The sequence below is a fragment of the Vulpes lagopus genome, chromosome 10 (genome assembly GCF_018345385.1).
Source record: "Vulpes lagopus strain Blue_001 chromosome 10, ASM1834538v1, whole genome shotgun sequence".
Lineage (NCBI taxonomy): Eukaryota > Metazoa > Chordata > Mammalia > Carnivora > Canidae > Vulpes > Vulpes lagopus.
Genome location: NC_054833.1, coordinates 999,755 through 1,139,856, shown reverse-complemented (window position 1 = coordinate 1,139,856; position 140,102 = coordinate 999,755). Strand labels below are relative to the sequence as shown.

At 44.6% G+C, this 140,102-nt stretch overlaps 15 protein-coding genes, 5 non-coding genes and 1 pseudogene across 21 annotated transcripts; 9 read left to right on the top strand and 12 right to left on the bottom strand.

Moving 5' to 3' along the window:
• The first annotated feature begins 2,873 nt into the window (after positions 1-2,873).
• On the top strand, positions 2,874-2,947 carry TRNAI-AAU. The gene has a single exon. It is a non-coding gene; the product is annotated as a tRNA-Ile (tRNA).
• Positions 2,948-10,033: 7,086 nt separating this feature from the next.
• TRNAM-CAU lies at positions 10,034-10,105 on the top strand. The gene has a single exon. It is a non-coding gene; the product is annotated as a tRNA-Met (tRNA).
• Positions 10,106-19,181: 9,076 nt separating this feature from the next.
• On the bottom strand, positions 19,182-19,253 carry TRNAQ-UUG. Its single transcript has one exon. It is a non-coding gene; the product is annotated as a tRNA-Gln (tRNA).
• Positions 19,254-22,555: 3,302 nt separating this feature from the next.
• Positions 22,556-108,558, bottom strand: LOC121499865 (annotated as a pseudogene).
• On the bottom strand, positions 32,456-32,836 carry LOC121500111 (histone H2B type 1-C/E/F/G/I). Its single transcript, XM_041771572.1, has one exon. The coding sequence runs from the start codon at positions 32,834-32,836 to the stop codon at positions 32,456-32,458; it is 381 nt and encodes a 126-aa protein (XP_041627506.1).
• Positions 33,163-33,556, top strand: LOC121500103 (histone H2A type 1-E). The gene has a single exon (XM_041771562.1). It carries the CDS (start codon positions 33,164-33,166, stop codon positions 33,554-33,556), a length of 393 nt encoding a protein of 130 aa, XP_041627496.1. The 5' UTR covers position 33,163.
• On the top strand, positions 35,194-35,666 carry LOC121500097 (histone H3.1). The gene has a single exon (XM_041771555.1). It carries the CDS (start codon positions 35,194-35,196, stop codon positions 35,602-35,604), a length of 411 nt encoding a protein of 136 aa, XP_041627489.1. The 3' UTR covers positions 35,605-35,666.
• Positions 38,545-38,946, bottom strand: LOC121500106 (histone H2A type 1-E-like). Its single transcript, XM_041771565.1, has one exon. The coding sequence runs from the start codon at positions 38,944-38,946 to the stop codon at positions 38,560-38,562; it is 387 nt and encodes a 128-aa protein (XP_041627499.1). The 3' UTR covers positions 38,545-38,559.
• LOC121500090 (histone H2B type 1-K-like) lies at positions 39,052-39,948 on the top strand. The gene has a single exon (XM_041771546.1). It carries the CDS (start codon positions 39,079-39,081, stop codon positions 39,625-39,627), a length of 549 nt encoding a protein of 182 aa, XP_041627480.1. The 5' UTR covers positions 39,052-39,078; the 3' UTR covers positions 39,628-39,948.
• LOC121500126 lies at positions 46,626-77,052 on the bottom strand. Its single transcript, XM_041771591.1, is given in 3 exon segments — positions 46,626-47,312; positions 75,500-75,844; positions 76,726-77,052. Coding segments are annotated over 3 exon segments (990 nt in total). The 5' UTR covers positions 77,049-77,052; the 3' UTR covers positions 46,626-46,990.
• Positions 54,750-56,501, bottom strand: LOC121500093 (histone H2A type 1-H-like). Its single transcript, XM_041771549.1, has 2 exons — positions 56,074-56,501; positions 54,750-54,886 (listed from the first exon to the last, which is right to left on the bottom strand). Exons 1-2 carry the CDS (start codon positions 56,456-56,458, stop codon positions 54,765-54,767), a joined length of 507 nt encoding a protein of 168 aa, XP_041627483.1. The 5' UTR covers positions 56,459-56,501; the 3' UTR covers positions 54,750-54,764.
• LOC121500108 (histone H2B type 1-K) lies at positions 56,695-69,078 on the top strand. 2 transcript variants are annotated; one of them, XM_041771569.1, is made up of 2 exons: positions 56,695-57,183; positions 69,036-69,078. In XM_041771569.1, the coding sequence occupies exon 1, from the start codon at positions 56,780-56,782 to the stop codon at positions 57,158-57,160; it is 381 nt and encodes a 126-aa protein (XP_041627503.1). In that variant the 5' UTR covers positions 56,695-56,779; the 3' UTR covers positions 57,161-57,183; positions 69,036-69,078. The 2 variants fall into 2 exon arrangements, with proteins under 2 accessions (XP_041627503.1, XP_041627502.1); XM_041771568.1 differs by lacking the exon at positions 69,036-69,078 and adding an exon at positions 58,193-58,922.
• Positions 70,546-71,106, top strand: LOC121500092 (histone H2A type 1-H-like). The gene has a single exon (XM_041771548.1). It carries the CDS (start codon positions 70,561-70,563, stop codon positions 71,089-71,091), a length of 531 nt encoding a protein of 176 aa, XP_041627482.1. The 5' UTR covers positions 70,546-70,560; the 3' UTR covers positions 71,092-71,106.
• H1-5 (H1.5 linker histone, cluster member) lies at positions 71,143-72,090 on the bottom strand. Its single transcript, XM_041771541.1, has one exon. The coding sequence runs from the start codon at positions 71,888-71,890 to the stop codon at positions 71,210-71,212; it is 681 nt and encodes a 226-aa protein (XP_041627475.1). The 5' UTR covers positions 71,891-72,090; the 3' UTR covers positions 71,143-71,209.
• Positions 84,817-85,233, bottom strand: LOC121500098 (histone H3.1). Its single transcript, XM_041771556.1, has one exon. The coding sequence runs from the start codon at positions 85,231-85,233 to the stop codon at positions 84,823-84,825; it is 411 nt and encodes a 136-aa protein (XP_041627490.1). The 3' UTR covers positions 84,817-84,822.
• Positions 86,452-86,874, bottom strand: LOC121500102 (histone H2A type 1-E). The gene has a single exon (XM_041771561.1). It carries the CDS (start codon positions 86,857-86,859, stop codon positions 86,467-86,469), a length of 393 nt encoding a protein of 130 aa, XP_041627495.1. The 5' UTR covers positions 86,860-86,874; the 3' UTR covers positions 86,452-86,466.
• LOC121500091 (histone H2B type 1-K) lies at positions 87,132-87,540 on the top strand. The gene has a single exon (XM_041771547.1). It carries the CDS (start codon positions 87,160-87,162, stop codon positions 87,538-87,540), a length of 381 nt encoding a protein of 126 aa, XP_041627481.1. The 5' UTR covers positions 87,132-87,159.
• Positions 92,412-92,483, bottom strand: TRNAM-CAU. The gene has a single exon. It is a non-coding gene; the product is annotated as a tRNA-Met (tRNA).
• TRNAG-GCC lies at positions 92,834-92,904 on the bottom strand. Its single transcript has one exon. It is a non-coding gene; the product is annotated as a tRNA-Gly (tRNA).
• Positions 108,559-111,494: 2,936 nt separating the features above from the next.
• LOC121500078 (olfactory receptor 2B2) lies at positions 111,495-112,436 on the bottom strand. The gene has a single exon (XM_041771527.1). The coding sequence runs from the start codon at positions 112,434-112,436 to the stop codon at positions 111,495-111,497; it is 942 nt and encodes a 313-aa protein (XP_041627461.1).
• A 6,441-nt stretch (positions 112,437-118,877) lies between these two features.
• On the top strand, positions 118,878-125,861 carry LOC121499864 (the record flags this gene model as incomplete). Its single annotated transcript, XM_041771080.1, is given in 3 exon segments — positions 118,878-118,887; positions 123,762-125,506; positions 125,508-125,861. Coding segments are annotated over 3 exon segments (2,109 nt in total), but the record flags the coding sequence as incomplete, so codon positions are not given.
• Positions 125,862-140,102: the final 14,241 nt, after the last annotated feature.

The window sequence follows — 140,102 nt, the reverse complement described above, 5'->3', positions numbered from 1 at the left end:
AGACAGAAGCCATCAAGTATAAACAGACACAGATGATTCCAAAAATATTCCATTACCGTTGTTCTTCATGTGGGCTACATGGTAGAATCAGCTAATAAGTTTCTTAAATGTGAGAGCAAAAAATAAAGCTACTAGAAGTATATGAAGGAGAAAAAAAAAAAGAAGTATATGAAGGAGAATATCCTCATGTGCCAGTGACCGGAGGAGAACTTTTAAAATCTTCAAAAGCACGACTGACAAAGAAATACAATTCTAGAATTTGCTTCCACTAAAATGAAGAATATGTTAAACAAATGACATAACAGAAATATAATAGATAAATGTGATCATGGGAGAGTATATTTAAATTGTCCCCAAATAGCAGGGGCCAAATAGATAAATGGTATAATAGGAGGCCACCAAAAGCAGCAAGATCAAAATGATATGGACAAAGGATAGGACAAGCAATTTAGGAGAGAGATGAATGGAGGCTAACAAATATTGTGCAAAAATTTCCAAAATCATTAAGCACAGAAATAAAAAGTAAAAAGAGACAGTACTCTACCGCCGTTAGTAAAAAGTAAAAAACTGAGAAAAATCAATTATTGGAGGACTGGGAATTAAAGAACCCTCCTATCCTGCTGGTGGGATGTGGCATTGAGGATGTCCTTCTGGAGCACTTTGTATCCAAGTGCAGAATGTTCCCATTCTACACAAGCTCAGAGTTCACACGAAGGGAAATTAGTCACAATAGTTGTATGAGGACTTTTGAAATTGGAAAAAACTTTGCTTTTTCACTATTAGGCAGTGTAAATGCAAACTTCAGCTTGGTGCCTGGAGGCAGTATCTAAGCCTGAGGCATACCTAGGGGGAATTCCGAGCCAGGCAGTGTCACTGAATTGGGGGACACAAAGATAGCATTTCAGGGAGGCCAATGCAGTAAGCAAAAATGAAACAATACCAGAGAGGAGAAAGCTGTAGAGAGAGCCTCTGGTGTTGGCAGAGGGGCTTTCTTGTACCTTCAGGAATACTGATTCATGATCAAGTGGGGTTACAATTCCATGATGCTGGAAAAAGAGCCCTTGGAAAAAAGGTGAGCTGCTTGTAAAGTGCTGGAAATAGCGCTCAGCAGCTGTCCCAAGAGACATCATAGTTTATGGGGTAGTGGGGGACTCTGTAAAAAGGTCTAAGCTTAGGTGTGGACACATCCCAACAAGGTTTATGGGTCAGTCGCCGATGGGACATGTGGATCCCAGGGAAAATGTTATCTGAACTTGGAAGAAAAGGGGTTCTTAATGAATCAGTAGAGAATTTACAAACACTATGCCTGCAATATTCTGGAATGCAGAAAACAAACCTATGAGCTGGCTGATTTAACTAAAGAGACTTCTGGACCGAACTGTGACAGCTTGCTTAGCCTTTCTTGCTGTTTGTGGGAAAATGTGAGATGGAAGATTTAAGGTAAGGGAATATCTGTTACATACAAATGAGCCAAAACAGGGTTTGAAAGAAAAGCTGTTTATTATTTCCAGCTGCTCCAGATGAAAATAAAGGCTAAAATTAAGAAATGACTTTCAGGCAAGGATTAAGTCCAGAGCAGTGTCAGAAAATGTGGCCTAAAGATGAAGCCAAAGGTGTGATGGTAAGACCTTTGTTGGCATTCCCCAGTGAGTTAAGGTGATCTCTAAATGGAAAAACAAACCTCTAAGGCTCTTCAGGACATGCCCTACATATCCTCTGCCACAAAACCACAAGTCCTAAGGGTGTAGTCTGCCAGCAGCCTCATAGGAAGCCAAGGTAGACATGGGCTTCTGTTCATCAGGTTTGTGAGTGCAGCTTTGGTTTCATACAGACGTTGGAAAGCTTTTTCTTGAAGGGGCCTAACAGTAAATATTTTAGGCTTTGTGCACCACACGGTCTCTGTCAGAACTAGTCAGATCTGTGGTTGTAGCAAGAAAGCAGCCACAGATAATATGAAAAAAGTGTGGCTGCAGTCCAGTAAAGCTTTATAAAGACAGGTAGGTGGCCAGATTTGGCCTGTAGGTCATAGTTTGCTGACTCCAAATCTAAAGGAATAAGCTCCAATGGCCTTTATGAAGTCACGGGGGTGTAAAGAGCACAGTTGTCAGATTCTGAAAGCTTGAACTGAAAGGGATAGAGGACAGCGTGAAATGGAAAGAGGACCTTGAACCTCCCAGACTCTATGGGAAGGAAGTAGGCCAGGAGGATGACTCAGTGAGTAAGAGAAATTTCGTATCCACAGGATGGTTGATCCTCAGGGTGAAGCCAAGGGTCCAGGAAAACATTTCCGAGAACTACTGAGCCCTAATCAAGTAGCATCATGCACCCGCTGGATTCTAGAATTGCTATGCATCAGCGTGTCCCCTGTTTTTGTTCTTTCTGAATGGGAGCATGTACAGTTTACCCTATGCCTCCTGTGCCTGTCCGTTGGAAGACATATGACTTATACCTTAATACACAGGTACTCAAGTTATGAAGAATCCTACTTGAGCATTCTCATGCAAGGAACTTCATCTGAGCCTTTACCTGGTTTAGATGATGCCATCCTAGCATTGACATTATAAATAAATCAGATTTGGAGAGAGGGAGTACATTTTGGCATGTGGGAGAGACAAAATCATTGGAGGTCAAAAGCCTGGGTCTGGTTTCTAATAGCACTCACCCACAGAGTTGGAAAGGCAGGCTTCCTGTGGGTCTGAGGGGATGCGATGGGTCTCAGAACCAAGCAAGATGGGCTTCTCCGCAGAGTTCTCATTCCACACAGAGTGTTCTTTGGTTCTGACTGTGGTCCAGGTTCAACTTCTTGTTAAATCCTCAAGAAATGACAGAAATAAAACACAGATTAAGGCATGATAAAATAGGACAGATTATAAGGCTCTATGGCTTAGTTGGTTAAAGCACCTGCCTAATAAATAGGAGATTCTGGGTTCAAACCCCAGTGGGGCCTTTCTCTTAGAGGTTTTATGGAAATGTGGATTTAAATCTGATAGAAACACAGACAACCAGTCTACCTGCCTGGGGCACTTTGTAGAAGAGTTAGAGACATATTCAGCACAAATTAGCAGTCTATGCTATGAGCTAGACTTGAGCTACACTTTTCTAATTTTAAACTTTTGTAGCTACTCTCCAGATTTCCTAAGAAACTTGCATTTCTCACTTAACATTTGACTTTTAATATAATTCAGAAGAATTGGGCAAGAAAGAAAGATAAAATGTGCATATTGTAAAAACTGAGTGCTGTGCTATTCCTCCTCCCATGATTCTGCATTCTAGGCCATCACTGAATATCTTGAAAAGTAGAGCCACACGATGGAATCTTGAAAGAGTAAAAAGCATGATTAGTGATGAAACGTACCAAAACAAAACACAACAGAAAACAAGAAGCCTGACAAGAAACTGGAGGCCAACAAGGCCTGAAGTACTCAGATTAAAATAAAAGGCTGGAAAACATTCGTCAAACCCTAGAATAAAGTTTTCATGGTTTAGTGGGTCTTTTTCTTTTGATATCCTAGGGCGTGTCTTAAAGTATTTCATTCTAGCGGTGCATCCCCTCACCCTCAGTAACGCGCACACTTGTTGTCAAGTAGAGGGTGGCCTTGTGCTCACCTTCTTGCGCCTCCCTGTAAAGAGCAGTGGAATCGGATGATTGCTCCTTTTGTGAGCTTTTGTGAGAAGAATTTGCTACATAATCTGTGGGCCTAGTGCAAAATGAAAACACAGGGCTTTTTGTTTAAAGATTACTAAGATTTTCCAACCAGCAACAGCAGAGCATTAAGTCAAGTGTCTGGCCTGGTGCAAATGCACAGCTTGCCCGCCACGAAGCCAACCCTCTCTGGGAGTGCAATTTTTCTTGCCCAAAGACTGGATTTTAAAGGACACCTAAAAGTGGAATGGAATCCAAAGTGATGGTCGATGATACCAGGTACTCTTAGAAGAGAACTTGAAGACATCAATGAGGGAATGTTACACTATATAAACAAGATCTGTGGGAACCAATTTGGTTCAAAAGTCCTTTCCAACTGAAAAAATTTTCTGGCTCACGTTCTTTTCTTAAACAACTCCTTCCAGGTGCCATTAAATATGTCACCTGGCCGTGGTGGCAGGGCACACAGGCAACTTGTCCTGGCGCCTCACCAGAACTTTGTCACTTGGGTGAGGGAGGGACAGGACTGTGTGCTGGATACCACTGATGTGAACAGGATGCTGGGTCAGAAAGGGTGAGAGGTGTTGCTGTGAAACTGTACCACCTCCACATGGGAGAGAAAGAAAAGCTAACTGACTGCAAGGCACGTGTGTTTCCACCCACCCAGTCGCTGGGCAGCTCCCCCTTAGGCTCCTGTACTCATGGGTGTTGGTTCCTGAAGCCCTGGGGTCTTCTCTGTACTTGCAGTTGTTATGGGGTCATTGTCTGCCACTACATTTTAAAAATGGATCTGAAACAACCGCCACACCAAGGTTAGGTGGTATCCACCTCCTAGATAATTTTAAGCATTTTAGTTCTATGAGCCTTATGCTAATAGCATGACCAGCATCACAATAATCTCAGACATACTGGCACTGACCAAACCTGCACCTTACTTCGTGAAGGCCCTATGGAGGTGCTGGAACTTGTCCTTGGGCCTCCCTCAGAATTCCTTTCCCCCCTCTCCCCCAGCATGGAAATGATTGCCAGACTCTGCTGAATTTATCTCCAAAGTCTATGAATGGCTGCCCTCTCTATGCTTTATGAGTTCCCAGTTGGGGCTCCTGCTAGCTCTTCCCTGCTTTCCACACCACTCCAAGACATGGCTCTCAGTCTATCCTCTGCAAAGTTTGAAATTCAAGACTTCACTTTCTTTCATAAAATTCCACAAACAGAAATCATTTTCTTTTCTAATATATGTATTATTTTTTATTAGAGTTGTGGGTTTTTTGTTTGTTTATTTATTTATTTTTTTTTAATTTTTTTATTTATTTATGATAGTCATACAGAGAGAAAGAGAGAGAGGCAGAGACACAGGCAGAGGGAGAAGCAGGCTCCATGCGCCAGGAGCCTGATGTGGGATTCGATCCCGGGTCTCCAGGATCGCGCCCTGGGCCAAAGGCAGGCGCCAAACCGCTGCGCCACCCAGGGATCCCTGTTTGTTTTTTTAAAGAGATGTTTGAGGTTCACAGCAAAATGGAGTAGAAGGCACAGACATTTACTGAGAGTTCTTATCATGAATGGGAGCTGGATTTTGTTCAATGCTTTTTCTACATCTTTTGATCTGATCATGTTCTTTTTCTCAATCAGCCTGTTGGTGTGATGCATTACATTAAGTGATTGTGAATGTTGAACCAGCCTTGCACACCTGGAATATTTCTATATGCCGTTGGATTAAATTTGCTATTATTTTTGCTGAGGAGTTTTTGCATCTGTCAATGATGGTGGTCTGTAGCCCTCTTTTCCTGTAAAGTCTTTGTTTGATGTTGGTATTAGGGTAATGCTGACCTTATAGAATACATTTTTTTAAAAAGATTATTTATTTATTTATTAGAGACACACAGAAAGGAGAGAGAGACAGGCAGAGGGAGAAGTAGGCTCCATGCTGGGAGCCTGACTTGGGACTTGATCCTGGGCCTCCAGGATCACACCCTGGGCTGAAAGGGGGCGCTAAACCGCTAAGCCACCAGGGCTATCTAGGATACATTTTTCAGTCCTCTTTTAAGGAGAGAATCATAGAGATTCTCTATGATTGGTATAATACAGATCATAGAGAATTGGTATAATTTCTTCCTTAAATGTTTGGAAGAATTCACCATGAACTTATCTGGGCCTAAAATTCCTGTTTGGAATGTTAATAATTATCAAATTTTTAAAATATATATATATGCCTATTCAGGTTACTTCTTTCTTCTTGTGTAAGGTTTGGCAAATTTGTCTTCACAATTTCAATTGGTCCATTTCATCCAGGTTATCCAAACTGTGGGCATAAAGATTGTTCATAACAATCCTTTATTACCTTCTTAATATGCATGGCATCTGTAGTGATGTCCCATCTTTCAATTCTGATAGCACTAATTTGTGTCCTCTCCCTTCTCCCTTGTGAGAGAGGCTGATTGATTTTTTTTTTTTTTTTTTCTGTTCCAACTGAATCATTTAGTTTCCCTTGAAGAAATGACTGAGAAAACAACTCCGGAGAAACATGGCCGGACACAGCATTCTGAGTGTTGTGTAGTACACAGGCCCCTCACGGGACCCGGTAATAATGCCCATCGATGGGGACACATACGGCAGAGGGTTAACATTCCATGCATACAAATTCTGGAACTGCAAAAGAAAAACAAAAGCAAAAAAAAAAAAAAAATCCCAACAAACGCTGCATATATATGATATCCCTTTTGCATTGCACTTTAGAAGGGGGGGGTCCAGCAGCACCTGCGCCCTGCCCCCCGTAAACCACGGGCTGGAGCCCCGCAGATGATGTCATCACCAGACCTCTGGTGGGCGCTGCAGCAGGCGGCGCCTGTACCTGTGCCAGCCATCTCCCCCTCCGTCCGCGCTCACAGCTGCCTCGGTGTTAGAACGGGGTCAAGCGAAGAATTCTGGTAAGATCTTCCTCACATACATACACATACATCGATTTCCTGTTTCTAATTTCTGCCCTAATTTTTTCTTTCTTTTTTTTTTCTGCTTACTTTGGATAATTAGGTCTTCTTTTTCTACTTTCCTAGGATGGAAGCTTAGATGATTCATTTCAGATCTTTCACTTTTCAAATATATGCATTCAATGCTGTAAATTTCCCTATAAGCATTTCTTTCACTGTATCAAAAATTTTTTGATGTTATATTTTCATTGTTATTTAATTCAAAATATTTAAAAATTTCTCCTGAGAATTTTTCTTTGACCCATGTGTTATTTAGAAGTGTGTTGTTTAGTCTCCATATATTTGGGGATTTTCCAGCCATCTCTCCGTTATTATGTCTACTTTAATTCCACTGTGGTCTGAGAGCAGACATTGTATGATTTCAATCCTGTTAAATGTGTTAAGGTATGTTTTACTGCCCAGAATGTGGTCTACCTTGGTGAATGTTCCATGTGAGTTTAAGAATGCGTATTTTGTTGTTGTTGAATAAGCTGTCTGGAGATGCTGATTTTGTAAGAGAGAATAGAACCCTTTATTATTCTATAATGCTCCATTCTAGCCCTCATAATTTTCCTTGGTCTGAAGTTGGCTCTGCTGAAATTAATATAGTTACTCCTGCTTTCATTTTACTTCGTTATGTTAACATGGTATACCTTTCTCCATTCATTTGCCTTCAGTCTATATATGTCCTTGTATTTAAAGTGGGTTTCTTGTAGACAACATATATTTTAGTCTTGTTTCTCGTCCACTCTGACAATTTCTGTCTTTTTTTTTTTTTTTTTAATTTCTGTCTTTTAATTGGTGTATTTCGGCCATTGACATTTAAAGTGATTCCTGATAGAGCTGGATTACTATTAACCATAGTTGTTACAATTTTCTATTTGTTGCCTTTGTTTTTCATTCTTTTTTGTCTTCTACTCTTTTTCTGTCTTTTGTGGCTTTAACTGAGCATTTTTTATTATTTCACTTTCTCTCCTTTCTTAGCATATCAGTCATACTTCTTTTTTTACTTTTTTTAGTGGTAGTACTAGAATTTGCAATATACATTTAGAACTAACCCAAGCCTACTTTCAAATAACCTTGTGCCATTTCTAAGGTAGTATGAGTATCTTATAATAGCAAAATGATTCTAATTCCTCCATTTTCCCTGTATCATTGTTGCCATTCATTTCATTGATACATAAACAAATATATGCATACATACACACATAGACAAAAGGAAATATGTTGTAGGGATTACTATTTTTTACCACCTGTTACCAGTCAGATCAATTTAGAATAAAAAATATAAAGTTTTTATTTTACCTTCATTTATGCCTTCTCTGATGCTCTTTCACACATAGATCCACAATTTTGATCTATATCATTTCCTTCTAAAGAATTTCTTTTAATATTTCTTGCAAGACAGGTCCACTGGCAACAAATTGTCTCAATATTTTGTCTAGGTAAGTCTTTCTTTCTTCTTCACTTTTTAGGGATAATTTCATAGGGTGCAGAAGTCTAGATTGGTGAGTTTTTCAACACTAACAATTTCACTCCACTTTCCTTGCTTGCATAATTTCTGAGTTTTCTCTTTGCTCCTCTGTAGGTAATTTTTTCCCCCTCTAGCAGCTCTCAGGAATGTTTTTCTTTATTTTTGTTTTCTGTAGTTTGAAAATTACAAACATCTAGGTATCTAGGTATAATTTTTTTGGCATTTATCCTGTTTGGTGCTCTCTGGGCTTCCTGAATCTGTAATTTGGTATCTGACATTAATCTGGGAAATTATTCAGTCATTATTTCAAGTATTTTTTCTGTTCTTTTCTGCTCAAATATCTTTTCTGTTCCATTATGCCTATTATGGTTCTGGGATATTATGTTCTCTTTTCTTTGGTCTTTTTCCCCCCCTTTGCTTTTCAGTTTTCTATTGAGATATTCTCATGCTCAGAGATTCTTTGCTCAGCAGTGTCCAGTTTGCTGATAAGCCCATCAGAGATGTTCTTCATTTCCACTACAGTGCCTTTAACATCTAGCATCCTTTTTGGTCCTTTCATACACTTTCCCTCTCTCTCTCTCCTAACATTGCCATATCTGTTCTTGCATATTATCCATGAACGCTCTTAGCAGATTTATCATAGTTGTTCTAAATTCTGGGTCTGATAATTCCAACATCTCTGTCTTATCTGAGTATGGTTCTGATGCTTACCCTGCCTCTTCAAACTGTGTTCACTTTCTCCGGCTCATGTTTGACTTCTATCTTGCATGAAGCAAAGGACTCTCTTAGCTGGTTCTGTGGGACCCCAATCTGGGTCCGTGGGAGCAGTCTGCCTGCATTGGTACCAGGAGGCCCAAAGTCTGTTCCCGATGAAGCGGTCTTACAAACTCTCACAGGCACAGTCTAGTTACTTGACCAGTCTTGACCATTAACACTCCTTCCATGCCCTTTGCCCTGAAAATCCAGATGGAAATCATAAATTTTTACTACTAAACAGTATAGATGGGCAGATACATACTGCTCAGAAACCACTCAGGGTCTCATGGTAATTCATCCATTTAGTTAATTCATTTCACAGTGTTGCCAGGGGTCATTAATTTAGAGGTAAGAATGGCCAAGAAGCACTCAAGCCACACACATGTCTTTGATAAGACAGAAGTATTTTAAAGCCAATTGGGGGACTTCTTGTTTCCCATCCAGCATATGAGTTGTTTAGAAATTGTCACTCCAGTCCTCATAATGAGAAAAAGGCTAAACAAACTAAAAATTAATAACTTTTCTTAGATCCATCAAAGAACTGAGATCAACAGGGCTTTCGACCCTTCCGAGGGAGAAGGCACCAGCTTGCATCTGTGTGACCTGCGTCCTCCTGCTTCCGGCCTGGCCTCCCCTGCGCGGCTGTGGTCTGGAGGCGGAGCTGTCCCCGCGGACCTCAGGCCCTTGGTGGGTGCAGGAGGTGCAGGACGTGTACACCTTCATAAACTTTTCTCGTCACAGAGTTCCCAGCCAAGGACTTCCGAGGGTACAGAGAAGATGGTTTTCCCTCCCCTTCCAGAGTACCCGCCACCCACACCCCCTGTGTGCGGATCCGGTCTAGTGCTCGGGGAGGGCGGGGAGCACCAGGAGCTGATGACAGAGCAGAGGAAGGCCGTGCGGGGCGGGGGGGTAGCTGGAGGGCGAGGGCGGCACGCACCCGCGGGAGGGGGCGGGGGACTGCAGGAGTGGGGTCTGGGGGCGCAGGGGCAGAAGGGGCGGGGCGCCGCGCCGGAGGGCTCCTGTTGAGACTGGCCCAGAGCGGCTCCGGGAAGCACGGCTGATTTCCTGGAGGGGGCGGCCCTGCGGAGGCCGAGGCCCGGGGCCAGCGCAGAAGGGAAAATTGGGAGGGTGTGAAACTCGGGTGGAGGGGCCGATCCTTCATATGGTAAATAGTAAGAGCCTACTTGTTTCCCAAGGAGCAGAGTGGCGCAGCGGGAGCGTGCTGGGCCCATAACCCAGAGGTCGATGGATCGAAACCATCCTCTGCTAAGTATTTTTGATCCCCGAGTCTGGAGGGGGAGGGCCTCAGAAAGTAAGGGCTTGCCGCTTACTAGAATTCAGCTCTGACGTTGTACCGGATTTCTAGAAATGTGCGGTATCTACCTCCTTTCTCCCCAATTCTCGCTCATTTCAAAGTAGAAGCAAATCTTACCTCAAGAAAAGATAAAGGGAAGGTGACAAACTATGTTTGCTTCCAACAGGTTAATTAACCTTCCAATAAACAGAATATATTTTGAGGTGACATGACTATATTTCCTTGCACAGTTTCTTACACTTAAAGGGAAAACCTTACTTTTGCCTGAGACCATTGGTTACTGTACCTTTATACTGCCTTTTTGCTTGGGTGGGGGTTTCTTTCACTCTTTTGTCTATGTCTTTGCATGATTTTATTATATTCATTTCAAGTTGATGGTGACGGGCTGCAAATTCTTCTCCAAAGCTATTTATGTACACTAACTGGGAAGTATCTTTTGGAGTCCATACCCTCAGAAACTGGATTCTTGGAATGTTATGAGAAAAACAAGAAGCAAAGAAGCTAAAATGTGAAATGGTAGAAAACATTGGAATACATTAAAGTGAAACTTTTTGTGCATTAAATTCCATGGACAAGTAAAGAAGAAAAATAGTAGTCTTCCTGATACATTTGCAGAAGAAATTGAGAGAAAATTAGCAGTCAAAATACTTTAAATGAGTGCCTAGAGTGTGACAAGAAAATAGAAATTCTTCTATACAATGGGAATTCACAGAGCAAGATGTCAAAAGCAAAAATATTAATCCAAATTTGCATGTGGTAGACCTCGTTTGTTCACTCAGTTTAGTGGTGAAGATGTTCCTGTTTGGCAAGACCAACAATCTCCAGTTTATTTTGCTTGCTTACCCCCCTAAAAGCATGGTAACTAGCTTTCAATGTCCAGTCTCAAAAGATGGGTTGAATGACCAGTGACATATGGACCCAAAGGAGAATTGCTAGGCGGCTACATAAAAGACATAGAGTGACTTCCAGGAGATGTTGTTAAGTGTGTGTGTGTGTGTGTGGGGGGAGGTTGTGTGCAGATGAACATTACACTATGCTACAATTTTTTAAGAAAGAAGGGGAGTTAGGAAAACCAGAGGGTAGTAATAGTTGTGGGGGATTGAGTTTAAAGGAATATGGGGAGAACATTTCTCTGAGTATACTTTTTGGCAAACTTTTACTTTTTGAAAGCATTTCAATGTTCCATATTTTCAAAAATTAATATAAAATCAACAAGGATGGGAAGTGGAAGAAAGAAAAGCAAAACTGAAAGCAAGTGAACTGAACTCTATTCCATCATCATAATGACACAGAAAGGAAAAGAATGTAATTTATGAGCATGGCTTCTGAGGGTTCACTTTTACTCTTAGCCAGGGAGATGGGGTGGGAGGTGTGGGGAACTTCAAACAACTCTTCAACTCTCTTTAGTAGAGGGGTTTTGGGAAAAAAAAGTAGAGGGGTTTTTGTAGTGGATGGCCAAAGGCATTCTGAAACTACCCTAGGACTCCAGAAAACAGGTGGGTCAGCATGCCGATGTTGCTGGAGTTAGGGGTCGCAGGGTGGGAGAGGGGACATATACAAATATGGAATAAGGGAAGAAGAAAGAATACTGCAAGAAAGAATACTGCAGAGACAGATTGGAGTTGGAGGTATCGGCGTGAGCTCATGATTCCTAACACAGGTACATATATGGATATGTGCATACATATGCATGTGCATAAGAACATAGAAAGATATGAATGTACATGCACATGAATGCACATGCATTTCCTAGATCTTTCCATCAAAAGGACTAAGAGACAGACATCATAGACGCAATTAGTATACTAAGCTCCCAAATGTTGGTCTCTAATCCCTTTCCCTGCTGAAAGACACCTGCGCATCTCTGAGAAACAGCTGACTTCAGGGCTAGGACGGGGTAGACAGGAGTCAAGTCTGCAATGATTGGTTAAGCCAGAAAGTATGACGATGGTATGTCCCAAGGACACAGAAGCCAGCTTGAAGCCTGGCTAAATATGGGTAAATTTCAATACCAATGTAGTTAAGGGCAATAATGAAGCATAAACCATTGGTGGAGGGGGAAGATTCTGTGAATTCACATTAATGATTGATAGTAGAGAAAAAGGAGGACTCTTGCTTAAACTAGAATATGGACTGCAGACTGGTAAGCAAGGAGAGATTTCTCTGAGGAGCCTTTTACACCTGGATGCTGCTGCCCCAACCTCTGCTTCTCCTTCCACAATGGCACTGGTCTTCCAGGCACCAGCTATGGTGAAATTCTTTCCTCCTCAAGCTGCACACTTTCATTTTTACCCGCCACACTCTTGAGCTCTCCTCACCCTGCCCTCACTTCACCTGCCTTAGTACTCTGCCTGCAAGCTCCCCTGTGCGGGGACCAGTCCTGAGGCCTTGTTATCTGCAGAGTGCCCACGGACTAGCACAGTGCCTGGGGCAGCAGGTGAGTTCATAACCACGTGCCAGCCACAGGACCTGGAGTCTACCCTGACTTGATCCTCACTGGAACCCAACATGGCTCACTTTCTCTGCTGGTCCCTAATCTGCTCTGCCTGTTCTGAAATATCCTTTGAGTCTTTCTCCTTCATTGACCCCAAAGAAGAAGTGGCCACTGAAAGGGGGAAACTGGACCATTGTTTGCATGGTAGTGGCTGAATTCACCTGGAGGACAAGTTTCCAGTCCATGCTCTTCTGGGCCATCAGCCTAAAGAGGAAGAACCACACTTGTCCTTCTGCGCTTGGTGATATACACTCAGCTCATAGCTGCAGGGGTCTATATCCTGCTGCAGTGCCTGTACTTTGAAGGAGTTCCTGTCTGTAGAAATGAGTGGAACATTTTGAGAGCTCACCCAGAGAAAGCAAGGATCATGCTGGACTTGCTCATCATTCTCCAGCTGTGTCATTCCTAAAGCTCCGTGTCAGATGTATCTGGCTTAGAATGAAGCCTCTTGAGTTTCCTACATGGAGCGTATATATGCTTTGATTCGCACATATTATAAAAACCTCAGTGTGATTTCAGGATTTGACACCGCCACCCAATTGTACATCTCTAGCTGCACCCAGGTGCAGAGAAGCTTGAGGCTGTTAATGTGCTTAGGACAGTTTCAGATCTTAAATGCAGTCCCTCAGTGTAGCTCAGAAAGAGCAAGGGTCAGTACCTCAGTTTACTTCAAGGTAGGCAGGGAAGAGAATCAGGAAAAAAATGGAGGCTTGTCATAGAAATAGACAAGGAACAGGGAATCATGGAAGAGAGAAAATAAGAGGGTCACAGACTGTCCTGGAGGCATGGATCATGAAAATCAAAAATGTCCTTCAGACCCTTGGCTTGATTTGTGCAGACAATGAGCTTTATCATATTCCAAACATCCTCAAACAAACACCGAAGCCCTTCTATGACTTGTGGATCTCTTCAAAGCCTGCCAGGTTCACCAAGGAAACTACCGTGTTCAGTGGCACCAGTGTCTTTATGAAACTAAGAGATCCAAAGCACTGGAATCCAGCCCCTCCAATTCTCTGCCCCAGAACTAGTCCATTCATATGCTCACCAGCACCCTACTTGTCCTCAGTTCTTTACCAGAAGCTGAATCTCCAGCCTCCCCCTCTTTGTCTTATTCCCCTGTACCTGAAAATTTCAAATACTCTAAAGGGAAAAATGCTCCAAGGGAATTTAAGTGGATTAAAAGAACATCAGAACATTTTAGCATTGTCAGAAGTATATATGGGGGGAACTAGATATATTAAAAAATGGATACAAGGATACATGGCAATTAACATACGAAAAAATATATCAATTCAGCAGGCAAAGATGATTTTAAAATAAATTCTGATGGTGCAATTAACTTTGCCTATAGAAGAAAACAAACGTGGACATTTACCTCTCAACCATGGAAAAAATTAAGTTCCACATAGATTTGTGACTTAAATACAAAATATGAATTAACCAAACACACTGTTTAAGTCAGAAAAACTTACTTGGAAACTATTGCATCTTTGAGCAACAGAGGCTTAATAAAAATACTCTTCAATGAAAGCTTACAAAATCACAATAAACAATCTTACATCCCCTTAAATCAAAGTACACAAACAAGGAAAACATCCACCTGAAAATTAGAAATGAACCAGTCTGGCAGAGATGATGGAGGGAGCTGGCCCATTATTTCATTGTTTTAACCAAGAACTGTGTCTTCAAGCAATTTTAATTCCTTGGAGTCTTTATGAATTGCCACAGTATTTTTGTGCTTTCACACATTGCTTTCCAGTGATGTCCTAAAATGTTTCCTCATAAATTTAAATCACTCCAAAGAATGTAACTGCTAGCATATAGTAAAATTTGTATATTAAGAAAGACTCATCAATGACTGGATTTTGTTGTCCATTGGAAACTAGAAGCTCTAACAATTTGATATGCAGTAGCATTCTCTAAAAATATACTTAGTGAAACAAGCAGGACAGAGAAAGACAAATACCCTATGATCTCATTTGTATGTGGAATCAAAAACAAAAACAGACAAAAGAGCCCCTGGGTACAGAGAACAAATTGGTGGCTGTGGAGGCAGAAGGTGGCAAAATGGATGAACAGGGTCAAAAGGTACAAACTTCCCATTACAATAGAAATAAGTCTGGGGATGTAATGTACATCAGGTGACTATCATAAATAACACTGTATTGCGTATTTGGAAGTTGCTAAGAGAGGAGATCTGAAAAGTTCTCATCACAAGTAAATAAAATGATTGTAACTATGTATGGTAATGGACATTAACTAGATTTACTGTGGTGATCATTTCACAATATATATGAATATCAAATCATTATGTTGTACACCTGAAAGGAATGTTATATATTAATTATACCTCAATTTAAAAAATATGGCGTGCTTTAACAGTTGAAAAACATTCATGAATTCTTCTTCCTCTTTTTTTTTTTTTTTTCTTCTTCCTCTTTTAAAAGTATTTCTATTCTATAACTGTCACAGAATTATATCCCCCAAATATTGCATTTTTATGCCTAAAGGATGTGACTAATTACCCTATCATACTGGTCTAAAACAGAAAAACGTAAAAATTGAGATACGATTTTTAGTTATTTCAAGCGTTTGTCTTTCTATTTTAAGTGTCTTCTTCTGGTTTGAGTTGTTTTTAAATTTGATAGCATGCAATCAATAAAAAGCAAATATATAATTTTTCATAAGAATACCGTATATGAAAGAGAAAATTGTATTGGAAGTTAGTGAAAGAGACAGGACTCCCCCCCACCCCCTTCTATTTAGGTCTTGCTTCTGTAGATGGAAATTTATAGGGGCTGGAACGGAAACGGTTTGGTAAAGGTGGAAAATGATCAGTTTCCCCAAAGGAGCTAGGAATGGAATTTAAAAAGACCACAGTAAGGTCCCACAGAAATCTGAACTTAGATCACTGGATTCAGAGTCCAAAGTGCTGACCATTACACCATAGGGCTAACCTGCCCACAACACTTACTAATTCTTACATGACATAGTTTTTCTACCTCGAGTCCCCTGGCCTTTTTGCCCAAAAGGTACACACAAGCACCCTTCGCGTTTCCTCCTCTAGGATTAAGTCATGGGCGGTTACCTGTCGCACACCCTCTACCCCAGAGTCTTACTGCAGCGCCCTGACCTCCAAACGTCAGGAATCCTCCCTCCACCCACCCCCGAATCCCAAGCGGTTCCCGAACCGGGTGCCCGGTAAAACAGGTGAGGCCGCGACAGAGGAGCCCTGAGCGAGGTGCAGGCCTTGGGGCAGGTGCTTCTATTGTTCCCTGACCTCAGGCCCAGGGCCGCCCTGCGAGATGGGGACCCCCGGAGCCACCGGGGGCAGATCCTTCACTGTTTTATCAGATTCTGTCCCTTCCACGAACAACCGGCTTAACTAAGGAAGCAGAGGCTCTTGCGGACGCCGCACCGAAGGGTTTCACCGAGGCCGCTGACAGGCGCTGGTGTTCCGCAAGTACACGTGTTCCGACCGCGGGGCGGGGGAAGGATCCCCCAGGCCCTGGGCCACCTGTTGGGGGGGCGCCAGGGGGAGGAGGGTCACTGGGGCACCTGGAGGGGGAACCGGGGTACCAGGTGGAGTAGGGCCCCCGTGGCCCTGGGCCACCTCGGGTCGGGGTGGGGCGCTCTGAGCGCTCCCGCGCCAGCCCCGCGACCGGCGTCCTCCTCCCTGACGGAAAGGGGGGGCAGGGGAGGCCCCGGAACTCCCCTGTGTGCGGGGGAGAAGGGCGGGGGGCACGTCTGGCAGAATGCGGACCGGCGTCCTGACCCGGCCCCCGGGGTCGCCACCTGGGGGCCTCCCGGCCGTTCGCGGCGCGTCTGCACCCGGCGTAGGAGCTAGGGCCGCGGCCACTTGGTCAGCGTGGGCGCTGTGGGTGCCCTCGCAAGATTAGCAGCCCGCGGAGGCGGGACCGCGAGGAGGAATGGGCAGGTTCCGGCCTGCGCGGGGTCCGGGGGCACGGCGGCGGGGAGGTCTGCCTCTGGGGATTCCCGGTCCCCGCGGCCTTGCGGGACGAGGACGGCGCGCCCTCTGGCGGACACGGACGGTAAAACGCGGCGAAACAGAACAGCCCCGACACCCCGAACCCGCGCGACCAAAGTCCGCAACACGCAGCTCTCCCTGTACACACCTGGCTTCTGACGGGATTCTCTTGCCAAGGGAGTTTTGCAGAGTGGCCCTTACTGGACAGTCGGGTCTTTTCTGGAACGCTGGGCTGGGCATTGCCCTCAAGCTAGAACAGGTGTAGGATGTTTGCACACAGGCAGTAGGGGATCCTCGGGAGAGACGGTAAAAATCCTCTACGGCTTATTCCAAACTGTCAAAACCTGGCAGAGATAAGGAAAAGGAAATACTTTTAAACCTGCGGTGGGAAAGCTCCGTAGATTTTTCGTTCCTTGACAAAAGTCAGAGATGAGTACACTAGGTGGATCACCAAAGGGAAAAACTGTTCCAATGACCTTGACCCTGTGAGGTTCTGAAGGTGCCCTGACTTGCGCAGCAGCCGACCTGTGCTCCTCTGGGGCAACCTCCTGAGGGCCTCCTTCCTACCCTCTGATGAGCTGGGACCAGAGTCAAGGCTGAGCATGAGGACGGGCCCAGGAAGCCACAGTTCACAAGCCAGTGTCTCCTTCCTGAGCTCTCAGAAAGGAAATAGGGGCATCTTCAGCCCCAAATCTTGTGTCGTGTGCAGCACTCAAATATCTTCAACTAAATCACAAATGTGCAGTTAGTGCTTTCCAGAAGCTAGACCCTGGACAGGCAATGGGCTCCTTACACCAACAGGTTATCAAAACCAGCATGTGCAGACCTCAGGATGACTGGGCAGGTATGCGGTGAGAGGAGCCTTTCTTCCTGAGGTGAATTATCAGCCCAAATGTGCAAAGTTCAGTGATGCATCCTCCCACCCAGCATCTCTTTAGCTACCAAGTGGCATTAAGACGAGTCATGGTTGGGATGCTTGGGTGCCTCCCACAGATGGGCATCGGACTTTTAGTTTCAGATCAGATCATGACGTCTGGGTCAGGGGAATGAGCCCCTGGTCTGGGCTCGCTGCTCAGCAGGGAGTCTGCTTCCCCTCTGCTCCTCCACCCTCCTCACCCCCACCCCCGGCTTGCAGACTCTCTTTCTCAAATAAATAAATCCTTTTTTAAAAAGGTCATGTTTGACATTCACCTCCAAGGAGACTTGTGCTGCAGTCTTGGGCAAAGCTCGTTTTTCACATGGGTGTTGATTTAGGGTCATTGAAGGAAAATGAGTCAGAAGAAATCTGGGAAGCAGAGCAGAACGGTTTGGAACCAAGCATGCACAAGAGCTACCCTGGGCTCTGGGATGATCAGAGCAGATTAGGTGAAAAGGCTGTGCACTCAGCAAGTCTTTATGAACTTCTAACCTGAGCCAGGGACCGTGGGGCTAAGAAGCAACAGATGAACAGGCCTCAGGAGTGATCCCTCCCTAGGAGAGAGGGAGGTCTTGAACAGGAGGGAGGGCTTATTAAACAAGCTATTAGGACAGGTATGAGAAGGGGATTTTCGAGTCTTGAGGAAACATGGAGGAGGCACTTAAGCCCAGATAAAGGGAGCCTACAATGATCTCAGTGAGAAGGGCTGGAAGGTCTAAGTCAATATTCGAGCAATGGATAGAGAATTAGACCTCATAACGTGAGGGCAGAGAGGAGGGCAAAAACAGATAAAAAATGAGAAGAGAAGGGGAAATGGAGAAATAAGTTTACCCTGGGTGGTGACTAGAAGCTAATGAGAAGGGAGGGTATGTTAGGGTAGGAACAGAGACGAGTGAGGCTGGAGATGTGGCCAGGGCAAGGCAGCAGTCACCGAAATGTAGCAGGGCACCCCAGGCAAAGTGGAAAGGCTTGTCCCGTCGGAGAATCTCTAAGGTGACACTGTGGGCAGCTAGGCCACGGGTGGCACCTGCTGTTGGTGCCAACTCAAGGGCAGAGGCATTTCAAGACGGAGAAAGAAGCTCGGGAATTTGCAGCTAGGTGGTATTGGGGTGGTCATTTGCTCTGCCCGCGGGGCTTGAATCCATCCTCTGAGAGTGTTCCCCGCAGAAGGCAGCGCCCTGAGGGCGAGCAGAACCCCTCCGTGCTCATTGTGCTGGAATCAGGTACTTACAACTTCTTAGTTTAGACTTCCTATTCCAGCCTTATAGCAAGGTGGCCATTCTTTTTAAAACAGAAGTTCTTTTTTGTGCACACACACAAATTCCTTTCTAGGAACCAAGCCAAGGGCAGATGTGGGACACACAAGTCTCCACTCCTCCCCTTCCCCCCTACCCCTTCCTCCTCCCCCCACCCCCAACCCAGATCTGGGCACAGCTTACAGGAGTGGCAGCTGCTTCTCCATGTGCTGGTTTCTGCACCTGGTCTTGCTCCAGCAGGTGGGCTCAGATTTTGGTAATATTATTGCTTGTTAGGGCTGCCAGATTGGCTGGATTACAAGGAAAAAATGCTAGTTTGAAGAGATGAGATTGCAGGAAATAAAATGAAAAAAAAAAATGCTAAGAAAACTTATGAAGGTCCCACCGAGATTTGAACTCGGATCGCTGGATTCAAAGTCCAGAGTGCTAACCATTACACCATGGGGCCAGTGGCTTTGGTGGCTTGGCAGGTAACCCTTCTGATAAAAATTCATCACTGAGGCACTACACCAGTGCCCTTTAACACTACCCTTAAAAATTTTTTTTTTCTCTTTTTTCCGTTAAAATTGTACCACCCCTTGCAGGGTATTTTGAAAATGTGTGAGTGTTTCAGTCATCTTAGTGGATGATGGCTTTTACCCAGAGGCTGGAAGTCCTAAGACACCCAGGACAGTCTGAGACAAAGTTATCCTTCCAATTGCACAGCTTTTGTAAAATGACCTTGTATGTTTCATCTGGTTTTCAGGGGCCTTTGTACCCTTCTATCAGTACGGAATCATCACATATACAGCGGACAGGGCACTGTAGGCCCTTGTTAGGATTTTAACTTTTATTCAGCTGTGGGAGGTCCCAGCTTCTGGGTGGGTGTCCTGGGAGACTCACCTCTGGGAATCCTAAGCTACCACCTGAGCAGTCTGAGCCCTCTTTTGCCACCACACTGGTAAGAAGCCCATACCACATGGTAATGCTCCTGCTGGCAGTCCAAGCAGACAGTATAAATTGACAGACATGTGAGTGAAAATGCCTACAGATGGTTCTAGCCCTCAGTAGCCATCCCCAAGAGTCACCTCACATCAGGAAACTCCCACTTCAGGCTCCGGACATCCTGGAGGGCATTCTGACCACAGTGCCCATGAATATAGCACAATGTTTGTTTTATGGCACCAAATTTTGGGCTGGCTTATTATGCAGTAACAGTAACCAAAAAACAACAAAACAAAACAAAATAACCCTCTAGAAACAAGAATTATCCCTCTCTACTCCCTCAGCATTTCTCAATAATATGACTCCTCAATGTTTTTGTCACCATAAGTAATACATTAATGAACATCGGTGTTCATGCCTTTGTAGGGGCCTATTTAAGATCTTGTTATATAGGGACACCTGGGTGGCTCAGCGGTTGAGGGTCTGCCTTTGGCTCAGGGCATGATTCCTGGTCCCGGGATCAAGTTACACATTTGACTCCCAATATGGATCCTGCTTACTTACTCCCTGTGTCTCTCGTGAATAAATAAATTAATAAAATCTTTAAAAAAAAATCTTGTTACAAATTTCCAAAAATGATGATTTGTTTACAAAATTGTTAGCCTTGGAGTCTGCAAGAGTGAGATGAAATGTAAAAAGTTAAACATATGAAGTAGATGACTAAGGACATCCTCTAAGCACAATGTATTGTTACTGCATTAAGAATATATCTGTTGGGGGGTCAATCCCTCAGTGTCGTTCCAGACTCTGTCTTGGGATCAGGGGTATGGCTGGGAACAAGAGTACTCTTCTAGGGCTCACCTCTTTAGGGAGAGTTTTACAAGAATGTCATTCGTTTTCCTAGATCTAGGTCCTGGGGGTGGGCATCTTCTCTGACTTTGCGGGCTTATCTTCAGCGCTTTAGAGAACCTACAGGATTCTGAGGCTCAAATCAAGAATTAAATTGGACTCAGAAAGAGGCAGATGCAAGAAGCTCAAAACCTCTCCCCTCATTGCTCCCTTTGCACAACCACACCAGGCTCTCTTGCAGTTCGCAGAACGTGCTAAGCAGGGAGCTGAGCAGGGTCCTTCCATCAGAGCAGCTTCCCCCAGCTGGTGATTCTCTCAGCACCTGATGCCCCTGATGCCATGGCAGGGCCCTGTCTGCGGTCCTTCCTTCAAGTTGCGATTCCCAACTCCTTATCCACCCCCTTGCTTTGTTTTACACAAAATGCTTCATCAAGGAGCTGATATTTTATAGGTTTTATTAATTTATTTTTTATTGTCTGGCTTATTTCTCCCTTCAACGTGCCACAGGAACTTTCACAGGCTTTTATCACTGTGATAAAAGGAGGAGGCGGAGACATACCCTGTCTCCTCCATGCTAGGCTAGTACCTGCCATATAATAGATGGTCCTATTTTATGATTAAGTAAATTAATTTCCCTTACATAGAGGTAAAATTACTGACTCTCCAGTGAGTTGCCTGACTTATAGCTGGAATTTGCAAGAATGTCTGTATTCTTCTTCCCTGAATGCATCAGGCTTAATCATTTTCCTGTTATACACATGGTCTCAAGCTCTATGGATTATTCAGACTTTTGTTACAGTTCTTAGCCTATCAACATGTTCTGAGACAGACTGAAGTTCATAGAGGAAAATGTGAGATTAAAGGAAAGCAATTTAGGGGGAAAAAAACTTGCACGAAAGAAGATGCAGATTTTTCTATACTAAACATATAGAAAGAAAAACCAAATAATATCTTTATTACTGACAATAAGCCAATAAGTACATTCTAAAGAAGGACCTCCAGGATGGTAGAAGACAAAGTCCTGTCAAAGGGTACTACATGCCCCAATTCTCATGTATGAAATAAAATCCTCTTCAACCTCTTTTCTATTTCTTTGTGTAAAATATAAACTCAAGCCTGTACTGTGGGGCCCTGTCTGCGTACCACGTTGTCTGTCCAACATGGAGTTCTGTGCCAGTGTTCAAAGCTGCCACCCAGTTGTTTTTTCCCAGTTTAAAAAGCATAGGAGTGTCATTTGATTGGTAAGAGGTCTCTTAGGACTTCCAAAGGCTAGATTTTGTTGCACAGATCTTAGACAGGTAGCCCTGCAGTGTGTATCTCTGATCCACTGGCTTGTTTGATCATATGCTACAAAGGTTAACAATGTTGTATATCAAGTCTTTCAACTGATTAAAAAAAAAAAAACTTGTAAGATTCTTCTACTAGTTCCAAAATAGACCAGTGGTCTTTTGTTTGTTTCCTTCATGCTCATGAAGCAAAGAAATCCTTTGAATGCTGGATTAATTTAATAAATAATTTGAGAGTCTGCTTCACTTAAGTAACCCCACACTGTTATAGTGGTCTCTAGAATTTTGCATATTCTATAATCTGACTTGATAAGCTCTTCACAATTCATATCTAGTTATTTAATCGTGAGATCCTGTCATCATTTTATGAAGGCTGCCTCAAGTACAGAATGCAGCCCCAGGTAAAACATTCTATGAGACTCACTGCTCAGCTCCTTGGGCTGCTCCATTCTGCCTATCCTTGTAGACTTTAACCCCACCAACTATTACTGATTCCTTGAATGTCATACCCACTTTCTTACTTCACCTGCCTAGAATACTGTTTTGTACTACCTCCACCCCTACTGGGAAATTATCTATCCTGTGCTCCTGGGACTTTCCATACACATCTTTATTGAATCATTTATTATGTGTATTTTATCAATATTTGAGCAAGGAGATTCTTAGATTTGTTTATTTGTTCATTCATTTATTGTCAATGCATACATGATTTAAAATTCAAAGAGCATAAAAGTTACTTGAAAAGATCCTCCCTTCATCCATGGCAGTTTATCTAGTATCCTTCAAGAGATATTTTACAATTGCATAAACATACATGCACAAAGGTTTCTTGCACAATATCCTGAACCTTAGTTTTTGCATTTGCCAATAGATCTTGGAAATCATCACATAGCTATACCTGGAGAGGCCTGATAATACACAGTGATTACAAAAATAGATCCTGAAGCTAGATTTTTTTTAAAAAATTATATTTTCATTACTTATTAGCTGTGCAACCTCAGGCAATGTACTCAACCTCTCTGAATCTCCATTTTATAATCTATAAAACAGGCCTTACAGTAATTTAACTCATTGTTATAAAGATTAAATAACTGGATGTATCTAAGGAATCTGTTAGGACATTACCTGGCAATAACTTTTGGATGTTACCCAGTAAGCAAGAAATACTAGCTACTGTTATTACGAAAAAGAGCATTCTCATTTGGTTTTACCATCAGATAGAATAATGCACTGTAATTCATTCCTGGTGTTGATCACTCAGATTGCTCCTATAGTCTTTTGAACTACAAACTGGCTGCTGCAAATCCCTGTCATATGCCATTTTGCACATATTCAAGAATGGTACAATCCCAGAGGTATGGTTTTTGGGTGAAAAAATATATGCATCATTTTGAGAGACATTGCCAGATTTTCCTCCATGGAGGTTTTACCTATTTTCAGGGCCAGCAGCGGTGACTGGAAATTAAGATCACAGAGTCTTATCAAGAATTTCCATTCCTAACCCAACATACAGGGGCTGCCCTATGGTGAATAGTAAATGCTAAATAAAATGCTAGTTAACTGGATGGAAGAACAGTTTAGTAAATACAGTTGGGTTTGAGGGGTGTTGTGCCCAAGATTGCGAATCCAAGAAACCACCAAGGAGCCGACACTGATGCAAGCACACGAGGGTTTATTAGCAAGCTCGAGCTTTGGTCCAAGTATACCCATCACAGCGGAGCAGGGACTTGGACCCTGAGGTGGGTTACAGCTGGATTTTTAGGGGCTGGTCTAGGGGATTTCCATTAAGGGTGGGAGAGTTTCTCAAGCTCTTAGTTCCTCATTCAGATATGGGGCATGCTCTGCAGTTTTTCTTGGAACTGACTTGGGCTACAGGCTGCAGGGTGTGCTTATCTAGGGCCCAGGGGTGGGGGACATTTTTGAATTTCTTGGGTCCCACACTCCCCCCTTTTTCAGAGGAACCCAATGCAGGATGCAATCATGGGTCCTGAAAGTTCAGTGGCTGGTATTGTTGCCTTAGCACCAGGGGTTGAACGGTGTTAACTCGGTCCCTGACAAAAGCCACTAGTCTATTAATGAGGCAGGGTCCAAAGGTCAGGAGGAGGAGGAGGATGATGAGGGGGCCCTAGGGAGGACAACAAGGTAGTTAGCCAGGGGAAATGATAGAACCAGGATTCGAACCACCCCTGTTGCTGCTCTCGCTCTCGTTTTCACCTGGCCAGTCCTTCCCTGACCGTTGCCATCGATTCTCGGACTATCCCTGAGTGGTCAGTGTAGAAACAGCATTCTTGGTTCAGGGCAGCACAGATTCCCCCTTGCTGTAGAAAAATTAGGTCTAACCCCCTCCTGTTTTGGAGCACCACTTCAGATAAAGATGTTGGGGATTCTTGGAGGTGGGAAATGGAGGTCTCTATGTGCTCTATGTCTACATCAATGGCAGCCCTAAGGCTACTGTAGTGGGAAGCCTGAGTGGCCAGTGAGGCCATACCTGTTACTGCACCAGCCAAACCAATTCCTAGTAGGGTGGTGATGGTGACAGCAGAGATGGGCTCTCATTTATTTTACCCGTGGGTACCCAGGTCCATCCATTGAAGTACCTGCTCATCTGAATGGTAGATGATTCTAGGGAGTAGTTGAACCAGCACGCAGAAGCCCCCAGTTCTGCTTATAACCTGTCCGTGAGCGCAGGGAGTTAATCCCTTAGAACAGGCCCACCAACCGTCTTGGGGCGGTAGATGATACCCGGTACTGTTTATAGGCTGTGTAACATTGCACAGAATCTGGTAGTGGCGTGGAGGAGTGCCTATGCAGAGCTCCTGGCTTGACATGGATTGTAAGGTGAGGCCTTTACTACCAGGCTTTTGGTTCCACCTGCAAGCATTAGGGTCCGTGGTTGTGTTATATTGACCCATTACTGCAATTCCTTCATAGAAGGGGAGCCGGATGTCATAGCACAGCCAGCAGGATTGGGTTAGATTGGGTTTAGTTGTGTTGAGGAATTTGTAAGTCTGGGACATCAGGGCCCAAAGAGGGTGTTGAGAGGGGTTGAGGGGCAGGGGAGCGGGGTGCACAGGAAGGTGAGCTGGGACTGGGGTGCCTCAACTGGAGGGGTTGTGGGATGAATTCAAAGGGGTGCTGTAGATATTGCCTGAGGAGGCACTAGCAAATTGTTTGGACCTAAGGCAATTGGGTTAGTCAGGGGTCGCTGCTCGAGTCTGATTCCAAATATCACCCCGGGATCTCTGGGGAAGATTCTGGTTTTTTCATAAAGTCTTATTCCCCAAAAGCATCCAGTATTCCAACTTGTCTCTGCCTGTCCTTTAGGAGTGAAGGTAGTATTTACCAGATTGCAGGTATCTTTGCTGTGTTTAGAGCCTATTTTAGAGCATTGGCCTATAGGGCCAATTCGTTTGACTGATATCAGGTCATCCCTTATTGGGGGATCCCACCAGGTGTGGCCAGTGGAGACCCAGTTCCATGAGGAGCAATAGTAACTGCTGGCGCCCCCACATTGTTGGGCCTTTTTCCTGGTGTGTCCCAGGCAGCCATAAAAATGGTGCTGACTAATGAAAGCCCTGTCCCAGGTCAGTTGAAGGAGTTTAACTAAGTCAAAAATTAAAGAGGGAAACCAAGTCCCGGGTGGATGCAACCCGGTGGTGACATTTAAAATTTCTCCCGTGGCTGTGTTATGAACTATCCATGTCAGATTTTATGGTGAGTGGGGGTTAGTTTCAGCCGCGAGGGGATACAGTGCAAGTAATATTAGCGGGGGAAGTGGGAACGACTCAGTCTTAGCTTTAGGGGATTGTCCTTGTCAGGCTGACTCTTCCATTCTAGAACAAAGTCCTTAAGGACGGCATGTGGATCAGCTGGCCGGACGTGCGTGTAGTGGACCCAGGGAGTTGTTCCGTCGACCTTGAGACGGTGGGAGTGGTCATGATCACAATGTAGGGTCCTTTCCAGCGAGGTTGGAGTGTCTGCTGTTGATCCCGCAAGTACACCCAATTGCCTGGTTGATACTGATGGGGGTCAGGGGGTGGCCCAGTCTTGTAGAGGGCCCTCAACTTAGGCCATACCTGCTCATGGGCTCTTTGTAACATTTGGAGGGAGAAAAGAAGTTTTTGGTCATTGAACTCAGCAAGCACTTCGGGTTTCAGGGTAGGAATGATATGTGGGGGTATACCAAACATGATTTCATGGGGAGTCAGTCCCATCTTATATGGTGAGTTCCTCACCCTATATAGGGCAAAGGGGAGGAGAGTCACCCAGACCCCGCCAGTCTCCAAGGCTAATTTAGTTTAAGGTCTCTTTTAATGTCCTATTCATCCTTTCTACTTGACCTGAGCTCTGGGGTCTGTAACCACAATGTAATTTCCAATCTGCCCCCAGTATTTGTGCTACTCTCTGTGTTACCTTAGAAAAGAACCCTGGTCCATTGTTGGATCCGATCCTGGAAGGAAATCCATACCGTGGCAGAATGTCCTCCAGTAGCTTTTTGGTCACGATATGTGTGTTTTGTGTTTGGTGAGGAACGCCTCTGTCCACCCTGAAGAGGTATCTATAAAAACTAGCAAGTACTTGTATCCATACCTTCCAGGCCTTACCTCAGTGAAATCTACTTCCCAGTATGCTCCTGTGTGGTCTCCTCTGAGTCAGGTTCCGGGGTTAGACCCATGGGCGGTAGCGTTGGTTAGCTGGCATGCATGGCAGCTTGCCACAATCTGCTCTATCTTTGCTCGAGAGTCCTTAATAGTGATCTTTGCATGTCGTATGAGGTCTTCCACCTTCCTTGTTCCCATGTGAGTACTCCGATGCATTTTGGATAGGACTCGCTGTCCTAGTTCCTCTGGCAGGATGATGCTGGAGTCTGCGGCCCTCCACCAGCCACGCAAGCGTTTGATCCAGTGTAAGTCAGCATCAGTATCGTTGGGGGTGTCCAGCAGGTCAGTGCCCCCGGATCAGGTAGCGTGGTTGTTAAGATCTGAGTCACCGAAAAAGGGCCACCTCCTTTGCTTTTGAATCAGCTAGCCGGTTTCCCCCAGCTACTGGTGTGTCTGCTCTCTGGTGTCCCGGACAATGGATGATAGCTAGTGCCTTGGCAGCCAGAGGGCCCTCAGGAGTTCAAGAATCTCTGTTTTATTTTTAATAGTCTCTCCCTCTGCTGTCAGAACCCCTTTCTCTCTGTAAAGGGCTCCGTGGATGTGAGCGGTGGCGAAGGCGGACCTGCTGTCGGTGTAGATGTTTATTCATTTACCTTCTCCCATGGTCAGCGCCTTGACCAGAGCGATCACTTCTGCCCGTTGAGCCGATGTTCCAGCTGCCAATCGCTCTGCCCATTGGTCTCTGTTTCCCTGGTTACGGCTGCCCCCGCGTATCTGATTCTTTCTCTGAGGAAACTGCAGCTGTCCTTGTACCAGGTGGCGTCTGGGTTCGGCAGTGGCTGGTCCTGGAGATCAGCTCTGATTCCTGCACCTGGGCCAAAATTTCTTGACAGTCATGCAGAGGGGGGTACCAGTCTGGATTAGGGAGTACCGTTGCCGGATTCAGGGTTGTCGGTGGCTTGAATAAAATTCTGGTGGGGTTTAGCAGTAGGCTCTGATAATGGGTCAGACGGGCAATGCTGATCCAGCAGTCTGGGGGCTGTTTGAGTACTCCTTCAACAGCATGTGGGGTGGTAACATGCAGTTCTTGCCCCATGGCCAGCTTGTCTGCGTCCTTGACCATAGTGGCCACTGCGGCAATAATTTTTAAGCATGGGGGCCATCTAGTGGCCACTGTGTCCAGCTTTTTGGAGAGAGTCTATGGGTCTCTTCCAGGGACCTATGTACCGGACAAGGACCCCTTTTGCCACCCGTATTTCTCATCCACATACAGGTAGAAGGGCTTGGTTAGGTTGGGCAACCCAGAGCTGGGGCAGACAGCAAGGCCTGTTTAAAGTCATTAAAGACTTTTTCCATGGCCTCTGTCCATTCAAAATTTTGCTGGTGCTTGGTGGCCTCATAGAGGGGTCTGGCCATCTCGGCAAAACCCAGAATCCATAATCGACAGAACCCTGCTGACCCCAGGAATTCACATACCTGGCGGATGGGTTGCAGCTGTGGGATCCTTAGGACGCTTTCCTTCCGTGCATCTGTCAACCATCTTTGCCCGTCTTTTAATTTGTACCCTAGGTAGCTCACCTCTGCTCTGCAGACCTGGGCTTTTTTAGCTGAGGCCTGGTATCCCAGAGCTGCTATTGTCTGGAGCAAGTCCTTGGTGCCTCGCAGGCATGTGTCCTGGTCCTCTGTCACCAACAGGATATCATCTACATAATGCAATAAGGTCAAATGAGGGTGCTCGGAACAGAACTCACCCAAGTCTTCGTGTAAAGCCTCATCGAAGATGGTCGGTGAATTTTTGAATCCTTGTGGTAGTCAAGTCCAGGTGAGCTGGCCATTGATGCCTTTCTCGGGGTCCGTCCATTCAAAGGTGAAAAGGTCTTGGCTCTTGGGTGCTAAAGGCAGGCTGTAAAAAAGGCGTCTTTTAAATCTAATACCGTATACCAATTTTTCCTGGAGGCAAGGTGGAAAGGAGGGTGTATGGGTTTGGGACCGTAAGGAGCATATCCTCTACTCACTGGTTGACCTCCCTTAAGTCCTGGACTGGCCTGTAATTGTTAGAGCGGCCTGGTTAACAAATGTCCGGAGTGGCCTGGTTAACAAAAGCCATGATAATTGTGGCCTTTGTTTCTGGTGCTTATGGGTTCATAGGGGTGCACTGCCTAAAAGCCTCTATGATTCTCTCTAAAAGGGCTGCTGGACTCTCATCCTTACCCTGTCTTACATCATAGACCTTGGCCAGATTGGTAGGTTTGCGCGCGGCAGGCTGGAGACCTGCCATTAGAGTCTGGCGGTGGACCCGGAGTCTCTCCTTACCTTCAGCTGAGCTGTAGTCCCAGGTAGGGCAGGATAAGGGGAAGGCAGCGTTTATAAGGTCTGGGTTTTGAGTTGGCTGTCTGTCCTCTCCCAGGACAGACTTCTGGGCTTCCGCCTGAGTTCATTCTCTCTCTTCGGTGGTGAAGAGAACCTGCAAGAGCTGTTGGCAGTCATCCCAAGTAGGCTGGTGGGTAAAGAGAACAGTATCTAAAAGCCCGATTAGATCTTTCGGGTTATCAGAGAACTTTGCATTTTGGGTTCTCCAATTAGATAAATCACTGATGGAGAATGGCCAATATAGCATTGGTTGTTCTCCAGTCTCGGGAGGCCCCATGGCGCGGAGGGGAAGGGCGGTGGAGTGGGCTGGCCCCACATTTGGAGGTGAGGCCTACCGGTGGGTCCATCAGCGTGTCCCTGCGGCTAGCGTGCACAGGGACTCCTTCGTCAGGGAGGGGTGGCGCCCCTTCTGCAGCCCCCTGTGCCTCCAATGGAGGGGCGGAAGGGGGAGAGGTGCCCAGTAGGACAGGGGGAGGATCAGGTCCTCCGGAGAGGAATCCTGCAAGACCCAATAAAGGGGCATTTTGATCTTAGAGTCGGTCTCCTTCTCCGCTTTCCGCAGGGCTAGAATCTTGGTAGGTCCTGCTTTGGGAGGTAAAAATGGTTTTAGCCAAGGAGGGGGATTCTCGATCATGTCCTGCCAGACCAGGATGTAGGGCACCTGGTCAAGGTGGCCGTCCGGTTTATCCCTGAAGATCACGGCCTTAACCTGTAAGATAATAGGTAGGTAAAGTTCCTTCTCGGGGCCATCCCACGTCAAAGGTTGGCCATTCTGACTTGCAGTAAGTTCGAAATTTCCCTTTCTGTATGTCTGTGCTCAGATTATGAGCTTTTCCCCTAACCTCCAAAAAGTGGGAGAGCATAAGAGACAGGGGTCGGGGGTGGGGGGTGGTTTGGTCTGCCACATTATGTCCCCAGTCCACACCAAGGCACAGAGAGTTATGACGATTAACAAGGACACAGTAACACAGACAAACGTTCCAATGCGGCCGCGGAGACAAAACAGAAAGTAACCTGAAGGGCTGGCTGTCCCTAATGGCAGTCGGCCCTCCTCACAAATGAGGATTTCGTCCTTCTGGCAGGGGCAAGGGACGTCTCCTAAGACCCCCTCGACCAGCGCGTCCGCCTAAGCCAATGTCGACCTAATTGTCTGGAATTCCTACAGGTAGAAATACAGCATGGAGCTCTCAGAAAATATGCGTGCAAAAGGTAGAAAAGTTGAGTGCACTTACCAAGTGTGGGACCCTCTGGGTGAGGTCCTGGGGGTCTCTCGGATCCCGGACAAGCCCCCAAATGTTGTGCTCAAGATTGCGAATCCAAGAAACCACCAAGGAGCCGACACTGATGCAAGCACACGAGGGTTTATTAGCAAGCTCGAGCTTTGGTCCAAGTATACCCATCACAGCGGAGCAGGGACTTGGACCCTGAGGTGGGTTACAGCTGGATTTTTAGGGGCTGGTCTAGTAAGGGTGGGGGAGTTTCTCAAGCTCTTAGTTCCTCATTCAGATATGGGGCATGCTCTGCAGTTTTTCTTGGAACTGACTTGGGCTACAGGCTGCAGGGTGTGCTTATCTAGGGGCCAGGGGTGGAGGACATTTTCTGAATTTCTTGGGTCCCACAGAAGGCAGCAAGATAAACATTTTAAAACCCACTTTGGCATCTTATTTTCTAGTAAAGTCACTGAAGATTATTGGAAGGCAAAGTAGACATAGTTAACTTTTATTGATCACTTTGACTTGATCTACTATTACAGAGATTTCTTCTGGAAATCGGAGAGTAACAAATATTATTGCAGTTTTGTTAATACCTTTAATGCAACAGGGTGGCAGAGGATCATAAATAGGGTTTTGTCCAGAGTACAACTGATTTACTGGCTTTCCTGTAGCAAAATGCTTTCTTATTCTAATAATATGTCTTCACATTTATTATTGCATGTGATTCTTTTTTTTTTTTTTAAATTTTTATTTATTTATGATAGTCACACAGAGAGAGAGAGAGAGAGAGAGGCAGAGACACAGGCAGAGGGAGAAGCAGGCTCCATGCACCAGGAGCCCGATGTGGGACTCGATCCCAGGTCTCCAGGATGGCGCCCTGGGCCAAAGGCAGGCGCCAAACCACCGCGCCACCCAGGGATCCCGTGATTCTAATACATATGAAAAGATGTGAGGGGAAAAAGACAAATGAACATTGAGACACTAAGCTGTAAACTCGCTTTAAATTTACCATTGTAATCTTTAAGTTATTCCCATTTTATGGAGGAAAGATATGGAGACCCGTGCCTTATGTAGTTTGCTGCAAGACCCAGAGCCAAGAAGTGGCCTAGTTGGGCTGAGAACTTAGCAGGGCCCTAGGAACTTATTAATGATCAATCAACTTGAATAAATAGTTACCATGTAAGAGTGACTTTGATAAAAGCAAAGGTCTGTTTTCGGGCTTCATTTGCACTTTCTATTCTCACATAGGTGGGCAATATGACCTAAAACAGGCAGTAGATCCTATACTAGGAGGATGGACTCAGATTTGGCAGCCGAAATCCCATTCATTCTAGTTTCTTGCTGTGTGACCTTGGGTAAGTTCCTTCTGTTTTGCCTTACTTGAGAGACGGAGATGACTGTACCTACTTCATAGAGCTGTTCTAAGAAGTTAACATGCCCTAAGCACCTTAACATGCCACATGGTACACCGTGAGTTTGCTACATTCTACAGATCAATCAACATACCTCTGGTCACAGAGCAAGTGGTGGAGCTGAAACCAGAGGCCGATCTTCCCATTCCAGTACCTTGTTTCGCATCTGCAGTTTGGCAAGCAGCAAGCGGAGACGCACATGCACCAACATATTTGTCTTGCCTAAAACATTCATACCTGAATCCACGTCACCCTTTTCCCTTTCCCTTTGTGTGTGCAAGGGCAGCACAAAGACTGCGTCACCTTCACACTGCCTCAGCGACTCCCGAGAAGCTTCCGCTCGAACTTCCCTCCCTCCCGCCGCCTTTGTTTGCAAGCAGGAAGGAGGTAGGACAAGAGGGCGGAGGCAAAAAAAGGGGGGGTGGGGGAAGGCGGGTGGCTCAGCGGTTTAGCGCCACCTTCGGTCCAGGGCGTGATCCTGGAGTCCCAGAATCTAGTCCCACGTCGGGCTCCTTGCATGGAGCCTGCTTCTTCCTGTGTGTCTCTGCCTCTGGGTCTCTCATGAATAAATTTTTTTTTTTTCAACAAAAAGAGGGCTGAGGCTTTCCCGCCTGCGCTGCTCTAGTTTACAATTTGGTCCGAAAGGGTCAAGAAAAAGACTGGTCTCCCCGCTCTCTTGAGCGCCCCGGCTTTTTTGTCCTTAGGACTTGTCTACACCGTCAACAGCAGGTTCAGCTGTGGCACTTAGTAACGGGACCGGGAAGGGTGGTACCAAGTGCCAAGACTAGCCCGAGCCCTCCATTCAGCCGGGCGGCGTCAAGCGCACGTCCAGGCTTCACACCCGTGGGGTGCTCAGGATGTTCCTGCAAGACGGGGCGCGGGACGCCGTAACCTACTCTTACACTTTTTAAAAAGCAAAGCGAAACACCTCTTTCTTAACAAGTTAAGTGGCTCTGAAAAGAGCCTTTGGATTTGATAGCGGCTTGGAGAGCGCTCACTTGGAGCTGGTGTACTTGGTGACGGCCTTGGTGCCCTCGGACACGGCGTGCTTGGCCAGCTCCCCGGGCAGCAGCAGGCGCACGGCCGTCTGGATCTCCCTGGACGTGATGGTCGAGCGCTTGTTGTAATGCGCCAGGCGCGACGCCTCGCCCGCGATGCGCTCGAAGATGTCGTTGACGAACGAGTTCATGATGCCCATGGCCTTGGACGAGATGCCCGTGTCGGGGTGCACCTGCTTCAGCACCTTGTACACGTACACCGAGTAGCTCTCCTTGCGGCTGCGCTTGCGCTTCTTGCCGTCCTTCTTCTGCGCCTTGGTCACCGCCTTCTTGGAGCCCTTCTTCGGGGCCGGCGCGGACTTGGCGGGCTCGGGCATGATGGAGACAAGACAGACGTTCCTTAAAGTAGAGAAAAAAAGTGTAGTGTGAGCAAAGTGCCGCTGGTCCCATTCATATAGAACCTCTCATGCAAATTAGGCGTAAGTTAAAGTCCTGTGTCTGATTGGTGACTATTCAAACCAACGTCAGAAATTAGTTCTGCCCAATCAAAACGGGAGAATCCGGAAGTTGCATTTCCATTGGTTAAGATAAAGCCGCAACCGTAACCAATGCAAAACCTTCTTTTTCGCGCCCAACAGGGGCTATAAAAGGTGCTGGACTCGGCTTTTGCTTTTGCAACCACTTGCCTTGTGTTTAAGTTCCTGATGTCGGGACGCGGGAAGCAGGGCGGCAAGGCTCGCGCCAAGGCCAAGACGCGCTCGTCGCGGGCCGGGCTCCAGTTCCCGGTGGGCCGCGTCCACCGCCTGCTCCGCAAGGGCAACTACGCGGAGCGGGTCGGGGCGGGCGCGCCGGTGTACCTGGCGGCCGTGCTGGAGTACCTGACGGCCGAGATCCTGGAGCTGGCGGGCAACGCGGCCCGCGACAACAAGAAGACGCGCATCATCCCGCGCCACCTGCAGCTGGCCATCCGCAACGACGAGGAGCTCAACAAGCTGCTGGGCCGCGTGACCATCGCGCAGGGCGGCGTCCTGCCCAACATCCAGGCCGTGCTGCTGCCCAAGAAGACCGAGAGCCACCACAAGGCCAAGGGAAAGTAGATCTCTGGATTAATTTGCCCCGCAGAACTTCTAGTCAAACCAAAGGCTCTTTTAAGAGCCACCTAAGGCTTTCTGTAAAGAGCTGAACACTTAGGAGATTCCTAAGGATCAAGCATCGCTTTTTGTCAATCTCCCAGCTTGGGTTAGGGGAGGGCAATTTGATGAAATTTACCTTGTAAGGCCTACAGTTTTCAAAATCCTTGATGGTCATTTAAACTTAGTGTAGAGTATTCCAAAAGCTTGTCTTGGTTAGTCAGAACTAGGTAAACGGATTATATGCAGGATCTTGTGTGAACTCTTTGATACTGGTGTCCTTTTTCAGCTTCATAAAGAGAAGTTCTGGTGATGGATTTCTTTTGAGGGCAAACAGTTTCAAAACTTTGTTTTCTAGTTCTAGTTCTAATTGAAGACCCGAACATACAGAGATTAGCCCAAAACCTCCATTCCAAGCCAAAGCTATTTTTAGAGACTTTAGTGATTTCTGAGAAAGACCTAATCTGGCCTGTTTTCACATTGCTAAATTGAAGTTTTTAATCATCCTTATTTGAGATGTCAACAGGTACCTAAAGAAACCATGATCATTCTTCCTTTAAAACTGTCTTTCTTGGTCTTTCTATTGTGACTTAAAGGTTTCGATGATGCATGAATGGATTTAGATTCTCTTTAATCGCCTGCCGTGGTGACTTCTAGTTCAGGGGCATCAGATACGTCATGCCATGCAAGGAACCTACAGTTTTGGCAGTTGCTAATGAGAAGTATTGGAGTGCCTTAGTTTAGCCCTATATAGGTTCCTGGTGGTACGCAATTAGATTCTTCAAGACAAAGGAATTACAAGTAATTCTGTTAAATTACAGATATATAATGCTTCGTACCTATGGCAGAGCCAGTCCCTACGTTCCCAAATTAATAAAAAAAAGACAGTAGGTTTCTATTAGCATTCTGAATTTCCAGGAGAGCAGAAAATTAAAGTATACTACCATAGGATTGGTTTACATCACCTGAAAAATAAGTTCATGTAAGTACGTTTCTCTGAGGTTACTAGCCTTTGGATTGTTCACATACAAAATAGATTTTCTTACGGAAAAATAAATACAAATCTTTAAGTGTTCAAAGGTTAACAAATTGAGGGAAGAGGGTATAGAGTTGAGCTGTCCTGTGTGGTAGCCACTAGCCAATTGTGGCTAGTAATCACTGTCCGTGGGACTAGTTTGATTCAAGAAGCGCCAAACATGTAAAATACGCGCTGGATTCCGCAGAGTTCGTATAAAATAAAAAGGAATGTAAAATATCTAACAATTGTTGACCACATGTCAAAATGAGTATTTTGGCTGTATTGGGTTAAAGCATTACTTAAAATAATTTCTCCTCGTTTTACTTTGTTCTAATGTGGATCCTAAAAAATTTATTCTTAGGTAGCTCGAATTTATTTCTACTGGAAATCTCCTAATATAAAGCAGACAGGAAAAATATATTGAGGTCACCGGCGAGTGTTATCAGGGCATTTGAGGCACCCTAAAAATTTCGAGCCCTTAACCAATCCGGTTACTGGTTTTATAGCCTTTTGTCCAATCAGCGTCTGACTCTCACTATAAATACCATGACTGGCTCTCTTCTAACCTGCACGGAGTACCCAGGCTATGGCTCGCACGAAGCAGACGGCGCGCAAGTCGACGGGCGGCAAGGCCCCGCGCAAGCAGCTGGCCACCAAGGCGGCCCGCAAGAGCGCGCCGGCCACCGGCGGCGTCAAGAAGCCGCACCGCTACCGGCCCGGCACGGTGGCCCTGCGCGAGATCCGGCGCTACCAGAAGTCCACGGAGCTGCTGATCCGCAAGCTGCCGTTCCAGCGCCTGGTGCGCGAGATCGCGCAGGACTTCAAGACCGACCTGCGCTTCCAGAGCTCGGCCGTCATGGCGCTGCAGGAGGCGTGCGAGGCCTACCTGGTGGGGCTCTTCGAGGACACCAACCTGTGCGCCATCCACGCCAAGCGCGTCACCATCATGCCCAAGGACATCCAGCTGGCGCGCCGCATACGCGGGGAGAGGGCCTGAGCCGTGAGATCGCCCACTCCTTTCCAAAGGCTCTTTTCAGAGCCGCCACATGCACGATGAAAAGGCCTGTTTCTCTGTGATCCGTGGTGCAGCAATTTCCTCTGACAGGCCCCAGGTTGGCATTTTAATCTTGTTTGATAAGTGTTGTGAAATTACTTCTAAGTGTTTTCCTTGGTCTTAGCAGGTTCTTGCTCCAGTTTTATAATCTTAGTCCACTTTACCTGTCCCCTGTCTTGTCCTGTTTGCTCTACTCTATCCCACAGAACGGTAGAGAAGACTGCCTGTAAATCCTGTCTCCCTCTTAGGAGGCAGGTGGGAATTTAGAAATTACATTGTGCTTTAGAAATAGGAAAGAAAGATCACGGCTGCTAACTGTTAAACCATTGACCATGACACTAGTTGCCTTTATGTAAGTGACTTAATGGTAAATAGGACCTGTGATTGCCACATCCAGAAGTTAGGATGATGCTAATATTTTGCAGATTAAAAGTGTCCTATAGCCTACTAGCAAAAAGTATTGTGTCCTCTGTAATCTGCCTTAATCTCGAGCAGGTGGAATAAATTTGGATGGAAGCCGTGCCCTCCACTCCCTAGCACATACTTGGTGGCTGTGGTAATCCAATCCAAGGCCAATTTCTAAGCAGCTTGGTATTGAGAATAAGCAATCTTCCTTCTGAGCTGATAAAGCTAGAGTCCCACAAAAGTAGTCCCAGTTCCCACTGATCAATAAAGTCTTGCTGGCTGGGCAGAGGCCCATCTAGAGGTTTGCAGTAAACATAATTCTCCAAATTAGTCTTTCAATCTTGAATATATGAAGATTTATTTAGGAGCAGTGAGTAGTTCTAGTTAATGTGATTTTGGATACTCCAAGTCTCAAAACAATATGCTAAACTGACATCTTGTGGCCTTCAACCTAAACTCTGGCCTTTCAAGTTGCTTTCATCACACAGTACCAGGACTTGTTTTGCTATAGGGATGGCACAGATAATTTTGGCTTGTGCTAATGTATAGATGGTGGGGCCATCTGCTAATGTAAGGCTCACTGAAGTAGTGATGGCATTGATCAGTCTGAGATAGGCATTTAGAGTTTCCTGATGATATACAAGAATATCATGAATATGCACACTGAGTGCAGGAGATAAGTCTGGGATGAACATAAAGATTTGGGAGTCATTAGTATATGAATAATAATTAAAACCAAGGGACAGGCCTACAGATCCCTTCTGGCTCCCCATCCTGTCTTGCACTCTCTGCATCTCCACTTTATTGCCAGTATTAAACTGTCATTTGCTTGAACATATAAGCCATGAGACTGATGATGCTCATTCTCTGCTAACATTACCATCCTTCTAATTCCCAATTCCCTTGAACCCTCAGATCAGATGTTTCTGCTCACAGATCTCACTCCTCTATGCCCTCCTAATATCCTCTGCTTACTTCTCTTGCTACATTATGTTTCAATTATTTGCTTTTTTTGTGTGATTCTTCCCATTAGAGTTTCTTTTGGATAAGCAATGTCTTACTGCATGTCCTTAATGCATTGTACTTGAATATGAAATAAAAAATTGTAGAAATAGAAGTATATTACAATTTAATGAAAGAGGAAACAAGAAATAGTCTTTGTCCCTCCATTTCTTGAGATGGCAGTACTAGTAAGTGGAAGGAATATTCTTTCTGAGGAGCCCTAGAATATAAGGATCTTGCTTTGCCCATAAAGAAATGTGGACAACTACCAGGATCTTTTACCTCACTATTCTCAAAGCAGCTTTTGACTTTTCAAAGGTGTTCTTATTTTTGTTGTTGTTTCAAACTGTGAGTCTCCATAATCAAAACTTGGAATCAAGTTAATGGCATTCAGTATCATCCTTGTTACAGCCAAGCTTGTACTGCGATATTGGACATCTCATTTGGCAACGTGATGTCAGGCAGTAATGTGGATAATTAGATACTATAAATTATATTTGAACACTTTTAGTAAGCATGTCATTTCAAACAAATTATTCTCTAAAGGCAATTTTTTAAGATACATTTACTGTCTTCCAACTTGACAACCCTAATGGGTTTCTGGGTACCATTTATGGAAACCACTCCTGCATCCTCCCAAAGTTGCTTTGAGAGAACTGGTCACCCATAAGCAATCTACAACTAATTTCCAGATACGGACTTAGGTCAATTTATTGTTGTTGCATATTCAATATAAATGACTTTGAAATTATAGTCTATTTAGTTCACAAATGTCAATTTGCTGGCAAAGTATTCTAAATACTGTAGGGAAGGAAAACATGTTTTTCTTCTGCCCTTCTGGTACTCTTCTACCCTACCTGGTTTAAGGAATAAATTGACATGAGTCAGATTTAACAGGAAATGCACATTTTATCACATGGATAGGCCCACTGAAAATTTCAACCCCAAAGAAACGACCGAGGGAGTTTTTATACCTTAGACAAATTTGTGAGGACTTGACAGAATAAAGAAAACAGGTACTTACAAGCCCTGACTGATAAGGAAATTTAAGCAGAATTTGAGTGGAGACAGATTAGTTAAAAGTTAACAAGGTTTATTTCTATAACTCCCTAGCCTTTAGAGACCATTTCCCTCTGGTGACAAGGAGGTCTTTTTACCTTTTAGTATAGGGAGGGTATTTTTCATGTGGGCTTATTACTTCCCGCTTTCAGGGAAAAGGGTAAGGTCGGAGGGTCTTTACCCTGTTTCACAAGTAGGCTCACCTGCCAATAATCACTATGCCATTGAAGGAAACTAAAGGCAAAGGGAGACAGACCTTGGCTACAATAACTGAAGCGTGGCCAAGGGTTAAAGATGACCTAGAACTGGAAACTCTGCCCCAAATCATCCTTATCGGTACAATAGTCCAGTTAAAGCAAGTGTCATCTTTTTATGACTATAGAGATGGCTCTGAAAAGAGCCTTTGTTTTGCGACATTCCCTACTTTGCCCCTCATTTGGCCTTGTGGTGGCTCTCGGTCTTCTTGGGCAGCAGCACGGCCTGGATGTTGGGCAGGACGCCGCCCTGCGCGATGGTCACGCGGCCCAGCAGCTTGTTGAGCTCCTCGTCGTTGCGGATGGCCAGCTGCAGGTGGCGCGGGATGATGCGCGTCTTCTTGTTGTCGCGGGCCGCGTTGCCCGCCAGCTCCAGGATCTCGGCCGTCAGGTACTCCAGCACGGCCGCCAGGTACACCGGCGCGCCCGCCCCGACCCGCTCCGCGTAGTTGCCCTTGCGGAGCAGGCGGTGGACGCGGCCCACCGGGAACTGGAGCCCGGCCCGCGACGAGCGCGTCTTGGCCTTGGCGCGAGCCTTGCCGCCCTGCTTCCCGCGACCTGACATCTCCAACCGCCAATAGCGTTTGCCAAGTGTGGCTACAGTGCAAGTGAGTTCAGAAAAGTGCGTTTTATAGCTCCTCCTGGGCGCGAAAATGACGCTATGCAATTGGCTAATATTTCATTTCAATTTTGACCAATGGAAACGCAACTCCGTAGAGTGACCATCTTGATTGGGTCAAACTGTGACGTGATGTCACCCAAGGTAATCTCCAATCACCAGCGACCCTCCCCGTCTCCTTTGCATAAGGCATTATTATTGAAGAGGTGCGTTGCCCTGGTTTACTTTGCTTTCCTGCGGGTCACCATGCCCGAGCCCGCCAAGTCCGCGCCGGCCCCGAAGAAGGGCTCCAAGAAGGCGGTGACCAAGGCGCAGAAGAAGGACGGCAAGAAGCGCAAGCGCAGCCGCAAGGAGAGCTACTCGGTGTACGTGTACAAGGTGCTGAAGCAGGTGCACCCCGACACGGGCATCTCGTCCAAGGCCATGGGCATCATGAACTCGTTCGTCAACGACATCTTCGAGCGCATCGCGGGCGAGGCGTCGCGCCTGGCGCATTACAACAAGCGCTCGACCATCACGTCCAGGGAGATCCAGACGGCCGTGCGCCTGCTGCTGCCCGGGGAGCTGGCCAAGCACGCCGTGTCCGAGGGCACCAAGGCCGTCACCAAGTACACCAGCGCCAAGTGAGCACGCCAGTGGCTGAAAGAACGGTCCTGACAGACCTAGACCTACGGCCAACCGGCTCTTTTTAGAGCCGTCCACGCTAACTAAGAAAGCTGTTCGCTGTTCGGATTCGGCCACAGTAGGAATGCACATTAATCTTTTGGATGTCCATAGCTATAGGTAAAGTGTAGCGTTCTAGTTAGCTTTGTGTATTACAGTCTAATTTCCAGTTGCGGGGATCCCTGGGTGGCTCAGCAGTTTAGCGCCTGTCTTCGGTCCAGGACGTGATCTGGGGTTCTGGGATCGGGTTCTGCATCAGGCTCACTGCATGGAGCCTGCTTCTCCTTCTCCCCGTGTCTCTGCTTCTCTCATGAATAAAAATCTTTTAAGTGATGTCCAGTTGGTTTTTAATACTATTTCATGTATTCATATCCATGCTAACAACACCTCGGATCTTTGGGCTGCAGAAATATTTGCAAGTCCTGAAACCACCGTTCTAACGGAGGAAGTCCTAGGCATCCTAGCTCTCCGCTTATCTCTGGGTGGGGTATCCACACGGGGCCCACCATCTCCCATTACGATTCTAAGCATTGTGAAAGGGGTATTAGCGATGTGACCAGTAAGATTTGAAAATTAAACCGGAGTTCTTTCTCATGGGCTGAGTGAAGAGTTGAAAATATTTCTTTTACTTCTCCGTCTCTTCAGTTCTCTTTAAAATCCTATTCCCAATAATGCACCATATCTTCATTGGCCAGCAAGTCTGCTGCCTCTGACAGGGAAAGCCAAAATTAAAGGCAGGTCTGGTATGGGTGCTGTGTTGCACTAGCTGCTGTAAATCCAGGAAGATCTACCATTATTACCTTTGCTTAAGAGTAAGGACTTGGCAGAGAGGATTGCAAGAACAAAATACATGTAGCCAGTGTACTTAAGGCTAACTTTGACATTTATGCAGTGCATCCACTATTCTTCAATCTTACATTTATTCTGCCAACTGGCCTTGAGTGCCTCTGCTAAGGAATGTATCTGCATTGGGAAAGTCCCAGCATTTTCAGAAGAAAGTTAAGAAAATACGGACTCTAAAAAGAAACTGGGAAGTGAATGAAATGGAGCCTACTGACTGATTAAGGTCTTGTAGCTGGGAGGGGAAGTCTGCTCCAGGCAGAGTGCCCTGGACTTAGAAATTCTTCAGCATGGCTAGAGCCTGGAATGGCTGGGGATGAATGTGGAAAGCTCAGTAGAAGGGGGGTAGCAAACCTTGCTATACTGAGGAGCTTTGTACACTTTGAAAAGATATAGAAAGTTTATCTACGAGACCACAGAATTTTAAAATCTTGTAAAATGTCTGATTCAGAATCCTTATTCTGGTGGCCCAGTTGAGAGCAGCCTGAAAGGAGGTGAGATCCAGGTGAAAAGGTTGGAAAGAGCAGCCAGGGGTGAGGGTCTGAACTAGGTGAGGCAGAGATCAGGAAGAGGAAGAGGGGAGGAGGGGATGTGAGGGGGGTTAAGGGGAAAGGGAGCAGAAAGGTTAGGCCTTGCTGCAGACTGACTCACAGGGGTGAAGGAGGCCAGGCTAGAGTGTCTGGCTTTCAGCTGTGCCAAGTCACTATTCAACAAAGTGGTTTCAGAAGGTGGGAGTGGGAGGAAAAGTGATTTGCCAGGTTCATTCTGACTTGTTGCCCCCATAATACAGCAGCTAGGCATATACTGAATATCTAAAGCTTAAAAGAGTTTGAGAAAACTGCAGAAGTGGGAAGTTCACAGGAACCTCCCCCACCCTGCTCAGCCCTTCCCTGAAAGCTGGAGATAAACCTATCCTGGGGAAGGGGCCAGCCCTGTACCATGAGGAGGGGAGGCCTTCTTATCACCAGAGACCAGGTATTTAAATGTAGGGTCACAGGAAAAAAAAAAAAAAAGAAAGAAAACCTTGCTGTTTCTTCGGTTTACTACCCAAGCTCAAACCACTTTGTCTTGTCACATCTTCACAAATGCATCTTTGTCTAAAAGACATGAAATCCCCCTGATTAGTTGCTCTGGGACTTCCTTCTCTCCTGAAGGCGTCCATATAACATGCAAAACTGATAAAATGTGTATGCTTTTTTTCCTATTACGGATATTAATTAATTAATATCTTCTGTCAGTTTAACTTGTAGGCAGAGATCCAAAGAAGGCAGAGAATGTTCCATTCCCTACAGTTCATCCAACAAATACTAATTGCCCCTCTGCTGCGAGCCAGGCCCAAGTTCAAACCAAGCGGATAGGACAGTGAAGAGTTTCAGAACAGAGCTCCCCAATCCTTGGGTGGCTCCGCAGGAGATCCGGGATATAGTCCCACATCAGGCTACCTACATGGGGTCTGCTTCTCCCTCTGCCTGTGTCTTTGCCTGTGTCTCTCTCTCTGTCTCAAATAAATAAATAAATAAATAAACAAACAAGGCTCCCCCAAATGCCACTGACATGTGGACAATTTTGAATTAATGTCACCTGAAAATACCATAGGTCAGAAGGAAATTCTGCCCTTCCCCTAACTGCTTGAAAGAATTTAGGTGATGGGTTGATAACAGAGAGGGAATTCTTATAAGATGGAACTTTTTCCTGTGAGATCTCAGCTCCTCAGGGCACATGTGCAATTGCTAAACATCTCTTCTCTCGCTATGAATTTCGCTTCTCTTTGTAGTCCCCTATCCCATTCCTTAGCTGGAGATAGCATAGAAACCTTCATTCTTTGACTGCCTTTAAGTATTATTTTTTAAAGGGCTTCTGAACTGACAAAATTAAATGTTTTTCTTCTATGAATCTGTCTCCTGTCACTTTAAGTAGCAGATCAGCCAGAGAATCTAGAAGGAAATGAAGGAAAATTTTCTAGCTCCTACAACATACAAAGATGTAGAACTCATTCTTTTAAATATGTCCATTTTCCTGCACTTAAAAAGTGCAATGCAGTTGTGAAAAAAATTCCAAAGGGGGTGCATTCTTTCTTTAAACCTGAAAGAAGAAGAAGAAAAAAAATAAACCTGAAAGAAGTTACAATATTTTGAAAGGGAGCAGAATAGAGCATTTCAACATATGCCTCTTTTTGTTGTTGCATCAGTGACAGTGAATGTATATGCACAACAGTTATTGCTGGCACAGGCGAATGTGGTAAGAATTCGGTGGAAAATGTAGTAATATTAATTAAATACCACAAAATCTACATCCTCTCTGACAAGGCATTTCAATTCTAGGTTATCCTCAGGAAATAACTTATGTACAGAACGCTCTTTTAAAATAGAAAACAATAGAAAGCACGTTTTGTTAAATACTAGAGATTTTGTTTAAAACGTATCATAGAAAATATTTACGATGGAGTATTACACAGGCATAAACAATCACTTTTTTTTTTCATGTTCTCTAATATAAATTTTCCAAAGATTCAACGGAGAATAGATTTCCTTTGGTAAAGGAAGCTGATTAAACTATAGAACAGAATAGAATTTTTAGAAATAGTTCTGTCAGGGAGCACAGATATCCTGTCCCTTTCTAAGTCTTTGTAACCAGACCAAGAATCACATTGGCATGAGACAGATTAACAGGAGAAAATCAAATTCAGTTGTACAGGCAATCCATACAGACATGAAATTTCAAAGACTGTCAAGCAAAATGTGAAGTATGTATGTCTTTCTGAGCTAAGGAGAAAGAGTCTGGGGCCTGGGACTTCAAAGGGAAGCAATGTAATTCACAGGAAGAGTAATTGTCTGGTACACAAATATTTGCGGGCACTCAGACAAACAGGCCTTGGTCCTCCCCATGGTCTGCACCTAGCTCAGAGCATAATAAATACAATTATCTGCTGTGATGACTCTCTTCCTTTTAGGCAGTTGTGGAGGGGGTAAAAACTTTTCCAGAATTTGCTGGATTTTAATACCTTCATGTCAAAGCGACCACTCTTAGGATGGCCTGCCCTCACCCCCTACACTTCCAACATCGTGTTAAAAGTGGTACATCTGGGCAGCCCAGATGGCTCAGCGGTTTCATGCTGCCTTCATCCCAGGGCGTTGTTCTGGAGAACCGGGACAGGCTCCCTGCATAGAATCTGCCTGCTTCTCCCTCTGCCTGAGTCTCTGCCTCTCTCTCTCTCTCTCTCTCTCTCTCTCTGTGTGTGTGTCTCTAATGAATAAATAAATAAAAATCTTTAAAAAAAAGTGATACATCTGTACGTCCGTACTTCAGTATGGAAAATAATTATTTTAAATATGTGGCTTGTTAAGGAATTGCTAGGTAATTGGTTAAGGTATACCGTAGTGAATTCTTAAGAAGGAATAACAGGTATTAAGAGCAACTTTTTTGTGTCCTTAGAGAAGGGGAATTGATTAAAATATAGCGTAAAGAAGTTCCGAGACACCATACATAGCATTGTGTGAATTTTCTTTGAAAAAATATGTGCATTTATCTGTTCACCAAAATATCAAATGTGAAAGGGCTTTTAGAGCTTGTTGGCGTTCAGCATAGGTTCCTTTGTAAAACTGGACACTGGAGAAACGTTTCTACCTCTGCTAATCTTGCAAGAGCTGTCCTAATGGAGAGTCTGCCTGATGCAGTTGGAAAAATGTTCAGACAATAATTCAGAAAGAATTGTCATAGAAAAAATGACAATTTTTAACTTTAATTATAATCTTCTCCATGAGCAAAATGAGACCTGGCTTGTCAAGTCAAGGAGGTCACTGGTCTATTAGCTCGAAGGGACAATTAATGGCCTATTACTTGTCTCCATCACTTACCCCAAAGAATAGAGAACTTTTAAAATTTAAAGTGAATAAAGATGTTTTGGTCTTTTGATCATAGTTGGCATTCATTAGGTGTTTATAACGGACAAATCATGAATGTGTCATTGGTGATTGCCAATAAAAACTCAGTTACAGGGACGCCTGGGTGGCTCAGCAGTTGAGCACCTGCCTTCAACCCAGGGCATGATCCTGGAGTCTCAGGATGGAGTCCTACATTGGGCTCCCTGCATGGAGCCTGCCTATGTCTAAGCCTCTCTCTGTGTCTCTCATGAATAAAAATAAAATCTTAAAAAAAAAAAAAAACAACAACTCAGTTACAGTTACAGTAACATTGTTCTGTTTAAGCAAATATAAGTATGTTCTATCCAACTTAAATAGTATGATTGTTACACATTTATATTAAAAGCATTTTATCTGATTGCAACAGGGATGAATATTTTTTATTTACTCTCTTTTTCCTATTGTGAGATATATAACACAACAGTTCTACAATTGTATATGGCTAATCACAAAGTATGTCTTTTCTCATGAAATGAGAAAGTATGAGTGGCCCAGTGGTCACTTGGAAAACTACAAAAGGAGTTTAGATGTAATACATTAAAGGTTTCGTTATTCAAAATTTAGGACCTGGATTTAGGAAAGATATTATCAAGAAGTTTTCAAAGTTTCATTAAATCAGGCTATGAATAGAAGTCATAGAAGTCTAAAGACAAGTACTAGAATATTAGCTATAAAAATTGCTATTTTTATAGCAATTTATAAATAATGTACAGAATACGTAGAGCTTTTTTAATTTTTTTTCTAAGAATTGACTTTTATCAAAATTATTCAAGAAATTAATGGAAAGCTACAAATGCCTAATTGACCCTCAGAACGTGTTGGGGAAATATAATTTTTAAAAAAGATCTCCCAACTCAGAAAATTGCTCCACAAAGGTACTAGAAACAGAAAAGTTTTATTATTGAATAAGCATTAAATCAGAATGTGATACATATCACGCAGTCTGCTACAGGAATAGCAGACAAAAAAGAAATCTCACTCTGTCGGAGAGCTAAGTGAACACAAAGCATTCAAAATACTGCAGGTTTTGCAATTTGGAGTTCTATGTTAGCTGAAGTTAGGCCCAGGTCTTCCCAGGAAAACAGGAGATTACCATCATTAAGAAAGGCACCACTGTATTTCAGAGATGCTTCTAGGGTCCTCGAGGACCCTACCAGCTCTGGTAGACGGGCTAGATGCACATTTAACATCTGACCTTACGAGGGTGAAATCTTGGTGAGGCAAGAAGGTGTTGAGTTTTTAACTTCAGCTTTAAAATGTATATAGGTCATCATTGCTTACTCTCTTTATATGCATTTGGGCAATGACTACTTCAATCTATGTATCTGCGTTAGCCAAGCTTCCTACCAACACCCAAGTCTTCACCTTTGATTTTGGGATCTTTCTCTAGTTTTTAAGATCTTCTCTGGGAGAATCCTAAAACTACTTTGAGTATCGGTCTGGATTTATGTCCTAATCTCGAGTTTGACTCCTTTTGTACTTTGCACTAAGGATCTCTTTTTAGTAGCTCTCCTGGGTTAGGAGCTGCCTTCATTCATGGTAACATTTTGTGTTGCAACCGTTTCCCTTATTTAGTTGAAATGCCCCCCCCCTTTTTTTTTTTTAATTTATTTATTCAGAGAGAGAGAGAGACTGAGAGGCAGAGACACAGGCAGAGGGAGAAGCGGGCTCCATACAGGGAGCCCGACGCGGGACCGGATCCTGGGTCCCCAGGATCAGACCCCGGGCTGCAGGCGGCGCTAAACCGCTGCGCCACCGGGGGTGCCCTGAAATGCCTTTTTATTGCATCCCACCCTCACCAGCTGTTCTGTAGGTATTGGCCAGCATCAAGTCTTCTACAGGCTTCCAGTCTCTGCTCCCAGTGGAAACCAGGTCCGAAGCCCGGGGCTAATCACATGCTTGGTCTCTTAGAAGACAAGCAAAGTATGGCTCGTCATGACTTGCTCTCCAGTTAAGCTCATTTAAACAGAGGACAGACGGCACCAGAATAGAGGTCACTAAATTGTGATTAAACTTTAAGGCGTCGTATACACTGAAATGTGCCTTCTCGCAAACTCAAGGCTGAGATGCCAGGGGCCTTTCCTCCTTCCAATGTCAGGCAAGATTAATATTGTATTAAAATTCCGCTTAAAGACCTATTTTTTAAGATTTTATTCATTCATGAGACACAGAGGCAGAGACACAGGCAGGGAAAAGCAGGCTCCATGCAGGGAGCCCGACATAGGACTCGATCGTGTATCTTCAGGATCATGCCCTGGGCTGAAGGCGGCGTTAAACCGCTGAGCCACCCGGGATGCCCCCGCTTCAAGATTTAAACGTCAAGTGTTAAAATACAGAAAACCTAATACAACTTCAAAAACAAACCAGGGCGAAACCATGGAAAATCGAGAACTAGCGCTTTCTCTAAGTAAGGACCGGTAAACACAAAGACGGAAACAGATACTTCAAAGCCAAAATCATTTTTCCACAAGGTAGAACTTGTGGAAAAAGCCAGCATCGCAACTCCTCAGGTGAAAGGATGGAGGCCCTGAAAAGGGCCTTTGATTTGTAGACAACGGATGCGGAGCTCAGCCGCCGAAGCCGTAGAGGGTGCGGCCCTGACGCTTGAGCGCGTAGACCACGTCCATGGCCGTGACCGTCTTGCGCTTGGCGTGCTCCGTGTAGGTGACGGCGTCCCGGATCACGTTCTCCAGGAACACCTTGAGCACCCCGCGGGTCTCCTCGTAGATGAGGCCCGAGATGCGCTTGACGCCGCCGCGCCGGGCCAGCCGCCGGATGGCGGGCTTGGTGATGCCCTGGATGTTGTCGCGCAGCACCTTGCGGTGGCGCTTGGCGCCGCCCTTGCCCAGCCCCTTCCCGCCCTTGCCGCGACCAGACATGGCCAAAGCGCTGCGTGCGACGACCTCACGGCGCTGGGCCTGCGCCTCCGCCGGGAGTAATTATAAGCAGGCGTCGGACCTCGTTGAGAACTGAAGGCGCGGGCGGGAAGCGGGGCTTCGGCCCCTCCTCGGGCTCCGCCTCCTCAGGCTCCGCCCCCTCGGGCCGCGCTCCCGGGACCGTCACGTGAGAGACGGAGCAGGGCGCTCGCCGCCGAGCTCGGCGGGTTCCGCACCCCAGGGCTGTTCGCATCTGCAGCCTCCCCTTCTTACTTAGCAGAATGTGATTAGGGGCTTCCAGTTTCCAACACAGTCCTGCACTTCCTCGTCCCCATTGGAGTAATTGTTAGCTGGGAAGGGTACCCCCAGATGCCACCCCAAAATAAGACCTGGCGTCGCAAAATGGGCCACTTGGGTAGGAAGGGGAGCAGAACATGACACCCCAAAATAGGGATCTTTGGCATAGACTGTTTTCGAGCAAATTTTTTTTTAAGATTTTATTTATTTATTAAAGACACAGGGAATGAGAGAGAGGCAGAGACACAGGCAGAGGGAGAAGCAGGCTCCATGCAGGGAGCCCAACATGGGACTTGACCCTGGTCTCCAGGATCTTCAGCCATGGGCTGAAGGCAGCACTAAACCGCTGAGCCACCCGGGCTGCCCCTCATAAGGCAATCTTATCCCGACCCCCAGGATCCTGTAAGTCTGCTTTAACCTATACAAATTCCTTTAGAAATCTGCTTTATCTCTAAATCCCCCAAGATACATATTAGCAGTCATCCCCCTTGCGTATGACCCACTGATGCACATCTGAAGGGTCTCATGACTCAGGTTTTATTAGATGGTAATAAATGATCCTTTCCGAACAACAGCTAGCCCCCTCAAGGTCCTGGGAACCTTGCTTCCAAAATTCCTGAGAGACTTGCGCTCTCCCTGACCCCCTCCCAACTTGAAAGTATACCATGGGCCACTGTTCCTGACCCCAGGGGAGTTCATTCTGCCCCTGGGTCCTGTCCCCGTGCTTTCATAAAACTGCCTTTTTTGCACCAAAGACATCTCAAGAATTCTTTCTTGGCTGTTGGCTTGAACCCTAACATCTTTTCCTACATTAATAGTGTTTCAGGATTTTTTCTGATCTCAGCTGTCTGGTGTCCACAGACCCCGGTCATGTGTCTTGAAGGAATGAAGAGGGAGACCAGACACAGTGGGAAGCAGCAAAGCAAAGTTTTATTAAGAGGCTAGAATCAGCTCTCCACACAGAGGGTGGATCCAAGAAGAATACCGACACACACACACACACACACACACACACACACACGCACACCCCACCCCCAGCAATGAGAGGAGATTGCCTTTTGTGCAGCTTAACAGGGATTCTTTCAGTGGGGACCCTGAAGGATTTCTGTGTCTTTGATAGGGACAGTATTCCAGTGAGGCTACCTCCCCAAGCCCAGCCTTCTTGGGTTTTTTTTCTCTGTGGTTTTTCCAGGAGGCCAAACAGCTGCGATATAGATCTTATCCTTGGGGCCGCTGGTCCTTACTGTAGTCCTCTCTGCCTGCCCCTGCCCTGTTCCCACTCCCATCAGGTAGCTCCCCACTGCCCTTCCAGGGGTCTATGACTGCTTCCTGCTGGGGAGGCGCAGCGCTTCCTCAGCACTGTGTCCAGAGGTCCCTATCATAGGTAGGGGCTGTCTCCATCTGTGGCTGCATAGACAGTACTGTCTGTTGCCTGATGGACTCTAAATGAGAAAAGAAAAATAAATCAGATGTGGGGATTTAGAACATAAGATCCAAAAAGCAGGAGGAAGATGACTAAGGTGAAATGGCCATCACCAGCATCAGAGTTGGCACTAACGGGCGCCCACCATGAGGAGAGATCCTCTATTTGGGCCACCAGGTTACCTGAGGAATTTAAATGAGTGACCATCTAACCTGTGTTGTTAATATAAAAGCAGCATTCTTCCCGGAGGAATGTACAGGTGCCCCCTGCCTGGGAGGTCAGGAGGTCAGGAGGTCCAGGGCTCAGTGGTTTTGGAAGGTCATGCCTGCCAAGCAGTTTACTTGCTGCCTGAGTACTGGGGCTCCCTACACCCACATTTTGGATTATTTTATGACATATGGCCCGAGGTGGGAGCAGGGGCATAGTCTTGACTGGAGCTAAGTAGGCCCCTGGGATGAAAGAGGGAAGGTTGGTTGTCTTGGAGCTGGGGGCAAAGCCCCCGAAGAGCTTCACTGAGACTTTGCCAGAGGGATGACACAATTTACCAAATCAAAGACTCCCTTATCTACCAGCAGCTCATTTAATTACAAAGATGGGTCTCCCATAAGAGACCTCAGAGGGGCTGGAGCCCCTTTCTGCAGGAGTGTTTCTAATCTGGAGTGAGGCAATAGGGAGAGAGACACCCAATTCTGACTTGTTTCTTGTGCTAGGTGTCTTCTTTCTTTCTTTCTTTCTTTCTTTCTTTCTTTCTTTCTTTCTTTCTTTCTTTCTTTCTTTCTTTCTTTCTAGATTTTATTTATTTATTCATGAGAGACACACAGAGGCAGAGACACAGGCAGAGGGAGAAGCAGGCTCCATGCAGGGAGCCTGATACAGGACTCGATCCCTGGACCCCGGGATCACGACCTGAGTCAATGGTAGAACCTCAACCGAGCCACCCAGGTGCCCCTCTTGTGCTGGCTTTCTGAGGTGTTGTTTAATAACCTCATTAGTGCTTTCTACATTTTCCAAGGATCGGGGTATCCAGCATAGTATGAGTGACAGTGAATTCCCAAAACCTTGGATACTCTACTACCTGGGACTTAAAGGAGGAGTCCTTATCACTTTGACCAAGGAAGTCCAAAGGGGGGATGATTTCATTCGTCAGAGTCTTTACCACCTGAGGTCTCTGTGGTTCTGCGGGGAAGGCCTCCACCCAGTGTGTGACAGCATCTACCCAAACCAGGAGGCATTTGTATCCTTGCGCTCTAAGGCATATGTGTGAAATCCATTCACCAATCTCCCTCAGAGTAGCTCCCCACTCACTGTATGCCTTGGGATTTGTGGATGACAGAACGGGTTATTTATTTATTTAGTTAGTTAGTTTTGGCAGACTTCACAAATCTTTAAAATGTGTTTAATGGTTTTATTCAGGTTTTCTCCTGTAAAAAACTTGTGGTCTCTGCAAGGTTTTATCCTGTCCCAGATGGAAGGTTTGATATAGGGTTTTTCCAAAGCTTTCCATTGATTAGCGGTGGGTAGCTGAGCCTACCATCCTCCGCTGGAGCAGCCTGTAGGCCAAGGGGTACCATCTCCTTCTGAGGCCCGTTGCTTTTTCTCCATGGAGTGGCAAGGTTTTTCCTGGGTTCTGAAGCCATGCCAAATTAGCGAGGCAACGACAGGGGCAGCTGAGGACCTGGAGACAGATTTTGCTGCAGCATCAGACAACCTATTCCCTTCCAATACCTCACCTGTTCCTCTTTGGTGCCCCTTGCAGTGTCTCACTGCTACCTCTCCTGGTGAGGTACGGCCTGTAGGAACCAGCTGATTTCTTGATTTTATTTAAGGGGGAAACCAGAGGCAGCTAAGAAATGCCTCTCTTTCCAGATAGTGTCATGGCATGCAAAACCAGGAAGGAGTATTTGGAGTCAGTTTAGATGTTTACCCTTGTGTTTCTACTGCACTCCAAAGCTGTGTTGAGGGCTGTTAGTTTAGTCAGTTGGGCATTTGATCCAGATAAGAAGGGATTGCTTTGTACTGTTTTGCGTAAAGTGGCAAAGCAACCATGGAGTACCTAGCCTTTCAGGTGCCGTGCTCAACAAATTACCTTCTGTTGGTGAATAGGGTCCACTCTGGATAGGGTCTACAGTGGGATTTCCTGGAGGTTCTCACGAGCAGCATAGGTTAGAGCTACAATTTGTTGAGTCGTGTGCTGGCTCTGTACCCTCCTCCCGATGGTGGAGTTTGAAGTGGAGCAAGTTTTTATTTGCATGAGTGAACCTTCCAGTAAGAGTGCCTGTACTGCAGAAGGCGGCTCTCCGTGAGCCAGTGGTCACTATCAGTTAATAGGACACCTTGAATATTATGGGGGATGTATACAGTAAGATCCTGTCCCAAAGTCAACTTTGTAGCCTTGGGATTAAAAGAGCAGAGGTGGCCACAAGCCACCAGGTCGAGCTTTTTGCTGGCTGTGCAGTCAGCTCCTAGCCTGGGTTAGAATGCCCAAGACCATTCCCTTCTTTTCAGTCACATCTAAATTGTAAGATCTCTCTGTAGGAAGGCTCGGGGACACTGAGCAATGCAGCTATGAGTTTTTTTCCAAAACCCTTTCTGACTCTGGGCTCCATATTAATAAGCAGTTTCCAGCTGCTTGCATGTTCTTGATCAGCTGGTAAAGAGGTCATGCTATTTCCCCATATCCTGGTATCCATAAGTGATAATACCCGGTTATGCCCCCAAAACCTTTCAACTGCTTAAGGGTTTGGGGAGAGAGGCAATGGGCCATATCCTATCCTCTCCTGGTCTCCTTGTTCCCTCTGAAGGAACTAGACCCAGATATTAGACAGATGTCTCACATAATTGATCCTCAGGTTGAGAGACCTTATACCCCCTTGTATCCAGAAAATGTAGAGTTTTTGGGTGTCAGCTTGTATGATCAGCTCAGAAGGGAGCACATAGCAGGAGACTACCCCCATATTGTCTGCAACTGAAAATTCTGAGATGTCAGAACAGGGCCTGTCCACATAAATGCAGACTATCCCGGAATCCTTGAAGTAAAACTGTCCATGTTAACTGGGTGGTTGGATTCATGGAGTCCTCAAATGTAAACAGAAACAGAGTCCACATAAAGGGGAATACAAAAGAAGGCATATTTTAAGCCTAGGACTACAAGCCAGCTTTTACCTGAGGGAATTTGAGCCGAGGGTGCAAGGGTTGGGGACTGCACGATGAATGGGGATCACAGCCTCATTCATAATGCAGAGCTCTTGTACCAATCTCGCTCCCCATTGCATTTTTGTACCACCCCCCCCCCAAAACTGGGGTGTTACATGGGCTGCTGCATTCTTTTAAGAGGCCCTGCTGCTTTAGATTATTTTTAATTTTTATCAGGCCCTCCTTTGCTTCTGGTCTTAGTGGGCAGTGTTTCTGACAGGGGAAGATTGTCGGGTCTTTAGGGTGTATGTGAACAGGCACCTCAGTTAAGGCTGGACCCAATTCTCCCTGAATTGCCCACACCTGGAGATTAACATCAGTCTATGTTAAGGGGAGGCAGTGGCTAGTGTGTCCAGGGGCCATTAATATGGGAGTTCCCAATATCTCTTACTAAGAGGTGTGAAGCTCTCAGGCATTATTCAGAAGGAGTGAGAGAAAATTACCTCTCCTCAGGTGCATCCCAGCAGGAGAGAAAAAAAAAAATCTGGTTATGGGCTGTCCAGTGATGCCCTTACCAACAATGCTGAGTGGAGAGAGTTGTCCCAGGGCAGAGAGTAGGACAGAAAAGGTGAAACAAAATTGACTGGCTTTTCCTCTATCTCTAGAATTACCTGAGGCTCTGGGTTCACAATGGCAAGTTATTCTGGGGGAGCCACCGGGAAGATCCCTGGGTTCCATCAGACCCTGTCAGGGGTGCTGGTTGTCTGAGCCTCATAGATTGAGATCCTCGAGGGTATTCAGATTTCCAGGGCCCTGGATGGCCACAGAGGTGGCATCCGGTACCAGTGTCTCCGGGGACTGCGTTGGTAATGGCTCATAAGGGCGCAGTGAGGGCCTGTACTACTTTCTTAGCCTCTTTCTTGTTCCTTACTCCACTCTGGGCCCTAGTTGTTAGACACCCAGTTAGCAGCTCAAAGAGCTCTTCGAGGTCCCTTCAGGGCCACAGCCAACTTTTGCAGCTTTTTCTGAATATCTGGGGCTGATTGGGTCACAAATTTGTCTTTGAAAAAAATCTTAGCCTCAGAAGAATGGGGGGAGATAGATTCTATCAACCTCCTTAAGAAGGCTGTCAGGTTTTTCTCTTGAGTTTGGGTAACAATAGACAGCTTGGCATAATTTAGAGGTTTAACCTTTGACCTCTTAAATTTGTCTAGGCCACAGGCCTGGAAGTGACCAACGTACCAATTTCTGAGGGGATCGTCAGGGTCTCAACTGGGTTCTTAGGCAGGACAACTTGGGCTCCAGTTGGTAACTGGAAGTCCCTCAGGGGCCCACCTGTGTCCTGATGATTAATTAGCTGTTCGTCCCCAAATCTGTCAGCAGTGGCCAGGACTCTACGCCTCTCTGCCTGAGAGAGAGCTTGATTTCACAGGAGCATTACATCCTTCCAGGTTAATTCAAACACATAAGTGAGATTTTGGAAGGCTTCTATAAATTTATCTGGGTTTTTGGAAAATTTCCCAAGGTCCCCTTTGTCTCTGGGCTTGGAACAAAAAGGACACCTGCTCCTGGGGCAGGGCACACTTCCCCTTGGTCCTCTTCCAGGTACTACATTTTCTTGCAAGAGAGAGAGCCCCCAAGCATCAGTACGGGGTTCAGGACAGGTCAGGGGACCTGATCTTAAATCTGGATCAAGTGATTGAGACCTTAGGGAAGACTGAGCTGGGGTGGAAAATCCTCTGCAGACTCCATATGCTTGTCTCCCTTTGGAGTGGGGGTGGTATCCTCTGTTCCTTTACCCCCAGGGTCCAGCCATGAGAGAGAGCAGCCAGCAGGCTTCGCCAATACTGCTTTGCTGACACATGCCCTTATTTTCCTTTAAGGCCCAGAAACATTGTCCAGAGGGCACTTCTCCCCATTTTCCCTCACGTTTGCCAAACAAGTGCAATTTTAGAAGGGTATTATAATCAATACTTCCCTCAGGCCGCCATGTCCCCTCCTCCAATTTCTATTGTGCCATGCCTTGGAACAAAAGAGAATAAGTTGCCTTTTGTTTCAGGTTTGCAGGTCAAACTGTTCCAGTTATCCAGGAAGCATCCCAAGGAGTACTGGTTTTGGTCAGGGACTTGCAAATGCCCATCTACAGCAGAGAGGAGAAGGCATCCCTTGCCTCAGCTCCTCATGGCTAATCAGGAGGACTTCTTCCTGATGCAATGTCCTGGCTGTCCATGCAACTAGCAGCCCGGGCTGCGGTTGCTTCTGCCCAGGCTTGACCCTACTCCAGGAAGTGACCCCACTTTTCCTGACTCTTATTACCTCTGGGTTTCCCAGCCACAGGATTCAAAGGATACTGGCTGTGACCCAGGAAGACTCCATTAGTGGTGGATGGATGTGCCAGACTTCTGGCCTGTTGAGAGTTGGCATGACAGGCACAAGACCATTGTTCTGTTTGACAAACCCATTTTAAGAGGTTAACAAAGGCCAATTTCTGGAAGGACAGAGCAGGCCACAAGGGAAGGGATAAACTGCCAGGGTGGATACCTATTGCCCTTCCCTTGTCAGCAATACCTACCCCGATGCATTCCAGCCAGACCGGGGTCCATTTTAGGATGGTCATAGTTGAGCAAAGGGGCGGGCTCCTTGCCAAGTGTAACAAAATGGTCCCATGTATTCTGACGGTAGTCCCTCATGGATGTCAAGCAAGCTTGATCCATAAGGTGCAGGGATATAGCATTCTGTCACACAAAAAGAGCAAACATGTTTAGTGGCTGGAAGGCAGCAGGTCAACACTGCCAGCGCGACCCCAGTGAGGGGTGTGTGTGTGTGTGTGGGGTGCTATTTCTAACATGTTCTGGGCCTGATCCCCGGGGACGCCACCTGCCCTGCCCTCCTAGTCAGCCTAGATGCTCTCTCTACCTGATCGGGTAACAGGTGAAGGAGTAGGACTCAGATGCCACCAGACAGGAAGGCAGAGGCAGAAAGCCATTCCTCACCATATCAGGGTACTGGGAGTGAACTGGGAGTGAACTGGGCATACGATCTCTTGGGGGCCTTTCCTAGCTTTGTGTATCCCTTCCCTTAGAGAAGGGGTCAGTGGGAACCTATCACCAAAGACTTGAGAGGAGCAGCCTCGCTATTCCGCTGAGTGCCCATCATGTTGAGGACTGTAACAGAGGGAGGGACTTGCTGCCCACTACTCAGATGTCCATGGTGACCACCAGAGATCCCAGAGGAGCCCCCAAGAAAATGGTTCAGAATTTTTTAATCTCAGTTTTCTGGTGCCCGCCATCTGTGGTCACACCGCGAGGAGGAATGAAGAGGCAGACCAAAGACTGGAAGGCAGCAAAGCAAACTTTTAAGAGGATAGAATCAGCTCTCCACACAGAGAGGCGGATGCGAGAATACCCTCCCACTGCTCAGCAATTAGATTCCCTTTTGTGCAGTTTAGGCTGTGGCTGTTGCAGCACAGATCCTACAGGATTTCTTCCTATCTGTCTGATAGGCTGGAAGTTCCCAGCCCAGCTTCCTTGGGCTGTTATTTCTGAGAGGCCACCAAGAGTGCTAGGGATCTAACTAACCCTCAGGCCTCAGGTCTTGCTGTAGCCCAGTAACAGGACGCCAAGTCTGTGTCCCAGACAGACATTTGAACCTGCAGAGAAATCAAGAATACCCAAATTTTGCTCACATGGGTTCAGTAAAGCAAGTTTTTTTTCTTCCAAAGACTTCAGTTTAGGGACTCTCGGGTCAAGTGACAGATTCACAAATACCTTAGGCAACCGCTTTTCTTTTTTTGCGGGTCAGTATTTAAACCTTGCTATGCCAACAATGGCTTAAAGGCACAGCTCTTTTGGTTCATTAAGTGAGTGGCTCTGAAAAGAGCCTTTTGGCTTGGGCAGGTGGAAACTCTGCCAGATCTACTTGCCCTTGGCCTTGTGGTGGCTCTCGGTCTTCTTGGGCAGCAGCACGGCCTGGATGTTGGGCAGGACGCCGCCCTGCGCGATGGTCACGCGGCCCAGCAGCTTGTTGAGCTCCTCGTCGTTGCGGATGGCCAGCTGCAGGTGGCGCGGGATGATGCGCGTCTTCTTGTTGTCGCGGGCCGCGTTGCCCGCCAGCTCCAGGATCTCGGCCGTCAGGTACTCCAGCACGGCCGCCAGGTACACCGGCGCGCCCGCCCCGACCCGCTCCGCGTAGTTGCCCTTGCGGAGCAGGCGGTGGACGCGGCCCACCGGGAACTGGAGCCCGGCCCGCGACGAGCGCGTCTTGGCCTTGGCGCGAGCCTTGCCGCCCTGCTTCCCGCGACCTGACATGACGGAGGAAAAGGGGCAAACCAGAATAGGGTGAGTTGAAGCAACCAGAGGTACCCTACTTATAGTCTCTAATGGGCACAAAAATGAAGCTGTGCCATTGGCTAAAATTACAGTTTCACCTAAACCAATGCAATTCTGGTTTTCAACTACACTTTTTTTGATTGAACAGAATTAGTACATGACGTTTACAGAATTCACCAATGAGGTACAGGGTTTGAGTCGCTGCCTCCTTTGTTTAAGAAGCTGTGAATAAAGAGGACGCTTAGAGCCTCACACCCTTCTTCCTGTTATTTTCAAGTCCATTATCGGCTACTCCCGGCCATGCCCGAGCCCGCCAAGTCCGCGCCGGCCCCGAAGAAGGGCTCCAAGAAGGCGGTGACCAAGGCGCAGAAGAAGGACGGCAAGAAGCGCAAGCGCAGCCGCAAGGAGAGCTACTCGGTGTACGTGTACAAGGTGCTGAAGCAGGTGCACCCCGACACGGGCATCTCGTCCAAGGCCATGGGCATCATGAACTCGTTCGTCAACGACATCTTCGAGCGCATCGCGGGCGAGGCGTCGCGCCTGGCGCATTACAACAAGCGCTCGACCATCACGTCCAGGGAGATCCAGACGGCCGTGCGCCTGCTGCTGCCCGGGGAGCTGGCCAAGCACGCCGTGTCCGAGGGCACCAAGGCCGTCACCAAGTACACCAGCGCCAAGTGAGTCCGCCTGCGGCAGAACAATCGGTAAGACTCCGCACATACCCAAAGGCTCTTTTCAGAGCCACTCTGTGTTCCAAAGAGAACTGGCACTTCTTTACCCTGGGTCTTCCTTTGCTGTAAAGAAACAGTATGTGAATTACACGTTTTCACCTGACTGGAAATTAATTACAATGTATGATAAGCTTAAGTAACGCTGGAGATGTATTTATATAGGTTTCGCTCAGGGAGGATCACGTTCATTAGCACAAATCGAGTAAGAAAATATTCCTTGTCTCCACAGTAAAAGCTGGTCACCTTTGACAATGTCAACCTGGCAAAAAGTTATAACAATGCCTCCAGCGCTCTGTTCTTAAATGTAAGGTGTGTTTTAGGAAGCACTGAGCACAGGCTAAGGACTGCACAAATCGTTTGTATTCACTTATGTTTCTTTGGGGAAGGGGGATGGTGCTGACTGTCCCCTTGAGTTTGTATTTGCCACATACTAGGTTAGAAAGGCAGCAGGAAAAAAAAAAAAAAAAACGAAGAAACTCCCAATTCAAAATGTCCTCAGGCTTCAGTCATATGCCACGTTGGTTGGGGATGTCCAATCCAGACGCTGCGCGGCAGTTTCAAAGTTAGGCACCGGGTTCCCTTCCCGCGTCTGTCCTAATGGGGTGAGGGTGGGCAGCGTGGCTATGCGGGAGGCGGTGCCACTGCACCACTGCTTCTTTTCTCTGAGTGAAATTCCTCTTCGTGGGAAGGATTGCACTCTCTCCTACGTTTTTTGGTCAGAAGCCATTCTGTGTTTTCTTTCTGTGTCACTTGCATTTCGTGTTGCTATTGGGAAACATTTAAAAAGAAAACTAGAAGGGCAGGGGAAGCGCTGTTCCTTCTCCCCCAACTCAGGAGGTCAAAATCCCTCTCTCCATTTTAAGCTCTCAGGACCCGCACATTTGAAAGTATTTTGGTCTTTGCCGGGAATCGGGGTGGAAACACTTCTACACTGAATTGTATTTGCTGAAGTTTTTAAATAATACCCTTTATCCAATTCCAGTGCTCCCATGACAGCATTCTACTCCGAGGTGTTTACCTGAGAGTATTCTGCAGGCACTGAACAGGACACAGAAGGATGGACCAGCACTCTGCTAAGCAGCAAAATAGGAAAGGCAACCGCATATTCATGGCCAAAAGAATCAACAAATTTATTGAGATACATTCACTCAGTAGGAGTCCATATAGCAAGAAAAAAAAAGATTAAAATACACAGTTGTAGTTGGATGAATTTCAGAAACCTAAGTCTCAGAAGGTTCATAGATGATGCCACTTTATACAGCTCTAAAATATATTTCATTTAAGTATATAGAGAAGCACATGTAAGTTTATTATTCAAACAGCTTCTTTAAGAGCTTCATGAATGAGTTTTTGAGAATTAGGAAGTGGATGCCTCAGCGACAGTCACAGCAAGAGGATGTAGACAAGAACAGAGGTAAATACAAATTGTTGCCAACATTCTAGATTTAGTGCTAGAAGTTCTATTGTGGGTGTTTGATGCATACTTAAGTTGTATGTTATATATATTCACTTTCTGTATAAAATGTGCTGAAAAATATAGTAGGGAGAGAACCTTTGCATGAAAACAAGTTCCAAGGGGGAATCCCCAGGTGGCTCAGCCGTTTAGCGCCTGCCTTCCTCTCAGGGTGTGGTCCTGGGGACCCGGGATCCTTCCGCCCAGGGTGTGGTCCTAGGGACCCGGGATCGAGTCCCACGTTGGGCTCCCTGCATGGAGCCTGCTTCTCCCTCTGCCTGTGTCTCTGCCTCTATTTCTCTCTCTGTGTCTCTCATGAATAAATAATAAATAAAATCTTAAAAAAAAAAAAGTTCCAAGCATCATCTACTTTGTCATAAAGGAAATCTTATAAAGGAGAATTCCAAATCTTACAGTGTTTCTGTAGACAGAATTTCTTTCAAAGAGCTGGAGAAAAAAGACTGACAGGCCATTAAAAAGGCCTGTGAATTTAGAAAATTCAAGATTTGGGCTACAATTAAGTCAGCAACCCACCTTCTCCAGCTCTTGGTGAACTTTCTGTCTACTCAGCTTTTCACTATCTTTGTGACAGTGTGTATGAGGAGGTACACACACGAGTGTGTGTATTTTGTGTTTTCTGTATTCATGTATATGTATGTGTGTACATCCCTCCCTCAATTTTATTAGAAAAGTTATACTGTTTAAATATATATATCTTCTCTCCTTCCATCATCTCTTAAGATAGTTGATAGTAAATTCACTATATATTTGGTTCTTTACTTTTCTGAGCATATAAGCCTTTGATCTTGTCCACTAAACCATTAATGCAGAGAATCAACAGCAAATTCTGATATTTCTTTGTTTTACAGAGTGAGGGAGTTGGCAGATAAGCCAGGGGAGGGATTGGAAGATAGGATTGAGAAGGATTAAATTAGCTAACCACATATCTATCTTGGGCCTGGAGAACATATGTGTGTGTGGGTACAGGTATAGATAACATTACAGATACAGATAAAGGTATAGGTAGAGGCATGTTTTGGCTATTAGGGACCGCCTGAATGACTCACAGTTTTCAGCGGGAAAGATGTCTGGAAAGATATGGGGAGGGAGTGGCTGAAATCTGTGCAGAATAGACAAATATTTGCATAACAAGTCCATTATACTACAGTATTTAGAAACTGAAAATTCCTAAGAGAAAAAGTAAAAAAGAAACCAAAGCTAGATTTTATGGGTTATTTGTGCTTTGGTGATCTGGGCATCTAACTTTTTGTTGTTCAAAGTATCTTGGTTTATGTCATTGCTGAACAGCCTTGGAACATCAAAATAGATGAGAGAGTCTTGTTGTAAAGGAGAGATTTTTTCCCCAAAGTCAGTTACTTGAACACGGCCTTTGTCCAGCCTAGAGAAATTCATCTTTTCTTCATTGAAAATTCCCTTCCGTGGAGGTTGAACAATAAATAGGTACTGACAAAGCTTAACTCTGTTTTCACTCCTTTCCAGATTCCATACAGTTTGCCATCCTTGAGTTAGGAAGCTGCATTGGACACATGAAATTAATTTGACCACAACTTATCTTAGTTACATTTTAGTTTCTTTGATGTGGAAAACACATCTCATCTCGTCATCCATAACTGTCCAAACCATCTCAACTGTGTATAATTTCTGCAGAGGACTAGTTTAACCACTTCCTGATACCTCTTCACTTCTATTTAACTTCTATTTCAGAGGCTTGTCTTTTCTGATGTTGTCACCATATCAGCCTCTTGGGAGGCTTCACGAGGAAAGCAGATGTGTGGTATTAAAAACAACAACAACCCACAATTAAAGTGCACAAGGAAAATTTTTGTCCAGATTTGAATAAGGATAAAAAATTTCTATCAACTCCTGCAGAGTTGAACATAAATGTAAGTATTCCTAGGGAGCAATGAAGAGGACTGCTTCAGCTTAACTTGAGTTTATTGAGGGCCTTTTCAGTGCAAAGAACAAGGCTAGGACCTGGGCACCGTAGACTAGATGGATCAAGACCCCGCCCCCCTGCAGACTTGTCAGGTATGCCAGAATTCCTACTGAAGGAAGAATAAAACAAGTGCCTCAACCAAAGGTCTGCATCTACATCGAAAATAAGCAACTCTTGGGACACCTGTGGCTCAGCTGTTAAGCATCTGTCTTAGACTCACAGCATGATCCTGGAGTTCCAGGATAGAGTCCCACACTGGGCTCCTGCAGGGAGCCTGCTTCTCCCTCTGCCTCTGTCTCTGCCTCTCTCTCTCTCTCTGTCTCCATAAATAAAAAAATAAATAAAGCAATTCTTTTTGATGGAGAAATTATGAAAACCTATAAGGGAATGCTAGAATTCCAGGGATATTAATTTGGGGAAGACCTTCACATTTCAAGGCACAAGGGCAGAGGCTTAGTCCAGGGCCTGCTGCCACCACTGAGAGTAGCAGAGGGGTTGTAACCTGTGTTTATTGACATGCTATGATGTCTGTGCTTGTGTCGCTTAATAAACAAGTTACATTTGGGGGGTTTAATTTACGAAAAGCAGGGGTTCCCATACCTATCATCTCCAACATTCCCAAGTCAAATGTTTCTAGTGCCCCTTTTCCAGACCACTAAGAAGTTAAATTTTTAGACACTCATTAATACTTAAATGCATACATAATTTTTTTATAGTCAGTAAACACCATAACTGTTGTATAAACACAAAATAAGAGACAATTGGGCAGCCTGGGTGGCTCAGGGTTTTAGTGCAGCCTTCAGCCCAGAGCGTGTTCCTGGAGACTCAGGATCGAGTCCCACGATGTCAGGCTACCTGCATGGAGCCTACTTCTCCCTCTGCCTGTGTCTCTGCCTCTGTGTGTGTGTGTGTGTGTGTGTGTGTGTCTCATGAATAAATAAATTAAAAAATAAATAAATAAGAGACAATTGTTTTAACAATAAAGGAGATAATTTCAACATATACATTCTTGGGTCCTACACTCAAAAACATAAATTAGAAGTTGGGTATTTGCCTGTATTAGTGAGAAATAAAACCAATAGGGTAGATGTGCATATATATATATTAAGAGATTTCTTATAAGGAACCAGTTCATGTGAATCGGAGGCTGACAAGGCCAAGATCTATAGGGTGAGTTGGCAAATGACAGATCTTGGCAAACGAAAGATCCAGGGCAGCCAATGGCATAGTTTCTGTCTGGATGCCAGCAGCTTTGAGACCCAGGCAGGCTCATGTCTCAGTCTAAATTCAAAGGCAGCAAAAAGCCAGCATCTCAGTTCAAAAGCAGCCAAATATGAGTAGTTCTTATTCGGGGGGAAAGACAGCCTTTTCATTTCATTCCTGATTTCAACTGATAGAATAAGGCCCACCCACTTTCGGGGCAAAAATCTGCTTTACAATTAAGTCTACCAATTTAAATGTTTTGCTGTCATCCAACACCCCCCGCCCAGTCCCCCTTACAGAAACACCCAGAATGATGTTTGACTAAGTATCTGGGTAACCCAGGCCTGGTCAAGTTGATGCACAAAATCAGTCATTACAAAACCTACATATAGAATCATCCTGAAAGCAACAAGGATTAACTCAGATGATCAGACATCATTAATAGACTTACTCTCAGTGATGTGACTTTCTTTTCTTTTTTCAGAAAAATGCCAATAATTCTTGGGGGACATATGAAAAGAGCAAACTACAACCTCAATTTATAAAATGCATTCTGGGAAACCTCAGTGCCCATTGAACTACACACAAACACACATATGCTTCTTTTTAAAGGAGTCAGGTTCTAGGATTGATTAACAGGTTTTTTGCCTATAGATTTACTGAGGCACTTGGAAGTCATGCATAACCTGAACCAGTTCTTTGTGGGACATCTAGCATCCCTGGTCTTTTCCTAAATGTCAGTAATGCAGCTTCCCCCAGCACTGGGACAGCCTAGAAACAGTTTGCCTGTTTTCTAGAATGTTCTCTAAGGGCCACTATTGTTCTGTGAGAATGCAGACACTGATCATTTTCATTACAGAAGCTACATAATGGAAATGTTAAAGGTGAGAGCAGCTGGAAGGCATCCAAGAATGCTGGAATGTGCTCAGAAATAGTCTGCAATGCTGATGTGTCCATTGCAGAAGACCTAGCAAGGTATCAGCCCTGGGTAAGCCAACTGGTCCATGTGTCTAGTTGAACAGTTCCTAAGTCCTTGTGTTGCCAGCATCTGACCTGTGGATGTGTGAACAAGCAGGGAGCCTTAGTGCTGAGATGAGGGGGAGAGCTTCCCTAACCCAGAAGTCCTCTCCATTTGCTGACAGTCTGACCAGCTTTGTATCTGTAGGCACACCAGTCCTTGAACTAAGGCAGCAGCCATGAGACTTAGGTTCAGCTTTATCCCAATGAACAGAAAAGGCACAGCAGGACATTGAAATATAAGTGTTAGTCCACCTCTCTGGAATCCACTGACACTGGCTATATGACCTTAGACCTTGAGAACACATGGAAACTTAACTCTCCTCAAAATATGACACAGAGATATGATGATCCCAGAGAAAGAATGAACTCCCCACAGCCACCTCCTACGGAGGCCTTTACAACAGTGACCTCATTGCAGAGACCTCTAGCCTCCCTCCCCTGGCTACCAACACTGTCTGATACACAGACATACCCTCTCTCTGTAAAATTGGTCAGTGATGGTGAAGAAGTCCCGTTCCTGGAGTTAGATGTGGAGTGAGAACATGCTCTGGGAAAGACAAGGCACACGCTGCCCCTGCTTGTCCTGGGATAAGCTATCCCCAACCTGTTTTTACTTCCTGTTTTCCTGTCCTTCTTACTGACATGTTGTACCAGTCTAGAAGGAAAGAAATGAAAATTAATGTGTCTTTGGGGAACAGGGGGTGGGATGGAAGAAGGGGATCAGTTGTCATTGAGTGTGTCCTTGGGGAAATACGCAATGCAAAAAAACATGGTCATTGTCCTAAAAGACATATGTCCTAATATACGACAACTGAAGGAGATTTAGACTTGATGCATCGTGATCATGATCTGGTGTGCTGTGTTCCAAGGGAGATGGGCAAATTCTTCATAGCAGACACCACCATTCAGAGCTCTAACCACACAGCACCAAGGGTAATGAGTCTGGATTCATTTGTGCAGAAAGAGAAGCATTGTTTGGAAAGGGTTTTTAATGAGGCTAGTGACATTTTAGATTTTTAATTTGGCGGAAGTGTGCAGAGTGATAAATTTGGGGAAGAAGTCACCTGTGGCAGTGACTGAGGGATAGATGGATGCAGACCCAGAGCCCCTCACACTCCCCCTGCCCCTGCCCCCACCCCAGTCCTATTCCACACCCCACCTCCTTTCCCCTGCTCATGGCAGCAGCTTCTAGCTGGGGTGTGTGCTCCCAGCCCTGTGCTCTGACTCTGCATCCCCTCTGCAACCCAGGGATTCCTTTGAACCTTCCTCTCATCAGCTTCCAGACTTCAAAGCCCTTACCATGGTCTCCAAGGTGTTGTGTGCTTTGGCCCAGGGCTGTCCTAGGCCTGCCACCCCTGGGTCCCACGAAGCTTCCTCTGCTCCCACCACCCTCTGATCCCCTTGCTGTTCTTCCTCAGACACAACGAGCCTGTGCGCCTGGGAGCTCTGGCACTTCCCTTCCCCCTGACTGTGATGCTCCCACAATCCTTTCTTGCCTCCTACATTTGCTGCCCACATGTACCTCTTCCGTGGTTTTGCTACCACATGACATCCTTACTGACATCATGCAAGAAATTATGGAGGCTCTGGGAGCCTCTAAGCACAGCACCATGCAAGCTTTCCCAGTGGACACAGCATAGGAAGGCTCTTGGACTGCATTTAAAAATGCTCAGTTCACAGCTTATTAAATCAGAGATGCAAGAAGCAAGGAGGAAAAAAAGGAGCAAGTTAATAGTTTAGTGGACAAGTGGGTTGAGAGCCATGCTATTGAATCCAGTGTGTATAAAACTCTTGTACCTCTCATCTCTCCTCTCAGTGCCTTCAGCCTGCGTGACAGACGCAGGACAGATTCAGGACAGCCACAGGCTAGTGCACCTGGCCACACCTGAAGCTCGCCGCAGACTCTGCTACACAGACATAGGTTTTATGTTTGTTACTGAACTCCTGGTGTGCCCAAAGCCAGGCTGACTTCAGGCCGCCTGTATACTGAATGAGGGCTTTATGTGACCCTTGTGTCAGTGAATGCCAAATATTTACCATCTCATATGTTATTTAGTGCCTCCAGAAGATCTCTGGACTCTTTCATCTCTACGATCTCTATTTAACAACATATGCTCTATTTACTATGTATCTATACTTGAAATATCTTATAGGTTTTAGACTTGATCTTACTAACTAAAAACATATTTGTCTTTTATAATAAAATTGTTAATCTACAAAAGTAAATATGTGTACAGTCCATGGCATTTGTGGATCTATCCCTGGCAAAGAACAATAAATTTATACCGGATGGATAAATTATCCTCTCTTTCCTCTCCTGCTTTTCCTGAATTCTATGTTTTACATGAGCACGCTTGTGCTTACACACACACACACACACACACACACACACACACACGCAAGTACTGGAGAGGATCCCCAGGGACCTGGATTCTGGTGTGACAGTGGGCTTGCCATTTGACCTCTCTAGCTTCCAATTGCTCAACTGTAAATAAGATCAGGGTTTAACAAGATGATTTTTAAGTTTCCTTCTGGCATTTAGGATTTTGTCAGTTACTTATTTCTCTGCTGTAAGAGGTTTCTTTGTTGCTGTGGCTTAACTTTCTTAGTCTATCAAACACATTTCAACAAAACTAAGTCTTCTCTCTTTAACTATCACTATTGCTAGGAGATTTACTGCTACAAGCCCAAAGCAGAGGAAATTTCTCCTTCATTGCCCAGCTGAATTTTGCACAAAGGAATCTAAGAGAGAAGAAATTAAAAGCCTTTGAAAGAGATATCAAGTCAAATAGTAACAGATTTACAGACAAGTCTGTGAAACTTTCCAGAGCTTTTTAAGAAATTATTTGAAAAACGATACTAAACTTCTCAAAGAAGGAATAAATAACAATGAAGTAACATTATAGATTGCCATTATCATTGACAAAAATAAAAATGAAAAGGTAAAGATCACACCAGTACCCACCAATTAGAAAGGTCAAAATCTGGAACGCTCAAAACACCAAATGCTGGTGAGGATGTGGAGCAAGATGAGCCCTCACTCACTGCTGGTGGGAAAGCAAAATGGAAGTGTCTTACACCTTGGGAGACAGTTTGGCAATTCATAGAAAACTATGCATACAATCCTGCAATTCCATTCTTGGATATTCTACCCAAAGGATTTGAAAACTTATGTACACACAAAACTTGCACTAGGACATATATATTAGCTTTATTTAGAATTATCAAAACTTGGCGGTAACCAAGGTGTCCTTCAGTAGGTGAATGGGTAAATAAACTGATACATCCCAGACAATGATAACATTCAGTGCTAAAAAGAAATGTGCTATCAAACCATGAAAAGACATGGAGGAACATTAAATGCATATTACAAAGTGAAAGAAGCCAATCTGAAAAGGCTGCATACAGTATTATTCACCTATGGGAAGGGGTCTCCTTCCTCTCTCTCCATCCCTCCCCTTGCTTGTGCTCTCTCAAATAAATAAAATCTTAAAAAGAAAAAGAATAATTTTAATGTACTGTTATAACATAACAAAGAGAAAAAATCATTCCCAGATGATTTCCTCAGATGTTTAGAATGAAGAAAAATAATCCACTAATTAATGAAAGTTTTGGGGTGTGTTTTAATTTTTTAAAAATGACTTTTTATATCACATCTACTTTCATTGTGAAAAGAATATAGAGTATAAAAGTGAGAATATAGGCATGGACTATTCAAGCAAATATTCAGTTGTTGCATAAAGCTGTCCAATAATGATAATTTTCTAAAAAACAACTATGAAGGACACTCCAATTAATATTAGAAATATGTACATGTGATGTGACTATAGAGTTGCACTTAGAATGTCTTATAAACCAAACATACTAGTGGTTTTTGCTAGTTGGTCCTTGTGAAAGTGTTTTGAGAATATAGAACTATAAATTCTTCCACTCAAAGTTGAGGGGTACCATCGTATAAATATAACCCTGGATTTTAAAAAAAGAATTCTTGATATTAATTAGATTGCACTGTAGCTTTATTTTAACTTAGTTTTATTCCTCCAACATTTTAAACTCATATCTTGAAAATAAACTAATAGAACATTAATGTATTAGTAAATATTAATGTATTTATATTTGGCCATATACAATTATTTATATTTACCTTCAAGTAACTGAAACTTAATACTGCTTTCAATTTAAACAATTATGTCATAAAATGAGTGTGTATATGGTATGTAAAAATGTATATATTTGTGCGTATGTTATATATACATATAAAATATGTGTTATTTATACACCTTTACAGTAAAATATATTCTATCTTAATGTTTCATATACTTTTACTCCAAGGGGATGCCAAAAAATTCAAATGCATTGGCTGTTCAGTTTCTGATTATTTCACTCCTGATATAAGAACAGCAGTGAGATGGAGAGTACAGATACATCCAATCCTTTGAGATTTTTAACATATATTCTATGAGCTCAAATACACTATATACATACATTAATACATACATACATACATACATATCCTAAAATAAATTATACATGTAATACACATTTTACATATATTTTAATTTATATTGTATTTAATGGAATTAATGGAATAATCAGAAACTGAACAATGACCTATTTTTTGGCACCCTCTTGAAGTGAGAATGTTAGAAAAAATAAAATTCCATATTCAGAAAAAATAAAATTCCATATTCTTTTCAAATAAGTGGTATACAGATGATAATGACCAGAGCACCATTTGGAACTATACACGCAAAAAGGGAGCACTCTCACAGAATCCTCATAATTATTCTGTGAACTATATATGATTCTTCTAAAAGCTCAAAGTAGAATATTAAAATTACTAAAGTATTATGAATGTTGTTTTAATACATACCTAGATAAGAGCCCACCGTGTGCTTCTAAATTTTTAATTATATTGTTTTGTAAAATACATTATTTAGATTGGGAACCTCAAATCTGGTAAATTAACCTTAGTAAGGCAATGTCTTTTGTTGGCAGAGAAGAATGAAGCTATTAGCTCAGGAAGAAAAGTGAGTTAGATTAAAAAAAAAAATTATTCTGAAAAAAAAAATTATTCTGGTCCAAGATAAAGGACTTTCAGTGGAAAGGGTAACATGCACTTAGCCTTTGACACAGCATCTGCCATTAAAGTAGTCCTGAGGTTAGGCAGAGTTAGGCAGGTGCAACAGTGCTCACAGAGAACTCCCTAACATAAACCTGAGATGGAGATTTTGGTCTTTATTCAAGAACCAAAAGTCCTCGAAGAGGAATTGATTACAAGTTTTGAGTTAATGGGTCCAAGGCGTGATACTGACAGGAAGCAAGGACAACCTCAGATTTCTGGACTAACAGTAACAGTCAAAAGAAAGGGTGGGGCCCGAAAGCATGAAAGAACCCCCATGATTAAGTAGTGCTAATGTGAGAATCCAAATTAAACAAACAGAACAAGTTAGCTGTCAACTGGATGGATTCAGCATGTAAACAGCCATGAATCCATGATGATAATCAATTGGAACAAATCCTGTGATGAGCTGAATCAGACCTTGACACTGTGTGTCTCATGATTCCTCTTTCCTCAGGTCTTGCACCTGTATTTCTGAGGTCAGCATCACATCCAGATAAAGTTTCCCTCCTTGTACTCTTGGGAGTTTTGCTCTGCTTACCCAGGAAAGGTGCAGCTACTGCGATGCTATAGATCAGGGCTCAAAAAAGAGCTCCCTGAGAAACTCACTGATGCTTTCTCATTCACTGAAATTTCATTTCAGGAGAGCAAATTCATTTTAATGACACTCATTGGGAATGCAAACTGATTTGCAAGGAATTCTCAAATTATCCTGTGGCTCAGCTTCTGCCAAAGGCATCCCCAACGGTACCACTAACACTATGGTTATTAAATAAAAAATGTTTGCTTTCTTTTTGTCCAAAAGGTAGTGATCGAATACGATCTGGGAACCCATGGGGGTTTCTCAGATCCTTTTGAGGAGTCTGTGAGGCTAAATTTATTTGCATAATAATCCTGAAACTTAAACTTACTTAGGTTTTTCTACTGTTTTTCACTTGACAATTATATAGCAACAGATTGAATGCAGAAACAAATACTGTGCAAAAATCCAACTGTCTTCTATTAACCTGATATTAAAGATATTTACAAAATGTAAAACATTGCCCCTCTTCTATATTTTGTTATTTTAGGAGATCCCTGGATGGCTCAGCAGTTTGGCACCTGCGTTCCTTCCGCCCAGGGCCTGGTCCTGTAGTCCCAGGATCAGGTCCCACGTCAGGCTCCCTGCATGGAGCCTGCTTCTCCCTCTGCCTGTTTCTCTGCCTCTCTCTCTCTGTATGTCACTCATGAATAAATTAAAAAAAAATCTTTTAAAAAATAAATAAATTCTGTTATTTTGAAAAATATAGCTATTTTTCATAAAATGTATATTCTAACATAAAATGAGACTTAAGCCATGTGAAAATCAGTGACCAGAAATAGAGGACTTGAAAATATGAGTGATGAATATGAAGCAAGATCATTTCCCATCTTTGTGGAACATCACTTGAAAAGATGTGGAAGTGGAGGAGTGTGGAGGACCTGGTTTCCCCAGGACTCGTGTACAGAGTAAACCAGTAGAAAAATTCAACCACGGATGTACAGCCTGGATTAGCAATCTTCATCCTTAACTGATGAAAAGAGGTGATTAATTTCAGTTCTCATTTTCTTTATCCATCTTTATCCCAACACCATTCAGGTTATTTTATGCAAATGTAGTCCTAGAGTGAGGTAGCAAGTAAGTAACTAGGACTGATGTTACAAAACAAGTGAAAGGGAATGTGACTTGGTAAATTTCCTTTAAATCAATTTATGTGATTCATAGAGCATTCTACCCTAAAGGAGGTGGTGTTGGTGACTGGAAAATGGTGGTATAACCTAAAGGGAGGAAAACTGAAGCTCTGACAAGATTTTCACTGCAAGTTCAGGGTTATTTTTCATTTTCACCTTAAATTTGCAGTTTTCTCAGTAATTAACTCCATGGATGACTCTTAGAATTTGGGTGTTAAATGAAATATGCACAATAAAATTAATTTGGAGTGTTTGATGTTTGTAACATTAAAAAAAAAAAAAAAGGCTAGATCCTATTGAAAACATACAAGGCCAAAATGTAACTCTGTGCAAAATTAAAGAGTGTGTACAAAAGCCTTCAGATGAAAATGTGCTTTTGCCTAACTATAAGTCAGGGTAAAGGCAGTATTAGTTTTCTTTGGAAAGTGTGGATGGCTCTTAAAAAAAAAAAAAAAAAAAAAAAAAAAAAGCCTTTGGGTGTCTGACGAATACCTTTTCCGCTGGCGGGCTCACTTGGACCTGGTGTACTTCTTAAACGTGACTGCTTTGACTTGGTGGAAAATAACTAACCCTCCCCTCCCCGACCCCTCCGCTCCCCTCCAACAAAAGCCGAAAGGGGAAAGAATAACAGGTAATACGTGCAGTCTTTACTCACAGCCTCACGCAAAGGTGATTAAACTCCAGTGATTTGTGGTAAATTCTGGATAGCATCCTGTAGTTATCCAATCAAAATAAGGGTATTTGAAAACCAGAATTCCATTGGTTTAAAAGAAAGTCTAAGTTCAGCCAATAGGACAGCTTTATTTTGGCGCCCAGTAAGGACTATAAGAAGTACTGAAACTTTGTCTCAATCTGTTCCGATCCTAGTCACTGTTGTCTGTGATCATGTCAGGTCGCGGGAAGCAGGGCGGCAAGGCTCGCGCCAAGGCCAAGACGCGCTCGTCGCGGGCCGGGCTCCAGTTCCCGGTGGGCCGCGTCCACCGCCTGCTCCGCAAGGGCAACTACGCGGAGCGGGTCGGGGCGGGCGCGCCGGTGTACCTGGCGGCCGTGCTGGAGTACCTGACGGCCGAGATCCTGGAGCTGGCGGGCAACGCGGCCCGCGACAACAAGAAGACGCGCATCATCCCGCGCCACCTGCAGCTGGCCATCCGCAACGACGAGGAGCTCAACAAGCTGCTGGGCCGCGTGACCATCGCGCAGGGCGGCGTCCTGCCCAACATCCAGGCCGTGCTGCTGCCCAAGAAGACCGAGGGCCACACAAGGCTAAAACAAATAAGGCTTCTATATAGCAAAAAACTCCCAAACCAAAATATTCCCTGGGAAAGAAAAGGTGGGACGGACCGCAGTTGTAGTACCGAGCCCATCCGCTCGGCCGCACAGCGCAGGGTTTTTGAGCACTTTCACTCAACTACGTAAACTATTGACAAGACTTGAGCCGTCTAGTCTGAGTGTACAGCTGTTTTTAAAAAAAACCTGGGTGGCTCTGAAAAGAGCCTTTGGGGCTTTGTCGGCTTTTTCAAGGGGCAAAAACTTCCTACTTCTTTTTCGGGGCCGCCTTCTTAGCCTTGGCAGGTTTGGGCTTCGCGGCCTTGGGCTTCGCAGCCTTTGGCTTGGCGGCCTTAGGCTTCACCGCCTTGGGCTTGGCAGGACTCTTGGCCGCCTTCTTAGGCTTGGCAGACGCTTTAACTTTCTTAGGGCTCTTGGCTACTTTTTTGACACCGGCGGATGCAGGCTTCTTGGCCTTCTTGGGGGTCTTCTTCACTGCTTTCTTCGACCCCGCCGCTTTCTTGGGTTTCTTAGGAGTGGCCCCGGAGGGCTTCTTGGCTCTGGCCGCGCCCGCCTTCTTGGCCTTGGGCTTGGCCTCCCCGGAGGCCGCCTTCTTGTTGAGCTTGAAGGAGCCCGAGGCGCCGGTGCCCTTGGTCTGCACCAGGGTCCCCTTGCTCACCAGGCTCTTGAGGCCCAGCTTGATGCGGCTGTTGTTCTTCTCCACGTCGTAGCCGGCGGCCGCCAGCGCCTTCTTGAGCGCAGCCAAAGAAAGGCCGTTGCGCTCCTTGGACGCGGCCACCGCCTTGGTGATGAGCTCGGACACCGGGGGCCCGGACGCCTTGCGCTTGGCTGCGCCACTGCCCGCTGCCTTCTTGGTGGCCTTCTTTTTGGCAGGGGACTTCTCCACCGGCGCCGGGACAGCCGTCTCAGCGGGAGCAGTTTCCGACATGGCCGGGAGGAGATGCCGCTGCAGGAAGAGAGCCGAAAAAACAGAAGAGCAGGTCTTGCAATGCTGCCTGACTCCGGCCGGGGCTTATATAAGCCGGTGCTGCTCTGTGATTGGTGGAGCGTCCAATCCACTGCCCTCAGGCAGCCGCCCTTCGCGGTTGGACTCCCAAATTGTGTTTGTTAGCTCCGAAAATCTGATTAAATACTGAAAATTATTATACAGAATTTGACGTGTTGAAGCTCTCAAGGAAGAAAACAGTCTCTAGGTTCACATGCGGATTCGTGTTTTCATGAATCATGTACAACAGATGAAAGATTTTTTTTTAAAAATCTTTTCAGTTTTTCCTAGGTATCCACTGGGTTTAAGGCATTATGGTAGTTAGTTCAAAGTTGCAGTAAGTTCTACTAAGTATCAAGTGGACATTTTTAAAAATGCTTTGTCCCTAGGTCTGCCCTTTGATTTTTGTAAGAGGAAAGACAGGTTCTAGGTTTGGGAATAAACTGTAGTTAGTAACACAGAGGGAGGGCAGCAGCTTGCCTGCAGCCCCAAATTAACCACATAGATCTTCCTTCAAAAGCCAGTTCTGCCTCCTTGGAGTTTTCACACGCCCAATGTCTTTAGAGAATGTCTTTGGCTGTTTGGGAAAGTTTAGTAGCCAGAATGATATCTACCTTGCAGCAGGAGGAGGAGGAATAGCTTTGGCTTGAGGATCCAATGACCTGAATTTAAATTCAAACTTAAATTTGATATGTTTTTTATTGAGATGCTTTCTCCCTTTAGTATTAGGTAAATCCATTATAATAAATGGGAAAGATGCTTAGCACAGATAAAGTGCTGGAGGAAAACCTCAAACCTGATGGAAGTATTCAAGGGATTCAGGAGTCCTCAAAAACACAGACTGTAGGTGACATGGGACTCTGTCAGACTTCCAAGGTACTCTTCCCAATACTTCCCAATTCAAAGTCCTTATCTCCATCAATATGTAATAAAGTGCACTGTCAGAAACACCTTCTGTAATATGAGCATTATTGTGTGTTTGAGCTAGGAGAGACCTTATTTCAGAGAAATAGGAGGCTACTGACTATGAGAAGACTGGATTGGCAATTGAAGGAATACAAGTTATAGACACTCAGAAGTAGTCAAGAATACAACATCCAGGGAAGCCTGGGTGGCTCAGTGGTTGAGCATCTGCCTTTGGCTCATGACATGATCCTGGGATTGAGTCCTACATCAGGCTCCCCAGAGGGAGCCTGCTTCTCCCTCTGCCTAATTTAGCCTCTCTCTAGGTGTCTCTCATGAATAAATAAATAAAATCTTAAAAAAAAAAAAAAAAAAGAATACAACACCCAAGATAACTGAAGAAATAACCATGAGGTTGGAATGGAGGGTGGGTAACTTTGCTACTTATTTGGGAAGAGGGTGGTGTAGGGAATGGACAGGATTTTCTGACTGGCTGATTAGGGAGGTCTAATGATGACTAAAATCTCTACTGCAGTCAACACTCACTTAGTTCTTCCCTGTGAAAAACTGTAAGGAAGTTTAAGGTCATCAACGTATTTCCCTCCAAGGAACTCCTGGAGTTGAAACTATAGTTAATGAAGGCCAAATCTGGAGAGTGTCCTGTTTTGCATGGCTTTCAAACTAAATGTGGTTTTTATATTTTTAAAATTGTGTTAGAAAAAAAAATGACAGACCATTTTTGGCCTGCAAAGCCCAAATATTTGCAATTTGGCCATTTTTCTATGTTTTTGACTTCTCTACATAGATTATGGCATATTGCTAACAAGCCTACCTATTTCAGACAATGCAAATGAAGAATCAAAGAAAAGATCTTAACAAGACAAATGTTTTAACCAAGCATGTACCACTATTTCAACCACAAACCTTTCAGATCACGGTGGACATGGTGGTGGGGACCTCCATGCTTAAGTGACTGGATAGAGGTGTAGTAAAGGCTAACACTCATTGAGCATTCACTACATGCCAGAAACTAAGAATGCTCAACGGTTTTAATTCATTTGCCACATTTCACAGTTATACAAGCTGATACCCAGGGAAAGGATGAGTAACCAGCCAAAGGCTAGTAATTCCCAGCTCTGAGGTTTGAACCTAGACCACCTGCCTCAGCTCTATTATGATGGGAAAATCCTAAAAGGAATGGGGACAAAACAATTTTTGAAGCTTTTAAGAGGCAGCATCAAATAGTTCCTACAACTAAAGAATCACTAACGGATCTCTAATATGGGGGATGTCTGGGTGGTTCGAGGGGTTGAGCACCTGCCTTCAGCCCAGGGCGTTGATTCTGGAATCCGGGGATCGAGTTCACCTCAGGCTCCCTGCATGGAGCCTGCTCCTCTGCCTCTCCGTGTCTCTCATGAATGAATAAACAAAATTAGAAGAAAAAAAAAAAGAAAGAAAGAAAAGAAAAGAAAAGTAAAAGTAAAAGAAAAAGAAAAAGAAAACCCATCTTTTAAAAGGAGAGGTTCTGGCCCCTTGGGTCAGTTCCTCAATCCCCAGGCATTCCAAAAACCATTTTTTACGGTGCCAGTAGATGGGATATGAACCTTTCTGAAAGGACAAACATGAATATAGGGGAAATATAAGGCCCAGATGGCTGAACTGATCTGATTAAAAAAACAAACAAACCTCCAGAGAAAAATTCCTACCTCCTGGATTTAGGTAGGATTTGAAGTCAAAAGAAGCAAAATGAGTCAATGATACTCGTGTGAAAAGCACAAGACTTCAAGTAATACAGCCAAATTGTTAGGAAACTCCGGATTTTAAGTGTGGAAACCTGTAACAGCTTGAAAAATGATTTAATTCCGTTTGAGCCTCTACTTGAAAAAAAATTTTTGAGAACCCAACTTCAGACTGAGTAGTACATGTTTAGACAGGCAAATTTAAACATTTGTAGGACTACTGTGAGCTTATTTTATAGACAGCCTATAGGGTTAACATCTAGGTGATTGTTAGTCCATTTTCCACAATAGTCACATATGCAAAAGCCCAAGAGCATCCTCTGAACACTGAAATACTGGAAAACCAAACACGTATGGCAATCAATTATCGTTTTAGGCCTTCACATCACAGGGAAGCCGGGAAGATGAAATTTTGTTTAATAAGAGCATTGGGATCATTTGGCAAAAGTCAACTGCTACTTGCCATTTGCGTAATGATCCACAGAAACCGAACAAATTTTCTTAAATTTCGATGTAAAACTCCCACTTCCTTTGCCCAGACTTAATTTATGCACTATTGGGTCACTTTACAAATTCTTATCCACCAACTGCTTCCCGCAGCGCCCAATTCGAGGGTCTGCCTGTGCAAAATAGGCTTAGATGATGGGTCTCCAGTGCTCCTCTACCCAGTGCTGGCAGGGCACGGAGTCCACGATACCTTTCGAAAACTTCCCGTTTCCTCACGGGGCCATGACGTAATCTTCTGTTCAACAGCACTTTTTGGGGACCATGTAGGGGCTCTGAAAAGAGCCTTTGGGGGATAGCGTTATTTGGAGAACACTAGGAAACTTAAGCTCTTTCCCCGCGGATGCGGCGCGCCAGCTGGATGTCCTTGGGCATGATGGTGACGCGCTTGGCGTGGATGGCGCACAGGTTGGTGTCCTCGAAGAGCCCCACCAGGTAGGCCTCGCACGCCTCCTGCAGCGCCATGACGGCCGAGCTCTGGAAGCGCAGGTCGGTCTTGAAGTCCTGCGCGATCTCGCGCACCAGGCGCTGGAACGGCAGCTTGCGGATCAGCAGCTCCGTGGACTTCTGGTAGCGCCGGATCTCGCGCAGGGCCACCGTGCCGGGCCGGTAGCGGTGCGGCTTCTTGACGCCGCCGGTGGCCGGCGCGCTCTTGCGGGCCGCCTTGGTGGCCAGCTGCTTGCGCGGGGCCTTGCCGCCCGTCGACTTGCGCGCCGTCTGCTTCGTGCGAGCCATTCCCAAGTAGAGATCACTACCGAACACTGCGGGGACGAGAACCCTGCGTCCCAGTATATATAGCGTCCCTCGTTACCTGATTGGACGGCAGCCTCCGGCCCACCCCACGCACAGAATTGGTTCTTGGTTCAATCTCCTAAGGACAGGAAGCATTTTCCCGCCCTCCCGCATAAGGTCTCTAGGATAATGGACAAAGGAAATGCTTTTATTTAAAGTGTCTAGGATTCATCATATTCTTTAAAATGTAGTCTTGAGAATCCGAAACTGCCTTCTTTCCACTATTTTAAATAAAAGGCGTTAGGATTGCATTCTTGATACATTACAGAAAACTAAAGGAGACTGAGTAAAGAGGCATTGCTGGGCTTTGAAATTTTAGTCACTATGTTGTCAGAATGGTCAAACGAACCTAAGAACCACTCAGCTTTTAATTTCTGTACTTTTAAGGTTTTATTCATGAGATACAGAGGCAGAGACATAGGTAAAGGGAGAAGCAGGCTCCCCACGGAGAGCCCAAAGCAGAACTGGATCCCAGGACCTCGGATCAGGCCGAGCCTAAGGCAGCTCAACCATGGAGACCCCCAGGCGCAGCTTTTTAAACATGGGTGAGCAAACTAGCTTAGTCAAAACATAGTAAATAGGCTTGGCAATTAGCGCAATGGTCTTTAGCAGTATAAATTCCTAGTGACCAGAGGTTTTCAGTTTCTGGAACTGCTGGGAGGTGGGAGGTACAGAGATGCTATTGTTAAGTCCGATCAGCATTCACGTGGACTTAATTTGCGAGTTTTACAGTTTATCTGGTTTGTGTAGGAACTCTGGAAGGAAACATTTTTTTGAGTCTACAGCTTTTTAGCAGATTTCGTGGGTGGCCCTAAGAAGGACCTTTTGTTGGTTATCAGCCTGGGTGAGGCTCAGCCGCCGAAGCCGTAGAGGGTGCGGCCCTGACGCTTGAGCGCGTAGACCACGTCCATGGCCGTGACCGTCTTGCGCTTGGCGTGCTCCGTGTAGGTGACGGCGTCCCGGATCACGTTCTCCAGGAACACCTTGAGCACCCCGCGGGTCTCCTCGTAGATGAGGCCCGAGATGCGCTTGACGCCGCCGCGCCGGGCCAGCCGCCGGATGGCGGGCTTGGTGATGCCCTGGATGTTGTCGCGCAGCACCTTGCGGTGGCGCTTGGCGCCGCCCTTGCCCAGCCCCTTCCCGCCCTTGCCGCGACCAGACATAGCAGCAGACGAGGAACGCAAGACTTCCCAACCCTTCGCAGTAGCAGCTTATATAGCAGTGTGACGGACCTGTTTGGGAACACGGAAGGCCAGCTCCTTCCGCTCAGGGAGGTTCCGAGCCAGAGGCCTGCCCACGTTTTCAGGACCAATGAGGCTGTGCTTAAACTCATCCTTTTAAACCGGATGCCTGATGGAAAGTTCTGCAGTCCTTTGCGCCTACCCGCTGCTGTAGGGTTGTAGGATGTCTGGGCCAAGCTTTGCTGTGTGGTTTGTTTTTTTTCTTTTTTCGCTTAGCATTGCTCGCTGTCGTGACATGTAGCTGCTGGAATGGGGTGGCCCCTCTCCAGAACTGCGGCTGCAGTCACTGGGGCGTTTAGGGATGGATGCAGCGTGCTTTTGGCAGGACCCCAGTGAGCCCCGGGACTCGCTGCACTTCCTGCCTCTGAGTGGGGGCGAACCTTACCTGTCTTCAGGTAGCTTCTCTACTCTATTTTTCACTCATCCTGCCTTCTTTCCCTTTCCTCCATCCTCCTGCCACATATTTTGGGAAGCTCTGACCAATCTCATCAGGGTTAGAAACCCCAGGTTTCTAAAGCTGTTTGAGAAGGAAGGTCACCTTTTACCCCACCCCCATGGGTTTCCTTGGATAGCCGAGCAGAGGGCCACCAAGCCTTTCAGAGCTCCTTCCTCCCCGCACCCTCAGTCCTTTGTTCAACTGGGGAATCGCACCCAGAAACTCTGCCTTTAATTTACAAATAAAACACAGAATGAAGAAACTAGGAAAGACTTTACTCCAGGAAAAAAACAAAACAGACAACTTGGGAAGACCAGAGTGTTGGTTGGTTTCCATGACTAGCTGTTTGGAATGACCACCCTCTGGTGCTGGCTTGTCTTCCAACTACTGCTAGGTTTATACGGTCTATTTCAAAGGTGTGTGATTATTTAGTCCTTGAACAAATACCTAATTTTATTATAGGCATCGGCTACCAAGTATATTGTAAACTCCGTAATTACCGTAAATTGAAAACATTAGATGTCCATGTTCTGTGAGTTAATCCATTTTTTACTGAGTTCATCCAGCTCATCATTTTTTTTCTTTTTTCTATTGCTGTTTAAAAATGGAATCTAAACGCTAAACTTGAAGACAAAATCTCTATCTGCTGGTAGGACAATTGCAATCTTTCCCTTGCAACTTCATCCGGTGAAGATAGCATGCTCTGAAAGATCTGTAATTTGATTTCATTGCATTTGCCAGTGCTCTGCCCTGAAAATATTTACATTCACATCTGTTTCTCAAAAGGGGTACTTCTCTGTTAAATTAGATACTTTCTTCATTCTCTTCTCCCAGTTGCATGGAGGGAACAAGCACTGCCTGTAGATTTTTTTTTTTTTAGCTTAAAAAAGGTTTAGATTTTTCCTTTCATTTAAATTAAATTAATTAATAAAACTATTAAAATTCTTTTTGTTGTTATTGGTCTTTCTCAGCATACAATTAGGCTGATTGACGTGAGCTGTCCAATAATTTCTTGGTGAATAATTGGGATAAATACAGAGAGTTTTTTTTCCCTCTCACATTATGAGATATTTTCCAAGAAAAACGTTGACTGTTTTAAATTCGTGAAATTCCCTTCCCCCTTAATCAGGTGAATAAGTGAGGTGTACTTGCCTTTCCAGTGTTCTGTTTCTGAAAGTTGCTTACTGATCCACACCTCTGTGGCTGACAAAATTTAATGGTCTTAATTACAAATGTAGGCCTCTATCTTTTTCAATATCATTATATTTTCAATTTAATTTGCCACATATTCATTTCATGGAACCCTGATTTTGTGTTGTTTGTTTTGGTTAAGGCTTTGGAGTTGGCCAGTAGGTTGTTTAACATATTTTTTTACTTTTTTATTGTTCTTCATTCAAAATTAGTTTACCTTCTAATAATTAGTATCCCTTCTGATTCCCATCTCTCCTGTCCCCAAAATGCATTCATATTCACATACAAACACAGTCACCTATACACTAATCCAAAACACCACTAGCTTTTTGGATTTTTTTCCACTCTGTGAACTTATATTCTCAAATCTTTTTCTTCCACTCTATACTATCTTACCCTTCCACATATATTAGCCTTTTACGAACTCGGAATCTTAAATACAAGACTTGGAAGTATAGAGTTTCCCTCTTTCCTTGCCCCAACCTATGAGGAACTATCATCCCTGCTCTCATCCATACAGCTCCCTTCAGCTTCTCATGTCTCCATGTGCCATTAAGACCAACTGAAGAAGTCTACAAGATGCAGGATCCAATGTCCTCCCTTGCCTCTTCCTCTTCCCCCACCCTCTTTTCTAGGGTCACCAAGCCATAGTCTTGTCTGCTCATGGCTTGAAAAGTAATTTTCAAAACTCTTTTATCACAGGAAACCTGTGCTTTCTTCTGAAACTCTCAACTCAAATGTATTCTCCAGTATACAAGAGATTTCATGGCTGGCATTTCTTGTTTTACCTAATACCCTACCTTGTTTCTGTAATTTCTTACTCTCATGTAATCAGTGATGATCTTTACATTGTTTTCTAAACTTGCCTTCATTTAGCTGGTTTTCATGCATGTAAATGCACCAAACAATTTTGCCAGAAACTTTCATTCATCTCACCTTATAATATCTCCAGGGTTGTTATTGAGAACATAAGAATCAAGGTGAGGTGAGGGGTGAGGGCTTCTTATGTAGGGATCCCCTAGCCCTCCTGGCTTTAAAACAAGGGGTAGAGGCTAAGACACTGTTGCTAAGCTTCTACTTTTTGAAAGTGAACTGGTTGCTATAGACTGAATGTTTGTGCTCATGCAAAATTCGTATGTTGAACCTGACCTCTAATGTGATGGTAATGGGAGGTGGGAATACTGAGAGGTGCTTAGGTCATAAGTGCGGGGGCCCTCCTGAATGGGTCATAAGTGTGGGGCTCTCCTGAAAGAGACCCCAGTGATCCATTGTGTGAGAACACAGTGAGATGGCCATCTATGAACCAGAAAGTGACTTCTCACCAGACACTAAATTTGACAAAGCTTTGATCTTGGACTTGAAGCCTCCAGAATGATGAGAAATATATGTTGTTTATAAGCCACCCAGTCTGTGGCATTCTGTTATAGCAGCCCAAACAGACCAAGACACTAGTGTTCTGTAAATCATGCTTAAAAAGTACTCAGATTTGGTGCCTTTGGTTTTGGTGGTTATTCCGAGCTATTTGTAAGTAAAGCTGGAAAATCTGTTGGAGATCCTGGCACAAGTGTCCAAGTATGAACTGAATGATAATAGCAAGGTTGAACCTTTGGTTCAGCTCTTGTTTTTGCCATTTACTTGTCTCTTGATTGATCTTAGAAGAAAGTATTTCTTAGAATTCATCCACTACATTTTACTTATTCATGCCCTTAATTTGTCTCTACCTTTTTCTTTCACAAATAGCACTTTGATGAATATTCTTGATATGTCCTCTTATGGGTTTGTAGGGGAATTTCCTTGGGACATAGACCTGGGCACACTCAATTTTACTAAGTAAATTAAACAGTTCTTCAAAATGTCTTGTGTAAAACCAGAGTAAACAAACCGCCACATGAAAATATGTTTCTCTACTTCCAGAGCAACACATGATTATATCCAGCTTTCTCATTTTTACCAATCTGAGAGGTGTTACCCAGTATTTCATTATTTTAATTTGCATTTATCTGATTACCAAGTGAAGTTTAAAAATTCTTCATATAATTGCCAGCCATTCAATTATCTCCACTGAAAACCAGATTTTTCTTTCTTTCAGGATAGGCAATAAATTAATACACTAAAGGCATATTTTCTTACACAGAACTATCATTCCTATAAATGCTCTTTTCAGGAGAAAAATTTTAAACGCACGTTCTACCAGTTTCCATCTATGGAAGTACACCATTTCTAATCTTGTCCAGATAAGAAACCTTATTATTGGCAAAGAGATATTTAAAAATTCATTTTTTATATTTAAGACCTCTTTCACAATGAGAACCATGTCTGTGGGAATCTTTTGACAGCATGTCCCACTGCAGAGTGTACTCACCCCCTAAGCTCCATTTCTGATGAATTCTCGGGAACTTTTCTTGCTCTCCTATTTGATATCCTCTCAGGGCTTCTATCCTTTGGAGCAACTGGGGAGTGAGCAGTTCTAGAAGCATCTGTTCTCATCTAATTTTTTCAATATCTTCCCTGCCTCCTAAACAAAAATCATTCCTGTGCTCCAAGTACTGTCCAGAATTGAAAGACAAGTATAGAAAACTTTACCTGGTGAGGCAGAAACTAAGAAATCTTCCAGGAAATAAGATTGGCCATTAGCAGAAATGACATGACTTGCTAATGTGTGACTGATCAAATTGGATCATTTCCCAAATCTCAACTGGTGACTAGTATATTTGACCATTAGAAATGGTACCTCAAGGGGAAGTAGGGGCGGTCGGGTAACTGAGTGATGGGCATTAAGGAGGGAATATGATGTGATGAGCACTGGATGTTATAATATATGTTAGCAAACTGAATTTAAATTTAAAAAAAATTTTTTAAAAAGAATGCTATCTCAAACACACAGTTTTCCAGAAAACAGAGAAAGTTCTAGGGAAAGAGTGGGGATTGGGCTGTTGTCTCTAGCCTAGCCTGCACTAACACCACACCCCCAGGCCCTTAAAGTCTTTAGCTAGAGGTGCATACCAGGTGCACCCCTTCAAAGCAGCCCTACCTGAGCAACCAAAGATATCAGCCTCTAAATCAGCACCACAAAGCTGGTCTCCAGCCTCTCTGGATAGCAACAGAAGAAAACCTTGCTGCTAATGGGACAAGGCCAAAGGAAGTTCCTGTGAGTTCAGACGCCCTGATGGGAGGGAAAGAGCTGTGGGATGTGGTCATCCCATCTAGACTAATGGAGTCCATTGGGTGACTCTTTACTATTCCTCTTTTTTTTCCTTCTATTGCTGTTATTCATTGTTGTATAATGAATTACTGCCCCTTCCCCCAAAAAGCAACTTAGCAGCTTAAAACAACAAATTTATTATTTCACACAGCTTCGGAAGTTCAGGAAACAGAGAATGGCTAAGGTGGGTGATCTGGTTCAGGGTCTATCAAGAGTCAAGGTGACTGCAGGGACCATGGTCACCTGAGGATTGGCTGGGGCTGGACATGGTTCACTCCCATAGGTACTGGTAGTTCTTCACAGACTGTTGGAAAAGGACTGTTGGTTTGGGATCATGTGGGTCTCTCCACAGGGGTGCCTGAGTATCCTCCCAACAAGTCAGCCAGAAGCCACCAGAGCAAGTGGCCTGAGAGAGAGAGGGAGAGAAAACAAGGAGGAAACACCACCCTCTGTGACCTAGCCTCCAAAACAGCTCTCTATCACTTTGACTTTATGCTATTTGCTTTGTCCTGTTCCTTAGAAGCCCATACCTAAGTCCAGCCCCAACTCCAGAGGAGAAAAATTGGCTCCATTTTTTGAAAGTAAGAATATCAAAGAATTTTTGAACATGTCCTAAAACCACCTTTTCTCTGTCCAAACTTAGCCTTCAAATAGGATATATCTTCACTGATGTACAGACTCCCAATTCCAGTAGATGTCCTTTCTGAGGAGCCGGGAAACATAACAACCTAGCTTCTGCCCTGGTCTTTTCACTTAAAGGAAAACAGGTTTTTCTGCCCCTAGCTCCCCCTCAACACCCACCCCCACAGTAATTCCCCTTTATTTTCCTGCAGCCATTGGAGGCTTATCCAGATCTTCCATCTTAGGGTTTATTGAAAGAATCCTAAACAAATTGACCAACTTTGTCCCCTATTATTGGATTCTTTGGGAGAAGATAAGCTTTTCTAGAGCTAGTGAGGGAGTGGTGATAGGCCCTGTTTAAACCCCGCTGTTGTCAATTTCACATACAAAAGGCAAGTAAAGATATTTTGGAAACTGTAAAGCTTTATATAATTGTTGTTGTATTTTATCTGCTCACCATGGGAATGAAAATAGTGGTGATGATGTACATCTAGGATGAAAAGTATAATGCACGCAGTGGTAAGCACTCAGTGACTACCTATGGCTGACAGGGAACTGTCTTGTGTCTAAAAGACAGTAAATCAGCAACACATTCACTCCACTAGAATTTAATGAGCACCTGCTGTAAGTCAAACTTTACTGTTTTAGGGATACACGAGTAAACACAACGAGAAAAATCTTGGCCTTAGGACATGTATATTATATGGGGAGAGAAAGTGGGGCAAAAATTTATTATTTTTTTAAAGATTTTATTTATTTATTCATGAGAGACAGAGAGGCAGAGACACAGGCAGAGGGAGAAGCAGGCTCTTTGCAGGAGCACGATGTGGGACTCCTCCCAGACCCCGGACCACACCCTGAGCCAAAGGCAGACACAACCACTGAGCCACCCAGGTGTCCCAGTGGGGCAAAATTTATGACTTTTAGACTTAGGTTCACACGTGATTTGAAGGGAACACTTCTGAGTATTTCATAGAAATATGTTGTCCTCTACAGGACAACATTTACAGGAAAGCTCGAGTAGAGAAGGGTTATTTTGTTTATTTTATTTTTTTTAATGATAGTCACACACACACAGAGAGAGAGAGAGAGGCAGAGGGAGAAGCAGGCTCCATGCACTGGGAGCCCGACGTGGGAATCAATCCCGGGTCTTCAGGATCGCGCCCTGGGCCAAAGACAGGCGCCAAACCGCTGTGCCACCCAGGGATCCCATAGAGAGGGGTTATTACCACCCCAAATGGTCTCTGTGGCTTGTACTCCAGGGAAGTCACTATTGTCAGGTGGTTGGAGTCCAGTCTTGAGCAACCAGGTATTGAAATCATGCTGCCTGCAGTTTGCTCCTCATGCATACTCTATATTACCAGGCTCCTGGAAGCTGGCAAATAAGACCCAGAGAAAGGGCCAATTCACCGATTTTACAGTATTGTAGTTTAGAATGGGTGTGAAGGAAAAATGAACATTTCAGAGCCTTATCCTATAGTTACCAGATGTTAATGCTAAACAATGAGAAAGTCAATTCTCCTAAGAAATGGTCTTAACACTAGCTCATTTTATTGGTAAAGAGAGCTATGACTGCAGGCAAATTTCTGGAGTTGTATAAAAGAAATTGAGTGTCAAGAAAATGTGAGGCCTGCACACCTGCTAGATCCTAGACAAGATACCAGCACTGCCGGAGTTCAGCTTAGAGGCACTCCACACCTCCTGGGAACCTGGACAGCTCAAAGCATTTTCTCTATGCAACAATTAGAACTAGAACCTGCAAGGTGCCCTTCCGCCATGCTGTGGGTATACGCCAGAAGGGAAGGACAACTCTGCTCCCAGCCTGACTGTATCAGATGTGGGGGCGGAAGGTACCAGTGTCTATGCTCTGAATCTCCGTTTATTTGGTGGGAAGGTAGTAAAGTCCCTTTGCTGCGAAACACTTTACATACGGACTACCCAAGGGATCAAGGCCGGGGGACCTCTGCAGACTATAGCCGTTAAAAACTAGCTATTAGGCAACTGCTTCCATAGTAGTTACCGTATAGAGACAAGGCGTGGCCTTCCCAAATTACAAGTTCTACGTAAAGGAAATAGGATGCTGCTGTTGCTGAAGACAAGGTCACAGCATTCTGGTGGCGCTCAGGACCTTTCACTAGGTTCGCACTTAAAGAACACCCAGCCCAGAAGTACAACAGCCGCTCTCGGTGAAAACGAAAGTGGCTCTGAAAAGAGCCTTTGGGAGGGACAAGCTTTGGAAGGACAGTTTACGCCCTCTCCCCGCGGATGCGGCGCGCCAGCTGGATGTCCTTGGGCATGATGGTGACGCGCTTGGCGTGGATGGCGCACAGGTTGGTGTCCTCGAAGAGCCCCACCAGGTAGGCCTCGCACGCCTCCTGCAGCGCCATGACGGCCGAGCTCTGGAAGCGCAGGTCGGTCTTGAAGTCCTGCGCGATCTCGCGCACCAGGCGCTGGAACGGCAGCTTGCGGATCAGCAGCTCCGTGGACTTCTGGTAGCGCCGGATCTCGCGCAGGGCCACCGTGCCGGGCCGGTAGCGGTGCGGCTTCTTGACGCCGCCGGTGGCCGGCGCGCTCTTGCGGGCCGCCTTGGTGGCCAGCTGCTTGCGCGGGGCCTTGCCGCCCGTCGACTTGCGCGCCGTCTGCTTCGTGCGAGCCATGAACACGTACTTGTATTGCGAAAACCGGCAACTGGAGAGTTGCTGCCGGGACCAGACTTTATACGAACAATCCCCTCCTGATTGGTCACAACTGTCGAGGAAGTAACCTGATTGGTTCTTAATCCAATCCTCATTGGAGTCCTATGGTCTCCAAAACGGCTTTGTTTTCCATACTAATGATTTTAGTTATATTCCCTATTTTTATAAGAAAAAAATTACTTTCCTCCACCCTGTCTACTGTTCTCAACCAAAACGTTAAGATTTCGCCAGTGAAAGGGAATCGGACCTGGAATTTTGGAAGTCCTTAAAAAATGCATTTTGTCTTTAAAAAAATGCATTTTAATTTCAGCCTTTCCCCCTTTTGGTATAGTATGGGGAAAAATTGGGATCCCTGGGTGGCGCAGCGTTTTAGCGCCTGCCTTTGGCCCAGGGCACTATCCTGGAGACCCAGAATCGAATCCCACGTCGGGCTCCCGGTGCATGGAGCCTGCTTCTCCCTCTGCTTAGGTCTCTGCCTCTTGCTCTCTCACTGTGTGCCTATCATAAATAAGTAAAAATTTAAAAAAAAATTAGGGGGAAAATTACATCACAATGTGTTGATTAGTCTCTTTTAAAAAGTTCAGTTTCATGAGAGCATTAAGACCAACTTTTATTTATTTTTATTTAAAGATTTTAGGTATTTATTCATGAGACAGAGTAGCAGAGACATAGGCAGAGGGAGAAACAGTCTCCTGGCAAGGAGCCTGATGCAGGCCTCCATTCCGAATTCGGGGATCACGCCCTGAGCTGAAGGCAGATGCTCAACCGCTGAGCCACCCAGGGATCCCAAGACCTACTTTTAATGATTGTATGGAGACCTAAAACAAAAGCGTTTTATTTTTTGTTGTTGTTGTTTCTGAACAAGTTTTAAGACTGGTGTGGAAGCTGCCTGGAGCACCAAATCTTTCCTTTGCCCTGCGTACTGTGGTGAGGTTGATAGGTGTTAGACGTCATTAACTTATTTTGATGCAATCAAATAGATTACAGCAAACGTGGTTTCATGGCTTTATAGTTCAACAAACGGAGTTGAAGGGCTTTTACCAGAAATGGCCAAGTCAAAAGGGAGACTAGGTACTGTCCCTAAGTAACACTTAGGTTATCGGTGGTTAAGTTTCAAAAGTGTTCAGATTCTTCCTCAGAAGTAGTGGGTGGCTCTGAAAAGAGCCTTTGGTTTGAATCGTTGCCATTAAAACCTTACTTCCCCTTGGCCTTGTGGTGGCTCTCGGTCTTCTTGGGCAGCAGCACGGCCTGGATGTTGGGCAGGACGCCGCCCTGCGCGATGGTCACGCGGCCCAGCAGCTTGTTGAGCTCCTCGTCGTTGCGGATGGCCAGCTGCAGGTGGCGCGGGATGATGCGCGTCTTCTTGTTGTCGCGGGCCGCGTTGCCCGCCAGCTCCAGGATCTCGGCCGTCAGGTACTCCAGCACGGCCGCCAGGTACACCGGCGCGCCCGCCCCGACCCGCTCCGCGTAGTTGCCCTTGCGGAGCAGGCGGTGGACGCGGCCCACCGGGAACTGGAGCCCGGCCCGCGACGAGCGCGTCTTGGCCTTGGCGCGAGCCTTGCCGCCCTGCTTCCCGCGACCTGACATCTCCAACCGCCAATAGCGTTTGCCAAGTGTGGCTACAGTGCAAGTGAGTTCAGAAAAGTGCGTTTTATAGCTCCTCCTGGGCGCGAAAATGACGCTATGCAATTGGCTAATATTTCATTTCAATTTTGACCAATGGAAACGCAACTCCGTAGAGTGACCATCTTGATTGGGTCAAACTGTGACGTGATGTCACCCAAGGTAATCTCCAATCACCAGCGACCCTCCCCGTCTCCTTTGCATAAGGCATTATTATTGAAGAGGTGCGTTGCCCTGGTTTACTTTGCTTTCCTGCGGGTCACCATGCCCGAGCCCGCCAAGTCCGCGCCGGCCCCGAAGAAGGGCTCCAAGAAGGCGGTGACCAAGGCGCAGAAGAAGGACGGCAAGAAGCGCAAGCGCAGCCGCAAGGAGAGCTACTCGGTGTACGTGTACAAGGTGCTGAAGCAGGTGCACCCCGACACGGGCATCTCGTCCAAGGCCATGGGCATCATGAACTCGTTCGTCAACGACATCTTCGAGCGCATCGCGGGCGAGGCGTCGCGCCTGGCGCATTACAACAAGCGCTCGACCATCACGTCCAGGGAGATCCAGACGGCCGTGCGCCTGCTGCTGCCCGGGGAGCTGGCCAAGCACGCCGTGTCCGAGGGCACCAAGGCCGTCACCAAGTACACCAGCGCCAAGTGAGCGCGCTCTGAGGCACCATCCAACTCAAAGGCTCTTTTCAGAGCCATCTACACTCGCAGAGAAAGCAGCTGGTGCATTTCGCCTGCAGTATAACTGTTTGGGGCTAGGTTGAGAGAGGGGAGATACCTGGTAAAACATTGGGTAAGCATTTATGTAGGCTCAGTATCAATGCAAATTTAGTATGGGTTCTTTGACGCTCTTTGGGAAGAGGGTTTCAGTTTTGTGCTCTGCCGCAATGGAAATTTCGCCTTTGATTACGCTTCATCAAGGAATCCCCGGGTACTGAGCCTGGAGGATTGGCGGCAGATCCCTCCGGTAAGCAACCCTGCTCCATGGAGGGCAGTTCCCTAACTTAATCGTGTTCCTGAAGTCCTCGGCATCCTACTCCTCCCCTCTTGTCTTTGCTTTTTCCGGGGTTGATTTTTTTTTTTTTTTTTTTTTCCTCTTCCATCCTTGAGAAACCCCGAGTGGTGCGTTAGGATTCGTTGTCCTCTTCTGCCATCTTGCGGCAAGAGGCGGAGGCCGCGGTCGAAGATGGTCTTCAGGTTCCAACGATCCAGCCTAAATGGCTCTCCTCGTAAGTTCAAAGTCCTGAGGACAGCCGGGAGCTGTAGGTAGGTACAGTCACTATTTCTGTCTCCCTTTAACCACTGGATTTAACTGAGTTTCTCCAACAGTCACTCGTGCACACGACAGCGGGAAAGCCCAAGAGGAGAGCAAAAGTCATGGTGATTATTGCCGTCTGGTCAAAGCTGCCAAAGAAAAATCAAAATACTCCCTAAAACTTTTAAGAAATGAGGTATAAAGAGGGTTATGCACTCTCAATTTCTGGTCCTGAGAGTAATAAACGCTTTAATGTTTCCTGTAAACCAAAACACCTGATGGAACTCATACCCCTGATTTTGCTGAGCTGCCCTTTGAAGACACCTCAGCATTTACGAATATGATTACATGTAACTAAATTGTACTTTTTCCATCATGAACAGGTCAGTATAAACTTGGTAACCTTGATCATTTTGCAGTTCCCTCTGTCCTTTTAAATATGCGTGCTTCCCCCAAGTTTTACTCTTGCTCTCTTTGCAGGTAGTCTGTTTCCAAATGTTTGTCTTAGCCCTCCTTCGACACTTTTACTGCCTAACCAAATCCAAACATCCGATCAAAATGGTTGCATTAGTTTTCTGGTGTTGCCACAACAAAATACCATTTACTTGGCTGGTTTAAATAACATACTCGGGCAGCCCGTGATTCAGCGGTTTAGCGCCGCCTTCAGTCCAGGGCATGATCCCGGAAACCCAGGATCGAGTCCCACGTCGGGCTCCCTGCATGGGGCCTGCTTGTGCCTCTGCCTGTGTCTCTGCCTCTCTCTCTGCCTCTCTCTGTGTCTCTCATGAATGAATGAATGAATAAATAAATAAATAAATAAATAAATAAATAACATATTCATTTCCTCGTGGTTCTGGGGGCTACAAGTCCAAGATCCAGGTGTGAGCAGGGTTGGCTCCCCTTCTTGGCTTGCACCTGTGTCCTCACGTGGCCCATTTCGGTGTTTGCACACCTCTGGAGTCTCTTCTAAGAATATTAGTGCTATTGGATTAGGATCCTCCTTATGACTTCATCTAACTTTAATTACCTCATAAAGGCCATGTCACACTGGGGTTAGGGCTCAACTATGAATTTTGAGCAAACACAATTCAATCCATAACAGCACATAAGGTCATTTTGCTCTCAGCTTTCTATTCCAAATTATCTTTCATAAAACACTTCCCTTTAGCTCAAGCTGCAGCTAAAGACAGTTGTGCTGTCCACCTAACCAGAGATTTAAAGTCAAATACTCACAAGGGCCCACCCCATAAGAGCGAAACTGGCTGGATGCTAGAAACCAGGCCTTGTCCACAAAAAAAAGGTGCTCTTTGCAATTTTTTATTGAAGCAACATAGGCTTTTGGCACCAAATTTCATTTTCCTTGTTTTAATAGCATATTTCTGTTCTCTTAATGCTGCTGTAAGAACAACCGTTGCACGAAAATGTTGAAAAAACTGCCAGCTAGCATCTGCCCATGAAAGGGACCAGTTGGAATGTCAGATACCTGAAGCAAATGAGGCCATGTGAGGGGTTTCACCTCATCATTGCCCTGCTGCAAACCCTGGACAGCAACTCTTTAAATTTTTTGAGAAGATATGCACTTTAGTATGGAATGTTCTAAATTTTCAATATAGGCAGCAGCTAATAAAAAATGTATGACGTGGTACAGACAGACTAAAACAAATATCTGCATTCTTCATCAAACCCTTAAATTCGCAATTGGAGATCTCTGGGCATTAATGAAGATTTCTATGTCCCTGACAAGCTGTCCCGTGTACTTCTGCCACCAAAGCCCAGAGCACAATGCCCAGATCTCCCCAGCTTCCTAAATCTTCCACTGAAAAGAATCTGTTCAACTTGGCAGCTTGGGGCAGAGCACCAAGCAGAGCACACAGCACAGAGCTCACAGCAGGCACAATAGCACACAGCAGGCACCCCCAGCTATTTTGTCCTATTGAAGTAAATGGAAAAAGAAGTGAACTAAAAGAAAAATTACCATTTCTTCAAGCTACTACTAGCAGTGAAATAAAAGTGGAAAGGGGTATTTGGAGGTATTTATTATGGATTTAATAGCTACCTGGGTAAATAAACCCATTCACCTCTAATTATGGGATACATTCTCCTCTACCTACTTTTCTTCCATCAGTCTCAACATTTTCTCTGTTTTCTTTTAGTGCTCTCCATCTCTCCTGTCTTGTGAAAGGAAGGAGACCGTAGAGGCCACAAGATTCTTAAACAGCTCCACCCCTTCTCTTAGCAGGACTCCCTTCTGCAAATGGCCCACCTTGTTCCCTGGACCCAGCTTCTTTCTTTCTCTTTTTAGCTTCTTGTTTTCTACTGTCTATTTAAATGAGATACAGATTCACATGCTGTTTAAATCAACTATGTAGTGAATCACTGATTTTATTTTGTTTTACTTTACCTTCATGCATATAGAAGAGTTAAGAACCATATTGTCTTCAGATTGAACAAAGAAATATCATAAATGTAAAAGTCTTGAAGGAAAAAAGAAGATTCCAGTTAGTTAGCATCTTATGACTATTTTTAGAGAAAGACACCAGAAACCAATACTGCACTGTATGTTATTGACTAAAAATTTAAATTAAAAAAAGGAAAATTAAAAAATAAGTAAAAAAGAGAAAGACAATCATGTGCAGACCTAGAATTTAAATGTGACTTTCAGAGGTCATAGCAATCTGAAGTCCATGTCTTTGAAAATTCTTCACCAGAAATATCCGTGGCCAGGTCCATTTTATGAAGCCCTAAAGGATCTATTCCTCTGCAGCTGCAAAGGGAATTTCCCTCACCTGCACTAAAGAAGGTCTGGGTTTTCAAGCCTTGGTGCTGGCATTCCACTAGTTGGTACCCACCGATAGAAGCAGGCCTGAGAATGAAATGTTGACATGGAGAAGGAAAAGGGGGATTATTACTAAGAGAGGTATGAGTTGTCAGAATAAATTACTAGCTACTTAGAAGTGAAGGAAAGCATACCAGGGCGCCAGTCATTGGTGCCATGTGGTCGCTTCCACATTACCTCATCTGCAGCGCAGTGCATCTTTGCTTGCACTTAAATCATTAGGCTATTTTACAGCTTGATAGAGATAGAATGTAAGTGGTAGATATCAATAAAGTGCAGATGATTCCAGGTGACGAGTGTGGAAAGGAAGGTGGGGAAGAGTGAGCTGGCCTCCGTCTCCTTGTCCTCCTCCCAAGCTCATCAGACTGTGAGCTCTGCAAGAGGAATATAGCTTCATGCAAGGAACTTCCAGGCCTCTGTGAAATTCTGTGCTTTGGAAATCTCAATAGTCAGCATTGATATAGGACTTTAATTCAAAGCTGCCAAGTGAGGACTACAATTGAAGATGAATACTTTGAGGAATCAGGAGACTCGAGATCTACTATCCAGCTGCTACTGCCACTCTTTAAAAATAAAAATCATTCATTCAACAACAAGAATGGGAGAGAAGCACAGCAAATTCTTGCAGACTTGCCCTGAGAAAGATACTAGGTTTGGGACTATGGGTAAAAAGAGTGGTTCAGTTTTTGTGGGCTTTTTTTATTTTAAATATAGAGATTTCTAGTGAATATGCCATAATATTAAATAATCGTGTGTGGTTATTTTTGTATTCTTCCATAATTTTTTAAAAGGTAAAAGAAGGTGGAGAAAACTCAAATACTGGTGTTTGCTGTATTAGAAATTGCAACTTTTAACATACTTACAAAATCACCCGTACTTAAGATGTGCCAGGTAGTATTCTAGATACTACAACAACCACAGTGGCAAAACAGACAAAAAAACCAAAAACTCTGTTCTTGTGAATTTACATTTCAGGGGAGAGAAAATATATACTATAAAATATACCATACAGCAGGTAGGGCTAAGTGCTAAGAAGGAAAACAGAGCCGGGATGGGGAGGTGGGGGAGATAGCTGGGGAAGTTGCTATTTTAAATACTCCAAACTGCCCTTAACTGAATCTCTAAAGCTGAGACTAGCCCTCTACGGTGCTTTTTGAACTCGAAACTTAAGTCTGGTTCACAATATGGTAGTAGGTAGAGATGGTGACCTTTCCACTGATGGGTTAAAATGAATCCTCTGCTCTCCACATGGGGAACCTGCCATTACTTAGTTAGAAATTCCTGGTTGGTACATGAATTTCGTCCAAAAGTTGCAGAACCTTAGTTAGAAACGCAGAGACAGGATTCTAAGGCTCTGTTCTAAATGTATCCAATTGGGGGTGAGGGGGGGGGGGGGCGGGCGTTGAAAATCAAAACAAAACCACAACACATTTAGCAAAGGATGGTTTCGATCCATCGACCTCTGGGTTATGGGCCCAGCACGCTCCCGCTGCGCCACTCTGCTCTGCCGGCAAACACCGTTTTAAGTAGTCCCTTTATTTTATTTCCTCTAAAGGTTGCCACCTTTATCCTAATTTTTTTTTCCCTGCAAAGTCTATACTTTGGTTTTACCCATATTTCCAACGAGAGAATGAATCCAGAGCACATACTCTGAAAGCAGAAAATTCGATGTTCCTGTCGGGAAAGAGCAGTCGCCAGCCTGACCCACTGACTTAAGTGGAAGCTCCTCAGCGTCTTGTCTTAAAGTCCCACAATGGATGTGAAAGCTCAAAAACTGGACGAGGGAGGTATCCTATTACTCCACGGGAGCAATTCCGAAATAATTCGAAAGGACTGAAAGAAAAGAAAGACCCTTGCATTGGCCGGGAATCGAACCCGGGCCTCCCGCGTGGCAGGCGAGAATTCTACCACTGAACCACCAATGCTTCCTGGCAGGCAGGCGACACCGGTGCTAGAAGTGCTTCCAGCTGCTATTTTTCTCAGGGATCCTAACACATCTGTCTACTTTTTCTTTAGCTCTTTTTCTGTTCTTACTGCCTAGAACTTTGCCATGCCCCTTCTTCCCCTCTTTTCAGGAAAAGCTCACCTGCGCTGCAAATTCCGCGACGTAGGCAGGCGGGCCGGGGGAGATGCGGTGGGAACCCTCGGGCACTCGGCGGCGACCTCTGGGCACGCGGTGACGCCAGCGAGGTCTGACCCTAGGGGACCGCGCGGGGAGGGGCCCGGTACCGCCCTCTGCTGGCCGCCTCCAGAACAGCAAGGCTGGGGATTAGGCACGCTTCGGTTGCTATGGTTATGCAGGTGACACTAGAAACTCCTTCCAGTCAAAGCGAGCACACACAGACCTCTTAATGGAGGGTAATTTTCAAAAGCATAAAAACAACAAAACAGGTACAATCACAATTCTCGTAAGACTATAAAAATGAACCGCTTTTCGGCTCCTTAATGAAAGAACGGAGGAGATGTTACCACCAGGTCAAAGGAGAAATCAAAGGAATATTGATGTGATATTGATCACGATTATTGATGTGAGTGTGTAAATAGGGGTAAAACTGGCTTTTCCGCTGGGGGCAGTGGGCTGGGGAGGAAGAAGATGTCCAATCAGGAGAAGCAATTAATTTGCATGTCTATAGACACGAATTATTTTCTTAGTTATTACTTAGTTTGGTTATTACTTAGTTTGGTAATTATTATTACCAATTAATAATAATATACCAATAATATACCAATAATATACCAATTAATTATTATTACTTAATTATTACTTAGTTTGGTTCTACAGTTTACAGAGTCCTTGGATCAGAACCGGATGATGCAGAAGGGTATTCCAAAATTTCCCTTTGAAGCACAGATTTTTCTACAACCTTTTTCTTTTTAAAGATTTTTTTAACTTATTTATTAATGAGAGATTCAGAAAATGGGGGGAGGCAGAGACACAGGCAGAGGGAGAAGCAGGCTCCATGCAGGGAGCGGGACGTGGGATCGGGACTCGATCCCAGATCTCCAGGATCACACCGTGGGCTGAAGGCGGCGCTAAACCGCTGAACCACCGGAGCTGCCCGTCTTTCTTTTTTTTTTTTTTTTCCGGGGAGATTTTGCCAACTCTGAGTGCAAACACAGGGGGCCAGACTCCCAAGTTACACACACCTTTAAAACCTTTAAAATCTCACCATTGTTCAAAGCCCAAAGTCTACTGCTTCTGGCCATCTTTCCTTAGGGTGGGGATGGGGTCCTTCACATGTGGGCTCACAGATCTGTGAGAATGTGCTGAAAGACCCCCACATCCTCCCTAGAAGCCTGCACGTGCCCACATGCATTGCAATTGATTTCCCTGAAGCCTGCACGTGCCCACATGCATTGCAATTGATTTCCCATATTGGGCTTAGGATGAGCCCCGGGGGCTCTCCCTCTTTTACGTGGAAGGGGTTCTTTCTTTTTTTAAATTTTTTTTTTATTTATGATAGTCACAGAGAGATAGAGAGAGAGGCAGAGGGAGAAGCAGGCTCCATGCCGGGAGCCCGACGTGGGATTCGATCCTAGGTCTCCAGGATCGCGCCCTGGGCCAAAGGCAGGCGCCAAACCGCTGCGCCACCCAGGGATCCCCAAAGGGGTTCTTTCCTAAGGACCATACTGGACCATACATTCATTCATTCAGACAGCTCCCCTCTCAGGAACCACAGCCTTTCCCTGCCCACAACCAGCTTTCAAATTAGGTTGGGGGCAAGGAGATGAAGAGAGAATGTATAAATAGGTATAGATAAACCTGAATTCCTTAAATCATGCATAAGACCCTATGTGTCTGTTATACACACACACACACACACACATGCACACACATGCACCCCTCATCTGTTCCTACTCCAGCCTCTTCACTGTGTTCCAACCATGAAGAATTATGGAATTCCTCAGAAGCCTCCAAGCACAAGCCCAAAATGCATGTTTAGCGTCTCTTCCTTATGACCACTGAGCTCTCCCCTCAAATAGTTATCCAGTCTCTCCTCTCCTCAGTCTCTGCCCTCCTTAGGCATGTCTTTCAGTGGAAACTATACATCATCTTTATCACTGAGGCCTTTCCAGAATACTCTACATAACACAGCAACACCCTAGAAAAACACACATGTTCTACCCCTCTTTCTGGCTTTGTGTTTTTTTCTCACACATTGCATTCCTTGTGACACACCATTCTTCTTTTTTTTTTTTTTTTCAATCTTCTGACACTTACCAGATGAGATGCTCCAAACAGAGATTTGGTATGTTTAGCTTACTTACTGCTGCCTCTCTAACTTCTGAAATCATAGAGGCAACAACTAGATGCTCAGTATTTATCAGTTGGGTAGATGGATGTATTTGCATTCTCCAGCATGGTATTGTAGTACACCCTTGCAGGGCACAGTATTGGCTGACTCCTCATCACTCTAGTTTTGCCTCTTTGAACTGACAATAGGTCCAATCTCAGGATCTCCCAATTAGTTTAAGCCAGTGGCTCTCAAACTTCAGCATGCGTGGGAATCACCCGGAGGGCTTATTAGACACAGATGGCTGGGCCACTCACTCTAGAGATGCCAATTCAGTAGATTGCTGGTGGGCACAAGAATTGACATTCGTAGCAAATGCTCAGTTGGTGCCAGACTTAAAAGAATCACACATGGAAAAAAAAAAAAAAAAAAAAGAATCACACATGGGCCCTGCCATGCCCTGCTTGCTGGGATTGTTTCAGAAAGCGAGGTGTCAGCTACTCAAATACAGCTGCCCCCCCACCCCGGCTATATTGTCTTAGGTCTAAATGGGCACATACCCATGTTGACCTAGTCTCCTTGAAAGCAAGAATTTCTACTGAAAAACTGAGAGATAGCAATTTTTTCTCCTACTAGGCAGGAGCCAGGACTGCAGCCGTAGATGTGGATACATGTCCCTTCTTACTTCATCAGTTCTTTGGCTGGCCTAATAACCCAATTGACAGATTCACACAAGAAAAACAAGTTTAACCTCCTAGTACAGGAGCCCCATAAAAACATGAGACTCAAAGAACTGAGCAAAGCAGACAGCTTTGTACCTTTCAGACAAAGAAACAATAAATCTGTGAAGAACTGACAAAACAAACATAGCAAACATACTTTGTTATTCTCAATTTGATTTTTCTCTCTATCCCTATTGATAAAGACTTTGTAGGGGAGGAAAACAACTTTTCTCCTATTCTTCATTGCTCTTGGCTGAAGACACCCCTCTCCCCATACAAAAGAGATGAACAAGAAAAAACGGGCAAGTTTAATGACAAGTACACCTGCTGAATACATAGGAGAGATCCGTACTTAGAAAAGCCCCCCAGAATGGCCCAAGCCATCCATTTAAATACCATCTTCAGCTAAAGATGTTGGGTGAGAGTGGGAAAGAGGCAGTTGTAGGAAGTTACCAGGCAAGGCACAGTGAAGTTGTTAGACAGATTTAAGTCTGGTGCCTTCTTCCTTGATAGAATTGCTAGTAATTTGGAGTTATCATTCTCTTCCCAGTATAAAGAGGGAGTCACCCATGCAAATGGAGATTTCTCTTCTAAATGTAAATTGCCTTTACAAAACGCTGACTTCTGCTCTGTTTTTAGTTTCTGGGTCTGCTTTTTCTCAAAAAAAAAAAAAAAAAACCCACAAAAATCAGTTGATTTGGTATGGATTATTCTACTATCCCTCAACTGTGGTTTTCTTTTTAACAGCCCTAAATTCCCTATTTCTAGTGATAATTTTATTTTCTACTTTCTGGTACAGGGAGGGTACCTTGCACATGGGAGATTTAAGTCCTGTTTTCAGGGAGACAAGCAGGGTCAGACTATCCTTGCACTGGTTGTTTCTCAAGTATCTTTAATTTAAAAAAAAAAAATGCGTCAAAGTGGTGAATTTTGGAGTGGCACGTTCTGCTCTCCTTCACATCATTCCCACAGACCCGAGGAAAGAATATCTGGAAACCAGAATTAGTTTTGACTCCTCTCTCTTACAGGCATGTCTAATCTATCAGTAGACAGTGCCAGCTCTTATTTCAAAATACATTATTAAAAAGAAAACCACAGGCCCCAAATGGTGGCCTTTAGGCCAAGTCACCAAACCTGGACTTAATACCGAACCCAACTGCAGTTTTGACCTCCCCCAGAAATGCATTCTCACCCAATCAATCAGGAACTTTCTGGTCAGCACCAGTGAGGTATTCTGGGGCCTGGGACTACTCCATCCCTGACCCCAAAGCAAAATAAAGTAATTTTCAGGATAGAACTCTCTGCTTTTCCCCTTAAGGAACTTGCCTGGAATGATCTTTTCTTTTGCTAATAACTTACTTAGCCCACCCTCGTTCCTGTAGAAGCCTCCCATTTTGTACACCTCCCCAGAACTCCCATCTACTTGGCCGGTAGGATGCTGCCCGATCCATGAATCACTTAATAAAGCCAATTTGACTGTTTAAAAAACAACCACCACCGGCCCCAAATGCCACCACTGAGGTTAAAGGCCCAAGTCTGGAAACCAAGACGTAATACCTAATCTAATTGCAATTTTACTCTCCAGGAACATAACCTTTGACCAGTTAACATAGGATTACCTGGTCAATACCAGGGAATTTACTGATAGATTCCCTTCCACTCTCCTTAGGAGGGTGCCCTTGCCTAAACAATGCATCACTTGCTAATAAATTCCTTTAATGGCCTCTCTCCACCTTTATAAACCTTTCTTTAGTTTTCTTTTAATTTAAAGTTTAGTTAACATACATTGTGATATTGGTTTCTGGAGAATTCTGGAGAATCATTAGAATTTAGTGATTCATCACTTAGATACAACATCCAGTGCTCATCACAACAGTTGCCTCCTTAATGCCCATCACCCACCTAGACCATCCCACACCCACCTCCCTTCATCACCCCTCAGTTTGTTATCTATTGCTAAGAGTCTCTTACGACATGTTTCCCTCTCTTCATCCCCCCTTCCCATATGTTCATCTGTTTTCTTTTTTTTTTCTTTTTTAAGATTTTATTTATTTATTCATGAGAGACACAGAGAGAGAGAGAGGCAGGGGCACAGGCAGAGGGAGAAGCAGGCTCCCCGTGGGAAGCCCAATGTGGAACTCGATCCCAGGACTCCAGGATCACACCTTGAGCCGAGAACAGATGCTCAAACTCTGAGCCACCCAGGCATCCCTGTTCATCTGTTTTCTTACTTAAATTCCACATATTAGTGAAATCATATGGTCTTTGTCTTTCTCTGACTTATTTCGCTGAGCATAATACACTCTAATTCTATCCACGTCATTGCAAATGGCAATATTTCATTCTTTGATGGCTGAGTAATATTCCATTGTGCATATAAACCACATCTTATTTTTCCATTCATCAGTCAATAACATTTGGGTGTCAATGACATTTGGGTGTTCTCTGTAGTTTGGCTATTGCTGATAATGCTGCTATAGACATCGGGGTGCATGGATCCCTTTGAATCAGTATTTTTCTATCCTTTGGGTACCTGGTAGTGCAATTGCTGGGTCATAGAGTAGCTCTATTTTTAAGTTTTTGAGAACCTTCATACTGTTTTCCAGAGTGGCTACACCAGTTTACATACCTACTAACAGTGCAAGAGGGTTCTCCTTTCTCTGCATCCTCATCGATACCTGTTGTTTCTTGTGTGGTTAATTTTAGCCATTCTGACTGCTGTGAATTGCTATCTCATTGCAGTTTTGATTTGCATTTCCCCAATAATCAGTGATGTTGAGGATCTTTTCATGTGTCTGTTAGCCATCGGGCTGTCTTCTTAGGAAAAGTGTCAATTCATGTCTTCTACCCATTTCTTAACTGGGTTAAGAACAAAAACTTAAACAAAAATTTATTTGTTTTGGGGGGGGGGTCAGTTTTTTATAAAGGGTAAGTTCTTTATACATTTTGGATGCTAACCCTTTATCAGATATGTCCTTTGCAAATATCTTCTCCCACTCCACAGGTTATCTGTTAGTTTTGTTGATTGTTTCCTTTGCTGTGCATAAGTTTTTTTACCTTGATGAAGTCCTAATACTTCATTTTTACTATTGAAAAACCTTTCTTTAATTTAGCTCAGTGGAGCTCTACCTGCTAGATGGGATGCTGCCCAATTCACGAGTTATCTGATGAAGCTAATTAGATCTTCATATTTATTCTGCTGAATTTTTATCATTTAGCAATACCCAGAATCTCACCACTGCTCACCACCTCTATCATTACAACCTGGTCCATGCAACTAGCATCTCTTACCTTGATTATTACAAATGCTGCTAATGCTCTCCTTCTGCCCTGTTGGTATTTTTTTTTTCCTGTTGGTATTATAGTCTGTCTTGTCCCTCCTCTATTCAAATTGTCTTACCCATCATAAAAAACAAATCCTACAGTGACCCATCCTTCCTGTAGGGGAGGAAACTTTTCCTCTACTCTCTTAAATTCAGTTGCTGGGACGTGTCAACTAAACTGATGAAAGACATTAATGGGAGAAAAAGCATACTGATTTTATTTTCAATTTTATGTGTATGGGTACTCCATGGGAAAGAAATGAAAAATCCAAGGAAGCTGTTAGACTTGGAAGCTGATATTCTATTTTACCAAAGAGTGAAAAATTGTGGAGAAATGACCTGACAAAGGACAAAGGGGTTTAGCTTCTGGGAGCATGAATTGAGGGAAGGAAATATGTAAGGAAATTAATAGAAGAGAAGGCTTATGTTAGTAAGGTTTGTTTGTACAGACTCACCTTGGTGCCATCTTTCCACCTGCCTCATATCCATAAACATTCTCCAGAGAAGTGATTTCTGGCAGTCATCATTTCTCAGAATTTTCTGCTTTCAGTCACACATAAGGAGGCTCCAAGAAGGTTTCTTTCTGCTTCTTTTGAGTCTTAATTGCCTTCAGCTGAAAATAATCTATATGCTAATATGGCATATGTTGGCTGGCACATTCTGATCCTCTCCATACCTCAACCTCAACCTCTAATCTGTCTCCCATGCCTCTCTCCCTTATTCACTTCACCACGGCCTCATTGCTGTGCTATATGCAGGAGAGGAAAAATCATTTCCCCCTGTTAACCTTAAAAATATAACTGCCAGTTATTTTACCAGCGAAAATGGATTCACTGAGCCATAGCCAGAGACTTGCAATCTGGGACAGTCAAAGCCATAGGCAAAGGAGATGAACACACTTTCTTAGAGGATCAGGGGAACTGGGAAAAGCTGTGCTAAACTAAAAGTGCATTGGAGCAAACAGATTTCAAAGTGTCCTGGCTTTTCATTGGCTGAATTATGATAGTGTCTCATTGGGCTCTTAGGGGTGGAGCACGGTAAAGCAGTATCCACCCTCAAGGTCTATGTCTTTCTATTGCATCTGCAACTGACAGCGCTGAGCATGAGAGCTCCCTCACCTGGCCTTCTGACTCCATTGAAGATATTTCCTTTTATTAATTTTCATAGCTTCTACCCTTCTAGGTTCTTGGCTGAGACACCACTGTAATAAAGGTAGATTAACAGGAGAAAAATAAACAAGCATACTAACATGGATACCTCCTGTATACTTGGGAGAGACCCAGGAGAACCTGGTCTCAAGTCACTGCCTTTAAATACGTCTCCAGCTAAAGACATGATCCATGTTTGGGACCCAGAGGGGAGGCAGTCCTGGGAAATTTTTCAGGCAAAGTAAACAAGCATATGGTTGTTATGCAGATTTAAGTTTGTGCCTTCTCCACTGATAAATGTTTCTAGAGATTGATCATTCTGCTCTTCAAGGTACAGAGAAGGTATGACTTTAAAGGACAATTTCTTGCCTCCTGTGGATCTAGGAAGTGGCTGCAAACCCCCTTGCAAGTCTCCCCGTTCTGGTGAGACTTCAGAAACTAGAGGCCACAGAGCAAGGCTGAGCGTGGGGAAGGTGACTCTGACACTCTTACAGGGACAATCCAGTGAGAATCAGGTCTGTTGTAAAAATGTGGAAGAAATGTTTGCCACCTCTTGGACGTTAAGTAGGAAGCTTCTCTAGGAGAGAGAGACATGGGCTCAAGGTGGAAGACAGTGCATTCACAAATGTGAAGGAGGCTCATCTAAGGAGGGAAGCTGATGGACAGGGAAGTGGAAATGAAAATCTCAGAGGTCAGGGAATATGCATCTTTGTCCTCAAAATTCCCAAGACCTTTCTTGGCCAGTGGTGACATTCAAAGTCTTGTCCCTGTGAAAGGATTTCTATCTAAAATGGAACTGGAGGATATGAAATGGAGACTCTCCTACAAACATCTTCAGAGGAAGGGAACATAAGCCCCTAGAGACTCATTTCCCATAAGTACATGATGTACAGAACACCAAGACTTATCTCCTGATCAGTGAACAGCCTCAAGAATCTCATCCCACGGTGCCTGGATGGTGCTGTTGGTAAGCACCTGTGAGCTTTTTAAAATTTATTTCAGAGGAAGCCTGGGTGGCTCACTGGTTGAGTATCTGCCTCCAGCTCAGGGTGTGATCCCAGAGTCCCAGGATCCAGTCTTAGGATCAAGTCCCACATTGGGCTCCCTGCACGCACAAAGCCGGCTTCTCCCTCTGCCTGTCTCTGCCTCCCCCGCCCCCCCGCCCCCCCCCCCCCGCCGCCGTGTGTGTGTGTGTGTGTGTGTGTGTGTGTGCGCGCGCGCGCGCGTGTGTGTGTGTGTGTGTGTGTGTCTCATGAATAAATAAATAACATCTTAAGAAAAATAAAATAAAATGTATTTTAAAGGGGGGAGGGAGAAGGAGGCTGCCCTCTGAGCAGGGAGCCCCATGTGTGACTGGATCCCAGGACCGGAAATCATGACATGACCTGAAGGGCAGACATTCAACTGACTGAGCCATCCAGGTGCCCCTTGATATAGTTTTTAAAAGGTGAATAACACTAGAGTCATACAGATAGTAATTAGACAATTGAATTTGTGTATTTGTGTGTAAGTTAAACACAGACATAATCACACTGTCATATTAGCTATCTTACACTTATACCCACTCTTTACATTAGAAATATTATATTAGCACAAATATACATGCTTATTCAGTATACAGTATACCCCGCTTGTTGGTGATTCTTAGTAGTGCGTCTTCCTTACTGGAAGGATAGCAGGTAAAGAAAATGCAAATCCACTGTTTGAAGTCCTTTTCTGGGAGAGAGCTAACAAGAGAAGGAAAAAGTCATCTCTACCCTGAAAGTCTTCCAGCTGGACCAAGAATTAAATCAATGGGAGACAGATTCACACAAGAGGGGAAAAAAAAAACAACATCAAAAGCCTACATTTTATTAAGTGCACCTAGAGGCCCAATTATGAAATTGAGGCCCTGAAGAAATGACCAAGGCAGGCAGCATTTATACATTTTAGACAAAGAGACGATAAATCTGTGAGGATTTGACAGGACAAAGAAAACTTAACTTTGGGAGCTCAAATAGTGAAGAATTCTAAACAGAATCTGGGCTCAGGTAGTAATTAGGGAGATGTAACAAGAATTGCTTATACAGCCTTCTTGGCCCATCTCTGGTGAGAAAGCTGTCTCTCTATGTGCCCTGATACAGGGAGGTTAACTTTCTGGGAGATTCATTTTCTGCTTTCAGGGGACAGAGGAGGGTCAGAGTGTCCTTGCACAGACTGCCTCTTAAGTAACTTTTATTTAAAATAATCAATATGACAAAGTGGCCCTCTTGGGGTGTCAGTGCTTTTGCCCTCCACATCATGGTTCCGTAGAAGTATCTTAGTCTCATAATGTATCCCTTCAAAGGTGAATTCGGGAAATGATGCCAATCATTGCATGCTTTATTGATGGCATGTTCCCACTTGTGACTTTATAGATCTCATTGCTACTCATGTTCCCACTATCCTGTAGTATATAATATGAAGTAAATACCTCTGCATTAATTTATGTTCAATTTCATCCATTTATTTTGTTGGACCCTGGCTCACGGGTGCCAACGTGTCCCGGCGGACGCCCCAGAGACTCAGACCCCAGACAGGCAGATGCAATTAGCAAGAGGGTTTATTGAACGTTTGCGCAAACGGGCTCTCCGCCTCCGAGGAGGAAAAGAGCCCCGATTAGCAATTACAGGTATTTTTTAAAAGGCAAAAGGAAAGAAACCGCCTAAAGACAAAAGAACCGCGGGAGTCGCATAGCATCCAGGTTGATTTCACAGAGGGTCAACATGAACCTATTCAGGGACATTCCAATCAGGGTGTAGAGGGGAAATGGTTTTCTTATTGTAAACAGAATGCTTTCAGTTGCTAAAATTTCAGGAAGGCGCCTGGATGTGCTGCCTCTGGATTAGGGCTGGCCCTACTTACAAGGGGGGGGGGGGGGGGATGTTTCTTCATTCCCTCCTCTTGTTTGGGCTGATTTTAACCTTAAAATCTTAGGGAACATTTATTTCTTCAGTTTGGAGGGCCTGACATTGCTGAGTTAATACCAGAGCTTGGGTAATAGACAATCTTTCTCGGATGAACTGGAGGAGCCGGTTGAGGACGCAGGGGCCGAAAGTTAGCAGCAGGAGCAGGATAACTAGAGGGCCCATAATGGTAGAGATTAGGGTGGTTAACCAGGGAGACTGATTAAACCAGCTTTCAAACCAGCCCTGCTGGGCCTCCCGGTCCCTTTGTCTTTTATTTAACCTTTCCCTGAGTTTGGCCATGGAGTCTCTGATGACTCCAGAATGGTCTGCATAGAAACAGCATTCCTCTCCCAGGGCCGCACACAGTCCTCCCTCTTTCAGGAATAGTAAATCCAAGCCTCTCCTGTTTTGAAGTACTACTTCTGAAAGTGAGGTGAGGGACTGTTCTAACTTAGAAACGGACTGCTCTAGTGTCCGTAGATCCTCATCTACAGCTGTTTGGAGTTCTATATAACGTTGTGAGCCCTGGATCAGAGCAGCTGCGCCAGTACCCACCCCAGTAGCGACCCCTAGTCCCAACATAACGGCTAAGGTTAGGGAGACAGGTTCGCGCCGAAAACGGGTGGGATGTTTATCATACTGATTTTCTAGAGTTTCAGCAGGGTGATAGAACACCCTGGGTATGATCTGCACCATGACACAGAAGTCGTTTGAGCTATTTAGAACCTTAGCCGACACACAGGGGGTGAGGCCTTTGTTGCATGCCCACCAAGTTCCCGGCTGGGGCACCAGGTAAGAGTCAGTCCCCAAAATCGGGGTGGTAGTGTTGCAGAGTCTCTGGTAGCCCCGGGGGGGTGTTCCTATGCAGGTTCCCTGTCCTGAAACTTCCGTAAGGGTGAGTTGTGGTTGGGAGTCGGGTGTGCATCCCTGAGTGCTAGTGATGTTATTATAGGTCCCTGAAATAGCAATTTCCTCATAATAAGGGGGGGGGGGGATGCAAGGCAGAGCCAGCAGGATTTAGTTACATCGGGGCTGGTTCGATTAAGGGCCAGGAATGCCCCTATGATAGATTAAACAGTCGTTGTCCCGACTCGGGTGACGACCGAGGGGTTGGAGTGACCTCGAAGTTAGTGGGTGTGGCACTCCCTGCGGCTGGGGCCGGGGCTGTTAGTTTAGCAGGAGCTCTTTGTTCCCCGAGGACCGCGTTAGGCCTGATTGTCCCGGGTCTGGGGATTCTATTTTTAGTTTAATTCTGAATATAAAACCATCATCTGTTCTTTCTTTGTATAACCTGAGTCCCCACGTATATCCATTGGCCCAGTCAGTAGCCCTTTTCCCGGGCTCCGTGAAGGATATCCGTGAAGGATATCCGTAGGGGATGACACCACCCTTGGCAGGGCCCATAATTAAGGGTTTTCCATTTGCTAAATGCCGGGTGAGTATAGTTAGCCTTGACAGTGATATAATCCCAGGAGGAGGAGGGCCTCCATTCTGTATCCCCCGTAGTTTCGCACCCCCAATTTTTACAATAGAAGTATTCCCCTCCTCCACAGGTGGGATTTAGCCTGCGATCTCTGTGGTACCCGGGACAGACATAAAAGGGAAGAGTGCTGAGCATGGCCCTTCTGTCAGGCGTGCCACATCCTCCCCATGGGTCTAATCCCAGTCGCCCTGGAGGGCTTTCTTGGTTAGGGGCTCTAGAGGTGTCGAAGTATCCCTCTAGGTCCCATGGGCTAGGGGCCCCTATGGTTAGCTTGCATAGGTCAGGATATAGGTTAGGCCACCAGGTTCCCACGGGGGCGGTCTTAGTTATAGACCAGACCTCGTCACCCCCAGACGTTAGTACCTGCCAGGTTAACATTTTGAGGGCATGAGGGTCACCTTTAGCGGAGGTGAAGAGCGCTAGGAGAGGTAGGAATATAACAACTGTCATTGAACAATTTTTGAAAGTCTTATCTTGAGCGGGTTTTGGGTGCGGTGGAGCTTCCATTGGAGTGGCTCGTCCGGTCCGTCCTGGCTGGCGTCAGCGGTGCTCGTTGATGGGGCGCGCTTGACGTGTGAGGCGTGGACCCAAGCAGCAATGCCGTCTACTTTTAAGGCGGTTGGGGTGGTCAGTAGTACAGTGTATGGGCCCTTCCAGCGGGGCTCAAGCGTCCTGGACTGATGTCTCCTGATGTAGACGGAGTCACCGATCTGGAACGGGTGTGGGCCGGTTGTGTCTCCGGGGCGGTAAGCAGCCGCAAGGGGTTTCCAGATCTGGCGCTGGATAATCTGGAGCGCCTTTAGCCTGTCCTGGCTTGATTTCGGTGAAGTCTACTTCCCAATTAGTTCCGGGTCTTTCTCCCCTCATCCTGGTTCCCTCAGGCATCTTGAGGTGTTTGGTATTTACCTTAGCACAAGGTACACAAGCGTCGGTTACCATTTCGTAGAAAGCTACTCCCATCGGTGTACCAGGTTGCTTCAGCATCTGGCAAAGGCTGGTCCGTCAAGTCCCCTCTGGTGCCATGGACTTCAGCTAGGATCTTTTACACAATCCTGTTCTGTCCTAGCCGCCAGGAGCAAATCATCCACGTACTGCAGGAGGACAAGGTCCGGATGGCCAACTCGGAAATCTGCCAAATCTCGATGCAAAGCTTCATCGAACAAAGTGGGGGAGTTTTTGAATCCCTGTGGCAGCCTTGTCCAAGTGAGTTGTCCTGAGAATCCCGTCTCAGGATCTTTCCATTCAAAGGCAAAAATAGGCTGGCTTTGAGAGCTTAACCTTAGGCAAAAGAATGCATCTTTTAGATCTAACACCGTATACCAGACATGGCTTGGGGGTAAGGTGCTGAGCAAGTTGTAGGGATTCGGCACCGTGGGATGTATGTCCTCTGTCCTCCAGTTAACCTCCCGTAAATCTTGTACTGGCCGGTAATCTCCTGTGCCGGGTTTTTTTTACGGGTAGTAGAGGAGTATTCCAGGGCGACTGGCAAGGTATTAAAATGCCCAATTGTAATAGTCTCTGTATATGTGGCCGAATGCCTTCTTTGGCCTCTTTGCTCATTGAATATTGCCGGATCGATATGGGGGTGGCCGAGGGTTTTAAGTTTATAATTATGGGTGGCTGGTTTACAGCTAGTCCCATTCCGGCCGTTTCCACCCAGGCCTGAGGGTAGTTAGTGAGCCATTCAGAATCTAGGGGCTGCACGGACGGTGGAGAGTCCTCGTGCAGCCGGTGTTCATCCTCTAGGCGCAAGGTCAGTACCTGGAGGGGCTGCCCTTCTGCGCCAGTAACAGTGGCCCCTTTTTGCTGAAAATGTATCTGGGCCCCTACTTTTGAAAGAAGGTCTCTGCCTAGGAGAGGGTAGGGGCAGTCTGGGACCAGTAAGAAAGAATGCGTTACTTGCCCAGTGCTCAGGTGGACCTTCCGTTCGGTTGTCCATCGATATAACTTGCCTCCAGTTGCCCCCTGAACCCAAGACGTTTTAGAGCTCAAGGGTCCTTTTGCCTCAGTTAAAACTGAATGTTGAGCTCCCGTATCGAGCAGGAAGGTCACCGGCTGTCCCCCCACTTTAAGGGTTATCCGAGGCTCAGGGGGGGGTTCCTGGCCCTGACACCCCTAATCTTCATCCTCTAGGGACAAAACAGGAATGGGCTTCTTTTTAGGTCCCTGCGTTTGGCCCTTCCTTGGGCAATCTTTAACCCAATGTCCTTTTTCCTTGCAGTAGGCACACTGGTCTCGTTCAACCCGTGGTCCTCTTTTGTCTCCCAGGTCCCTTCTCTGCCCTGACTTACTCTGCCCTGAGCCCTGTACTACGGTGGCCAGTATCCTAGTCAGCTCTTTATTACGTCTTTTATCTCTCTTATCCTCCCGTTCCTCTTGCTCTTTACGGATCCTTTCCTCCCTTTCCTCTAGGGTTTCTCGCTTGTTAAAAACCTTCTCTGCCTCTTTTACTAAGTCCTGTAAGGTGTACCCCTGAAGCCCCTCCAACCGTTGTAACTTATTACGAATATCCGAGGCTGACTGTCCAATGAAGGACATAATTACATCTGGTTGGCGGTCTTCAGCCAAGGGGTCAAAGGGAGTATACATGCGGTAGCCTTCTATTAACCTCTCCAGAAAACCTGCCGGTGTCTCATCTTTTCCCTGCACTATAGCACGTACCTTTGCCAAATTGGTGGGGCGACGCCCTGCCCCTTTGAGACCCGCTAGGAGTACCTGGCGATAGAGACGGAGCCTCTCCCTACCAGCAACAGTGTCGTAGTCCCAGGTCGGGCGAACCAAGGGGAAAACATCCTCGATTTCGTTAGGCAGCTGGGTCGGCCTCCCATCCGCCCCCGGGACGTTTTTCCGAGCTTCGAGGTAGACGCGCTGTCTCTCCTCCGTGGTGAGGAGAGTCTGCAGGAGCTGTTGGCAGTCATCCCAGGTCGGCTGGTGGGTCAACAGAATTGACTCAATTAATCCGGTTAGCGCCTGGGGGTCTTGGGAGAAAGTGGGGTTATGAGTTTTCCAATTGTAAAGGTCAGAGGCAGAGAACGGCCAGTATTGCATCTGGCCGCCTACTGATCGGAGGGGAAATGCCTGGGAGGTCCAGACGTCTTCCGACTCTCCCCCGCGCTCTCGTGGAAAGCGGAGGCGACTGGCGAGCGGGGGTGAAGCGAGGGGTTGCCCCTCTGCCCCCGTAGAGTCAGGGGAAGGAGCTGAGGGAGTGGAGGGAGAGATAGGGGCCTCCGAGCCGGGCGTTGGGGGTTGAGCATAAGGGGGAGGGGAGGAGTCCAAGAGAAGGAGACTGTCCTGGTCCCCTGGGAGCACAGGCGGCTCCTTAGGTTTTGGTTCAGGAGATTTTAGGGGGCAAAGGGTGGAGGGAGAGGAGGGACGGGGAATTGGGGGAGTGGGGCAGGGAGGGGGTGAGGGTCTCGGGCCCGGTCCCCCCTGAGAAGGGATGAAGCATTTTATCCAGGGGGGTGGATTCTTAGCGAGATCCTCCCATACTATGATGTACGGCACCTGATCGAGGTGTCCATTGGGTCCTGGCTGAAAGACCAGGGCCTTCACCTGCAAGATAATGTCAATATTAAAAGTTCCATTCCTGGGCCACCCGACGTTGAGAGTCGGCCACTCTGAGGAGCAGAAGGTGACCCATCTTCCTCTTCTGACTTCGACCGACAGGTTGTGTGCTCGGCCGGCGACTTCTTTCCAGTGATCTAGAGTGAGGCTTAAAGGGGTGGTTACAGTTTGCCCCATGGGTGTAGAGAAGAGGTGAGCGGTGAGGAGGAGGACAGGAAAGGAAGAAAAACACGGAACGAACAGACGCACACGAATGACAGGACTGGCGCGGCGGATTCAGATGGGAGCGGTCGTGAACAACGACCGTCCCCGAAGAGGAGGGAGTGCCGGGGCTCCGTTCCTCTTCCAGACCACTCCGGAGTCCGACTCCGGAGGGGGACCAGGGGTCTCGGGCACGTCTGCCTCCCCCGCTGGTCCAAATACAGAGTACAGCGTCCTGCAGGCACAATACAGACCCGGCACAAAACAGACCCGGCCAGTCAGACAAACGGACGAGACAGATATGACATTTAGCGAGCTCGGTCTTACCTCCTACCGGTCTTAGGATTGAGTCTGGGGCGTCTCAGATCCCGGACGAGCCCCCAGATGTTGGACCCTGGCTCACGGGTGCCAACGTGTCCCGGCGGACGCCCCAGAGACTCAGACCCCAGACAGGCAGATGCAATTAGCAAGAGGGTTTATTGAACGTTTGCGCAAACGGGCTCTCCGCCTCCGAGGAGGAAAAGAGCCCCGATTAGCAATTACAGGTATTTTTTAAAAGGCAAAAGGAAAGAAACCGCCTAAAGACAAAAGAACCGCGGGAGTCGCATAGCATCCAGGTTGATTTCACAGAGGGTCAACATGAACCTATTCAGGGACATTCCAATCAGGGTGTAGAGGGGAAATGGTTTTCTTATTGTAAACAGAATGCTTTCAGTTGCTAAAATTTCAGGAAGGCGCCTGGATGTGCTGCCTCTGGATTAGGGCTGGCCCTACTTACAAGGGGGGGGGGGGGATGTTTCTTCAATTTATGGCTTCTTTTATTTTTATTTCTGATTTCCATAGAATTATCAGTTATTATCAATTATTATTTCTCTCAGTTCGGTGTCACTTTTTTTTTTTTTATAAAGAAAAGCTTCTAGTATAGTTTATTGCTTTCGGTGTCACTTTTAATCTAGTAAGCCTATCATCTTTAAGTTCATACAAATTATTGATAAGTGCATATTCTGTTCTTTTAAGATTTTATTTATTTATTCATGAGAGACACAGAGAGAGAGAGAGGCAGAGACATGGGCAGAAGGAAAAGCAGGCTCCTCGCAGGGAGCCCGATGTGGGACTGTATCCAGGGACCCCAGATCACGCCCCGAGCTGAAGGCAGACGCTCAATCACTGAGCTACCCAGGTGTCCCATTAAGTGCATATTCTAGTAGGACAAGTGAATATAATTCATAGGACAACAGTGCTTTCCTTCCAGAGCGGTAGGGTTTTAGTAATCACCTTTTAAGGGAGGTTTTACAAGCAGATAGTGTAAATGCCACTTTTAGACAAGAGGCTTGATGACCCCTGAGCTGAATGCCAATAGGCTCATTCAAAATAGCCATAGGCCCTAACTAACCAACAACCTGGTTGGGCTACTTCCAACAAGGCACAGTAAAAAAAAAAGGGAACATTCCATACATTCCTATACCTCCCTCATTCTGCGCTGTAATTGTGGGTCCTCACGACTGCCTTGTGGCAGACAGTCTCTGCTTTGCTGTCCTGCCCTACCACTCCCTTGCAGTATATTCAATAAACTTCGTTCTGCCCTGGGTGTATCCTTTCAGTGCCGTGCTGCTGGACTCCCATCCAGTGGAGTCACCCCACAAATAGGAGCAAATAGGATTACTTTACCATCTTAGTCATTGCCGCTCCATATTATACAAACTGTGAGAAGTGTGCAAATTCTACTCAGAAATCGAGATCCGTGATATGTATATAACATTCTCTAACAATAATAGTCTAGTAAAATAGACTGTTAGTTTAGTATTTATTGTTCTAAATGAAACCAGAATGGATTCTAACTATTTATAGTATATAATTTAAATAATGTATTAAATACATCAACTTATATATTAAATATATCAACTAGTATATATATTAAATATTACTCATTATTTAAGGTAATAAGTGATATAGTACATAAAATAATATATTAAATAATATGTATTTAGATAATAAATATATATCATATACTTATTAATATATTTTAATATAAATATATACTTTAAAAATAATCACAAACTGATAATAAATATTTGTATATATATTTTGTATAAATTGTATTAAAGTTTGCCATTATATCATGTATTGAGTCAATTAGTGGCTCATCTTCAAAAACACAAAATGCCTCAGTTTCCATCACTCTAATTTCACTGCTATTCTTCACAATTCTTTAAAGGTCACTGACATCAAATTTGAGATCATATCAAAATTTATCTGTTAGTCCAGTATATTATTTTTTTTTATTTTTATTTATTTATTTATTCATGAGAATATTATTTATTTATTTTTTATTCATGAGAGACACACAGAGAGAGAGGCAGAGACACAGGCAGAGGGAGAAGGAGCCTGACGTGAGACACGATCTCTAGTCTCCAGGATCACACCCTGGGCTGAAGGCGGCCCTAAACCACTGAGCCACCCAGGTTGCCCCCATATTATTTATTTAGACTTCAAAATACAACTGTATTTTCTTTGGGGAATGTCCTCTCATACTTTATTCTTTTAGTGTCTTGCTTCCATTTTCCCTTTTAATTACATCTCTCACCGATGGAGAAAAAAGATAGGAACTTAGCAAAATTTATTTATTTTAAATATTAGCCCAGCAGTCTTTAAAGTGTGGTCCCCTGATCAGCATTACCTAGGCATTCGTTAGACATGCAACTTTCTAGCCCCCTTGTCACCCAGACCTTAGAAAACCAGAGAGGTTTGGGAAATAGAAATGAAATAAATTTTCTATCAATGACATTTTATTTGAGGAAGATCACTACAATAGCTCTTTCTAAGAGTAGTGAGAATAAGGCAACTTGTAGACAATTAAATTATTAAAATGCATAAACCTCAAGTCTTTCAGAAGGCCTATCATTTGGGCATTCCTATTTCTTGATTAAGAAGATCCTCAGAATCAACCTCCTAAATGCTCCCTTTACATCTTTGTTTCTTAGTGTGTATATAAGGGGGTTCAACATGGGTGTGATGATTCCATAGAAGAGGGACACCATCTTCCCCCGGTCCTTTGAGTTGGGTGATGGTGGTTGCAGATACATGTAGATAGCAGTGCCATAAAACAGTGACACCACAATTAGATGGGAGCCACAGGTGCCAAACGCTTTTCGCCGGCCTTTGGCTGACTGAATCCTCAACACTGCTTGGACAATAAAACCATAAGATATAAGGATGAACGTTACAGGTATTAGAAGGAACAGCACACTGATAAAGAATAGTTCAGCCTCGTTTGCTGTTGTGTCTACACAGGACAACTTGAGCAGAGCAGGGACTTCACAAAAGAAGTGATCTACTTCTCTATGGCCACAGAGAGGCATCTGAAGGGTCCAGGTGGATTGCAACACTGAGTTGCCAAAGCCACTGAGCCAGGATGCAGCCGCCAGCTGGAGGCACAGCCTTTGGTGCATGATAACTGAGTAATAGAGAGGCCGACAAATAGCTACAAACCTATCAAAAGACATGACAGCCAAGAGAAGACATTCAGTGGAACCCAAGGCCAGGAAAATGAAGAGCTGGGCCACACAGCCACCATAACTAATCACCTTCCTGGTGCTGCATATGTTTACCAGCATCTGTGGAACTGTACTTGTGGTATAGCAAAGGTCCAGGAGCGACAGATTGGTAAGAAAAAAGTACATAGGGGTATGGAGTTTGGAGTCCAGATAAGACACAAGAATTATTGCCAGATTGCCAAAGATAGTCAAGATATAGGAAACCAGGAAGACCACAAAGAGTGGGAGCTCCAGCCATGGTCGATCTGAGAAACCTAAGAGGATGAACTCCTGTGGAATGCTTTCATTTACCTGGTTCATGTTAAATGGTTTAGCATTTTGTTCCCTGAAATATAAAAATTCAGTAAGTTAATAAATGCATATTTATTTACTGCCAGTTGGTAACAATCATTTTGTAAATAATTTACATAAATTATAGACCGGTGGTATATTAAAAATACAAAAAATGTATTGATAAAAATATAAATACCTTTCCAACTATTTCAAAAGTGTTTCTGTATTTGTAACGGTGTACTAACAAAATGAATTTCAAAATCTTTAAAGCATATCATTAGTTGCTATGTTCATGGAAGGTATCCTTTGAGCTTTTGTCATTTTGCAAGTTTGTTATTCTATTTCTTTCTGCCTCAATACCTACTAGTAGGTAGAAGTTGGCATAGTTCTGGGGCACGGGGGTGGCTCAGTGGGTTAATAGTCTGACTTTTGGGGATCCCTGGGTGGCGCAGCGGTTTGGCGCCTGCCTTTGGCCCAGGGCGCGATCCTGGAGACCCAGCATCGAATCCCACATCGGGCTCCTGGTGCATGGAGCCTGCTTCTCCCTCTGCCTGTGTCTCTGCCTCTCTCTCTTTCTCTCTACCATAAAAAAAAAAAAGTCTGACTTCTGATTTTGGCTCAGGACTCAGGCTCAGGTCATGATCTCAGGATTATGAGATGAAGCCTAGCATCAGGATCTACATTCAAAGTCTGCTTAGTCTGCTTGAGATTCTCTTCCTCGCCCTCTGCCCCTCCCTTGACTCACTCTTAAATAAGTAAATAAGTAAATAAATAAATAAAATCTTAAGAAAAAAAGTTGGCGTAGTTCCTGACATTGGAACTTATTCTAATTTCTCCTTAATGCCAATGAGATTCTTTGTTTGTGAAAATTAGTTAAAATTGTTTCTTTTTTTTTTTTTAAATATTTTATTTTATTTTATTTTATTTTATTTATGATAGTCAGTCACAGAGAGAGAGAGAGGCAGAGACACAGGCAGAGGAAGAAGCAGGCTCCATGCACCGGGAGCCTGATGTGGGATTCGATCCCGGGTCTCCAGGATCGCGCCCTGGGCCAAAGGCAGGCGCCAAACCGCTGCGCCACCCAGGGATCCCAGTTAAAATTGTTTCAATCTCACCCTTCCCAATCTGAAAAAAAAAAATGTAGACAGAATCCAACAAGTTATCAAACACAATTTAAGGATCTATATCCTTTTACTTTTCTTTTGAGGTTTATTTATTTATTTATTTATTTATTTATTTATTTATTTGAGAGAGTGTGTGTGTTCAAGAGAGCACAAGCCAGGGAGAGGGAGTAGCAGGCTCCCACTGAGCAGGGAAGTCTACTCAGAACTCAATCCCCGAACCCTAGGATCACGACCTGGGCCAAAGGCAGACACTTAACTGACTGAGCCACCCAGGCACCCATACTTTTACTTTTAAAAGCTCAGAATTCATATAGGATTTTTTTAATAATAAGGAACTTGAAATCTGACAGACCTGGGATCCTACCTTGCCCAATGAGTCCCATTACCCTGGGAATGTTTTTTATCCTCTGATCTTCAGAGGATAAAATGATCCACAAATTATCTTCATTTGTGGTATGAAAATAATAATACTTTTCTAAGTTGTTTTGTTGTGAGGCACAGATGCACAACATTCAGTCTGGATGTTGTCCCCCAGAAACAGAGCAGTGTGGATAAAAGGAACTTTAGTGATTCTGGATCTCCGAGATGCTCAAAGAGGAATTACTTATGGTTTTTAGAACTCTAAATTTCCTAAGGTTACCCACTGAAAACTAGCTTCCCATTTCCTCCTTAACTCCAAACCATCAACCTAAATAACAGGGATTGTAGTAACCATCTGCTGTGAATAACAGGGATTGTAGTAACCATCTGCTGGCATAGTGCCTGGTGCATAGAAACACAGAAATATTCCAGAAAGGATGGTAGTGATATAGAAACTCTGAGATGGACAGAAGCTATTCAGAGCCCCGCATTTCCTGGAGGTGTGAATATGTCCATTCTACCTACTAAAAATGATTCATTCCAAAGAAAACAGGATTTTTGAAATTATTTCATTATTTTATCAATAACAGAATGTAAATTTTTCATTATTATTCTTGTTCATCAAAATGTTAGCAATGTATGTTTTAACTTTGTTTTATGTATGCTATTACACTATTCCCCCCTAAATATCCTCTCTTGCTCTCAGTTGATAAAGTTGAAATACACAGTCACAGATATAGATATGAAATGATGTTCAAATGTATCTTTAAGTGAAAAAAGTTCACTTAAAGTTCACTTAACATTTATGTAGTATGATCACATTAATTAAAAAAGAAATTGTATATATAATATGTTATAAATTTACATATATAATCACATACATTATATGTAATATACACAGACTCTACACAAGTACTACTATATGAATTAAAAGTTACCTTGAAGAACACAGGAGAAAGCATTACCCCTGGGAAATGGGGATGAGTTAAAGTAAAACAGGCCTTATGTGTGAGTTTAACTGTTTTTTTGTTCTGATTTTAATAAGCAGACATTACTCTTGCGATATATTTTCTTAAATATCCCCACTTACCAATTTGCTCTCTATACTTTACTCTCAGACTGGCTTTGCTTTAGTTTGAGACTTTGATCTTCATGAGGGTACAAATTTTCATAAAAAATTTTTTTAACTGCTCATGCTTTCTTAACATTAAGTCTAATCTGCCAGGAGCTTCTCCAAAAAATGTGTGTGGGGGTGGAAGGAGGTGTATTTTGTATCTCATTGGCCAAAAAGTGTTTCCCAGGAATGGAAGGATCAGGCAAAATAGTAAAAATGGCACCAAGAAATACAGATTTCACATACTTGACAATTTCCTTGATTTCTACCACTGTTGAACAGATCTCTTTAAGTCCATATAATTGGGGGTGACTGAAATGTCTGTTTCCCTGGGACTGCTGAGTTCCCTCCTGCTGTCCTGACTCTAAGAAAGGAGCTTCCGTTCTCAGAAGTGTCCCTCTTTGACAAGGTGTAAATTCTCCTGCACTAGGATACCAAGGAGTGAAACAGGAGGTATGTCATCACCGAGGACAGGGGATGTCATTTTTCTCCTTCACATAGGTCAGCGGCCCTCGCTGGCCAGCCCTAGACCTGATGTTTCATTGAGAGCTCAGCCAGAGACGGTAACAGCCTTTTGTGCGGAAGATTACACGATGGAATTCTTTCTTAATCCACTGACCCCCCTCCTCTGAGATTCAGTACCTACAAGATAAACTGCTTTTATCATCAATATTATAACTTCCTTGTTTGTGCATTCTGTCCTATGTAACACTGTCCCAGGCTTTCTGTGGTCAGAAAGGGCACAAGGACAATTGGAATAGACACGGAATAAGAACAAGGGCCAAGAAGTAATTATGAGAAGGAGGCTGATAGATTTCGGAGTACCAAATGCTTATATTCTCCTTTACTCATTTTTTTTTTTTACACGTTTGCTCATCTTCCAAACACATAGTAACCTCAAAGGTTTATCCACTCTTAAAAGCATATCTTTAGATTAAATAGTTGTGATATCATTTAGTATTTTTAGAAGGGTTCCTGCTCCCGCCCTGCCCCCCCCCCCCCCCCCGGGAAAAGCAGTTATTAGATGGACAATATTGCATGAATGAACACAAAGAAAACACCTTGAAACAATTTAAACCATTTCTAGGGGATCCCTGGGTGGCGCAGCGGTTTGGCGCCTGCCTTTGGCCCAGGGCGCGATCCTGGAGACCCGGGATCGAATCCCACGTCGGGCTCCCGGTGCATGGAGCCTGCTTCTCCCTCCGCCTGTGTCTCTGCCTCTCTCTCTCTCTGTGACTATCATAAATAAATAAAAAATTAAAAAAAAAAAAACCATTTCTATATTCCAGGAAACGTTATTCTTTTCATGACAAATCCCTTTTATTATCGTATTTGTTTCCAAAATAATGCCATATCATTGATTCAATTTCTCTTTCTTTCTTTTTTAAATTTATTTTATTTTATTTTATTTTAAAGATTGTATTTATATATTTATGAGAGACACAGAGAAAGAGAGAGGCATAAGGAGAAGCAGGCTCCCTGCAGGGAGCCCAATGTGGAACTCCATCCCAGGACCCAGGGATCAGGACCTGAGCCAAAGGCAGACACTCAACCACCGAGCCACCCAGGTGTCCCCAGCATAAGCCTTCTGTCTGGATTCTGCGCCTCTATGCTTGGGGTTGACTCCTTCCCCAAAAGAAGGCACTTGTGCGTGCATGTCACCAAAACCAATTGCAGGCCAACAGAAGGTATCAGCATAAATTGCATATCGGTTTGTTATTACTCTGATTTTCAGATTTGTATTTTTACCTTATTTTATCTTTATTATTTCTTTCAGGTTTTATTCATGTTCTGTGAAGCACATTGAGTCAGTGGACTGTCTTCCAGCTCTGCTCTAAAATCCCCATTCCAAGCTGTGAAAGTATCAGCAGTATATTTGGGGAAGGAAAATCTATACAGTTGTATTAGTTAACATCTAGCTCAGGGCTGTCAAACAAAACTTAAATGTAGCCTATGTCATTTTCATTTTAAGTCTTACCATCCTTCTTTCCTGTCTCGGTTCTAGATAATTAAATACTTTTAAAGGATACTAAAGCATCAAGAACACAAAACAGATATGAGCTTGGTAACTATTGTAGAAAGTTTTAAAAACACCATGGGGATGACAGGGAGCAAATCTTCAGAGCTTGCCCTTCTCCTCTCCAGCTAGAGCTGGCCCAGAGCATATATGACTTTTGGTTTTTTTTGTTGTTTTTTCTTTTTAATTTTTATTCATTTATGATAGTCAGAGAGACAGAGAGAGAGGCAGAGACACAGGCAGAGGGAGAAGCAGGCTCCATGCACCGGGAGCCTGACGTGGGATTCGATCCCGGGTCTCCAGGATCGCGCCCTGAGCCAAAGGCAAGCGCCAAACCACTGCGCCACCCAGGGATCCCCCATATGTGACTTTTGAAAACAAAAGTCAAGCAGTGCAGGGAAGCTTGTCCGTCTTTCAAAAAATGAAAATGTATGGAAATGCATCTCATCTCTGTGGCTTTGAATGTTAACTTTTATAAACTATTCTAGCTCATCCAATTTGTAAAGCTAAATATAAATTTCAATTCACAGGACAATTTTTTACTTAATGAAATAAAGTCTTATGGAATGCTTCCTAAAATTTTAGACTGTCTTCTTCCCTACTTTGCTCCCTCAGTATATTCCTACTGTAGGTCACACCCTAGGAAGCCTGGTAGTTATGTTTCAAGGCCACTGTATATTTTCCCTCTAATATACTTTTATTGCCTCAAAATTCATTATTTTCACACATTCATTATTTCACACATTCCCAGTCTCAGTCTCACAGACTTCCTCCCCACACGTGCCAATCTGTGTTCGGTGCTGCTGTGCCAAATGATTCTCCTGAAACATACTCTTCTCTAAAACAGTATCTCCATCTGACGTGAGCTGACTAAGTCCTCCAAGAGGTTTTAGGCAATTTAAATTCTGATTCATATTCTCAACGTTAGGATTGAAGTATTTGTTATTAACTAAAACAACCAAACAAAAACCTAGGAAGTTCTTACCTGCATCTCTGGACTTATATCAGATATGCTCCTGATTTCCTGTTTACATATATGCCAGGTGCTTGCCATTTTGGCTAATACCTAACAGATCACGGAATAGATCCCTCTGCTTTTGAGTAAAGCCATATTGGCAGCATCTCAGAGTAATGTCATTCTGACTTTGAGTGGCAAGTATTCAATTGGGCAGAAAAACAGAACATTTTGATTTTGAGAGATACCAAGGGGGATCGGGAAGGGAGCACATGTGAGTTGAAACCTAAGTTAACGGAAGGAGAATTTTAGAAACAGCCAACGGAAAAGAAACATATTCAAAATAGCATTATATATAAAGGTTAATAAAAGCTAAAGTGGAATGAATCATATTTTTCTAGCAGATAATTTCTAGCTGAGATGTGAAATATAAACAATCTATGGAATGAGTGCTTAGAACACTCAAGTTTTACTAAGTAGAAGTCATACTCAGGATGTAAGTATATTATAGGATTATAGTCACTAGGTATATATTACCAAGTAATACAAAATAAACTTAGTAATTTTTTTGAAATATATTCTATTTACCTCCATTTTAAGCACTGGAGATAGATCAATTTAACTTTGTGTCCAAGAAGGCTTGAATTTAAGTAGAATTAAAATTCACAGATACGGTGACATCTTCATGTTGTTTAGTTGTGTAACCGATTTTGATGAAATTCATTCAGCTTCTTTTAGTTATACTCCATATAAGCCATGAGGTTTGCATTCAAAGTTAACTAGAAGATAAGGACGGAGTATCACAGATGACCAGAATATGGTGTTCTGGCATCAAATCACTTGGAATTAGGGCATCAGTTATTATTTTCAGAGGTTGTTTTCTAGCCAGTTTTGCAAAATGGATAAAAGTATGTATGGTGTACTTTATCAATATTGGTATTTGTTTTGGTTTCTGGCAGAAATCTCAAACACTGAATTGCAAAACTTTTCCCCCATAGTTTATAGTAATTAACCATGTACCCAATGGGAAAAGAGAGAGAGATCTTTGAAGTGGTATTTCTCTTTGCTCTTGATTTGCTCAGCAAACTTCCTCTAGAGAGCAAATCCTCAACTTATCCTAAAAGAGAAGTAATGACAATGGGGACTTGAGTATCTAAGAAAGTTTGATTTTTTGCTGTTGAATTGGGATTTGTTTACTTCTGTCAGCTACTCATTGAGTTCTCTAAAGGCATGCAATTACTACTATCAGGAAGGAAATCTTTATTCCATGTGTAAATTCTCTAAATAGACCTCTATTTAATTTATCTTAAGAAAATTGTTTATTAGCTTGATTTGTTATACATTTTACATAAAGTAGTTTTAAAAATTAACATAACGCCAATATATCCACCTTATCTTTCATGGATTTTAATATTTCTAGGCTTACTTACTAAACTATTCTTCAATTCAAGATTACATAGATTATCTTGTAAGATTTAATTTTTATATTATAATATTTAATCCAGCCAGAATATATATTTATTATTTATGTACCATAATATGCAGACTCATTGCACTTTCTTCTCTAGGTGAATAGATTTGGAAGACACGTATTTATAATTCTGAAAAAAAATTAAGATCCATTAAGTAGACAAAACCACAAACTTTTAACAAATTTGAAGAAACCACCTGTCCCCCACTACAAGTAGAAATAGGAAAATAACAAATTATAGGCATTAACAATGTAGAGATTAAGCAAGTCCAAATGACCAATATAAAAAGTAAATATGACCAAATTCTCAAGCAGAGAAATATATATTAAAATAACAATAGTAAAACTCTTCAGACTCACTTACCTGGAAGCATAAGAAGAATTGAATTCTATTGCTAATGAGAATGAAAGAAAAAAGGCTACTCAAGGATTACCAGTGGAAATTCAAAGTGTTAAAGGCTTTCTGGGGAAAAATACAGCAATGACTTCTAAAAACTACATATTCTCAACCCTGTTCTGTCACCCCTCAGAATATCTCTCATAGAAAGAAATCAAACATGATATAAGAAAAAATGAACATTAATGTTTGATGTAATGTTTTCATGGTCAAAGATGGAGAAAAATATAGGGTCCTTTGATAGAAAAGTCACTAAATAATTAATATATCCACAAATTGGGAAATATTCATCCATCTACAATAAGCAATGATGGCTCTAACAAACGGCTGGGAGATGTTTTCCTGAGGTATTGCTGAATGAGCAAACAAAAGTGCAAACAACGCACATGACATAGTTCTAATTTTGTAAAATAATGATTTAAAACACCTTAAATATGATTTTTAATGTATTGTCTGTATGAGATTTTATAAGAAAGTATATTTGTTTTTCTCTAGAATAATAGCAAAGACTATTTCTTAGGTAATTCACATTAGTAACCTAGAGATAGGCAGAGAGCAATTGGTAGAAGAAGAAGAGGAGGAAGCACCTGAAGAGAAAATGGAAAACAAATAAGATTCTGTATATATTTAAACATTTTTCGAAATCAATAGCCGTGATTACTTCTGGGTAGAAGGAAGGATGGGGATGGTTAGAGAAAATTTGTACTACTGTATGAATTTTTTTGTTATACTTTTTTAACAGTCTGTAATTTATTTTTTTTAACAGACTGTTAATTTAAATGAACACAATTACAATTTTAAAAAGAAAGTAAGCAAAGGACTAAAGAAAATATAAATAAAAATAAGTATTTATTCTGCAGAATGGACGAAGTGTATACCAATTGAAGTTGTTTCAGAAATCCTTAAACATAGAAATTACCAAGAAATGCTCATTTATCCAGGTCCTGAAAGTGGGGAATGCTCTGCTGAAGTTATCATGAGACAGATGCCCCCCTGTCCTTTGAAAGGATTATTTCCTCAATAATCCTGTGATTATTGCTATTGATTGCCCTATGAGAGTGATTTGTTATCTCCATAGATATGTAGATGTTGAAGCAGGCTTGGTGAGGTCCAAACAAAACGTTTTAGAAACTGGTTGCATGATAAGAAACTCCTACTTTAGTTCATTTTTGTTTTATTTTTCCTCTGGCATTTTACCCAGAGTCACATGCTTCCCTTCTTACCAGGAATCTTACTCCCTTCTTTTTTCAGGAATCTGCTTATTTGCATAGCATTCTTCTTTTGCTTGGGACGAATTTCTGTAACAATTTTTTTTCTATGTTATTCTCTGACCATCCAAAATTTTTTTTAAAATTTTTTATTATTATTATTTATTTATGATAGTCATACAGAGAGAGAGAGAGAGAGGCAGAGACACAGGCAGAGGAGAAGCAGGCTCCATGCACCGGGAGCCTGACGTAGGATTCGATCCCGGGTCTCCAGGATCGCGCCCTGGGCCAAAGGCAGGCGCCAAACCGCTGCGCCACCCAGGGATCCCCAAAACTTTTTTAATGGAAGATATATTATACAGTTGGTCCTTGAACAATGTGAGAAGTTAGGGGTGCCACCCATGTCCAGTCAAAAATCCACACATAACTTTTGACTCCTTCTAAATTTAACCACTAATAGCCCACTGTTGACCAGAAGCCTTGATAACATAAACAGCCCCTTAACACATATTTTATATGTTATATGTATTATACACTGTATTCTTACAATAAAAGCTAGTGAAAAGAAAATGTTAAAAAAATCATAACAAGGAGAAAATACATTTACTGCACTGTACTGTATTTTATTGAAAAAGAATCCACGGTTAAGTGGACCCTACATGTTTCTTTTTTTTTTTTTTTTAATGATTCTATTTATTTATTCATGATAGACACAGAGAGAGAGAGAGAGGCAGAGACACAGGCAGAGGGAGGAGCAGCTCCACGCAGGGAGCCTGATGTGGGACTCAATCCTGGGACTCCAGGATCACGCCCTGGGCAGAAGGCAGGCGCTTTAACCCCTGAGCCACCCAGGCTGCCCCCTACATGTTTCAAACCCGTTGTTGTTCAAGGGTCACCTGTTTTAGGAATAACTATAGTTGCAGCAAATTACTAGGAACATCTTAGCATTCTAATTGCTAGTGTTGCTTCTAAGCCATTCGTGCACAGAGCTAGGTTATTATAATTTATAACTTATGATTTCATATTAGCCCCAGATGATGTTATCTTCCGGCAGACAAGGCTCATCTTTTGTTTTGCTAGGCAGAGTGAGGTGTTGAGAACATTCATCCTGGTAGGATCCAAACTGAGTCAAGACAGAGCTACCATATTGGAAAGTTTTGGCCTATCTTTCAGGATTCCTGTGAATTTATTTATTTATTTATTTATTTATTTATTTATTTATTTATTTTTAAAGATTTTATTTACTTATTCATGAGAGACACACAGAGAGAGAGACAGGCAGCGACACAGGCAGAGGGAGAAACAGGCTCTATGCCCGGAGCCCCAAGTAGGACTGAAGAAACATCCCCCCCCCCCCCTTGTAAGTAGGGCCAGCCCTAATCCAGAGGCAGCACATCCAGGCGCCTTCCTGAAATTTTAGCAACTGAAAGCATTCTGTTTACAATAAGAAAACCATTTCCCCTCTACACCCTGATTGGAATGTCCCTGAATAGGTTCATGTTGACCCTCTGTGAAATCAACCTGGATGCTATGCGACTCCCGCGGTTCTTTTGTCTTTAGGCGGTTTCTTTCCTTTTGCCTTTTAAAAAATACCTGTAATTGCTAATCAGGGCTCTTTTCCTCCTCGGAGGCGGAGAGCCCGTTTGCGCAAACGTTCAATAAACCCTCTTGCTAATTGCATCTGCCTGTCTGGGGTCTGAGTCTCTGGGGCGTCCGCCGGGACACGTTGGCACCCGTGAGCCAGGGTCCAACATCTGGGGGCTCGTCCGGGATCTGAGACGCCCCAGACTCAATCCTAAGACCGGTAGGAGGTAAGACCGAGCTCGCTAAATGTCATATCTGTCTCGTCCGTTTGTCTGACTGGCCGGGTCTGTTTTGTGCCGGGTCTGTATTGTGCCTGCAGGACGCTGTACTCTGTATTTGGACCAGCGGGGGAGGCAGACGTGCCCGAGACCCCTGGTCCCCCTCCGGAGTCGGACTCCGGAGTGGTCTGGAAGAGGAACGGAGCCCCGGCACTCCCTCCTCTTCGGGGACGGTCGTTGTTCACGACCGCTCCCATCTGAATCCGCCGCGCCAGTCCTGTCATTCGTGTGCGTCTGTTCGTTCCGTGTTTTTCTTCCTTTCCTGTCCTCCTCCTCACCGCTCACCTCTTCTCTACACCCATGGGGCAAACTGTAACCACCCCTTTAAGCCTCACTCTAGATCACTGGAAAGAAGTCGCCGGCCGAGCACACAACCTGTCGGTCGAAGTCAGAAGAGGAAGATGGGTCACCTTCTGCTCCTCAGAGTGGCCGACTCTCAACGTCGGGTGGCCCAGGAATGGAACTTTTAATATTGACATTATCTTGCAGGTGAAGGCCCTGGTCTTTCAGCCAGGACCCAATGGACACCTCGATCAGGTGCCGTACATCATAGTATGGGAGGATCTCGCTAAGAATCCACCCCCCTGGATAAAATGCTTCATCCCTTCTCAGGGGGGACCGGGCCCGAGACCCTCACCCCCTCCCTGCCCCACTCCCCCAATTCCCCGTCCCTCCTCTCCCTCCACCCTTTGCCCCCTAAAATCTCCTGAACCAAAACCTAAGGAGCCGCCTGTGCTCCCAGGGGACCAGGACAGTCTCCTTCTCTTGGACTCCTCCCCTCCCCCTTATGCTCAACCCCCAACGCCCGGCTCGGAGGCCCCTATCTCTCCCTCCACTCCCTCAGCTCCTTCCCCTGACTCTACGGGGGCAGAGGGGCAACCCCTCGCTTCACCCCCGCTCGCCAGTCGCCTCCGCTTTCCACGAGAGCGCGGGGGAGAGTCGGAAGACGTCTGGACCTCCCAGGCATTTCCCCTCCGATCAGTAGGCGGCCAGATGCAATACTGGCCGTTCTCTGCCTCTGACCTTTACAATTGGAAAACTCATAACCCCACTTTCTCCCAAGACCCCCAGGCGCTAACCGGATTAATTGAGTCAATTCTGTTGACCCACCAGCCGACCTGGGATGACTGCCAACAGCTCCTGCAGACTCTCCTCACCACGGAGGAGAGACAGCGCGTCTACCTCGAAGCTCGGAAAAACGTCCCGGGGGCGGATGGGAGGCCGACCCAGCTGCCTAACGAAATCGAGGATGTTTTCCCCTTGGTTCGCCCGACCTGGGACTACGACACTGTTGCTGGTAGGGAGAGGCTCCGTCTCTATCGCCAGGTACTCCTAGCGGGTCTCAAAGGGGCAGGGCGTCGCCCCACCAATTTGGCAAAGGTACGTGCTATAGTGCAGGGAAAAGATGAGACACCGGCAGGTTTTCTGGAGAGGTTAATAGAAGGCTACCGCATGTATACTCCCTTTGACCCCTTGGCTGAAGACCGCCAACCAGATGTAATTATGTCCTTCATTGGACAGTCAGCCTCGGATATTCGTAATAAGTTACAACGGTTGGAGGGGCTTCAGGGGTACACCTTACAGGACTTAGTAAAAGAGGCAGAGAAGGTTTTTAACAAGCGAGAAACCCTAGAGGAAAGGGAGGAAAGGATCCGTAAAGAGCAAGAGGAACGGGAGGATAAGAGAGATAAAAGACGTAATAAAGAGCTGACTAGGATACTGGCCACCGTAGTACAGGGCTCAGGGCAGAGTAAGTCAGGGCAGAGAAGGGACCTGGGAGACAAAAGAGGACCACGGGTTGAACGAGACCAGTGTGCCTACTGCAAGGAAAAAGGACATTGGGTTAAAGATTGCCCAAGGAAGGGCCAAACGCAGGGACCTAAAAAGAAGCCCATTCCTGTTTTGTCCCTAGAGGATGAAGATTAGGGGTGTCAGGGCCAGGAACCCCCCCCTGAGCCTCGGATAACCCTTAAAGTGGGGGGACAGCCGGTGACCTTCCTGCTCGATACGGGAGCTCAACATTCAGTTTTAACTGAGGCAAAAGGACCCTTGAGCTCTAAAACGTCTTGGGTTCAGGGGGCAACTGGAGGCAAGTTATATCGATGGACAACCGAACGGAAGGTCCACCTGAGCACTGGGCAAGTAACGCATTCTTTCTTACTGGTCCCAGACTGCCCCTACCCTCTCCTAGGCAGAGACCTTCTTTCAAAAGTAGGGGCCCAGATACATTTTCAGCAAAAAGGGGCCACTGTTACTGGCGCAGAAGGGCAGCCCCTCCAGGTACTGACCTTGCGCCTAGAGGATGAACACCGGCTGCACGAGGACTCTCCACCGTCCGTGCAGCCCCTAGATTCTGAATGGCTCACTAACTACCCTCAGGCCTGGGTGGAAACGGCCGGAATGGGACTAGCTGTAAACCAGCCACCCATAATTATAAACTTAAAACCCTCGGCCACCCCCATATCGATCCGGCAATATTCAATGAGCAAAGAGGCCAAAGAAGGCATTCGGCCACATATACAGAGACTATTACAATTGGGCATTTTAATACCTTGCCAGTCGCCCTGGAATACTCCTCTACTACCCGTAAAAAAAACCCGGCACAGGAGATTACCGGCCAGTACAAGATTTACGGGAGGTTAACTGGAGGACAGAGGACATACATCCCACGGTGCCGAATCCCTACAACTTGCTCAGCACCTTACCCCCAAGCCATGTCTGGTATACGGTGTTAGATCTAAAAGATGCATTCTTTTGCCTAAGGTTAAGCTCTCAAAGCCAGCCTATTTTTGCCTTTGAATGGAAAGATCCTGAGACGGGATTCTCAGGACAACTCACTTGGACAAGGCTGCCACAGGGATTCAAAAACTCCCCCACTTTGTTCGATGAAGCTTTGCATCGAGATTTGGCAGATTTCCGAGTTGGCCATCCGGACCTTGTCCTCCTGCAGTACGTGGATGATTTGCTCCTGGCGGCTAGGACAGAACAGGATTGTGTAAAAGATCCTAGCTGAAGTCCATGGCACCAGAGGGGACTTGATGGACCAGCCTTTGCCAGATGCTGAAGCAACCTGGTACACCGATGGGAGTAGCTTTCTACGAAATGGTAACCGACGCTTGTGTACCTTGTGCTAAGGTAAATACCAAACACCTCAAGATGCCTGAGGGAACCAGGATGAGGGGAGAAAGACCCGGAACTAATTGGGAAGTAGACTTCACCGAAATCAAGCCAGGACAGGCTAAAGGCGCTCCAGATTATCCAGCGCCAGATCTGGAAACCCCTTGCGGCTGCTTACCGCCCCGGAGACACAACCGGCCCACACCCGTTCCAGATCGGTGACTCCGTCTACATCAGGAGACATCAGTCCAGGACGCTTGAGCCCCGCTGGAAGGGCCCATACACTGTACTACTGACCACCCCAACCGCCTTAAAAGTAGACGGCATTGCTGCTTGGGTCCACGCCTCACACGTCAAGCGCGCCCCATCAACGAGCACCGCTGACGCCAGCCAGGACGGACCGGACGAGCCACTCCAATGGAAGCTCCACCGCACCCAAAACCCGCTCAAGATAAGACTTTCAAAAATTGTTCAATGACAGTTGTTATATTCCTACCTCTCCTAGCGCTCTTCACCTCCGCTAAAGGTGACCCTCATGCCCTCAAAATGTTAACCTGGCAGGTACTAACGTCTGGGGGTGACGAGGTCTGGTCTATAACTAAGACCGCCCCCGTGGGAACCTGGTGGCCTAACCTATATCCTGACCTATGCAAGCTAACCATAGGGGCCCCTAGCCCATGGGACCTAGAGGGATACTTCGACACCTCTAGAGCCCCTAACCAAGAAAGCCCTCCAGGGCGACTGGGATTAGACCCATGGGGAGGATGTGGCACGCCTGACAGAAGGGCCATGCTCAGCACTCTTCCCTTTTATGTCTGTCCCGGGTACCACAGAGATCGCAGGCTAAATCCCACCTGTGGAGGAGGGGAATACTTCTATTGTAAAAATTGGGGGTGCGAAACTACGGGGGATACAGAATGGAGGCCCTCCTCCTCCTGGGATTATATCACTGTCAAGGCTAACTATACTCACCCGGCATTTAGCAAATGGAAAACCCTTAATTATGGGCCCTGCCAAGGGTGGTGTCATCCCCTACGGATATCCTTCACGGATATCCTTCACGGAGCCCGGGAAAAGGGCTACTGACTGGGCCAATGGATATACGTGGGGACTCAGGTTATACAAAGAAAGAACAGATGATGGTTTTATATTCAGAATTAAACTAAAAATAGAATCCCCAGACCCGGGACAATCAGGCCTAACGCGGTCCTCGGGGAACAAAGAGCTCCTGCTAAACTAACAGCCCCGGCCCCAGCCGCAGGGAGTGCCACACCCACTAACTTCGAGGTCACTCCAACCCCTCGGTCGTCACCCGAGTCGGGACAACGACTGTTTAATCTATCATAGGGGCATTCCTGGCCCTTAATCGAACCAGCCCCGATGTAACTAAATCCTGCTGGCTCTGCCTTGCATCCCCCCCCCCCTTATTATGAGGAAATTGCTATTTCAGGGACCTATAATAACATCACTAGCACTCAGGGATGCACACCCGACTCCCAACCACAACTCACCCTTACGGAAGTTTCAGGACAGGGAACCTGCATAGGAACACCCCCCCGGGGCTACCAGAGACTCTGCAACACTACCACCCCGATTTTGGGGACTGACTCTTACCTGGTGCCCCAGCCGGGAACTTGGTGGGCATGCAACAAAGGCCTCACCCCCTGTGTGTCGGCTAAGGTTCTAAATAGCTCAAACGACTTCTGTGTCATGGTGCAGATCATACCCAGGGTGTTCTATCACCCTGCTGAAACTCTAGAAAATCAGTATGATAAACATCCCACCCGTTTTCGGCGCGAACCTGTCTCCCTAACCTTAGCCGTTATGTTGGGACTAGGGGTCGCTACTGGGGTGGGTACTGGCGCAGCTGCTCTGATCCAGGGCTCACAACGTTATATAGAACTCCAAACAGCTGTAGATGAGGATCTACGGACACTAGAGCAGTCCGTTTCTAAGTTAGAACAGTCCCTCACCTCACTTTCAGAAGTAGTACTTCAAAACAGGAGAGGCTTGGATTTACTATTCCTGAAAGAGGGAGGACTGTGTGCGGCCCTGGGAGAGGAATGCTGTTTCTATGCAGACCATTCTGGAGTCATCAGAGACTCCATGGCCAAACTCAGGGAAAGGTTAAATAAAAGACAAAGGGACCGGGAGGCCCAGCAGGGCTGGTTTGAAAGCTGGTTTAATCAGTCTCCCTGGTTAACCACCCTAATCTCTACCATTATGGGCCCTCTAGTTATCCTGCTCCTGCTGCTAACTTTCGGCCCCTGCGTCCTCAACCGGCTCCTCCAGTTCATCCGAGAAAGATTGTCTATTACCCAAGCTCTGGTATTAACTCAGCAATGTCAGGCCCTCCAAACTGAAGAAATAAATGTTCCCTAAGATTTTAAGGTTAAAATCAGCCCAAACAAGAGGAGGGAATGAAGAAACATCCCCCCCCCCCCCCCCCTTGTAAGTAGGGCCAGCCCTAATCCAGAGGCAGCACATCCAGGCGCCTTCCTGAAATTTTAGCAACTGAAAGCATTCTGTTTACAATAAGAAAACCATTTCCCCTCTACACCCTGATTGGAATGTCCCTGAATAGGTTCATGTTGACCCTCTGTGAAATCAACCTGGATGCTATGCGACTCCCGCGGTTCTTTTGTCTTTAGGCGGTTTCTTTCCTTTTGCCTTTTAAAAAATACCTGTAATTGCTAATCGGGGCTCTTTTCCTCCTCGGAGGCGGAGAGCCCGTTTGCGCAAACGTTCAATAAACCCTCTTGCTAATTGCATCTGCCTGTCTGGGGTCTGAGTCTCTGGGGCGTCCGCCGGAACACGTTGGCACCCGTGAGCCAGGGTCCAACAGGACTCGATTCCGGGACTCCAGGATCACGCTCTGGGCCAAAGGCAGGCGCTAAATCGCTGAGCCACCCAGGGATCCCCTATTTATTTATTTTTTAAAATGTATTTATTAGAGAGAGAGAATGACAGAATGAGGAGGGGGAGGGGAGAAGAAAGGAGAGGAAGAAGCAGACTCCCCACTGAACAGGGAAGCCAACGTGGGACTCAACCCTAGGACCCTGAGATCATGACCCGAGCCAAAAGCAGACACTTAACTGACTCAGTAGAAAATTGTAACATGAAATTATTTTTACACTAAAAAAAAAAAAAAAAAAAAAAAGGAAAAGTAACTAAGGAGTTCTCACCTGTAAAGTAGGAACAAAGGGCATAGATGTGGATCAGGAGTTAATTTTAAAATGATATATTATTTTTGTAGATGTTGTGATGTCAGGGAGGAAACTATTTTCCTCTACCCTCTTCTGTTCAGTAACTGAGGGCATGTACATTAAATTAACAAAGGACAGATTAGCAGGGGAAAAGGCATACAATTTTTATTAATACTTTAGTGCATAAGAGTTCAGAGAAAATAAGTGAAACTCAAAGAAGCAGGTGGACTCAATTGCTTAGATATTATTTTAACAAAGGAAAACGTGTTTGGGTTTCAAGGGACAATAAACTGTGGAGAAGTGATTAGAAGTACGTGAAAGAAACTGGTGGAATATAAGGGCTATTTTAATTTTTAAGAAATGGTTTATGTAGACTCATCTCAATGATCAGTCTGTCCCCTGTAATAATGATGGCATAACAGGACTAGCTGCGAACTAAGCACAGCAGATAGCCACCAAGAGACCCCACCCAGGGTGGGATATGCGTGACAATCTTCAAGAAGTTTCCAATTGTCTTAATGTTAATGCCTTGCTAAAGAGAAAAACAATCTTTAATTTGACAATGGCAAAGCCTCCTCCTGTACGATGATGTAGGCCCTCCTTAGCACCTGAAAATCCTTTTGAAATCTCCCTTTGCTTACTTCCCCCAACTCCCAGGGATATAGTCAGCCACCCCTCACAGGCCTGGGGCAGCAGCTCTTCCTGCCCACGGGTCCTGTCCCTGGGTCTCGTCCCTGTGCTTTAATAAAACTACCATTTTGCCCCAAAGACATCTCAAGAATTCTTACTTGGTTGTCGGCTCCGGACTTCACCTATATTCCAAAACTTTATCAATAAGAGCAGCTCTGTACCCTCGTTTTAGGCAGAAAGGGGAAGGCAGGGAGTTTTTCCTGAATCTGCTGATTCTTATTTGTCTTCAGCTAAAAATAAGCCTTGTGCCAAATTGACATATTTTATTTTTTTAAGAACTTATTTCTTTCAGAGAGAAAGAGGAGTGTGGTGGGGAAGGGGCAGAGGGAGAGGGAGAGAGAAACAAGCAGACTGTGCTGAGCATGGGGCTCAACATGGGGGCTTGATCTCACAACTCTAAAATCTTAACCTGAGCTGAAACTAAGAGTCAGACAATTAGTCCTCTAAGCCGTCTGGTGCCCCTTAAACTGACATATTTTAGAGTGGCATATTCTGATCACCTTCAGTGATGATAATGATATTCATCTCCTTTTAGAAATAGGTAAATTGTGTGATTTATTTTCTAAGTACATATTGACTATTATATCTAATTTTTATTTATAATTCTGCATTTATTTTGTTAAGGAGAACCTCCAAGATTGTGTAAACTTCAGGCTTCCCTAAACCTGGATCTGCTCCTGTAACAGTTTACAAACACAGGACTGAAAGTAGTGAGTAGGAGACAGGTAGGGCTAGGTAGGGAGAGATAGGTAGGGGACCACGGAATCAAGCTCACAAAAATCGCAAAAATGCTAAGGTGTAAAGAAATTAGAGATAAGGCAGCAAGTCAGACCACCCTGCCCTAAGTGTGGGTGGGGAGGGTATCTTTTTTATGACAGTTGTCTGTGACCAACAAAGAATAACCAGACCCTGGGCAGGCCCAGTGGCTCAGCGGTTTAGCACCACCTTCAGCCCAGGGGGGGATCCTGGAGACCCAGCATCAAGTCCTATGTCAGGCTCCCGGCATGGAGCCTGCTTCTCCTTCTGCCTGTGTCTCTGCCTCTCTCTCTCTCTCTATGTCTCTCATGAATAAATAAATAAAAATCTTAAAAAAAAAAAAAAAGAAAAAAAAAAGAATAACCAGACCCCAAAGAAGTAAGTTGTTAAACATGTTACCTGTATTATCTGTATTTTTGCTTAATAAACTTCTATCGGTTTAACTCACTCTGCTTTGTCCAAGAGATTCATTCTTCGACTCCATGAGACAAGAACCAAGCTCTTTCGTGTCAGTAGCAAGAGCAGTTTTCCAATTGTAGCATAAAGAAATAGTTCTAAAATTTCTAGTTACTTTGGCAGCAGTTCCCTGGTCCCAGTCTTTCTAAGGAAAAGTCAGCGTGAGGCAGCACAGACAGAGCCCTTGCCATGTCAGTTCTGTACTGTGGTTCTGGGAGTTGCTTCTGGAAGCTCAGCATAAAGCATGCTGAATGTGTAGATTTTCTAGAACTTCCTGATAACTCCTTTATTGAAGTGAACCAAAAGGAATTATTTTGTTAGCAGTTAGGAAGCCTTCTAGCTATGGTAATTGGTACCACCAATAGTCACAAGTATGATGTAGTTTTGGAATGTAGATGGGGTTTGGTGGGGAGAGGTCCAGAGCCAAGGACCAAGAAACAATTCTTGAGACATCGTTCATGCAAAATGGTGGTTTTGATACAGGAGAGCTTGGTTCTTGTCTCACAGAGTCGAATAATGAATCTTGGAGTGAGTAAAGTGCTAGAAGTTTATTAAGCAGGTACGGAGAAAGCTCTCAGGAGTGAGAGGGGTCCCAACAGGGTTGCCACTGAGGGCTTTTTGGCTGGTCTTTTATTGGGAACATAACTAGGGAACCCAAGGCCTTGAGATGTCTTTGTGCTGTCTCAAGTGATTGACATATGGCTGTTTTGGAGCCTGGTGAATCTCTGGGATTGTCTGGTAACCATCAAAGAGAGATACTTCCTAACACTCCAAGGAGCTAGGGAGCCTAATTTACTTTCTTCTCTGTTTTTGTTATCTTATCTCTGTTTCCTTGGGATGGGTAGGAGCCTGACTCTGGACCATTTGGTGTCCTTAGGATTTATGGGAGCCCAACTCTGGGCCTTTCCCTTATCCTTCCCTGCCTAACCCCGTCTATCCCTAACCCATGGTTTCTACATCAGTTTTATTAAAGTAGGAGGATAGGACCCATGGGCAGAGAGAGCTGCTACCCTGAGGTTTTGAGGTGAGGCTGATCATATACTTGGGAGCTTGGGGAGGTAAGGAAAAGGGAGATTTTCAAAAGAACTTGCAAGATACTGGAGACTTTGCCATTGTCAGGTTAAGATTGTTTTTTCTTCTAGCGAGACATTAACACAATTGGGAGCTTCTAGGAGGAATTTCACACATAGCCTATCTCATATATGGGGAGGCAGTTTGCAGGGTTGGCCTTCTGCTCCTTCATCACATAGGGCAAAGTACTGAGAGGTGGGGGAGTGCCAAGTTCCACTTGCTCTCTGGGCATGCTTTCTCCCAGCTTGTCCATTTGTTCACCAATCCAGAAATTCCAAACCTCCGTCCTTTAGGTAAAGTTGATTAAATCGTTGACCACTCAATCCCCTCTCTGGAGGTCAGGATGTAGGGCTGAAATTTCCAACCCTCTAATCCTGTGGCTGGTGCCTCAAGCAACCAGCACTCATCCAGAAGTTCCAAGACCCCATGCAGAGTCACCTTATTAGCATAATAAACCAGGTGTTTTTGACAGGAGCATTTCTTAGAGCACGATATCACAAGGGTATGGAGGCTGAGAAAAATCAAGGCCATTCCACCTCAAGTTTAGCATTAGCACAAGTACAGCCATCTTAGGCCCCTGTGAATAAGAGCTGAACTTTATAGGAAAAACTGCAGAATGTCCTCAATGTCTTTGGCAGGGGATCTCATATCAGAAAGACAACAGAGCCCACACCCATGGTAGAAAGCCCCATATTAGAATGAGAACAGAGCTCAATGCCCTTGAAAGCCCCACATCAGAATGTAAACAGAACTTAAGAAATTCCTCCACCCCTTCTGAAAATCCCCTAGACTAGCCTATAAAAAAAAAAAAAAACAGCTGTAACCCACTTCCGGGTCCAAGTCCCTGCTCCACTGTGTCGGGTATACTTGGACCCAAGCTCGAGCTTGTAAATAAACCCTGGTGTGTTTGCATCGGTGTCGGCTCCTTGGTGGTTTCTCAGATTCGCAATCTTGGGCACAACAAAGGCCTATGAACTTGATTTAGAATTTGACTCCCACAGGATCATTCTCTGAGGCAACTTATATTTAGCCCTACAATGACAAGAAATAAAAGATTGGTGTAGGACAATCTTTTATTGAAAAAAAAGTTCTAGTCCTCTGATGTGGGAAGCAAAGGTAGAAGAGAAATTATGAAATTTCCTTACTACCTATAGCCCATAGCCAAGTTCTTGAAAAAGGCAGAGTGACATTCCTCTACAGATTCAACTGCCTCAATGTTAATACTTTGCTAAAAGCAAAAGACAATCTTGGCCTGACCCCCAGTATCCAGTAAGTCTGCCCATATAAAAATTAGCATATACAAATTCCTTTGGAAACTTCCTTTCTCTCTACACTGCAGAATACATACTGGCAGTCATCCCCCAAGCATATGACCCACTGATGTACATCTAGAGGGTCTCATGCCTAAGGTTTTATTAGATGGTAATAAATGACCATTTCTAATGAGTTAGGGATAAATGGGGCTAGGCTGGCTCAAGGGGCCATGGAATCAGGCTCACAAAAAAATCCAAAAAATGTGGAGATGAAAGTAAACCAGAGATAAATAAACCAGACCATCGTGTCCCAGGTGCCAGAGGTGGGGTCTTGTTATAACAGCTATTTGTGACCAACAAAGAATTACCAGACCCTAAAAAGGAAGTAAGACATTAGCGATGTTATCACTAGTCCTTACTCAATGGTGATATCAATGGATATGTTAAAAAGATTTAGGTTCCCTGGTTAGGCTTTCAATAAAAGACCAACCCTACAAGCCCGCAGTGGCAACCCTATCAGGACCCCTCTCACTTCTGAGAGCTTTCTCTCTACCCTTGCTTAATAAACTTGTATTGCTTTGCTCACTCTCCTTTGTCCGAGAGATTCATTCTTCAACTCCGTGAGACAAGAACCAAGAGCTCTCGTTTCACTAACAATAGCTAGGCCCCTCAAGGTCCTGGAAACCTTGTTTCCAAAATACCTGGGAGGCTTACACTATTCCTAACCCCTTCCCAACTTGAAAGTTTATAATGGGCCACTCCTCATGACCCCAGGGTAGCTCTCCCTGTCATGGGTCCTGTCCCCATGCTTTAATAGAACCACATTTTTGCACCAAAGACATCTCAAGAATTCTTTCTTGACTGTTCGCTCCCAAACCCCAACATTTCACATCATACCTACTTCCCATTCTCTAATGTTTCCCAGTCTTTACAGGTTGTGGCCCAAATTAGATAACCACAATTAGGTCACCATATCTTTGAAGGTCAGATACTTGATGAGAGAGAATGCTAACTAAGGACAGAGCACAAGTTGACACCCTGCAACGTCCCTCCTCTCCCCTGACTCCTGAGTGGGATACAGGTGACATTCCTCCAGGGAACTCCCAACTGTCTTAAGGTTGATGCCTCGATAGAGGGAAAAACAACCTTCACTCAGACAATGGCAAGGCCTCCAGTATCTTGTAGTTCCTCTTTAGCATATGAAAGTCCTTTAGAAAACCTCCCTTTTCCGATAAGGGAAAGGAGGGGAATTGAGTGGGAAAAATTAGTGAGACAAACCTTGATATACTCCTAACTCTGGGAAACAAACAAAAGGTTGCGGAAGGGTAGATGGGTGGGGGATGGGGTAGCTGGGTGACTGGCACTGAGGAGAGCACTTGATAGGATGAGCCTTGGGTGTTATACTGTATGTTAGCAAATTGAACTTCAATTAAAAAAAAAAAATGGAAAAAAATAAAAATAAATAAATAAATAAATAAAAAAATGGGCGCCTGCGTGGCTCATTAGGTGGGTGAACGTCTGTCTTCAGCTCAGGTCATGATCCTGGGGTCCCGGGATCGAATCCCACATCAGGCTCCCCTTGAGGAGCCTGCTTCTCCCTTTGCCTATGTCTCTGCCTCTCTCTCTGTCTCTCATGAATAAATGAATAAAATATTGAAGAAAAGAAGAAGAAGAAGAAGAAGAAGAAGAAGAAGAAGAAGAAGAAGAAGAAGAAGAAGAAGAAAACCTCCCCTTTCGTTATCTCCTCCAGCTCCCAGGTATATATAATCAGCCACATCTCACAAGCCTAGGGCAGCAGCAGCTCTCTCTGCCCAACAGATCCTGTCCTTGTGCTTTTGATTAAGTTTTGGAATATTGGTGAGGTTTGGTGGAGTGAGGTCTGGAACCCATGACCAAGAAAGAATTCTTGAGATGTGGTGCAAAATGGTTATTTTATTAAAGCAGGAGGACAGAACCCGTGAGCAGGTAGAGCGGCTGAGGGGTGGCTGGTTTTATATATATATATACATACACACACCTGGGAGTGGGGAGAGGTTTGGGAATAGCATACTGTCTTAGGAATTTTGGAAGCAAGATTTCTGGGCCCTTGATGGGGCTAGCTATTGTTGGGAAAAGATCACTTATTACCATCTAATAAATCCTGAATCATGAGACCCTTCAGATGTGTATCGGTGGGCCATGTGTTGGGGAGTGTTCGCCAACTTGTACCTTGGGGTATAGAGATAAAGGAATCTCTAAAGGAATTTTTATATGTACACATAGATTTACAGGCTCCTGGGGCTCCTGGGGATTGGGTTAAGATTGCCTTCTGCCCTTAGCAAAGTATGAACATAGAGGCAGTTGAGTCCATAGAGAAATGACCCTTTCCCTGTTTCAAGGACTTATCAATGTGTTTTATCCTCAGCTAGTCTTCTGTTTCCCTATCACTTTAATAAAACCACCATTTTGCACCAAAGACATCTCAAGAATTGTTTCTTAGCTGTCAGTTCTGGACCTCACCCCACCAACCTCACCCATTCCAAAACTCCATCATCTACATCTCTTCCAGTGGATCGTTCCTGAGTTGTGTCCATTATAAACCGGTCATTGTAGATAAGCTGCTTTTCTGAGTTCTGTGAACCATTCTAGCAAATCATCAAACCTGTGGAGGGGGTTGTGGGAACTCCTGAATTTAAAGCCAATTGAGGAACTGCCCCGGTGGCGCAGTGGTTTAGCGTCGCCTGCAGCCCAGGGTGTGATCCTTGAGACTTAGGATCCAGTCCCATGTCAGGCTCCCTGCAGGGACCTTGCTTCTCCCTCTGCCTGTGTCTTTGCCTCTCTCTCTCTCTCTCTCCTCCTCCTCCTCCTCTCTCTCTCTGCCTCTATGAACAAATAAAAAATCTTTAATAAAAATAAAAATAATAAAGCCAATTGGTCAGAAGTTACAGGCGGCCCCCATCTTTATTTGTGTCTGAAGTGGGAGTGGCCTTGGGGGACTAAACCCCTTAACCCGTGGAGTCTGATGCTAATTTGGTGTTGTTAGCATCAGATCTGATTTGAATTATTGGGCATCTAGTGGTGTCAGAGTTAGAGAAGTAGAAGTTCGTGCTACTAGAAGTGATGTGAGTAAACACAGTTCAGAGCCCTACATGATATATTTTAAATGAAACATTAGAGATTATTTGGAAATAATGGGGCCCCTGATAATTGGAAAGAGACAGTTTTGTGGTTTCAGATGATTCTGTGTATCTAAACCCTTAAAATCCAGGGCAGAAATAGGTTCTCCTTTCTTCTCTAATGAAGCAGTCAGTTGAGCAGATCTCAACTGAAGCAATTGCAAGAGGATGACATTTCTTTCTTTCTTTCCTTTTTTAAAGATTTTCTTTATTTGACAGATAGAGAGAGAGGCAGAGACACAGGCAGAGGGAGAAGCGGGCTCCATGCAGGGACCCTGACGTGAGACTGGATAGCGGGTCTCCAGGATCACACCCCAGGCCAAAGGTGGCGCTAAACCGCTGGGCCACCGGGGCTGCTCTCAAGGATGACAATTCTAGTTCCCTACTCTTAAATCCCCTCATTGCCAAGAATCAGATCAGTGTGTCTTGGGGAAGCAATTGTAAGTGAAACCTTGGGAGTAATGGCTTTCACTTAAAGAACTGCAGGAGGAAAAAAAAAAAACAGAACTGCAGGAAGTTGCTTTAATTTTTATTATTAGAAACTTAGCAACTATGTGTGGGAATAGTTTCTGAGGGTGATGGACCGGAGAGGAACAATATTTTACATTGAGGTGATTATAACACTCTGGATTTAATAATAGATTTGAAGTTTATCTTCTAGTTTGAATAACTGAGAATGTTTTATGCTTACTTATTTTAAAATTTGACCTAAGTCATACTACAGTAAGTACATTTAATTTGGTAGAAATTCATTAGAATACAAATGGATTTATCTTGTGCAGTTGGATCACTCACTTCCTTAATGTGAGATGGCCCAGAAGACATTATATGTATCATGGAAGCAAGAATTGGCATTGAGAATTACATTGATAAGGATGCCAGCATCCTGCAAAAATCTCCTATAAGACCACAAATCTGAACTATGAGTACTTCTTCTGTATTTCTCCAATGGTACCTCCAACCATTTATCTTAATAATGGTGTACTTGGGAAAGGAATTCCCCTTTTCTAGGATTATTGGATCTTAGCTCTGAGCTAATCTTTTTTCTCCCTGGAGACTCTGATTACTTAGTCAATCACCGAGTGTTGAGATTTGAAGCAGTTAATGATATATACTGTTTTCATTTAGGTGTATCTTATGGATCCAGGGGGCCCACAAATCCAGTTTGTAGTCATTTTTCCTGATTCTGGATGTGTGGACCACAAGTACTCGACAACTGAAACAATCTCCACACTGATTCCTTGATCCACAGAGCAACAACCACTATGGCTGGAAGGGCAACAGGGAGGTCCCAGGAATTATTTACTGTTGAAAATATTGTTACTCAAAATTAATATCACTTTCTGGGAGGATTTCAGAGAATAGTACTTCTATTAAAGACAAGAAAGATTGTATTGGACCGTATTTACATTTTTTGCTTGGCCTATGCGTAGACAAATGAGTCCAGTGAAAGAAATGGATTATTTTAAGCTTAATCGCAGAGTGATTTTTATTGCAATTGGTCTTAAAGTTTCGGCCTTTTTATTATAAGAAAGAATCCAGCTTCTGGTTCCTGGCATGTACCTACTAATGTGACTATTTGTTCTAAAGCTCATTTCAGTGAACTAATAACACCAACAGAGAAGGAGTAGGGTATACCTTTACCAGTTTCCTCACTCAGCTCTCAAGCTCCATACCATAGCTATAAACCATAGGAACCTCAATCGTCTTATCATCTAACAGGACTTCAAGGCATTTCCCTAAATGGCTAGTGATATTAAACATAATTTCATGCACTTATTCACCATCCTTATTTCCTCTGTGGTGAAATGTCAGTTATATTTTTCACCCATTTTCAAGTTGTATTATTTGTTTTTTTACAGTTTAGTTTTGAGGGTTCTTTGTATATTCTAGTTATGAGTCTTTTGTCAGATATATGGTTTGCAAATATTTTCTTCCTGTCTATAGGTAGTCTTTTATGCTTTTTTTTTTTTTTTTTTTTTTAGAGAGAGAGAGAGAACGGCAGAGACACAGGCAGAGAGAGTGCTTAAGCAGGCTCCATGCCGGGAGCCCACTGTGGACTCCATTCTGGGTCTCCAGGATCACACCCCAGGCTGATGGCGGGCGCTAAACTGCCAAGCCACCGGGGCTGCCCAGTCTTTCACGCTCTTAACAAGGACTTTTACAAAGCAAGTGTTTCCAATCTCAATGACATCCAATTTATTGATTTTTTCCTTTCATGATTCATGCTTATGGTAGCATGTCTAGGAAAATGCAGCTTTTTTTTCCTTAAATATTTTATTTATTTATTAATGAGAGACACAGACAGAGAGACAGAGACATAGGCAGAGGGAGAAGCAGGCTCCCTGGGGGACCCGATCCCAAGACCTCAAGATCACAACCTCAGCCAGAGACAGATGCTCAACCACTGAGCCACTCGGGTGCCCCTAAGAAAATAAAGCTTTATGCAGTTTTATCTTTTTAGTTTATCTTTTATAGAGTGTCTGAAATTCTCGAATATATTAGTTCATATTTTTTTATTGGTTTTAGAAAGTTCTAAGCAAATTATCTCTTTGTATTTTGCTTCTGTCCCATTTTTTCTCACTCCTCTTTCTAATACCCTAATTTGCATCTTAAACCATTTGTGTATGACTTGTATGTGATTATATCCATAATTTGTTCCCATCTTGTTCCTTGTTGCTATTATAGTTATTGTTGACTTTTTTTTCTACTTTTAGTCAATGCTTCTCTGTTATGATGTTAAATTCTGAGTTTTTTCAGTTATTTTACTATTCATTTCTAGAATGTACATTCTATTCTTTTTTACATTTCTAGTCTCTGGTGAAAGTCTTCAGAGTACTTTTTTTTTTTTTTAAGGTTTTGTTTATTTATTCATGAGCAACACACAGAGAGAGAGGCAGAGACACAGGCAGAGGGAGAAACAGGCTCCATGCAGGGAGGAGTCTGGCAGGGGACTCCATCCCGGGTCTCCAGGATCACACCCTGAGCTGAACATGGCGCTAAACAGCTAAGCCACCAGGGCTGCCTTAGAGTGCTTTTTTCGGTCCATAGTTTTCAACAAACTAATCACAGTTGTGTTAAAATATTCATCTACTAATTTCATGATCTGGATTATCTAGCTATCTCTTTCTATGGACTTTTAAAAATAATCTTGATTACTGATTATATGATCTTGCCTCTTTTCATGTCTAGTAATTTTTATTGTATATTCAACTTTGTGCAAATGCACAAAAAGGCATTAGATGATGTGATTTTCCATCAAAGGAGTTTCTTGTGATATCTTTTAAGTAGATCAGGTGAAGTGTCCTTTTTCCTCCTACTTTACTGTCTTCTACTTCTCCTACCATGTCCCCTTATACACAACCACAATAAGCATCTCAATTCTTTCATTTTTCTAAACTCTAAATTTTCTATTTTATCCTCTTAACCAAGAAGTTACTCTTTAATAATCTGCCTCTTTAGGCTTTCTTTAAAATAAACT

What these genes read in the sequence shown, in the direction of transcription:
- LOC121500093 (XM_041771549.1), bottom strand. Translation starts at nt 56,458, where the DNA reads ATGTCAGGTCGCGGGAAGCAGGGCGGCAAGGCTCGCGCCAAGGCCAAG. An exon ending in GAGCCACCACAAGGCCAAGG is followed by an intron (nt 54,887 to 56,073) that starts GCAAGTAGATCT and finishes TTTGTGTGACAG; the next exon opens with AATGCTATATCCCTGCACCT.
- LOC121500108 (XM_041771569.1), top strand. Translation starts at nt 56,780, where the DNA reads ATGCCCGAGCCCGCCAAGTCCGCGCCGGCCCCGAAGAAGGGCTCCAAG.
- LOC121500092 (XM_041771548.1), top strand. Translation starts at nt 70,561, where the DNA reads ATGTCAGGTCGCGGGAAGCAGGGCGGCAAGGCTCGCGCCAAGGCCAAG.
- LOC121500102 (XM_041771561.1), bottom strand. Translation starts at nt 86,859, where the DNA reads ATGTCAGGTCGCGGGAAGCAGGGCGGCAAGGCTCGCGCCAAGGCCAAG.
- LOC121500090 (XM_041771546.1), top strand. Translation starts at nt 39,079, where the DNA reads ATGGAAACGCAACTCCGTAGAGTGACCATCTTGATTGGGTCAAACTGT.
- LOC121500106 (XM_041771565.1), bottom strand. Translation starts at nt 38,946, where the DNA reads ATGTCAGGTCGCGGGAAGCAGGGCGGCAAGGCTCGCGCCAAGGCCAAG.
- LOC121500111 (XM_041771572.1), bottom strand. Translation starts at nt 32,836, where the DNA reads ATGCCCGAGCCCGCCAAGTCCGCGCCGGCCCCGAAGAAGGGCTCCAAG.
- H1-5 (XM_041771541.1), bottom strand. Translation starts at nt 71,890, where the DNA reads ATGTCGGAAACTGCTCCCGCTGAGACGGCTGTCCCGGCGCCGGTGGAG.
- LOC121500098 (XM_041771556.1), bottom strand. Translation starts at nt 85,233, where the DNA reads ATGGCTCGCACGAAGCAGACGGCGCGCAAGTCGACGGGCGGCAAGGCC.
- LOC121500103 (XM_041771562.1), top strand. Translation starts at nt 33,164, where the DNA reads ATGTCGGGACGCGGGAAGCAGGGCGGCAAGGCTCGCGCCAAGGCCAAG.
- LOC121500078 (XM_041771527.1), bottom strand. Translation starts at nt 112,436, where the DNA reads ATGAACCAGGTAAATGAAAGCATTCCACAGGAGTTCATCCTCTTAGGT.
- LOC121500097 (XM_041771555.1), top strand. Translation starts at nt 35,194, where the DNA reads ATGGCTCGCACGAAGCAGACGGCGCGCAAGTCGACGGGCGGCAAGGCC.
- LOC121500091 (XM_041771547.1), top strand. Translation starts at nt 87,160, where the DNA reads ATGCCCGAGCCCGCCAAGTCCGCGCCGGCCCCGAAGAAGGGCTCCAAG.